This window comes from Carya illinoinensis, chromosome 11 (genome assembly GCF_018687715.1).
Source record: "Carya illinoinensis cultivar Pawnee chromosome 11, C.illinoinensisPawnee_v1, whole genome shotgun sequence".
NCBI lineage: Eukaryota > Viridiplantae > Streptophyta > Magnoliopsida > Fagales > Juglandaceae > Carya > Carya illinoinensis.
In genome coordinates, this window is record NC_056762.1 from 43502871 (window position 1) to 43644156 (window position 141286).

Genomic DNA, 141286 nt, shown 5'->3' on the forward strand with positions numbered 1-141286 from the left:
TAAAAAAGAAAGAAAGGTAAAGGCGGGGGTGATGGGAATATTTGCCTGCCACAAGGTTCTAAAGTAAAGGTACGAAGGATTTCTTAGTTTGCTGGGTAAGGCATAAATGTAAATGGTGATCAGAAACATGAAACACGACCTATAAAGTACAAACGTTCTTCACGATCAATCCTCTGGCCCTTAACACGTAAACATAAAACCCGAACTGACCTACATGCATGCGTAATGGTACATACAAACTTCAATTTAATTTTAAAAGAGACTTTCAGCTACTTTTAAGTGATTGTTCGGGAAGTACTATATATATATATATATGTTTTGTTCCTCGATTGCATTGCACCAGAGTGGGGGCGATGAATATATAGCTAGCTTGTTCATGTCTAAGTGTCGAACTAAAAGCCAGTACCTATGATCTTTCTGGTTGCCTTGGCATGCCTAGCTAGTATATATTCAAACATCTCATACATATCCAACATTTTGTTCTCAATTTGGTCTAATACAGTAAAAGCAAGCATGCACGTATACCGAGGCCGTGAGGCATGCATTAAAGAACTACGAAAGTACAGAACCAGAGGATTAATACAGACTGCGCATGTACGTATACCGAGGCCGTGAGGCATCAAAAGAAAACAACTGCAGCAAGCAGCTCATGTTTTTGTTAATACAGTAGGTTATCTTTGGATACAGATGACTTTTTGGTACACCAATCATTTTGAATGATCCGTTCTTATTTATTGGCAGATTTGTAAAGTAGAGTTGCTCTTTTCAGAGCAAACTGACGAGCTTCTTCTTTTGGAATTAGTAAAGTGGCCAGTTTCTCCTCCACCGGCCAGATGATCTTAATTTGGAATATGAGGATGACTATCCTCCAAGTAATTGATGTTCTCAGCTAAATGCCAAGCGTAAATCATGCGCGGGTCTTTGCCAGCTTCTCAATCAAGATACACCCAGTTATATCAAAGGGCACAGCTAGCCGAATCTCAAACATCAAGACCTGCAGCGAACATTTCTTGAAATCATCATATAGTACTGGTCCAACATCAAAGGAGAATTAAGCAGCAAGCTAATGCTTTTAGAAATGAACTTTATTCTTACATTGGGATAAAGAGTCATATATATGTATATTATATATATATAAAGGGTCCTCATAGGGACATATATGCCACAAATGAGCAGTTACTTGGGAAACAATTGAGGCAACATCATGTATTCTTCTACAAAACCTGTAACTCCGACAATATCATTGGCCTTTTTTTCCCTTCTCTTCAGCGTTGCCCAGTCCTCTTGTAGTCTCCATTTCTTTGAAATGGCCAAGACTATAAACATCACGCAATGCAAGAAATTGACGACATTAGGAGCAGAATTCGGGTGGAGCGTCTCCGGCGCCAACTCCAACGAGACGCGGATTGACATAATCTTAGGAGCCAGTTTACACAGTGAAACGGGGTGGCTGGCCTGGGGGGTCAATCCGGGAAAGATGCCACAGATGGTTGGAACTAGGGCCATCATAGGCATCAGACAGCAAAACGAATCCTTAGTAATCAATACCTATAACATCACCAGAGATACCAAGCTCGGTTGCCAGCTCCTGCCTACAGAGAATATAGACGTAAAATTCTCAAGGATGGGAGTAAATTACGTAGGAGAAAAACGCTACATGATCATAAATGCAACGCTATATCTTCCTCATCAGGACTACAACGTTTCAAAGTTGAGCCACGTGTGGCAAGTTGGGCATCATGCTGAAGGCTGGCAGCCTATGATGCATGCCGCGTCTCTCCAGAATGTGGACAGCACCGAGACTCTAAACATGACCAGCGGTAATGCTCGGAGCGTTGGAAAACACCGGCATCACCTTAGACATGTAAGAAACTAATTGATTTACTTGCAAATTAGCCTTTCAAATTAAAACTATTGCATGCATTTTGGCTTTCAATTATATATATATGTTATATGTGCGTGTATATATGAACTGGTAGATCATGATATTATATATATATATATATGTGTATATATATATCTGTGCGTGTGTTAAATTTGATGCTAAGGACTAGACATGATCATAATTAATTATGGGTTTGTACTGGGAATTACTTTAATTGTAGGTGCATGGGATTCTGAACATCGTAGGGTGGGGAGTAATGTTGCCCATTGGTGTGATTGTCGCAAGGTACTGCAGGATATACCCCTTCAATATTGGAGATGACACGTGGTTTTATCTTCACGTTTCCTGTCAGATAGCTGGCTACGTTATTGGCACCACAGCCTGGGGCATTGGTTTAGGCCTTGGGCATAGTTCAAGACACTATACCTTTCGCACCCACCGGCTTCTTGGTATATTCATATTCACGTTCGCAACTTTACAAGTAAACTCTCTTAACCTATCCCTGTCGACTCTCGGTCGACGCTCCGATGACATGCTGTATTTTTTATTTTTTTATTTTTTATGTATGTATGTATGCATGTGTGTATATATTTTGTTGGTAAAATGATCTTTTGGGTTTATTAGATTTTGGCGCTCCGTTTAAAACCGAAGCCCGACGATGATTACCGCAAGCACTGGAACATGTACCATCATCTTCTTGGCTATTTACTGCTCGCTGGGATTTCTGTGAACATATTCCAAGGGATCAACATTTTGGACCATGACGGAACTTGGAAATGGGGTTACATCGGAGTGCTTGTCGCTTTCGCAGCCATTATACTGGGGTTGGAGATTTACACTTGGAAAAAATTTATATCAGATCATCGTCAGCAGTCCAGAAAGGATAGTCAAGACAACGCCGGGCCTAATCCTGTTGGCACGTCTCCAAATACAAAAGGCGGTACTCGGTAGACGGTAGTACTCCTCCAGCTTGATCAACTTAGACCAAAATCAAATCATTATCTCAACTCGGAAACCAGAAGCACAAAATGTTGTGTTTAATTGCATTTTGTTCAGGGTGTGTCGACTGCCAATAAATGGTCTATTTTTTTATTTTTTATTTCTTGGGTTATATCTTGTCCAGTTAGATAACCAGTACTTGATCTCAAAAAAAAAAAAAAAACCCAGTACTTGATCGTTTATTCTTGTCCATTAAACAGTACTGCCCACGCAGTAATATTGTTGATTTTTGGTTTTATTTCTTTAAGATAATTAAGAAGAAAACTGCTATTTATACTTAGGTAATAATATCAATATGTGCTGACATGTTATGTAATTTATATATTAAAAATTATAAAATTTAAAATTTGAACTTAAAAAAAAAATTGATAAAATTGACCTTATATATATATATAATTGTAAATACACGTAATACTAATAAGATATACAAATATTCAGCAAATTCACTGTTCTAATGATCAAAAGGTTGTATTATAAGCATCCATAATGAGTTTGACATAAAAACTATTGAAATAGAAATTAATAAAAATAAAAATATATTAAAATTTTCAGAAAAGGACTGTGAAAGATAGATAATGAAAATTAGATTTTAAAAAACTAATTACTCGAGAAAATTAATTACTAGAAACCTAAAAATAATCAGAATGAACAGTTTTTCAAACAACAAACTAAGATAATCAAATGAAAAGTCGACTTTATTTTCTAGCAGTATTTTTTAGATTGAAAAGCATATTTTAATTCACAAATATCAAAATTTTAATTGAAAGAAATATGGAGGAATTTAATTTTAAGACAAAATAGACTGATTTTATATTGACCCCTTGATTTTAAAAGATAAAGAATAAGGCCCTGTTTAGTTTTATGTACCATTTCATCTTATCTCATCTCATCTTAATATTTAAATTCTATTCAAACACAAACACTTTTCAATTTTTTAACTTTTTCATTAGAACATTATTTAATCATTACAACTTTTCTAAACTTTTAAATAAAACATAAAAAAAAATTCAAATCTTTAAAATTCTAAAATAAAAATTATATTAAAAAATTATATTCTAACAATATTATTTTACTTTTATAAGATTTTTATTCTAATTTTTTTCTCTCATTTCTAAAATTTCATAAAATATCTTAACTCAAAATTATTTCAATACTATTTACTGTTGCCCATATGACTAATACAAGAGGGAGGTGAATTGAGTTGTATTAAAAAAATAATAATTATAAATCAAATATACAATATAAAATATAAATAAAATACGAAATAACAATAAATATAAAGAGTAAGGGTAAGAGAGAAGCAAACTCAGTATGTTAACGAGGTTCGGCTACACGCACAAAGATTATATACACCCTTTTACTGATACAAGAGTTGATAGTAGGTACGTTATCAGAAAACACTCCTTAATGAGTGGAATAAGAATAATGCAGCCCAAACTATATCTCTCAAAATGAACAAAAATTAAAGTTTAATACTTAGAGAATAGATAATGAAAGTTTTGAATGAATATTGTATACTCTTAGTGTTGTAAATGTGAATCTCTCAAATTATCTATTTATAGGCATAAAAGATTTCATATTCAAATTTAAAAAGATTCACATGTCAAAGATAACATCATTTACTTTTTCAAAAACTCCAAATCTAATCTTTTACTTTTGACATATGACAAAATGAGCACATTTTACTTTTCAAAAAATTCAAACCTAATCTTTTACTTTTTGCATATGACAAAAGGAGCACACTTTACTTTTCAAAAATTTCAAACAAAATCATCTACCTTTTACATAAGTCAAAAAAAGTATCAATCACTTTTAAAAATATTCAAATAAAACATGCATATGTGAAAGATGACAATCAATCATCTTTAATATTTTTAAAATTCAACCCTTTAATCAAGGTATGCACATGTGAAAGATGACAATCAATCATCTTTCAAAATTTTCAAATTTAATTTTCAAAATATTCATGCACATGTAGAAAATATATTTTAATATTTTATGATAAAATATTAATTTTGAACCTTAATTAGAATTTTGAATTTTTAAAAGATTTACAATATTACTCTATGACTTTAATGTGAACTTGTTTCCTTCTTGCTCATACTTGTTTCCTTGATGTGCTTGACTTCATTGTGTAAACAACTTGAGTTTGAGACTTTTTTATTCTTTGAATTCATTTGTTATCATCAAAATCCATGTGTAGATATATAATTACACAAAACTTAAAACCTTGGGTTTAACATTTACAAACTACATCACTATTATTCATATATTTATCTTTTTATCTCACATCATTTGTGTAATCAAACGAGATCTAACTCTTGGTTAGTCATAAATTAGATAAATATTTTAACTAAAAAAAAATTACATAAAAATAAACCTATAAATTGATGTAACTTGAACCAATATCTAAAAACTATTTGTTTTTGCTTGTGGATGACTTCATGCATACCTATAAAAATAATTAAAATGATTTTTCTTGGTACCCAAGTTTTTTGGGTCCTTTATTTATTAGTATTAGAATAAACAAGATTTTTAGGTACCCATATGGCCCTAATAGTCATTGTATGATTTTTTCTAATAGGACAAGTATGATAATTATGATCATTTCTATTACAGAAATTGCAAATAGCATGTGACATATATGAAAAACTTGAATGATTATAATAATATCTTTTTTTGACAAAATTATTTTTATGAAAAGAATTTTAAATATTGGTATTTGATGTAGAATGATTATCAAATAAATTTTTATAAGGTTTGTATTTTTGTTTTGGCATATATCCCAAGTCTGTCTTGTCAAAAACACATTTTTTACTATCATGAAGTTTTTCAAAATTTCTTTTTCCATTCATAAAGTTTTCAACAATATTTTCTAAATCGGTTTTCTTCTTATTCAAATCAAGATTTTCATATTTCAAAATGATACTTTCTTTTCTTAAAATATCAATTTCGTTTGTTAAATAAGAATTTTTCTTTTTCAAAGCAGTATACTTGATTCCTAATTTTTCAAATTGCTCGTATACCTCTTCTAAAATATTTTACAATTCTTCATATGAAAGATCTTCAATATTATCAAGATTTGTTATTTCAATTTCAACTTTAACCATAAGATAAAAATTTGCTGATTCTCTATTACTTGCTTTACTATTTAAGCTACTTGAATTATCATTCCATATAACTTTCATTACTTTCTTACTCTTGTTTCGATCTTTCTTTAGCAGATGACAATCTGGTTTGATATGATCAGCCTTATTGCATTTATAATAAATTAAAGTGTCATTTTTACTTGAATCTTTTTTGAAGAACTTTTTCAAAGATTTCATCTGAGGAGTTTTATTTTTCTTTAAGAACCTCTAAATTCTTCTTATTATCATTGCAACTTCTTCATCTTTGTCTTCATTTTCCTCATCTTCATCATTTTCATTTTCATGAGGAACAGTTTTAAGTACCAAACTCTTCTTTAGCTTTCATTTTTCTTCTCCTCTTTTCAATGTGTACTTATAGGTGATAAGTGACTAGATGAGTTCATTTACTTCGAACTTCTTGAGGTCTCTAATTTCAAGAATCACTATCATTTTTATTCCCAGCATTTTAGTAGAGAGTTGAGAATTTTTCTTACTATCTCTACATTAGAATAAACTTTGCCAAAAGTTATCAAACTGTTTATAATGTTAGTAAAACGAGTGTGCATACTAGAAATAGATTCATTATTATTTATCTTAAACATTTCATATTCATGAGTAAGAATATAAATTTTTGATTCCTTGATTTGCGAAATTCTTTCATAAGTAACTTCCAAATTATCATAAATTTCTTTTGTCGTAGCACAAGTCATTATTCATTAAACTCATTTCCATTGAGAGCATTAAATAATAAATTCATAACAGTTAAATTCAAAGTATAAAGTCTATCGTCTTCACGATCAAACTCTTATTCTTCCTTTTTGACCTTTACTCAATCAACCACTTTTGTTGGAATATAAGGTCCATTCACAATACATTTCCAGATTTCTCGACCTTGAGCCTGAAGGAATATTTTCATTCTAACTTTTTAGAATGAGTAATTATCTCCACAAAATAGTAGAGGCCGACTGCTAGATTGATCTTTACCAAATGAAACTGCAATGATAGCCATAAGATCTTAATTTAAAAGATAGTTAATCTTATAATATAACTCTTAGTTCTGATACCAATTGTTACTGATCATAGACAACACCTATATTACCTAACAATTGTACCTACCAGACTAGCAGGCCATATTCTCTACCGGTGCACCGTCACTCATGGTCGGAGAGTCTTGCTTCGGTCATACAGTCACAAGCGAGAATTCCCATGAGTGATTTGCCTGTATGAACAGTACATGTCAACTATCTCTGATACCAATTGTTGCCTAGATGACTAATACAAGAGTGGGGTGAATTGAGTTGTATTAAAAAAAATAACAATTGTAAATCAAATATACAATATAAAATATAAACAAAATACGAAATAGCAATAAATATAAAGAGTAAGGGTAAGAGAGAAGCAAACTCAGTATGTTAACAAGGTTCGGCCCCACTGCCTACGTCCTCGCTTCAAGCTACCCCCTGAGGATTTCTAAATTCACTATATAACCTCTTTCAGGTAGAGATAGAAACCTATTACACATTTGAACAACACCGTTACAAAGGATCCGTGTAAAACACCCTTTACACTTACAATCACCTCACACATGGTGATTAAACTATTCTCTGTGTATAACACTTTCTATACGCATAAGGATTATACACACTCTTTTACTGATACAAGAGCTGATAGTGGGTAGGTTATCAGAAAACATTCCTCAATGAGTGGAATAAGAATAATACAGCGCAAACTATATCTTTCAAAATGAACAAGAATTAAGGCTCAATGCTTAGAGAAGAGAGAATGAAAGTTTTGAATGAATGTTGTATGCTTTTAGTGTTGTAAATGTGAAACTCTCAAATGATCTATTTATAGGCATATGAGATTTCATATTCAAATTTAAAAAGATTCACATGTCAAAGACAACATCATTCACTTTTTCAAAAACTTCAAACCTAATATTTTACTTTTGATATATGACAAAATGAGCACACTTTACTTTTCAAAAAAATCAAATATAATCTTTTACTTTTTGCATATGACAAAAGGAGCATATTTTACTTTTTAAAAATTTCAAACAAAATTATCTACCTTTTGCATAAATCATAAAAAACATCAATCACTTTTGAAAATATTCAAATAAAATATGTACATGTAAAAGATGACAATTAATCATTTTTAATATTTTCAAAGTTCAACCCTTTAATTAAGATATGCACATGTAAAAGATGACAATTAATCATCTTTCAAAATTTTCAAATTTAATTTTCAAAATATTCATGCACATATGAAAAATATATTTTAATGCTTTATGATAAAATATTAATTTTAAGTCTTAATTCTAATTTCGAATTTTTAAGAGATTTACAATATTACTCTATGACTTTAATGTGAACTTGTTTCATTCTTACTCATGCTTGTTTCCTTGATGTGCTTAACTTCATTGTGTAGACAACTTGAGGTTGAAACTTCTTTATTCTTTAAATTCATTTGTTATCATCAAAATCCATATGTATATATATAATTACACAAAATTTAAAATATTGGGTTTAACATTTACAAACTACATCACTATTATTCATATATTTATCTTCTTATCTCACATCATTTGTGTAATCAAACGAGATCTAACTCTTGATCAGTCATAAATTAGATAAATATTTTAACTAAAAAAATTATATAAAAATAAACTTATAAATTGATGTAGCTTGAACTAGTATATCAAATTATAAAATTAATTTTTTTATAAAATAAATCTAATAAATTATATAAAAACATATCAATATAAAAAATGTTTTTATACTCTATTTATCTCAGGAGCATCTTTGCTGAGAAATTTACTAAAAAATAAAAATAAAAATTTCCACCGTACTCTTGGGCTCAATCTTGGGCCCAACTTGAATTAAAGGTACAATTACATCCATTAGATCTATGGCACGTATGTCTTTTACAACAGACAACGGAACCGGACCCAATCTAGTTCCCTTGGCCTCGGACCTTGCATTTTCTACTACATTTGTTCTCAGTTCTCACTCCAAAAAGCCGCATGGCTGCTCCGGCGGTTGAAGGCGCTGCTGTGGCGGCTCTTAGATCGGTAATGCACCGTGTCCGCCACGCGGCGGAGAGGTCGGGTCACTCACCAGACCGGGTCCGTGTCGTGGCCGTCTCAAAAACCAAGCCGGTCTCTCTCATCCGCCAAGTGTATGACGCTGGCCACCGATGCTTTGGCGAGAACTACGTTCAAGAGTTTATCGAAAAAGCTCCTCAGGTCTCTTTCTCTCTATATATTTTATGTTTAAATTGAGGTTTCTTCCTACTCTTTTATTTATTTATTTTTGTTTTTTTGTCTCTAGCTTCCTGAAGACATAGAATGGCATTTCATTGGGCATTTGCAGAGTAACAAAATAAAATCGCTACTCTGTATGATATCTTTTCTTTTCATTGCCTGGTCTTATTTCTCTGGTTGGAATATAAATTTGAGGTTTTGCAATTGATAAAGTTTTATTTTATTTTTTTGTAATAACTAAATGTGGCGAGACAAAATATTACTGTATTAGTGGTATATATTCTAGTATGTGTAACAGATTTCGGATTATAGGTTTCGGTTTCCGCCGATTTAATTACTGGTACAAGTGGTAAATATTAATATCCCTTGTTTTTGTTAACTTTTGGTGGATTTTAAGGGCTTAGAAAATGGGTTTTGAGTAATCTGATAAATGTTGTTTTCCATATGAGAGCTGGGTGTCTCTGTGTAGGCTTGTGTGTGTCTTGTGCATAAGGAAAAGTGGTAGAGAAATTCCCCACTTGATAATCATGTTACACCACCGGCTTTATCTCTCTATCCATCTATCTTATTCTACAATGAATAGTTATTTAAATATGCATGAGAGGAGTACGGTAAGTTTTAAAACCAAGGTTTTTACTTCCATACGCAGCTGGAGTACCAAATCTCGCAATGGTTGAGGGCGTAGATAATGAGAAGGTAAAGACTTAGCCCATTATCTGTATGATTGTTGCAGGTAAGAGCTAATTTTTCTAATTTGTATTTATTAAAGGAAACTCAAATTTTATTTTTCTTTTTTTGGATTGTGCATGCGTTATGCGTTCCAAAACTTATTGACATAACTGGTTCATTCATGTTATATGGCCCTGTCTGAGTTTCAGATTGTGATATTAGTAGTCTTAAGCAAAAACAAGCTAACATTGTAACAAATTTACTTGGGATGACTCACAATGATAATGCTACTCTACGTATAATTCACAGATTGCAAATCATCTTGAGCGTGTAGTGTCAAGCCTTGGGAGAAATCCTTTGAAGGTTCTTGTCCAGGTGAATACCAGTGGAGAAGCATGTGAGTGAAATAGAAAGTCATTACTGATTTTTTTTTTTAAATGTATCCATTTTCACAGAAGTTCTCCCTGTTATTTAGTTAGGCACAAGCATGTGTAGCAGCTCTGGAATTTCATGAACCTCTGTTTTGCACTCCTCCTTTTACCACCATATGCTTATCCTGAAATATTATGATGTCTGGGCTCTTATACAACCTTGTTTTCTTGTCATTTGTGGACTGATGTAACCTTGGGTACCATGCGTTGGCAACTTTGGAGCATCCATCCTGTTCAACTCCAAACATTCCCATAGCCTATAAACTTTGGCTAGGTTTGGATACAAAGATATTTTCATCTCATCTCAACTCATTGTTACAACTCTCTTAAATTTCCATACAAAATATAATATTATAATAATATTTTATTCAACCTTCAACTTTAATTTAAAACCATCTCATCCCATCTCACTATCCGAACCTCATCTTAAGTTAACCGGCAGCGTACGGTCAACTGTCTGCATAACTTGATACTTCCAGTGTTGCTTGGCTGCTCTCTAAGGCAGCATAAATATTCACATTCAGAGTTATCAACAGTTGGTTGCTTGCACAAAATAGTATCTTCTTACCTGTAGTCGTTGGCTTCTCTTTGCATTGATGTGGTATTTATTTGTATTTTACCATGCCTCACAAATTTACATGGCTGATTAGTTGGATTTCTGTGATATTTTTACAGCAAAATCTGGGGTCGATCCTTCTGGTTGTGTCGAACTTGTGAAACATGTTAAATTGCACTGCCCGAATCTAGAGTTCTCTGGCTTAATGACAATTGGGATGCCAGATTATTCATCAACTCCGGAGAACTTCAAGGTGGCAATTCTTTGTTTACACTGTGAAGTGACACTGCACAAGAATGCATTGATCATTTCTCGTTTTCACATAATTTGCTACAAGTTATGATTATGTGGTGCTTTCGTTATATTTTGGACTATGCTTTCAGATATATGAAAACTTTGGTACATATTTCCATGTATTTCTTTTCCCTGAGTTTTTATTTATGAGTTAATTTACTTGGACGTTATTTGTTGTGTTGTGATGCATTAGACGCTATCGAACTGTAGAATTGAGGTTTGCAAGGCACTTGGAATGGAGCAGCAGCAGTGTGAGCTGTCAATGGGCATGTCCGGTGACTTTGAGCTAGCGGTAAAAAAGCTATATCTTGGGGCAAAGTTAAATAGTTAATTCCTAATGAAGATAGCAATGAACTTCAAATTCCTTGATTTTTGGTGCAGTAGATGTTACTTTTTGACTGATTCCTGAACATTTTAATCCTCAAGCATTGTGCTGACTGGAACCGTCCTTGGACTATAAACCACAGAAATTTTGTAAGAATTGTTTTGAAACACTGGGAATGCACTTCAGAAATGCTTGGGACACATTTGCAAATGACCAGGGATGGTCTCTGAAAGAATGGGAACTTTACAATTGAATATTGAATTAGGGGATACTTGGGGAATTAGATGAGAAATCTATGAATAGTAGTGAAATGGTTTGAATTATGATGCTTTATGGGGTTTTGGGAAAGGAAAGAGAAAAGGTTAAATAAAAATATTATACAGTTAAGATATTGTTAGAATATAATTTTTTAATGTTATTTTTGTTTTGAGATTTGAAAAAGTTGAATTGTTTTTTGTGTTTTGTTTAGAAGTTTGGGAAAGTTGTAATGATTAGATGAAAAAGTTGAAAATTTAAAATTGAAAAATATATGTTTGAGTGGTGTTTGAATGTTAAGATGTGATGAGATGAGATGAAATCATCTCAACATCAAAACAACCCTTGAGATCAAACTGTGATTTAAGTAGGAGGCCATGACAGTGAGTTGCCGTGCTAGTCTCCATGGGAGTTTGGGTTCCATGGGTGAGTCTTAAGAGCTATGCCGTAGGGTGGTTTCCCTGTCATTGAAAAAAAAAAAAAAAAAAAAAAAGAGAGGCTATCTTGAAAACTTAACTATAAAAGAAAAGGCTGTCTTGAAAACTTGAAAGAAATGCATTTCATGTTGTTCTTGCATCTTGTGAACTGTCGTTTAAGTTTTACAGCTTATTAAAATGCATTGTACTCACCAAGGCTGGAACACTATAAATGAGGGCATCTTGCAACTGATAATGGCGTTTTCTGCTATCTGCAGATTGAAATGGGCAGTACCAATGTGAGAATTGGATCTACCACATTTGGCCCGAGGGATTACACCAAAAAACAACCAAATTAGCATCTTCAAGTCACATACTGTTTCTGCAGAAAAAGGAAAAAGGGTTTCAAGCTCGTGCATGACAAAATTTTATATTTTTATTAATATACACATACTTATCTGTTGGTGTTGTAAAGAATAATTCTATTTAAAGTTCTTTACACTACAAACCATCATGTGACATAATTTGATTTATAAATGGTGTGTGATGTAAAGACTTTCAAATTACACTACTCTGCTGTAAAATAGAAAAAGAATTTTACATTTCACAAGTGTCTCCAGATCAATACGGCTAAGGCCTACTGTATTTTTGGTTCATTAGCCCCGATTTCGTGATTAGCCCGTGCTTTTTTTTAAGAGATGAGTGGTCTATTTAGAAAGTTGAGATGATTTAATTTGATTCGTTAGATTGTAATTATTTTTAATTATAAAGTAGATATAATATTTTATCGTAAGTCATATTGTTTTTTTTTTTTTTTTAAAACTATAAATTGGTTTTATTTGCAATTTTATTATGATCAATAATAACGGGCAAATGTTGCCTGTTGATTTTGATTATTTTCCAACTAGATGACTTAGAAAAATTTTGTAGTAAAATAAAGGCTTTTATATAAAAAACAATTATGGTTTGAATTTTTTTAAATAAATATAAACTTTTACATAAAAAGAATTATGCTTTTAAGTGGATTTTCTTGAAAAATCTTGAATAAAATATAGGCTTTTTACTAAAAAAAATTATGATTTTAAATTTAATTAGAATGAACTTTTATTATTTAAAAAAAAAAATCGGGTTTTGGCCCGGATCACAATCTGGCCATACTTGAGCTCAAATCCGGATGTGGGATATTCTTATATAATGCTTTTCACAATATATTTCAAAATCATGTTTTAAAATGTGAGATATTATTATAAAATACATTAATATTTAACATCACTTTATAAAAATATCTTCATTTTACATCACTTTACAACTATGTGTTATGAATAGTACTGTATGCATCATCATTCTTAATGATACTTGCGGCTTAAATTTGTAAGTAGATTAGTCGAACTTGTATGCATATCATTTCACCCCAACTATGTTGAGTATGGGTTAAAAAAAACCATGCTGAATATGGTCTCATTTGTGGCAAAAAAGCGATACTTTTCTGCCCCAGCTAGAAAATAACAAGAAGAACAGTCTATTTAAAAAGCTTATGAATTTTTAAGAAATAAGAGCGTTCAGAATGGAGAAAACCAAAAGATAAATAAACAGGATTTTAAGAAAAAATTAAGGTTATATTTGGTTATGAAAAATGTTGAGAATTTTGAGTGTTTGTATTTTTATTTTTTATTTTTTATTTTTTTAAGATTAGGATTTGAAAACGTTTGAAAAATTAAGTGGTTTTCTAACATTCAATTCAACAGTGAAAAATAAAAATTGAAACAATTGCGGTGCTTGTTCTTTGTTCCCGAGTCGACTCGTAAACCTCAGTCCAAAGTCCAAAGCACTTGTTATCTTAAACCCCTTCGTTCCCGCACTCGCCACTACTCCCTCTCTCTCAGCACTCCAACAACTGCCCCTGCAGTTCTGCTCTTCCCAATGAGTACACTCTCTCTCCCAACCAGTATTTCCCTCTGCCCAAACAGCCTCTCCATCCAATTCCAATCCCAACATAGACGCCAGAGACTCACTTTTCACAGAAAAGTAAAGATTATATGCTCGGCTGCAGAGCAACCGCAACAACCACCACCACGACAACAATACCCCAAAAAGAAGAACGTGACAGAGGGTGAGAAAGGGGTCGACCCAGTTGGGTTCCTCACCAAACTCGGCATTTCCCATAAAACTTTCGCTCAGTTCCTCCGCGAAAGGTAATAAATAAAATGTTAAAAAGAAAGGGAGGATGAAAATGAATAGAAATTGAAGCAGTGTGTTTGTTTGATACAAGTAGGTGGTAGAAAGATAAAAGAAGTTGGAATTTTTATAGTACTTTCTTTTTCTTGTATTTAGTTAATTGTTGTCAAGCTATCTTAAAAAAAAAAAAAAAAGTTAATTGTTGTCAAGGTATCACAAGTTGGTTTACTTGCATAACGCAGGCATAAAGCGTTGAAGGACCTCAAAGATGAAATTCTCAAACGTCACGTCAACTTCAGGGACATGTCTACTGGGTTAGTCCCGACTTAATCCCATTTTTTGAAGTTATTTATTTTTTATTTTTTGTGTTTTTTTTTCTATATTGTCTGTTCTAGTTTGGATTTGATGGGCAGGACATGCCTAATATCTTTAAGAGATTCTAAGCTCGTTCTTCGAAAAAGATAAAGAATTTGGAACTGCCGAACTATTATTCCGAATATGTTTGTGAAAAGGTCGATGATGTATTCTTGATTTGCGTATAATTTTCTTTTTGGTATCTTTTGATCATAAGGGACTTATGTAACGGACAATGTGTTGGTGGAACTGACGTTCTGTCTAAGCGAGGTTGATTTTTCTTGGTTTTCTTTTATAGATACGAGATATTGGGCATGCATCGCCATGTGGAACATCGGGTGGATTATCTGGAATGGGCTCCAGGTTTGAAATGATGCTCAAGTTTTTCTTATTCGCGTGATTCTCTAATTTGATTAACTATGTGCTCAATATTTAGCTTTCTTGTTTCTCTAATTATGACCTAAATTGGAGCCACTTAAGCCAAAAATTTTGGCATTATTTTATTTTCTTTTGTATTCCCCAGACATTTGAATTACTGGGCTAAATAACTTGCCTGATTGGTTAAATAACCTGATGTTCAAGATTTTTAACTTAACTCTCCAGTCAACTTTTCTCTTCTTTTAGTTCAGTTCTTGAACTAACAATGCCCTTTCTTCTATCCGAATACAGGTGCTCGCTATTGTGCACTGGTTGGTGATTTCAATGGGTGGTCACCAACAGAGAATTGTGCAAGAGAGGGTCATTTCGGCCATGATGATTTTGGATACTGGTTCATTATACTAGAAGATAAGTTGAGGGAGGGAGAGAAGCCAGATGAACTCTATTTCCAACAGTATAATTATGTTGATGACTTCGATAAAGGTGACAGTGGTGTTACCATCGAAGAGATCTTCAAGAAAGCAAATGATGAGTACTGGGAACCTGGAGAGGATCGATTTGTTAAAAACCGTTTTGAGGTGCCAGCAAAGTTATATGAGCAAATATTTGGTCCTAATGGACCACAATCTTTAGAGGAAATGGAAAAAATAATGGAAGAAACACCAGATCCAGAAACAAGAAACAAGGCATGGAAAGAACAGCATAAAAATGACCCACCTAGTAACTTACCACCTTTTGATGTGATTGATAAAGGAAAAGAGTATGACATTTTTAATGTGGTTAGTAGTCCTGAATGGTTAGAGAAAATTCGTGCCAAGAAACCTCCCTTGGCATACTGGTTAGAGACACGTAAAGGAAGGAAGGCATGGTTGAAAAAGTACAGTCCAGGTATTCCTCATGGAAGCAAATACAGGGTCTATTTTAACACTCCGAGTGGACCATTGGAACGAGTTCCTGCTTGGGCTACTTATGTGCAGCCAGGTGATTTTCATCTGCTGGAAGTCATTTCTATGTTGTATCTTTGTTGGGAAACAGACCCTCTTGCGTAATTTCTCCACTCTGTTACTTTAAAGTTACATTGACACTCATGCTTAGGTATCACTCTTGTATATGTCCCTCATACTTGGGCCATGCCTGTCTTTATTCATCATCAATAAAAACTCTTGTTCACTATTACATATCTATTTATAGACGTGAAGAAAATACAATTCATGATGCAAATGACCAATAATCATATTTACACCTTGTAATATCTGTAGGATAAAAGTACCGACAAAAAAAATCTGTAGGATAAAAATATATTTTACACCCTCCAATTGACATTTGTTGTACGTTTTGCATCACAAACTCTATAACCAACTGTTGGGTCTGGTGTTATTGGTTGCCTCATAAATACATTGTGCAGCCAATCGGGTACATCAGAATCTGACTTTAAATATAGAATCTGCATGCAGTCAGGTAGGATTTCTATTTGCAACAAGAGCTAAGCTCAGGATATGCATGGAGTACTATGTCTGCTTGTAACTCTAGTGGCCTCCACTTATCTTTTTTTAGGAGTATCTTTCCATCCATCATATGCCTTTTCCCCTTTTGATTATTTTCTGATTCTTTTTTACAATTTTTGCCACGTTGCATTATGTATACTTCATTTAAACGTTGATTAAATTCAGACACAGATGGAAAGCAAGCTTATGCAATCCACTGGGAACCACCCCCTGAATGTGTATTTAAATGGAAAAATAAACACCCAAAAGTGCCAAAGTCCTTGCGCATATATGAGTGCCATGTTGGAATAAGTGGATCAGAACCAAAAATATCTTCTTTTAATGATTTTACAGAGAAGGTAATTCCCTGGTTGTTGCTTTATTTCGCTACTCATTCAATATAGTGAAATGGTATTCAGTTTTCTTCAGCTTGGCACTATTTCCTATGCAGGTCCTTCCTCATGTAAAAGAAGCTGGATACAATGCAATCCAGTTGATTGGAGTCATCGAGCACAAAGATTATTTTACTGTTGGTTATAGAGTGAGCTAAATTTTCTTCTCCCCTTTCCATAACCCCTCCAACAATAAACATATTTCTAACATATAAATTTAGAATTCCCAAATTTGCAAACATTATTAATATTTCAAAGTGCATAAGTAGTAGATTGTAGGAGCAAAATTGTTGAAAACAAAATTGTAAGTGGGTGATAAAAAATACTGACGTTTGGTTGCAACTTCTATTTGGTTTTAGTTTTATTATTCTACTATTTATGTATAGAACCGTCTCACTTCATGTTTATTGGCATTTAATTGATAATACAGGTTTAATTTCTAAGGTGTCAGCAGAGTCCTTATATTGATAATAAAATCTTTATAAACATTCTTAGTTTTAGAATTTGGATTTATTTTTATTTTTCTCATTCTTAGTTCTAATATATGCATTTTATTTCACCATTTTATGCATTTGACCTAACATCTCTGTACCAATGCAGGTGACTAACTTTTATGCTGTTAGTAGCCGATATGGCACTCCTGATGACTTTAAGCGCTTGGTTGATGAAGCACATGGTTGTCATTCTTTATCTGATGCCTTTCATTTTTTTGACTCACTTTAAAGATTTCATTGATGCTTTTTAAGTGGCAGAGCGAGTTCTTGTTCAGCTTAACAGCCAATGTGGGAACAATATCTTGATGTAGAAGAATCGTATTGTATTCAACATATATTTCAACTGGTCTCATGAAAAGATGATTAGAAGAAAATAATTCAGTACTTGTATAATACGAGAATTAATTAATCCTATACTTTCTTTCCCTGGAATTAGTTGGGATTTTATTTCTGGATAACTGATGCCAATAAAAAGATAAAAATAAATTTACTTTTTAACCATAAAAAATCTCACTGTGCAACATAAATGCTAATTCTGGTTGCCGTTCATTATTTTTTATTTGCTGTTGACAACAGAAGTTTGCATATCTTCCAATGACTCTTACATTTTTACAGGACTAGGACTGTTGGTGTTCTTAGAGATAGTCCATTCTTACTCAGCTGCAGATGAGATGGTTGGATTGTCACTATTTGATGGGTCAAATGACTGCTACTTTCATACCGGTATATGCTCAAACTCCTAGTGCCTCTTCTCCAATTGAAAGTAGGTTTCTCTCCAAGTTAGTTCTTTGTGCTGGCCTTGCTTCTGCTTTGATCAACTTGTCTGTGGTCTGGCTCATGTTCTTTTCTTCTCTCTCTCCCTTTTTTTTTTTTTTTGTATCTTTTCTTCTTCCAGAAAGTAGTTGAATATTGGGTTATGACCAGAAAAAGGTGAAACCTAGGGTGTCACTGTAACTACATCAAATTCTTGAATCTTAAAACGTGTCCATGAGGCATGCCTTGTCATGTACTGAAGATAAAGTTGCATCCGGTGTTTTTCAGAATGTGGTTGTCTCAAATCTCTGGACATGTCTGTGAGGCATGCCTGATCATGTACTGGATTTTTCAAAATGTGGTTGTCTCAAATCTCAGGACATGTCTGTGAGGCATGCCTGATCATGTACTGGCTTTTTCAAAATGTGGTTGTCCCGGGTCAATAGACTCTGGCTCAAATCCTACTTCTTCATCTGGAGCTTAAGGTCATACACACATGATCCATTGGATCCATGTAACTTACCAATCAAAGTGTGGGAGTCTCAGAGCACAACATGTAGGTGTTAGCCTCGTTTGCTGGAGAGAAAATACAGTCAAACCTAGAATCTTCCTTTTTCTGTCCTCTGGTGCTGAGGCACATGCATTGCGGAATATATAGCAGCTAAAAGAGGGTTGTGAAACTTAACATTGCGGAATATATGTGATGTGTGTGGGAGGGAGGGGAATTTGTCTTGGAGGAATCTGAGGCTAATTTGTAACTGACTAGTGGAGGAAAGAGGCTCGGTCCTGTTAATAAGAACCCCTCTTCTTTATTTGTAGGAGCATACATAGAGGAAATCAATAAGATTAAGTAACCACAGTAATGAATGGAAACAAAGTTTTGAAAGTCTTTCATGTGTTGAGATCTTTTTCACCTTGACAAGTAATTCTTTCCCTTAGAAGCTTCACTTTATTTGCTTTGAAGTTTGGAGTACTGTTTTTAGTCGTCCATATGGTATTTTGGGGTGCTCTATGTACTGGTGAACCACATATTTGGGGTTCTTTTGTCGTCATGAGCAAGGCTCATTTTTTCATGTCATATCTAAACAAGTGTCATTATAAATGTTTTTGTTGTATGATTGAAAGAGTTAAACTTGGTGCAATAAACTTACAAAGTTGTTAATTAAACCCTTTTTCTTTTATTCAAACACCATTTATTTCTCCTTCAACTTTTCCTACTTGAATAGGAAAGCGAGGGCACCACAAATACTGGGGTACAAGAATGTTCAAATATGGTGATCCTGATGTGCTTCATTTTCTTCTCTCAAACCTGAACTGGTAACTGCAGAGCAGAAACTGTCATTTTATTTTTTCACTTTCTAAATAGTGGACTTACTCAAATGTACCATTCTTCTTTATTAGTGTATGCTTATATATCTGCTGTTGTTTATTTAGTTATTTATTTAATTTTTTTTTTTGGGAGGGGGGGGGGGGGGAGGATTATAATAAATTCTTTCCTACTTATGCAATGATGCAATGATGTTTGAACAGGTGGGTGGTGGAGTATCAAATTGATGGTTTCCAGTTCCATTCACTGTCATCGATGATGTATACCCACAATGGTTTTGCTTCTTTTACTGGCGACTTGGAGGAGTAGGGCATCTATTGAAACTTTTGTGTTTTCCACTTGTTAATGCATTTACTTCATTCATTGTTAAGACACTGATGTTAGACTGTCTTGAACATAACAAGGGCATTTTGAACTTTTAAAGTATGGGTTGAACTTCTTTTTGGCTTGTTGATATATATTTGAAATTTATTCTCCCAATACATGTGACTTGTGAATTGCATAACTGGCACTCAAGAAACGTTGGATAGTAAAGTATCAAAATATGTTCAATAAATGTGACCTCCATACTGTTAAGGTTAGTTGACATTTTATTGAATGTAAACTCTGTTCTATTGCAGGTACTGTAATCAATACGTTGACAAGGATGCATTATTGTACCTCATTTTGGCAAATGAGATACTGCATTATCTCCATCCACATATAGTAACAATTGCTGAAGATGTAAGTATTTCATGTTGTTTGCTTTTATTTTCTATAAAATATCAACAGATATTACTGCATCTTTTTCTTTTTCTTTCGCTAAAAAAAGGATATGATCATCTTGTTGTTTTCTCTTCTAATGAAATGGTATGGATTTAGTTGAAATGAAACATGCATCATCTATTAACTGCTAGTGTGCACAAAATATTAGGAAGTTATCCCAACATGGTACCAAATTATATTTTAGTTTATAATCCTAATTGAGCTGCAGGTAATATATTGATGCTATAATGGCTAATTTTGAAATTTGATTTAGGTTTTTTGCTATGGTAACATAGTTTTTGTTACTTTTGGCACCTCTGGTTTTTGCTTCTCAATTGTTGAAATTTAACCTTTTTAGTCTTTTCCCTTTCCTTCAAACAGCATTTCCTCCCCGTTAAGAGTGGGTCAGAGGGTAAAGTCATTGGTTCAAGAGCCACTGGTACATAACTTGGCAATAAAAACTCAAGTAATAAAAGGAAATTCCATATTTCAAGAAAAGTGTCTCTTGTTTTTATAAGTAAGAAAAATTTATTAATCCACATATTTAGGCATAGCTCAAGTATACAGAAGTATACAAGAGAAAAACACCTAATTACAAGCTAAGTGCTGTGAAAATCAGCATAAAATTCATTAAAGCTAGTCTCATTCAATACAATAGCCGAAGATGAAATTCGTGATTGTGTAGGGATTTCTTGTGGAGGTTTCGAAGATCAATTTAAAGCTCTTTTCTTTGTTATTGAGGCGAGAAAACCTCTTTTGGTTAGATCTGCTTCAAAAAAAAGAAAGGGAGCTCAAGAGACTTTCATGTTCTATCAATTATGATGCAAGGGAAGGAAGTGCCAGTAGGGGAAGGCACAAAGATTGGGTGAATATTGGTGGTTTATGAAGCCTAAGGTCTCTTGTTTTTACTTAGAATGATCCTGGAGAAAAAGATAAGATAAGATAAGAAAGGAATGCTTGCTGGGTAACTCTTTCTAGGATCATAATTAGGAACTTTAATATAAGCTAACACAACCCTTACAACAAAAGTTGAGTTGTAAAGTTTTTGTATACCTGGCTTGAGTCAGTTTATTTATTTATTTATTTTTTTCAGAAGAACTATATTTTTCTGATTACGAATAAATGTCTCGCTTCATATAGATTTTTTCCATCATTTGTGTTACAGTTAGGTTCTAAAACAATGTTCTTTTTTAGGGTGTTGGGTACATTTGTTGAAACCTTAGTGTTTTGTACTATTCATTCATTTCTCGAGCCCTTTACCTTTGTATGGCAGTATATTTAGCTATCTGCATTGTGTTTTCAGGCCTTTTTTATGAATTTTTCTTTTCTCTATTGCCATCGTTCAGGTGACGGTTTATCCAGGGTTGTGCGAGCCACCTTCCCAAGGTGGATTGGGATTTGATTATTATGTTAATCTTTCTGTGCCAGAGATGTGGTCTTCTTTTCTTGAAAATGTCCCAGACCATGAATGGAGCATGATTAAGGTTGTATTGTATCTCATATAGATCATCTTAACACCAAACAGGGCTATAATCTATATTTTATTAGTTCTTTACTTGTATGATATATTTCCAATACTTATTGAATTATATTTATAATGCAGATTGTGAGCACATTAATAAGGAACACACAATATGCAGATAAGATGCTTATGTATGCCGAAAATCACAATCAAGTAATCAATCGCTCTAGTCTTCTTTCACATCTGTGACTCTTAACATAGGGCCATGATCCATATATACACTTTAGGTAAATTTATGTATATAGAAAGACTTCATCTTGCTGTTACAATCTTGCATGTCAGTCCATATCTGGAGGGCGATCATTTGCAGAAATATTGTTTGGTGAAATTGGGGAGCATGCTCAGTCTAAAGAATCGTTGCTTAGAGGGTGCTCCTTACACAAGGTATGATATGCAGCCAATGCATTAGTATTTTCCCTTGACTAACTTAACATTTAAATTGTGTAGGGAAAATTCCTTTCTTCTCAGAAAATTTATTTATGCTTGATCAGCATAAACAAATTTTCTGATATTGGGTGGATATAACTATGAAATCTTTATTAAAAAAGGCTTTCTTTTTTCTGAGAAGACAGAGACCCAAAATCAATATTCTGTTCTAAGTTATTTTTCCTTGGATCTCGAGGCAGATGATCAGATTGATTACATTTACAATTGGTGGCCGTGCTTACTTGAACTTCATGGGCAATGAATTTGGGCATCCAAAGGTGAGGATACTTTCCTTGTAGTATTCATATAGATTTTATTTCATGTGACTGATGATCTTCTCATGTTCAGCGGGTTGAGTTCCCAATGCCAAGCAACAATTTCTCATTCCAACTCGCTAACCGTCGTTGGGATCTTTTGGCGAATGGTTTGCATCGTGATTTATTTTGTTTCGACAAGGTGCCAACCTAATTATTTGTATTACTACTTTTTATCTTGTTATCATAGCATGTTGACATCATATGTCATTCAGGGTTCCCTTTATGTAAAAGTGGCTTGGATATTGTGTTGGTTGCTTTAACAAATGCTGAACTGTTCGTTATTTATTTCAGTTTTTGAGTAGTCACTTGTAAAAAAGTGTCATGGTTATGTTTTCTCCATCACATGGATGCAATTTATACTATTTAGGAATTGTTGAAGAGAAATGATATTTCCAGTCCTAGGGTGTGCAAGCCCTGCGCTCTTCCTTTGAAAAAGTGGATAAATCTGGAACCCACTTGAAAAAATTATTTTTTTCATGGTGGACCCCACTTTTTTCAAAATGAGTGCGCGGGAGTTGCACACCCTATGACCGTAACATTATTCATTATTGAATTTATTATTGGCTTTGTTTTTTTTTTAACCTATCAAAAAAACTCTTGGCTTTGTCTTAAAAGTATATATAACCATTGAAAACCACTTCCTTTTTATGGGAAAGAAAGACCTGCTTCGAGAAGAAGTCCATAATGTACTTTTAAATTCTCTTTTGGTGACTAAGCAGAAAATACTTTGATAGCAATGCAAAAATTGTTACTTTTTCCTCTTTTCTAGGATTTGATGAAGTTGGATGAAAATGAGAAAATACGTTCAAGAGGTTTACCGCTCATTCATCATGTGGATGACACTACTATGGTATGTTTTATTCTTTCCATTTTATTACGCGATAGATATTTAGGCTAATTGACTAATTAATGCCTTCACCAAAGTTTTGACCCATACTTTGTGCACACACTGCACAAACACGTATTTGGTTTTTGGTTCATGATGTACTATTTATATTGTCAATACCTGGTGTCTTTCTGAGATCAATTTGTACTTTGTATTTCCAGGTAATATCTTATATGCGAGGTCCTTTTCTCTTCACATTCAATTTTCATCCAACAAATGCTTATGAAAGATACAACGTAGGTGTTGAGGAAGCTGGAGAGTATCAAGTAAGTGTTAGTGTACTTTCAATTGTTTTATTGTTCAGAAGCCCTAATTCCTGATTATATATAGTTTATCATTGTGATCTGGATATATGGCTATGGATTCAAAGATTCAGGGTCTCGAAGACACCTGCCCATAATCTAAGGCAGTGGACAATTCTATAGCGTTTGTTTTTTGTATATCATTCAGGAGATCAGTTTTCTATGTTAAATAACCGTGCAATGAATAAAAGCTGAATGGTTTAAGCTTTTTGGCATCCTTGCATTGAGACGTACTACAACTTTAGTGAGCGAGTTCCTGTAATGACAGGTAATACTAAATACTGATGAAACTAAATATGGAGGTCAAGCACTCATGAAGGACGACCAGTATCTTCGGAGAACAATTAGCAAAAGGTAGTTATTTACTTTCCCAAATCTTTTCCTACCTTCACAGCATATATTTGGGTCCATCTCTTTTAGATTAGTGCTTTCTTCTATCTTTGTCTGGCATTTGCCTTCGCAGAATCGATGGCCTACGGAACTGCTTAGAAGTGTCTCTGCCTAGCCGGAGTGCCCAGGTTGGTACATTTTCTTGCAGTTGTGTTCCAGAATTGTTTTTTTTTTTTTTTGGGTGGGCATCCACATGGGACGAGTTATATTCTTTGCTACAAATGGGAAAGTGTTGGAGCATTATGCGTAGGACTATCTTGTCTGTAACTACAAATTTATGTCAGATGATTGCAAACATCAAATTTATGTCAGATATCTAGGCAAACGTAGCGTATATGATGTGAAATGACCAAATGATGAAGGAAGATTATGATATACTTTAAGCATTCTGGATTGCTTCCCTGCCATTTTCTTCTTCGATGCTTCTGCATTGAGTCATCCGCATTTCTGCTGTGTTCTACTTGTCTGATCCTACTGCTTTACTTGTCCCAGCTTCAGAATGCAGGACAGCAAGGCCTAGTTTTCAAATAATCCGATACAGCAAATGGTTTCTAAAATTAACATTTATCTTCTGAATTTGCTTTATGGTGAACAAAATTCTTGCATCTTTGCAGGTTTATAAATTAAGTCGGATCTTAAGAGTATAACCAATTTTCACTGTCAGAAAGCAATTTGCACGGCAGATTTCTAAGCATGTCTGTGGTTGTTTTTGGAGGAAAGCACAGAACCTGCCGAGTCTCCATCCATTTTTGGTTGCTTTTGGAAGTACGAAACCACTGGTGTTTAGTATTATTACTCCTGGAAGCTTTGCTTCATTGATATGATATCGATCTTATATCTATCCCAAGTTTACACAGAATGATGGTCATGCAGCATATGGATAAATGGGTGCTTTGGAACATAAGGATTGGGGTTTTCTTTGTGTATGAAATAGTAAATGAGGTAGGTCTGAATTCAAGATGTAATATTTGGTGGTAGACATTGGATAGAATCATAGGAAGTTTGTAATACAAGAAGACAACATTCAAGAGAGAGAAGCACGCAAGGACTTGTTTTGGGTAGAACATAACCTTTTGCTAATGCATGTATCGATTCACAACTTTTTGTTAATATATATATATCAATTCTACTTTTATAAATATGCTCATAGCGTTTTCAGTTTGTAATTATATTCTTTATTATCATTTTTTTTCCTCAAAAAACAAAATTATCCCAAGTACTAATAACATGTTAAAATAGTAGGATAGAAACAAAATGGAGATGCAGTAAATAACAAAATTCTACAAAAATTGTTTCACATAGGATAGCATGATGGGATTGATGAGATCTTATATGAAAAATTACTAAGGTCTAGATGGTGAATCATATATAGAAAATAAATATGATAATTTGTAACAAGATGAGAATATATTATGAGATTATCTAATCGTTATTGTGTAATAACGTAATACTTATTGAGAAATTATATATACAAGTATTAAATGTACAAATTTTTTATTAAAAAAATGAGTTTCATAGTTAAAAAAGTGTGAGAATTTTATTTTTTCTTGACTGAATTCACCTTTTTATAAAATATTTATATAAAATTTATACCTTTAACTTTTAAGACTTGTACTAGGATTATTTTTACAGTTCCATTCAATTGAAATCTAGTCGACAGCTGGCAGTTAGTTTGTTCGGTTCAATGGATTTTATGGGTGGCGGCGGGGGAGGATAGTGGAACAGGTCGGTCTCACATCCTAGTACCAGTTAAATCAGAAGGCTTTCAAAAACCTGCCCCACGCGACACGACAGGGCGTGAGCGACTTTCTCGTTAAACTAACGTCCGTCAAATTGCCAAATGCCAATAAGCCCCACATTTCTATTGCGCCGCATTTTTATAAAATAAACCCTTTACCCAACGTGTAAAAGGCCATCTCTCTCTCTATCTCTCCTTGGACTACATGCACGAAAGTTAAGGTTGTCGTAACCGATGGCGAATCTGCCCCAATCGCTCTCCATGAACGCGCCCTTTGGAGGCCCTAGCGCGTCGGCCCCAACCGTCGCCGGAGCTCCAGCGAACAAGGACCGGAAAATGGCCTCTGCTGAGCACTTGGTCCTCGACCTCAGCAACCCTGAACTCCGAGAGAACGCTCTTCTCGAACTCTCTAAGGTACCATATTGCCACGATTTGATTTTATCATTTCTTTTTCATCACTTCTGATATCTTGCTCGATAAATATTGATCTTTTTAATAGCTAGCTCGATCAATATTGACTTTCTTTTCATATTATGCGTTGGGAATTTTGGCAATTCGTGTTTCAATTTTTCTTGGGCACCTCAATTCCGATTGAACTCGTGGATTGACATTACTTACCTTTATTTGACTGCCTTGTGTTTGGTTGCTGGGTAACTGAGGAAAAGAAAAGAAAGGAAAATAAAGGGAATTTTTTTTTTTCCCGACGGAGAAGATGGCCCCCGTTAATTAACGAACGAGATCAGTTGAAGTGAATGAAGGAGTTAATCTTAACTGTTTACTTTTTACTTTTTAACTGGACACGTTAGTTACTCCGGGGAGTGAAGCCTATCTCTTTTTTTTTTTTTTTGGGCGGTTTAGACTTCAACCTTTCTGCTTCATTTTGCTTTAGAAAAATGTGAAAGTTCGTGTAATCAACTTGATTTCCATCGAGACCAAGATTGGATTTTGATGGATTTGTTATACGTTTCCGTTTTATATGGAAATATTAACTTTGGTATGTTAGCTAATCATGTCCAATAGCGGAAAGAAAAAGCAAAGCTGTAATATCCATTCCGTTATGGTTTGAATTTAATTAGTCTGCCACTGTGGTAGATAGAGATTGACATATTTGACATGAACACGTGGACATTCTTAAATATAAGCATATTGCGTATCTTTATTGCTAAACTTGGGCATTCATTTTCCGTTCCTCAGTTGGGAAAAAGAATAAAGGATGCGATACTCACTTTAGTAACTCCAAATCAATCTCCTTAATTTGAGTTTGCCCGAAAGCATGAATAATATGCTGTAGCCACCGGGAAAATGTAACCTAATTGTCTGAAATCGCACTGCATGGACTATCAACAATGAGATGCACATGCGTAGAGGACAAAATTGTTAACTTCTTACTCAAAAGAAATTATTTGGACCGTCTTTTCTTCTCTTTCTCGAGTAGAAACCATAGATAACAAACTACTTGGGGATGGTTTTTCTTTCTACAAGTACTTGGGGATGGGTTTATACTTGTGCAATTTCTGGTTTAGTTGAAATCTCCGTACGAAATATGCCCATGTTCTTTTATTTGAATGGATATGTGATTTAGCCGTTGAATATCGCAATCATAAACTTGTGTCTGCCTTGGTTTCATTTTTTAGAACAAGGAATTATTTCAAGATTTGGCTCCTTCCCTGTGGAATTCTTTTGGTACTATTGCTGCACTTATACAGGTATGCCTGATAAATTCATGTTTGTTTTTTTTTTTTTTTCTTCCTATTTTAGAAGAGAGAATTATTTCAAGATTTGGCTCCATTGTTGTGGAATTCTTTTGGTACTATTGCTGCACTGTTACAGGTATGTTCTTTATGAATTTTAATTTATTTGGTTTCATTGTTTTCTTTTTTCCCTTTTTGTAATCATAAATGTGTGCTTCTTATAAGCATATATATATCGGACTTATAAAAGAATTTACTTGCAGTTTATTTCTGGATGCTGGCACTTTTTGCTTGTCTTTTATCATTATACATATATTTATTATAACTAATTAAGTTTTATTGGGAAAAAAGAGACCATAAGTATACAGAAGGTTGAACTAAATAATACATGCAAAATTCAGCTAGTTTATGAGACCTCAAAAGGAAGAAAGCTGCATGCATCCAGAAACAAGCATCCACTCAGATGATGATCTTAAAAATATTTACTTGAGCCGAATCACGAGAAAGCTCAGCAGTCAGACACCTATATTAGTCTTGCTGTTCCTCTCACACCAAATTGTGAGAAGCTCAACACCATTGAAGTCCTTTTCTTCCACTCCCTCTAAATAGTATATTATACATAGAGGAGTAGCATTCCAAACTAGTCCATTGCTATCCTTCCCTACAAATCCTTCTTAAAAACGTATCAATAATCTTCAGAGGTAAACAGAAGGTGACGGACCTCAAATAGTCTGTAAGATAATCTACTGATCCTATGTCCAAATCCTGAAAAGTACAGGCAAAATAAATTTTTCATGAAAATTCTCCTACCTTCAGAAGATCCACATAAGAATAAATCTCAATCACTTATCAAAAAAAGAATAAATCTCAATCAGTGGGAGGGAAGGGATGTTGAGGAATAGAGCAAAAAGTATCTATGTTATCAGTTTGAAATTATCTTTTCGATGTGCAGTTGATATATGGTCCATCTATCATGTGACTTTGGTTGCCATCGTAAATTTTGATATATTTGATTAAAACATATGTTTATGCCATTGCATGTGGAGGTTTTGTCATCTGACTTTTACTTTTCATGCTTGATAGTCAGTTTTTACTAGCAGGATTTTTTAATCTCTTGCGGTTATGTATAATGCCTTTGTATTTTAAGAAGTTAATCTCCAAAATTGGAAGTACTTTGGTTTGTGATTCAGCAATGGTATTATAAAAAAAAATGTTTTCTTTCCATGATGTTGAATCTTTTTTACTTTCAGGAGATAGTTTCAATATACCCTGTTTTATCACCACCAAATCTAACTCCTGCTCAATCGAATCGAGTTTGTAATGCTCTTGCGCTTCTTCAGGTAGAATGCTATTTCCTTTCATTTTATATGCCACATCTTTGATTTTGGACTTAAAATTGCCTAATCATCTTTAAAAAGTGAGTTTCAAGTTAACTTGTTCAATTGAGATGATAAAGCACCATCGCTGCTTGTTTAAATATCTCAGAATACTTGATTATTTAAGTCCTAAACTGAAATATATGGAGACTACTTTGTCAATTAATTCTTAGCAGAAGACAAGTGTAAGTTTGTCGACTGCTTTTTACTCTTGAATCTCTGTTTGTATGTCATGCTGATGCCTCGCATGCTTTTTATATTTTCTTACAGTGTGTAGCCTCTCATCCAGACACAAGGATGTTGTTCCTCAATGGTAATGTTTTTGGTATCTTCAATAAATGAAGACTTTTAGCCACTTCAATCTGGTATATGTTTATGGTGGATTTGCTTATTATGTGAGAGAAGAAACTTTGTTACTTGATCCATGGATGTAGGCCACCAATCTGAACAGTGATCCCTGCAGTATCTGAGGTAGCCGAAAATTGAGCTTAATTACTTAAAAATTAAAGTTGTAACTGAACTGATGGTCAGCTGGGAAAAGAGGGAGGTTTGATGTGGCAGACACTTCAGGGGAAGAGGGAGAGTCTTCCTTCTACTCATCAAAATAAAAAATAATAATAATAATTCCTTCTTTTCACCAGTGTTACTTAGGTCCAGAAAGAGAGTAATGGTTTGGAATGCTGTGGTGTGTGTTTTAGAAGTTCAGTTGAGATAAATCCTTGTTCATGTAAGGTGACTTTAGTTTCAAAATTCCTTTTTAGTTTGAGGTTTAAGCGAAAAAACCTTGAATGTGTGAAAAACATTCATACCATTGTATTCTTGAGATAGCCTTTGCTATCTATGTCTTAACATTGTCGCACCTCATATTCTGGTGGAAAAAGATTTCCTCCAGTTATAGGAAAATCCTCGAACCCGGTCTATTGAATTGCCATGCGTTCTTTGTCCTATGTTGTATGTATGTATTGGATTTTGTGGAAAAGCTTCTTTTGCTTTATTTGTTCGTGTAGGAAGAGAGAATGGAGGATTTTTGTAGGAAATGGCTTTGCAGGCATGGGGGGAGAAGGGAGCGCGAAATTTCACTAGTAGCTTTTGATGCTTGGATCTTACATAAGTGAGAGCTATATAGATTTTTTATTTGTACTTATCAAAGATATATATATATTTTCTTATAATTAATAAGAATTTTATTACCAAGAATAGGCACAGCCCAAGTACACAGGAAGTATACAAAGGAAATACCTACTGCACACTAGAAAGCAGGAAACTATGACAGAAACAGATTCAAAGATATATATATTTTTTTTATGTCCGTAGTTATTGGTTGTATGCTTGGTTCAATGACCTCTATTGAAGTTTTGATTCCCATGTTTCTTGTCAGTAAGTACCTTGAACGTGTTGTGCACAGTACCTTTACTTATGGCACTGCAAATCATAATTGCTTAGAAATTAACCATAAAAGGAAATAGAGAAGATTATTTTTTTATTTTACTTATAAATAAAGAGATAGAGAAGCTTATGGCCTCTCCATAATGAAGATCATCTGCTGGAAAGTCCACAAGAGGCATGTGTTATAATTATTAATTAGTATGTTCAGGTTTCAGGAAGTGGCTTCCAACTGATCTTTTCATTTACAGCTCATATACCGTTATATCTGTACCCCTTCCTCAATACAACAAGCAAGTCAAGGCCATTCGAGTACTTGAGGCTGACTAGCTTAGGTGTCATTGGTGCCTTAGTAAAGGTATTTCATTGTTGCTGAGATTTATATCGCATGAACTCATGGACATTCTTTTTTACTTCCATTGATAATGCTAATTTACTTATGGAGTTGCATTATGTTCAAACACATTAAATTCTGCTGTAGAATATTGACATGCCTAGCACATTTGAGGTGTAATGCAAAATACGATCTGAGGAGAGGAACAATGCATAGATATCATCAATCCTAGAGAAAAACATGGTTTGGCCTCCATCCATAGCTTAGAAGTCCCTGAGGGAGTGGGCAGGGGCATTGAATAAAGAGTAAGACATATGAGGGCTACTCAACATTTTCTAAGATCAATGTGGTTTTATGTAAACCTAAAGCAATAGCATGATGAACCAGGAAATTTCTACTTAAGAAAATAAATGAGGGGGTCAGGGGCATGAAACGGGTATACTTTGAACTCCTTAATTTCTGTCTTAAGAGTTAAATTTAAAATAAGAACTTACAATGCCAAAAAATGATATAAAAGAAAAAGAAATAGAAAATTATTCTAACTATATTGAAGAGGATATTATATGAAAATGCTAACCAAATGCTATATAGTCAATCTGCAATGAGTCTCAGTTAATTCATGCTTATTTAGTTAGTTAACATTTACTTGCACTTTTGCACATACTCCCTCTTGTGTCTACCTCTTCCCCTCCCTCGCTCACAGTTACATGCAATCACATGCACCAAAGATTACTCATAAATCTGGTTACTCATGACTACAATGTTTTGAAAGAGTTTTTTATTTTTCTTTTGCCAGGTTGATGATACCGAAGTTATTAGTTTCCTTCTCTCAACAGAAATAATTCCGCTCTGCCTGCGTACTATGGAAATGGGTAGTGAATTGTCAAAAACGGTTGAGTATCTTGAATTTATTGCCTTTGAATTCACTACCTGGACACTATAATGACACTTGAGCATAAATAGGCTTTTTAGAATTTAAGAATACTGCATCTCATTTATTACCACTTGACAGTGTTGGCATATTGAAAAGTTACCGCCTTCAAAATGTGTTGCTATTTTACTATTTCTAGATTATCCTTGAATGTTGTTGCCAAGTTGCATGGAAGGCACAAGACTATGATTACCCATGAAGAATATGTTATGTAATAAACAGCTGGAAATGCAGAAATGGAGGCACTTTTCTTGCTCATTTGTCAGCTGTTCTTAATTTAAAGAAGTATTGTCCTGACCGATGACCAGTATCATATTTTAAGGTTCATAAATATATGACAGAAAGTTTTCTGGTGGCAGGTTGCAACATTTATAGTTCAGAAAATTCTGTTGGATGATGTGGGCTTGGATTATATTTGTACCACAGCTGAGCGGTTTTTTGCAGTAGGTCGAGTTTTGGGGAACATGGTTTCGGCCCTTGCTGAGCAACCCTCATCCCGCCTGCTGAAACATATTATTCGATGCTATCTTCGATTGTCAGATAATCCAAGGTTGATAAAGTAGATTGCAGTTCCGGTTCTCATTCACTTCTGCCACATCCTTTTCCCCTGATCTCACGCTCTTAGTTTTTTTTTTTTTTTTTTTCCCTCAATTCTGTATCCAATGGATGTGTTCTTTGATTTTTATGTTGCAGGGCTTGTGATGCATTAAGAAGTTGCCTCCCAGACATGCTAAGAGATTCTACCTTCAGTAGTTGCCTTCGTGTAAGCACTTTTTTTTCTCATTGGTTACATTCTCAAAGTTCATTTTTTGGCCTGAATTTGTGTATTATTTGTATCTATGATTTGTTGGTATGATTTGTTATCCCGAACACAAGTGTAATGTTTTGAATGGGGATGGTAATTCCCAGCCTTTTCAATGAGACAATGACACTGAATTTGTATATTATTTGTATGTGCTTTAAATAGTGAATATCGTTTGTTTAAAATAAAAAAGAATGTTTAGTACTGTTTCTGCATTCAGAAGAGCTGTCGATACTGAAAATATGGAGAGAATTGGCAGTATCCTTTTTTTTTAATTTTTGGACAAAATGAAATGATCTAATTCTGCACTTTGATGTATATTGGTGTAATTCTCTCTGCTGCTTGATCGTTTCCCAATTTCATGATCTATATATGCTTCCAGGAAGATCCCACCACAAGGAGGTGGCTACAACAGCTGCTTCACAATGTTGGAGGAAATAGGGTTCCTGCACTTCAGGGCGGAGGAGGTTTTGATCATATGATGGTGAACTAATCAAAATTATGCAATGCTCTTAGACTTTCCATTATTCTTCCAGGAAGATCCCACCACAAGGAGGTGGCTTCAACGGTTGCTTCACAATGTTGGAGGAAAAAGGGTTCCTGCACTTCAGGGTCGGGGAGGATTTCATCATATGATGGTGTGCTAATCACAAATATGCAATGCTCATAGACTTTTCATCTGTTTTCTTCTTCTTCTTGTTGTTTTTTTTTCTTCTCTAGATAGGGCAATATGGTGAGAGTAGCTTATCCATGTATTTTAATTCAATATAACAGCGCCAATTAGCAATGTTTTCTTGTGATTTCTGAAAGTTGGGCTGAAGTACAGAAGCCAGTTTGGATGAACTCGAGAGATTCTTCTTCAATACTTCATTTTTTTTGAGCTGCTGTTGTTGATTTCAACGGTTCTAAGTTTCATGATTTTCTTGTATCCATTTATAGTCCCTAACTTGTAAATAGATGTTTTCTCTGCATACATTCCCCGTGTTGGGCTATATGCCTACTTACTTCACTCAATAAATTTTATTTTACCTAAAAAGAAAAATAAAAAAACACACACTGACACACAGAGAGACTGTCGCTCTGTATTGGCAGAGTTGTATACCGTCATTTCATCTAATTTGTACTATGATTGACTTCTTCCGGTGGGCATGACATTATTTATTCTCCCTTTTCTGCTTACAGAATTAGTCTTTTTTATGAAGATTTTGCTGTGCTGATAATTGCATGATATTGTCCTGCCGGTGAGTTTTCAGCAGGCCTCAATTTCCTGGTGACCCATTGGACAAAGTTGAATTTGTTTGAGGAACTGTACTTCTTGGCATTCCATTATAGGAGGGTGAGTTCAGTTTGCCAACTTGTCTGGAACGAAGTATTAGTATGAGCAAATCACGTGCTTTGAGAAAGTATGGCACTTAAGACTTGGGAAACCAATATCTGTGATGCTTATAATTGTTGATTGCAAACCAATGTTTAACAATAAATTAAGAAATAAGAATTATGGATATTGATGGGCTGAACCTCAAGAAAGTGTTACTGCTGAAAAAATGGGTTGGCAAACCAATCTCATGATCTCATCTCATAACGCGGGTAAATTTTTTGTGTGTTCTGAATCATTTGATGGTGTCCTCCGTGGTGTCTATGTTTGAAACTTTATGAGGACGGTACAGAATCTTTTGAAGAGTTTAAAATGACTGGAAGTTGCATGTGTAGTGACTTGTCTTGCCGGTCAAATTCATATCAACTAGTAGTCTTTTTACCATTCATGGGTGAACGCTCAGCATGCATCTTCATTTGTACATTTTATCTCGCATTAATGAACGAGCTGTTTCTTTTTATCTCACCCCGGTATTTATTCCCGAAGTCACCTGCCTTGGATATTCTTTCTTAGAATCCCTGTTTTCAGATTCCCGCGTTCCTTCCTATCTTGTCAGATGCGGCATCTTCAAATGTTCTTTTGCTATTACATGCATGCAGCATCAAGAACGACATGGGTCCACCACATGCCAAGAAATTTGTACTCTGTTCAGATAGCTACTGATCAAGAAGGTACTTTGTTGATGGAGGGAGATCAAAAGTAGTCGAGAAAAAAGGGTGCAGAAAACTCCGCGGCTGATTCATGTCCCACGACCGACAATGATGATGCTTCTACTGAATTTTAGAAGGCTCTGAATGCATGCGTGTGTATTAATTGGAGAAAGTTTTTTGTTATGATATGTTTGGCTTTTGATATAAATATAAATATATATATATAGATTATGTATTTATATGTATATGGGATGAACTACATTTGACGGTTTACACCTGGCTGTAAAAAGTGTAAATTATACTCTATGGCAACCTTCGTTCTTTCAAACTATTTTTTGGGAAGGCTCTGCAGGAGCGTGCTTCATTTTTCCGTATCACGGTTGCCCTAGGAAGTTTGTACACATTCAGACTGAAAAACTTGGTGGTTGATAACTGTTTGCACAGCTCTGAGCTCAGAGACATTTTTGCTTCGCCACTCAGATCTGAATTCATTTCTAGAGTCTGAAATCATTGAATATGAGATTACTTACACATTGCACCTTGACCCTTTTAAGGTATGAACTTAATTCGAATTGTATTTAAGCTTTGTTAGACGACAAATCTAAACTTCGTAACTTCGCAAGTCTGTCTTCAAAGCATCTTCGGTAGTGCTCCGGAAGCACGTTCGTTAAGAAAATACACTTTGGTAACGCACTGGTAATAGCTGCGATATCAAAGAAAACATCTGGTGGCAACCTCTAATTTTATAGTCTTTTGGGGATTTCCTTGACACAAACTCTAATTCGGTTTGCAATAAAATACATGATTGAATATGGTTTTCTGTATTCTTAAGAGAACAAAAAAACAAAGCCCTGTAATCTTCAATCAAAGCATGCAGTTTAGTGTACAAGAAATTTCATTGCCTTGTTGAGTGTCTCCCTAAACCTGAATAAATTTATCGTCAGATTCTGGCCGTCAACATACACAGCTCTTGCAGCATAGTAGCCCTGCAAGAATATAGACATGGGATCAGCTATGACTGGGTGCTGTGGTCCATATTCTTTGAAGAGCGAACTCTCCTCTGGCTCTATCTTGTATTCCATGTAATGCACCCCCATCTCCCCTGCCGGGTCTCCATAGTAGGCTTTTGAAGCCCAGTCCAGCCCCAGTGGTACCACTTGCACCATCACTGCCCCAGCAGGTAAGAACACTGCATTTGCAAGGCCAGCACCATGGGCTCCGATTATGACACTGCACGAGTTTATGAAACTGGCAAACTTGTCCAAGTTTGACATACTGTTACGCTTCACCACAACTACTTGAAAACCCAGTTCCTCCATAATGCCCACCATTTCATCTTCATTCAGAAATGTTCTTGTTTTACGACGAGATATGAGAACTAGCACGGGCTTTTCTATATCAGAAACAGTCTGTGTCTTCAGGTTATATGATTCTCTGAGGAACTTCTTGAAGTCAAACATGGAGTACCCTCCAGGAATTTCTGTAGAATTTACGGCTAGGTTCTCGTGGTACATGAGCCCTATAACTGCTGCAGGAAAGCAGCGAACACTTCCATCTGTTGCTGGGTTTATGACCTCGAAACGAGACAGGTGGGTTAGAATCCGATTGTATTTTCTGACCCACAAAGGCTTGAAATCGGAGATGACAAATTGCAGGTGGGATTGAAACTGGCGGCATGTGATGAATAAGGGGATGATGACCTCGTTAAACTCATGAAATAGGTTCCCTGTAAAGCCACCAGAGGAGAAGACCACAGCCGGGACATCATGTTTGAAATGACAAGCCGGTGAGCTTACATTTCCAGCAAGTATTTGCACGGGCGTCACTTGTTTCATGGCCGTCTCATCCTCTTTCCTTGCATATGGCCGAACCATGTGTTTAACTTGAACGCCGGAGGATTGGAGGTAAGTAGTCAATGCACTATTGTCAACTATAGCTGGTTTGTTTGTGATACAAACTTCAGAATGGAGGTCAGAGTGGCAAGAAAATCCAGTGGTTTCAAGCTGAGTTCGATCTTCTCCTGTGCAGATTGAGACTTCTACATTGATTAGGAAGACTGAAGACCGACATTAATCTGTATTAATGAGTGAATCTGGGTCTGTATAGAAAGCTTATGTCGACAAGATCTTATGTTGTATTTGAAAGCAAGTTGAGAAACGAAATCATATTAATGCTAAAGATGAAGTCTTGAAGAGAAAACCTCTTACTAATCTTCTTAGAAGAAATTCTAGAGGCTTTGCAACTTCTTTGCCTTTTTCAACCTTTCTGCTGCGGAGACTACGATCCCAGTCTGGTAGACTGTTCTTCCCTACAGTACCAAACAACTCAATTTAGCATAGTCAAAGGAAAAGGGTACACCTGGCGGAGGGAAGTTGGGGAAAGAGGAGAAGAAGAAGAAGAAGAAAGAAAGAAAGAAAGAAAGAAAGAAAATATTAAAATGAAAATAGCACACTGGCAAAAAGGGTATGAATGCTGATCATTACATGAATCAAATGGGTTAACATCCGATGTGAAAATTGCAGCATAAAGAAAGAACAAAACAAACAATAATACTACTGAAGATGCTCCAAGAACCAGCCTGTTGGACTCCTTCCCCATCCTTCATCAACGAGAAATACTTCTCCACAGATCTGTATGTTACACATTGAAAAAGAACATGATATAGACGAAAGAGTCTTCAATTCAAGTGCCTAGTCTTTGTCAACCTTCTGTTATCATAGATTTTTTTTTTTTTTTTGTTGCTAATTTCTATGTAGTTTGAACATATGCAACTAGCCAACTATAACATATAATATGTGTGATATATTTACTATAATATATTTCGTCGGTGGACAGTTGTTACTGCTTCATTTTCTATTCCTTGAATCAATCTTCAAAAACGCATCTTTTGACTGCTTCTCACGTGCTTAATTTGTTGTAAATTTCTAATTAGAAAGAAACTCAAATTCAACTGATCTAGAATTTATACCTTGGTGCTCTCTTAATGGGCAGGTTGTTGGCCCAAACAAAACTCTAGGAGACCAAGCTCAACATTGTTCATAGTTTGAAGATTCATTTATGCCATAAAAAGAAGGAACACCCTTGAATGGGCTTGTGACTTGAGGATCGTTTACCAATAAAATATGGGCTTTTATGTCTATTCCTACTCGGTTGATGCATATTATATGGGGTTGGCTTTTAGCTGGGTCAATCTAGTCCTGAACCACTTCAGGTAGATCCTATACAAGAGAAATGGCTTACTCATCATTTTCACATTATACACAATTTTTTTTATTTTTTATCAAATATGTGTTGAATTTATAATAAGTATAAAAATTTAATTAATTTACTAAAGAATAAACCAAAAAAATTTAAAAAAAAAGTAAAAAAAATAAATAAAAATAAATATGATGTGTGAATATGATGAGTAGCAAAACTCTTAATTATATGAATAATTAGATTCAATAGGCCACTCAATAGGAGCTTTTATTTCTCTAACAGAGGTCTCCTTGCATAATTTCTTGGTCCACAATGTAGTACAATATAAATCCGGTTAATTTTTTTTTTTTTTATTGATAATGAGTGTCCGATAACAGCATTCCAACTAATCTCGAGGGTGCACAGACCTTCGGTAAGGAGTTTCTCACAATTGCACTTCAGATAATTTAAGAAAAAAATTCCTCAACCTGATAGCCCATAAAGATTGATTGCACCAATGGGATTCAAACCTTTGACTTTAGAGGGAGTATACCACCAAGATCAAAGCCTTTACCATTCAAGCTAACCCTAATATAGGGTTATAAATTCTATTTATTTTCGCAGATGAGATGAGATAAGTTGAGATTAAAGTTAAAAGTTGAATAAAATATTATAAAAATATATATTTTTAATATTATTTTTATTTTGAGACTTGAAAAAGTTAAATTGTTTAGTTTATGAGAAAAAATATTTACAATTGAAAATTGTGTAACCACCGCGTAATCGTTTTGAAAAAAGTGAATAAAACATAGGACCTACATAAAAAATAATAATAATAATTTTTTAATACTGAAGTACCCCGGCCACCATTTTTGAAAATGATTACATGAAATTTACACATTTTATAGTTGTATGTGGAATCATTTGTTGAGATGAGTTGTGAAAATAAACGAGGCCGAAAGTTATCTCGCATATCTAATATTTAAAAGAAAATAAAAATCTGGATATTATATGTTTACTTTGGCACGCCAAAGGAGGGGTCACTGTTCTCTCTAATAATTAAAAGTAGTAATATATACTGAAATATGTTTCCATGGATATACAATGTTGAACAAGTCCGAGCTCAGTTTGTCATGTATATCTGAAAATTAAACTAAGGATGTTAGGTAGCTGACTGATGTAATGCGTTTCGTAAGAAATAGAAACTGATTCATGAATTCAACTCAAAAAGATTATGATAAGGCCTAATTTGTTCATTCCGTTTAGATTGAGTGTGCGCTTGTATCTTAGATTGCCAATATCTTTGAAGAAATTAAGTTTAAAAAGCTTTTCTAGAGTTAATTAGTTCAGAAGTCATGGATGGCGTTATTCTTGATCATTAGTATTTAGATATTGATGATATTAATGATACCCTTCAAGTGTTAACAATCGTGTGTGTGTGTGTGTGTATGATTTCTGAGAATCTGAGAATTGAGGTGATCTGTACGTACTGTCTTCATGTGGTGTATCCATAAGAATATATTTCGAGAAGAAAAATAAAAAAGAAAGATCGAGGAGGATCTGTGCAAGAAGCCATTTCCATGGACCCCCACAGGGCAAAGACAAGCAGCAAGGGAATTTGAAGTTTGAAAGCAGAGAAAGAAAGTTCTAGAATTCCTTATTACGGATCAGACTACATGAATGAAAAGAGACTCGACTTTTAACCCGAAAGGAAAAACATGCATATAAAAAGATAAAATCTTGGACAAGAAATACAGCTAGCTAGAACATTCTTGGAAACGGAGATCCCCACATGATCAAGGGTTGGTGCAGCACCTTCTTGAGAGAGAGAGAGAGTTTCTTAATTTCCGGTTACACTACAATCAATTATTCAAGGGAAATTAAGATAAAAAGCACTTTCAACATGTTGGTTGTCACCAACTATATATATATATATGTATAATTCGTCTGATCAGTGAAACCTAATTAGTTGAAAGTGTCATGATTTTTAGGAGAAAAATAATTATATTGGTTTATAGAAATTAATTGGTCTGATCATAAGTTGAAAGTGATCATCTGATCATGATGATCTCATGTGGCTGTGTGTGAAGGTTCCTATTAATTAAAGGAGCTGGTGAGCCAAGGAGTTTCATATCTTTAGCTTCAGCTGTTTGTTTCTGTTGTCACGCATGGACTTTTGCTCGGAGTTGGGACCAATAGACATGCATGTAGGTGGCTTAACACATCATGAGCTAAAGTACTGCATGCTCATGTTAATTGCTAATCAGAAGACATTCGGACCGATCGAATTCATCATGTTGTGGTTTGTAATTAGCATTTGATTCCTTCCCCTACTCATAATTAATCACTAATTAGTGTGGATTTTTTATAATATGATTCCAATCCCATGATTTCAAAAGACTTTTTATATTCTTTGGAGTGTCACTACTGCATGATGACAACAAAAGCTCGGAAAAAGATCACGCAACTCACTTTTTCCTCAAAGGTTCATTATTCCTATACAAGTTAATTAGAGGCTTATAATTTATTAGTGAGATAAAGCTAGTTTTTTACCAGCTTTGAGATGTAGATAATGTTCTTGTTTTGCTTATAATTGTGTACGTGAGTACTGTGGTTTAGCTCACACGTACAGTACCCTAAGCGAGTACCTACAAAATGATAATGAAATCGTAATTCTGTGGCATAGCGTGTGCAGATCAAAGAAAAAACATAAGAAATAAATCCGAATTTATTCAGTAAGCCATGATCATCATCACCGTCATGTGCAGATCAGATTAATAAACTTGTGAATTTGTGATTCCCTGCAACTTCCATTTAAGTTTATACATATAATGTGAGTACTAGACCTATATATCTCCCGTTATATAGACAGGATTGATATGGGAAGATCGAAAAACAGAAGACCAGCATGACCAGCAGCAGTAGTAACTGAAACGTACTCTACTTACAAAACTCAATGAAAAGAAGAACCATGAAAAGAATAACATAACTGTTCTCCTCCACGCACAATATAAATCCCCAAAAACCAATGATATAACCTAGAGTATAAGATGAGAGCATTAATAATATTGGCTCAAAATCAAAAGGCCTTATGATAGAACCCATGAATCCTCTTCCATGACTCCTCTCTCTGCATCTTCAGCTGCTTGTAGAAGTTCCGGATAAACGTCTCGGCTTTAGTAAACAGCTCTTTCTCACTGTCCTCCTCCTCCTCCTCCTCCTCGGCCTCCTCTTCCTCTTCATAATAATATTCCTCCTCCACAGCTTCTGCTTCACTCTCCCCGCCTCCTATGAAGAAAAGGCTAGGCATGGAGGGACACTTTTTAACTTTATCCATTTTAACAGGACCGGCGATTTTCTCGGAGGCGGATTTCTCAATAACCTTAGCCTTCTTCACAGTAATTTCTGGAGCAACCAAACTACTATCGTTAGTGTTCTTAAGACCCCCTTTATCGGGAGAGACTTCTGAGGACACCAAAGGTTTTGGGGCAGCATGAGAAGCAGGATGTTTTTTGTCCTCGGAAGGCTTGAATAAGGAGGATGAAAGAACGCCTGCTTCAGCCCCGACGGCAATAATGAGGATGTTGATGATGACAAAGTAGCGGTAGGTAGGCCTCAACGAGGATGAAAAGAGGGGTGTAATAATGAGAAGAACAGCTAGGAGGGTGAGCATTAGAATCTGAGATTTCTTGAATTTGCTCATGGCTTTTGTTCTTGAGCGAGTGAAAAGCTGACCAGTAAGATGGTGTGGTGATCAGGAATACTTGATAAATGAAAAATATTTAAGAGAAGTTTGTAGTAGTAAAGACCAAATAGAGGTTTTGTACATATTTATAAGTAGTTGATCAGAAAAAGGTGGCGGTGGCGGAGAGAGATTGATAGATTGGAAATTGTCTTGTTTAATGGTGAGAAATGCATATGCATGTGATATCAGTCAACAAAAGCACAAAAGCTATAGAATATTATGAGCGTCATTGTAATTGCCACATGCACCAAATTAATGCGCAGAAATACGAACACATTTCTCTTTTGTCCTTATCCAATTGTATATAATGACCAAGAACTTAGAGCATATTTGATTCACATAATATCTATGAGGTGCACAGGTCCTAGAGGTTGGCTGAAGTGGTAAAAGCATTGAGTTTAGGGGTATGTTCCCTCCAGGTTTAAAGTTCAAATCTCTTTAGGTATAAATAATCTCTATGGGTTATGAGACTGAGAGATTTTTCTTTAAATTATCAAATGTGCACTTACGAAAAACTCCTTGTCAATGACCTATACACTCTCGGGATTAATCGGCACGTTGTTCGATGCTAATAAAAAACAAAAAATTATTTGATTCACATAATAAGAGTTTTTATTTTTTATCTTTTGTAAGAAATAGCTATTCTTAGCAGAAAATGGTCATGATTCCTCATAATAAATAATGATAGATATAATTATAAGGTCTGCAAGTCTCGCACTTTCTTTAAAAAAAAAAATTGAGCTCACAATTAAAAAATAATTTTTTTTTCATATGAATTATATATTTATCTTCTTCTTTTTTCAAAGAATGTGTACCAAACATGCACACCTTAAAACTCTAAAATTATATCATTTCTCTAAAAGAATAGTCAATCCATAAAATAAAAAATGAGACGAGTTAAATATAGTTATTTCTAAAACTAGCTAGGAAATTTAAATCTTTGCTGAAATAAATTTTAACTTTAAAAAAATTCATTGGTGTTTCGAGCTCGGAGGTCGACCACACCATGATAAGAAACTGATCCACCCTTGATGGCTGCAATGGATGGATAGATCAACCACCCAAGGTCACCGCGGCCGTTAGAGGTATCAACATGTGCCATCCAACTTGAAAGGATATATATTAATGGTAGTTGTAACGTCACCAATGTAATAATCATACTAATGTCATTTTTTTCGAAATGCATGTACGTACAGAAAAAAAGAGCTGATGCATTGTAAGCATTCCAGCAATAAGAGTACGTAAAGACAAGATAACATAGCCACAACGGAAAGAGATTAGAATATAATTGGTCACTGCTCGATATGGTCGGTGGTGAAAAGAAGCATATATACCCTAATTGCCTTTTTCTCATCAATTTTCCCTCTGGGCCTCTTCCTACACACAAGTATGGGTCCCACGAGATAGAACATAGGCCTGGCCTTCTATAAGATCTATAGTTTTGGACCCCTCCACCCTGGGAATCTGTCCCGCCCATTCCACAATCCCACTTGTGATGGTGCTATTGCGGTCCCCACGTCAACTTGAAGGCCCACTTTGTCTCATTGGCGGTAACATGGGCCGGGATTTCTGTAAATCAAAAGAGGACATCGAAAACCATATTTTTGTTATTAAAAGAAAAATCACAAAATCAGGTGGATTTTCCATCAAAAAAGAAAAAAAATTGCATGAAATACAGATTAATTGCTGCAAACTATGTAAACAGTATCCTGATCACTGTCCTACTTGGTTGGCCCATCCTATCTCTGCCTAGCTATTTTTCCACATGCAGGCCATAAGTCTTAGGAGTTCTAAAAAATAGGAAAAAGCTTCACCCAAAAAGGTGGGTCGGGGATAAGAAATATAAGTCAGGATTCCACAATTTGCAACTTTTTTCATGTTGCCTATCTGTGGCCTAGAATAAGATATAGCAATTCTTTGACATTTTCTGCTTGAGTTTATCCATAAGTGATCAAAAGTAGTTTTGTCACTCTTATACACTTTATTTAAGAAATGTATTAAGATAAATCATATAGACCTACAAAACTCTAGGGCGAAACATAATATTTCTATTTATTTTTTTTCCTAAATTTGTATGTATAAGAGATTAGTCTGCCAAAAACTCAAGCAACCAACCCGTAACATGGATCCATACTAAAGACATGTGGTCTGATTGGCATAACTCTCAACCTTTAAAATGGGAGCATAGTTCGAAACCCCCTTCCTCTAAATGGATAAAAGATAAACATGGATCCATTGCTTTGAAAGATTTAGGAAGCATAAATGGCTAAAATCATTCTTCCAAAATTATGCACTCTATACATCTCTTTTGATTGCTAAAGGCTTCAAATTCAAAATCTTCCTTTTAGCCAATAGCTCCATTTGAATTCAAAAAGCATCTTATATAATCTTATCATTATAATTTTATTAAATTTTTACAAAAAATATAATAAATAATTCAATTTTTTCAAATCTTAATTTAACTTTTTCAAATCTCAAAATAATAATAATATTAAAAATATATTATTTTAATATTATTTTATTTAACATTTATCTTTTATTTAAAATCATTTCATTTCATCTCATCTCATCTCATCTCATCCCTTATCTTAATCTAAATCAGCCCTTAAAGATCCACTTACCACGGAGAGAAATGAGAAGATTTGTTAGAGAAATTTCCAAAAAGGTAAGGTAACACTGCTATGCACCGTATCAAACTTCTTCTCCAAGTTAATGATTACATAGAGCAAAAGTGTGCCAGCAAATTACAGATTCCCTTATCCTTTTGTACAACTAGGCGCCAAATAATCAAAGATTTTATTTTTGGGAAACTTTAATGCAGATTCTTCAATGTCCAGGACTTCCGTTAGAACTAGGGGTGAGTATCGGCCGGTCCGGACCGGCAAAACCGACCGGACCGGCACTGTTTGGACCGAACCGAACCGGACCGAATTGGGACCGGTCCGGTCCGGTCCAATTTTTAAGGGACCGAGAGGATTCGGTCCGGTCCCGGTCCGGGAGTTTTTCACCCCGGACCGAACCGAACCGGACCGAATAGAAATTAAAAAAAAATATATTTATATATATTATTTATATAATAGTTGTATATAATTAATTATATAATTATATATGGTATAAAAAAATATTAATAGTCTAATATAGACTATAGTTATAATATGTATTAAATCACTATAACTACATAGAGTATTAGTAATAAGAGTATTACTATTATTTAATATAGTATTACATATAGTATTACTATCATTACATATAGTTATTAGTTATAGTATTAGTACTAGTATAGTTATTAATACTAGTATAGTTATTAGTACTAATAGACTAATAGTATTAGTTATTAGTATTACATATAGTTACATATATAGTTATCACTATAACTATTATTACATATAGTTATTAGTTATAGTATAGTTATTATTACATATAGTTATTAGTTATAGTATTATTACTAATAGACTAATAGTATTAGCATATTACTAATATATATATATAATAGTATACTATATATATATATATTAAATATATTACAATATAATTACATAAGTATTAAAAAAATGTCATTAGATAAAAAAAAAAAAAAAAAAAAAAAAAAAGTCAACCTTGGACCGAATGGACCGACCGGACCGGACCGGACCGAATAGGACCGGACCGAACCGGTCCTGAGGGAGTTCGGTCCGGTCCAGGGTGAGAAAACCCTGGACCGAATAGGTTCGGTCCGGTCCACAAAACCTCCCCGGACCGAACCGAACCGGACCGAACTCCCCCCTAGTTAGAACGGTGGCAAATGACATACGAGTGAAGAGAGCTTGACAGGGATTATGATTATCAATAGCAAGAATGCCAAAAAATGTGTTCACGGGCGCACCTTGCAAAGATGTTTTAGCACGTCCTGCGTCATGAAAAGTTGAAATATCCAGATAGAAATAATTAATTATCTTTTTGTTCATAAGACTCGAACTGATTCAACTGAACTCTGCCATCCACCACGCTAAATTGATTCCATGTCTAATCATGTCAACACCACGTGTCACGTTCTTATCAGTATTGCGTATCTCATTTTTCTCGAATTTATTTAGATTTATTCAAAACCCAGTTACCACATCTAATATTTCCAAGTGCATCAGTCAGATCAGCTATGCATCAGTCAGATTTCCTTCCAAGTGTACAGATTTCCTTTTCTTTTGCTAGGGGATCTGGTGGTTAAGACCCACTTCACACCCCTCAAAGGAAAAGATGCCGTCTTGAACAATCCTTCCTATAGCTAAGAATATTTACTTGATTCCAACACAAATCTGCCCCATATTATTCATCAGATAAGATGGATTTCTGACGGTCGAGCATCTAGATTAACAAAATTCGACCGGCAATAGTAGATATCCAATATCTACCACAATTCCATTCGTCATTCGTGAGCAGCATCATAAGAACATCCCCATCCGGTTCCCTATATCATCCCCATCCCTAAATTTTGGAGAAAATTTTAGAGATTTGCTCATTTTTGTGTCTCCATCCGGTTCCCCATTTTGGGGTTTCCGTTTAGGGTCTGTACAGGAGTTCCCCATAGATGAGGAACGACTGTACATCCCCATCGCATCCCCATCCCCAACGATTTTCCTTTCCCCCCCGCGTCTTCCTTCTCTCTTGCTAGGGTAAACCGTTGGCCCCTCCCTCTTGCGCTCCACCATTGATTGCAGGTCTCCATCGGCACGCACGGTAAGATCTCCACAACCCTTGAGCTTCACCTTGAGGTCTTCTTTTCCCCTTTCGCTCGGCTGTGATATTTGGAAAATTTGGAGGAACTCTGTGATTCATCTTGATAATTGCATTCGGCTCTCTCGTTGGGTACGAATTTCTTTGGAGATTGCATAATACTTTCACCGTTTGGCTGCCGAGAAAGTGTTGTTGATTTCTCACGGAATTTTTTCCGTGCAAAATGACGAAGCTCATGTTTGAAAATTTCTTATTATTCTGATCCATTGATTGAGTTGATGTTGAGAAAATACAACACACGATTGTGGGTTTAAGTACTTCCTGCTGTGTTGGGTTGTTGGTTTTGAGGATATTTTATTTGAGTATTGCATATTCATTGATTTGGTGTTTGGCTGCCGAGAAAATTTTGCTGGGTTTCGCACGGATTGTTTTTTTTTTTTTGGATTTTTGTCTCATCTTTTACCATTTATAATTTGTTGATGCTTCCGGTTGACAAGCCGAGATGCTCTGGTTGCCATTGTGGCTTTGGTGACTTCTTGGTGTGTTGGGTTGTTGGATTTGAGGAGAATTTGGGGGAGTTTGTTGGTATGGAATGGATTTTGAGGCTTAAGAAATCTGTTGCCCTTATTTATGTTGCCATTTTGTGATAGAATATTAGTTGTGATTCCTCAACTGCTGTTTAAGCTGTAGCTTGACCATGCATGTGCTTTTTTTTTTTTCTTTTTAGTAAGAAACTTCAATGAAAAGTGAATAGAATGCCTAGTGTGTACTTTGGAATATGTTTCTGAGCATTGCCACTTTTTGTGTTACCATTGATCTGGAATATGTCTTTTCCTTGCTAGTTGAAACCACATACCATAATCACTGTGTTGGTGGGTTAATTACCTTCGAAATACGTATCCCCATCCCTTTTCTTATTGCATATTCTTGTGTTTGTGTATATGCTATGTTACAGGAGTTCTTCGAGGAGTCTAGCTTGTGATCATTGCACATGTTCATTTTTTGACTCTATAATTCTTGATTCATCAGCTTCTGAACCTTGTGAAAGGACATTATTATTTCTACTTTATATATATTACATTGTGGCTTAAAATTGATGTACTTATAAAAAAAAAGTAAAAAAAATTTATTTAGGTTGTTGGATAATAGTATACACCTTTTGCACCGTGTAGATCCTATAGCTAGATCTCTTGCCTATTCTTATGATCAATACAATCTTGTTGGATAATAGTATTGTGGTTGTGACAGTTTCCTTGTAGTTTGCTTGAATTTGTGCAATCTTTTTGGATTCTTTGCAGTTATTCATATATCTCGGGGGAGGGGACCTATTAATAGGCTATGATGATGGTTATAGTGCTGGTAGGTCACTAGTGTATTAGGGGACCCATCGATATGGCGGGGTAATCCTCATTCGGATGACCATATTGCAGTTTGTGGTACTTTCCACAAAAGGCAATTGGGGTTCAAGTGGGGTTTTGCAGCCATTCGATGTTCGCCACCTTATTTACGCATGCTGAGCATATTTACACCATTCTGAGCCCTTTGTCATATTAAATTATGTTATATTAATAATGTGGAGCTGGATGGGGATGCTCTTATATAAATTTCCCAGATTTGATTAGAATCTCTGCTCTATAAATGAAATAAGACTTGAGTTTGTGAGAATGTGAATGTTAGCAATATGCTAATTTATAGAGGAAAAAGTTACCGTTACACTACAAACAAAAAATGTTACCGTTTGAGAGAAGACAAAAAAAGTTACCGTTAGAGAAAAGACAAAAAATATTACCGTTGGAAATATGACAAAAAATGTTACCGTTGTAAAAAGGACAAAAAATATGACCGTTAGAGAAAGGACAGGTAATATTACCGTTACAACCAATTTAAAAAAATTAAACATCAATACGTGACTACGGATCCTCATTAATCTTTAATTGATAAAGAGTACTCTTCTAAATAAAATTTCCATCACGTACGAACATGGATTAATTTATTAATAAAATTTACTATTTTTATAATACGATTAATGATTTGAAAAAATACTGTATTGGGTAGTCAAAATCATATAAATATTTAGTAGAAAGTGATATTTAAAAAAAAGATAATAAGACAAAAGAGTTAGTAGTTAGGATTGTAAATGGAAGAGAGAGAATAAAGTAATAAAAAAAGAATAGAGAAATATTATTTAATAGAATAGAGATAGGGATGGGGAATGGGATGTAGGAGGTTTTTAGAAGATGAATAAAATTTAGGGATAAATTTGAAGAAATGTGATTTTGAGTTAAATTATAGAGATGGGGATGGAAAACCGGATGGGGATGCTCTAAGAAACACTTGCATATTCAATAACACAAACGGGAAAAGAAATCCCTCTAAAGCAAAACTTGTCAAATGGAACAAACCATTTTTGACTGTCAATTCAACAAAATAATGACACATAGGAAGCGAAGTTACAGTGGACTTGACATTCTGACGTATACTCCCAATATGCACACAGCAGCACATACATTTCCCAGATTTGATTAGTACTGCACTTATCTATATACAAAACCAAGATAACGGCATGTGACATAGTTCGGCATATCAAGAAAACTACTAATGGCTAATAATTTCATTTCTAGTGATTGATAGGTCACAAATACTTGCATGGAGAAAATCACTATCTTCCCAGTTCTTGCCATCCAAAAATCAAGTTGCATCTTGGTTATGTTGAAGGCTGGACCCACCATCCGAGTTTCCGCAAGAAGAGGGAAGATGTATGCTGAGATCATCTAATGAGGGGCTGCCACGGATGTTTAAACCATGTTCATTAGCCAAATGCAAGAGGCAGATGAAACACAAATGTGGAGAAATGTCCTCCGGAGCAGCTGCTCGACAGTCAACAGGAAAGGAGGACAAGAGCTGTCTGAAGGAGATCGTTTCTTTGCAAACCTTTTGCTAAGGAACATATTATCAAAAATAAGAAACGCATTTTTCAACTGAGCTACTGAAGAAACGATTCATTAAGGAAACAAAAAAAAAAAAAAAAGGACAGGTAACAAGATACTAGATACATTAAGAAACAAAAAAAAAACATTAAGACTGATTCATTAAAAGCTATTGGAATTAATGTGAAAGAACAAGCAAGATACAAGAAACAGACAGTTGGCAGGAAAATCAATGAAAAAATAACATTGCCTTTCTGCCAATAGCAAAAGCAGGTTGCTTGCCAAACAATGTTCATATTCAAAATATTGTATTCATGTCGACAAGAAACTCTATGCACATTAAATTGCAAATGAACTGCAGAAACATCTATAAGTTTAATTTATTTTTGTTAAAATTGTGCAAATAAGCTGATAGAGTTGGAACAGGTAAGCTACTATAGTTATGAGCTCCATCAGATTGGCGGACAGCTTAAATTCATATCCAGTTTCTGAATAGATTAGTTCTACGAGCTTAAACTTTCTATATAATGAAACTGGAAGATGCAAGCCCGTCAGACAAATATAGACAATAATTACCGGATTGGTTACACAATACCAAAAATCTCATCTCAACTCATCATGACAATTTTTTTAAATCCTCATACAAAATATAATAAATAATTTAACTTTTTCAAATCCCAATACAAAATTAATATTAAAAACTTATATTACAACAATATTTTATTCATTACTATTTAAAACATATCATCTCATCTCATCTGTGTAACCAAACGGGGACAACGCAATATATCTGTGTCAGAAGTAAATCTTGGACAGATGAAAAGAATATGCTCACTGATTCAGGAACTTCACAAGATTCTTGTATGTGCTCCCACAGAGTTTCTTTGAGTGAATGCACATCAACTTGTTTTGAAGTTTTGTCATATTGGACTTCAATTCTGTTTACCTAAAGCATCACAAGTCAAGTCTCAGGACAAGAAAAAACTAACAGCACTTTTTTGGGTAATTATGATGCATACAATTCTAAGAAATGATTTGTTTGACAAGTAATCTTCAACCAACAATGCCCTAGATTTAGAAAGAAAAAAGCCATTAAAAATACCAATACAAAAGTTCTCTGCCCCAAATTAAAGACCAATCTCAACTGCTCTTCTGAGAAAAAATCTCTTACTCCCTGTAACTCTCTTTCCATTCAAAAAGTGTTGCTCTCATATAGAGAAAAGGACATGGAGAAACAGTAACCCTCTTATATTTCACACCACACTAAATCTATTGCAAACTTTTACAGACCTAACCAAAGAATACCAAGATTTACTTAAACCTTGCGGAAAAGAAAGAAGGAAAAATAGAATGAAAACAAACCTGGCGAGGCTGAGAGACAAGTCTATCTAAGTTGTCCGCACTATTACGAAAATGCCCATCGTCATGTTGGCCATCAAGCACACTCTCATTGTCCCATGATGGCAATGCTTCGTCAAAATCATTGTTACCTTGCCATGAGTTATCATCCAGATAAAATAATAAGGTAGTCATCATTTAATACACAACTAATATATTCTCTCCAAGTGCGCCCATAAAAAAGACATTCTCCCCAAGTCTACTTGGAGAAACGCCTTCCAATTCTTCTTCGAGATACTTCTTGAGATATCACAAGAGAAAAGAAAGAAACACTATGCCTACTCTTCTTAGAGAAACATTATGCTTATCATCTAATGCTAAGACATGGTACACTCTAACTTGTGACATGACACCTTACTCAATAAACAGCTAGGGAAGAAGAATCGTTAGAACTATATAATATACACTCAACATTTATGCCTACATCTATCAAAGAGGATAGATCCTACAGAAACACTGTCAGATGCCCTCCCTCACTCATCAGAAGATACCATAAAACCTAAAGGTAAACAAACTGTCATGCCAAACATCAACATAATCATGCAAATATATACTACACCTGCATGTGTAATGTCCACTCATGTTCTTGGAACATTAGATAATCATGAGAAAGGAAGATGGGTCCATACCAAAAAAATATCTTCTCTTCCCAAGGCACTGCAATCAAAATGGGAATATCACATTTCATTGTCGAACAGAAAAACATTACAAGGACCAAGAACAATTTTAAAAAGGGCATTAACACGATTACCTGAATATACATTTTTCTCAACACTATTTGAGCATTATATCGTAGATTTTAAGCTGTGCATGTGGAAAAAATCTCATTTCTACTCACTTATTAGTCACCACCAAAGAACTACATAATATATGCTGCTAGTGGCTATAAATATTCCGCCCATCACGAACTCAGCCAAATGCCTATAAACTGCTGTATGCTGGATTGAGGCCCCAGACTGACACTCCATACTCAAAAGCTTGAGATCAAGCTCAGCTAAAATAACTCCACTAGACCAAACTTTAAGCTACATTACTGGCAACCAATATCGTAAATTTATATATTGCAAGGGATTAACCTACATTACCAGAACATTGGGAAGAAGGAACAATTTGATGAGATCCTCGGGTTGATAATGGCAATCTTCTGGAAGTCTGTTATTAGCTGGTGCTCTATTTGCAGGTAAAAGTAAAGACTTCGGATTTTTAGGGGGAAGAAAGATATCATGCACTTCTTCGTCCAAGGGTTCTTTAAATTCGATGTCAACTTCAGTGAGGATTTTCTTCTTTGCTCTCTTAGTTGAGACAGTTGGTCCACCTTCTGTGGTTGTTGCATCCTCTGAACCTACAAATAAATACCGTATAAATTTAGTTGTTAAACACAACATACAATACAAACTTTTTTTTTAGTAACACAACATACAATACAAACTAATAGCATAATTTCCCCTTCATTCCTACCCTTAGATCTGCAATACTTCCAGTGATCAGGACCTGCCCATGCATTTTGTTTTGAAGCAACTCCAAGCCCTTGAAACAGAAACATCGAGAATTTCTCAAATGTGTCATCCACATCAGGTTCACGGAATGTATAAGGATCGTTCCCCTACAAAATATTAGAAAACTAAGTGGCCTTACATATTTGTTTCTTTTGTTTATTTGTACTTAACGAAAAAATCCAAAAGATTCTGCACAGTGGTAAATTTAGGGGGGGTTGAGGCAGTGGAAGCCCGGGCCGTATAGGTTGGAAGCTTTTCCTAGATTAAAAAAGATTACAGTTGTAGGGGGGCAGGTGTTCTTTGTATGCCAATACTCATTTGCTCAAAAGGATAACAAATTTCGCGTGTAATTATGATCTGAGCCTTCCAAGAAAAAATTCCTAGCTTCGCCACTAGGTTCACGCAAAAAAATAAATAAATAAATAATCAATGGTATAACTCAATCAAAAACCATTTCAGCATGCCATATGTAACAACTACCTCATGATGGCTTTGAAAAGCAGGATCTCCAGAACTACAGCTCTGATTAACAAAACTTGTCTCGTAATCATGATCAGAGATCGATGCATCATGACTCCCAAATAAATTAGAATCAAAATAAAATTTATTATCATCATATGCATCAACAATCACATCCGATTCCTGGCCTACATCAAATGTTTGTAATGGCCTTTGATTATCACTATCAAACAGACAGACAATATCCTTGAGAGTCGGAGAAATCTCATTCATTGCACGCATGTTCATCACCATCTGTTCAATAGATTCTACAAAGAAGACAAGCAAATGACCAAAACTTGAAGAATAAATGAAAAAAGGGAATACATATACACACATGTGTGTGTGGGAACATGAACTAGAGAGATCAGAACTCTCTATTTCATACCTTTGGCAAAAGAGAGATCAACCATATCAGAAGTAGTATTTTGGGACGAACATGATTTGCACTTCCCTGGTACTTCAAAAGAATCAAAAAGTACTCGACATCCTCCATATACTCCAAGGTTATTCAGTAGGAGACCCTTGGCTCCACCTTCATCAAATTTTGCAGATGTCTGATGATATAGAGGATCCACCGAAAATGTAACTAAAACATCAGGAATACAAATCAGAAATTCAAAGAGGAAAACAGATGAGAAAAATGCAGGGTTAGAAGAAGGATATGAATTTACCGTCAAACTTCTTGACATTAAGAACTTCAAACGAGGATTCCAATGTTGATAGTGGTGATATCTGCAGAAGCACTTGCATGAGTTTGCAACTGCAGTTTAATCCACTAATGCCATGTAATAAAAAAACCCAACCTTCCTCTCAGGATTTTTCTTAGAATGAGTGCCGTCCAACTCATTGTCAGCATTGCCTCCATCTGCAACAGTTTCTGTTAGAAAAAGCGTTATGATAGGAAACTGAACAAAGTACCGAAGCATAGATATCTCTTCACCAAAAAATGCTGAATTTAGTACATAACATTAAGTTATCAAAACTAGTAGATAACATTAACGTGTTAAAGACAGCGTATAGTTACTTCTGAAATCGTACTGAGAGACTTAATAGAAATTGCAGTTCTGCAATACTTAAGTCGCCAATCTTAATGGCCAAGTTACCATTTTACTTGACTACCTTAATTAGTCAATACATGAATTAACTATGTGAAAGCAAACGGAACCAAATTATGACTGAACGTTACTATAGCCCTCAGCCAACCTTGTTCATCTTCTATGCCGGCTCGATTGATCCCACCCAAGACCTTATATGCCTCTGAGTGCACCGCATCCACCCTAGCAGAGTAAATTTTCACCCCCGCCTCCAACGTGCAACTTGCCTATGATTTGAAAAATAGATAACACCAATCAAAAATTCTGAAACGCAACACAAAAGCCAGCAATTGATTTTTCACGAAAGTTCTCAAACCTTTTGAAAATTAGTCTCTGCGTTGTTTTCTGTTTCAACTTTGATAACCTCACTAAGATGATCTATAAGCATCAGCTCCCAAGTATTCTTCTGATTTATTTTCTACATTACGCGGAAAATCAAAAGAATGAACAAAAAGACAATACAAAATGAATCCGGACAGCGTTCGACCAGAAGAACCAATGGTAGAACCAAATCGTGGCACGATATTAGTGAAAGGATGTACGTTTATTTTTGTTTGTCTGTGTATTGAGCGAGCGACTGCTTATAAATTTGTTCGGTTTAAAAATTAATTAGGAACGAATTACTCAAAAACCAACTACAGATAAAATAACGAAGCAAATTGTACTAAATAAGTAACAGAAAGATGAGAGGAGTACGGACATTTTCGCTTGCAAGTTTAATGCAGTTATTGTACAAGTCGATAATGCGTTCTTTGCTAAGATAAGAATCGGGAGGAGGCGAAGGGGCAGTTGTGGAAGCAGCAATGCGGCGATTGGCAGCGGCACGTGCGGCGCGTGCCTGGGCTCGTTCGAGTTGGTCGTCGTTAGAAGCCAGGAAGAAGGGGCTGGTCGGTGATTGGAGCCGGTTGGAAGCCATTGGAGCTCTTTGAGTTGCTGCCAGTGATGGCTTAGGGCTTAGTGGTTCTTCGGCCATCGATGAGGGAGAGAGGGAGAGGGAAGGGGGAGAGACTCGAGAGACCGTGCGAGTATTTCCTGAAGAGGGGAAATTTTGAAAGAGAGAGGAGGCGGTTTTTTTTTTTTTTTTTTTTTTGTCCATTTTGGCCTCTGAAAAGTGTATCCATCCGGACCATTCGGTTATTTGCCTTTTGCCCCGCCTCGTACGCCCTCTGAAATGATAATTATTATTTTTTTGAACGAAAAAATATATTTATTATTTATTTTTTCATCGATCTGGTATTAGATAATAGTTTTACAAATAAAATATAATACATAATATCTAATTCTCTAATATCACATTATAAAATGATGCAAAGATAATAAAAATTAAGATGATAAGTAACATTACTTGCTAAAAAATTCCAAAAACCCAAGCCATCTTAGCGAAGTAAATGCATCCCATATTCCAGCACCAGCTGCATTTAGAATTTAATTTAAGCCCCTTAGAGATTTGAATCACAGCTAATCCTAAAATTTCTTCGAAAACAGAAATTATATAATACCACAAGAATAACAATCATCTGAAGCTGGGGGACAGTCTCAATCATGATTTTAAGAAGACAATGGCAATATATAAACAATTTGTTTTCACCAACAATGAGGAACCAATTATATTTAACATTCATCCGAGTGTATGAAGTCTAGTATGCAAGCATCAAATTAAGACCCTGAACAATTACAAGCAGATTCACTAAGGTCTGCAACTTCTTTTGAATTCCATTTCTATGTACACGAAAACTTGCATCGACGTCAAAAGCTCTTCACTGTCCACTGTTAAGGCCCGGGCACAGCCATTCACTATATCATATCTGCTAACTAGAACTTTTCATGAACAATGCTACCATAAACCCTAACATGGCACCTGCAACAACCTGCGGCAATACCAACAGAGCAATATTCATCTGAAGTTATCTTACAAGAACCACAAGAGTTCCAAGCATCTAGTTCAAGAAAATAAAACCTTCCAAAGCATCACAGGGTAGGGATCATTTACTCCAAATTTGCATGTTTCAGAGCATGAGTTCGAGCAGCATGTGGTACACGGACTTCAATTTTTTAAACAGAACATTTTACGCCCTAACTATAAAAAAAATTGCAGATCAACAACCGCAGAAATGATTTCAAAGGCTTGCCTCCTCAAAAGGAAGGCAGGGGGAATGGAAACCTCATTTCTTTGTTCCACACAGGGAATCAAGATATTACCATCAACGGTAAGTTTTCTCATTTACACTAAAGAAATCAAACTGGCAAGATCTACATCATGCCTTGAGACTTTTTTCCTGTAAGTGATATAATCTAACAAAGAGGGGCGCAACCCTAGTAGAAAAGAACTACATGCCTTGACAATCATAGTACGCCCAAACAAGATCATCATTTGCTCTCTTCTTTTCACCGCGAAATTCCCAGCAAGGAACATATATGATAAGAACATAGATTTAACCTCTTTCTGTTATTGCCTATTAAGTGCGGGCACCTTGACCACCTTTCAGACTAATAATATACAAAGCACTTGATCAAGCATATGTTGCAGGCATAAGCAAAATAGCAATAACTTCACTTGTACAGATCTAAAGCAAAAAAGAGCAACAGACCTGAAGTGGAGTGTGACCAAGTGAATCTCGTAGAGGTCTAACATTAGAGACAGGGTGTTCTGGAGGTAGCTCACACACAATTTGATTTAGTAACTGCAATGAGCGATATATTAAATAAAATTACCAAAGTTTTGTCATAGAAATCATGACAGTGTCAAACTATGACACATGTTTGTATAATGCAATGGTCTCTTACAAATACACCCAATAACCCACTACTTTTGGCAAAACAATCATGACTGCCATTAATTGTTAGATTTTATTAAAATGATAAAATTATTTTGGGTATTTTAAATAATAATGTCACATTTCATTTTTCTTATATGTTTGTGCATTGATGGAAAATGTCAACCCATTGAAATATATGAAGAAGGAAACAGCTAAGACAACATTTGTTACGTAATAGAAAACTAGCCATTAGACAATATTTGTTAAGTAACAAGAAAACTAGCCATTGGAATGCATCTTCTAAAAGATATATCTCTCTATCTTTTAATTCTCAAAAAAAGGGCCTTTGAGTTGTTCTATAAAGTGCTACTATAGAACAACGAGAAAATATAGGGTTTCATTGTATTCTGGGAACAATTTTGTCAATATTCTATAGCACGTTGAAAGGGGAAAAATATGTTCTAAAGATCATCATTACGATCGAGTCTTGGAGTCCAGATCTTTATTTTCTTCCTTCGTGATTCCATTATTTTCATTATAATTTTCAAACAATATAACAAAGTAAACTGCCAGAACTAAATTATCTTACTTCGGCTTGGCGACCAGCATGAAGTCTTACTCCAGAAGCATCATACATTACCTGAAAGGAACCATTAATGTCAATCCAGGCAGCCCAAGCCCCATAACAAAAAAAACACATTTTTTCATCAGTAAATCACAAAAACAAACATAAAAACTATAACAATAAATGAAGTCATACAAAGGCTAAAATGGACAAAATATAACCAGAACTTCCAGCCAAGGAGTCCACACGATAGCAAATAAATATTCTCGAAGAACAAACATAACCATTACAATATATATTTGAGGATTGAAACCGCAAAAGGTACATGGGTGATGCCCTAAGTGACGTAGTTCTTTAATGTAAGCAATGCGACTAACTCCTCGAGTGAAAATGAACGTGTCCTATAAATAGATCACTGCGTGAAATTGCAAGCTTTCGTATACAAGGGCAAAGAATAAAGTAGTAAGCATAAGGAAGCATGCCTAACGCACACACAAGAATGAATAAGACCTGGTTAAGAAGTACATACAACACATGCCAAGACCACTGCAATAGCAAATGCGGGTCCTCCGGTTCCTTCTTGCAAGCCAATGGCAACCGCAAGAGCCGTCACAGTTGCTGAATGTGATGAGGGCATCCCACCTGACCCAAGCATCCTTCTAGAATCCCATCTCTTCTCCTTGAACCTGCACGTCTAGGAAGTATAGTATATATTTGAGACATTCATTAAGCGAAGACTTATGCATAATGCATGAAATTTAGAAGAAAACCAAATCTCAGTTAAGCCCGGTAGTCAATTCTTGGATAATCTCGCAAAATCGAGAGTGCCCATCTACGCCCAACAACGATGCAATATACAACAATTAAAAGAAATCCTAGAGAGAGAAAGAGAGAGAGGGTACTACCAGGTGGTGAAGAGCTTGAGAAACTGAGCAAGGGCGAGGGCAAGGAAAGCGGAGAGGAGAGGAACGTTGAAGGGGATGATGGACGGCTGGGATGATGCCGATCGGAACCTCGACGACGCATCAGCCGCCGTCATCAGTTCGTCCATTTCAGAGAGAGAGAGAGATTGCTGCCTGGTGTCGCAATTGGATTAGATTTGGGGAAAACAAGGGAATAACGCAAAACATCACAGTATGTTGGGTGGGTTATTGGTGGAGCCGCGCAACAGAGTGCCATGTTTCGTCTTAAGTGGGAAATGAAATAGGAATTCCATTTTCTTTCTTTATTTTATTGGAGTTTCCAATAAAGTAGGAAATTATTAGTTCTTATTCCTTTTATTCACTTTTTATTTTTTTATTTTTTTTTGGCGGATTTTATTTGTGGGCTCACTCTGAATTCTTTTCATTTTTTTCAAGGTGTTTTGTATTTACGCCATCATTCTTAATTTTTATTGAAGGGGATTCTAACTTTATATCATACTTATTTCTATTTTTATATATAAAAAAATAATATTTACAGTCATAAAATATGTAAGTGTCATATAATTTTTTTTTTAAATAAATATATATAAAATTTATATAAAAAAATTATAGTAGAGCTACTTTTTGTAAAAAAAAATATATAATATTTATACACTTTACAATTATATCTCTCATATAAATTATTTTAATTTTTAAAAAAAATAATATTTTAAAAATTTGGAAAGATAATTACTTGAGACCAAACAATTTTTATTACTTTTTTATTTATTACTCCTTGATCCGTCATGATTTTTATTTCGTTTGCATGGTTTAATTTTCTCACACGCACTTTCATGTGACCAAAAAGGGTAGTCATGCGAAAGGAAATTATTTATGGCCCAACAACATGGTACGGCCCAAATATTTATTACAATTTATATTGTAGGGGTGGGCAGCGGGGCCCGGAACCCGCTGCCCCGCCCCCGCATAGGGCGGGGCGGGTCGTCCGCACCGTTAGGCTCGGGGCGAGGCCCCCCGGCCCGTATGGCCACCCCCAGCGGAGGCAGGGGACGGAAACAAATTCCCCCCGATCCGTTTTTCCCTCACCCCGCACCGGTTATATATATAATATATAATATTATATATATAATAAATGGATACTTAAATGAAACGGCAACGTTTTGTAGTTAACAAAACGGCGTCATTTCATCTTAGGGGTTTTATTATTAATCCACTAAATGAAACGGTACTGTTTTGTCCACCACAAAACGGCGTCGTTTTATTAATGGGTTAACCCTCACCCATACCCCCCCCGGGTCCCCTCCCCTCCCCTCTCGAGTCCCGAGTCCCCCTTCGGCCTTCCTCATTTGCACGAAACCCACTCCCGTCGACGCCCCCGTGTTCCCTCCTTCCTCTCGCAACCAATCCTTCCGTCGCACGCCATATTCCATCCTCCCTCTCTCTCGCACGACGCTGGACGCACGCTGCACGTCGCACGGTAAATTTTCTCCTCCTCTTTTGATTTTCTCCGTTGATTTTTTGTTTTTTATTTTATTTTGAGTTTTGATCGGAGATTGGAGGTAGGATGGGGTTGAATCGGAGATGGAAGATAGGATTTGTGAATTGTGTGCTGTGGATTGTGTGATTATTTCAGATTGGTATTTTTTTGGATTCATTGGATTGTTTTTTTTTTTTTTTTTTTGTAAATTTCATTGAAACCCTAACCCCTAAATTGATTTAGGGGTTAGGGTTTCGGATTGAGACCCTAAATTAAATTAGGGCCCCAATCTGAAACCCTAATTTGATTTAGGGGTTTCAATTATTGAAACCCCTAAATTTGATTTAGGGTTTCGAATTGGAACTCCAAATGGGGTTCCAATCCGAAACCCTAATTTTTTTTTTATGGGGTTTCATTAATTGAAACCCCCAAATTGAATTAGGGGTTTCAATCACCATGAAACCCCTAAATTGATAATTGAATTCGAATTGGAACCCATCTCATAACAAAATCCTCAAATTGTCCATTCTCTTGAAACTCATCTCATCATCTAATGATTTATTATGAGGTGATAAGTATTAAGATTTAAGATGATAAATATCATTATTCCTAATGATCTTATTCTTTTTCTCTCTTGAAAGTTGAATGGTTAGAGTTTGGTTGTTTTGCATTACTGAAACTTTTGTAGTTGTTCACCTCCATTTCAAGCAAAACATAATTGAGAAATAGGTTTCGTGGAGTACACACATGCCATTATAGGCATACGTCAACTTTCTTTTTCAACATCTTTTCAACCCCTGACCTTCTCCCTTACGCTGAGAACTACCCTTAACGTCTACTCCTCTATCTAAGAATTGGAGAATGTCAACCATATCATATTTTACCACAAAATTTTATAAAAATAAATATTAATTTTAACGTATATAATATATGCTAGTAGAATAATAGCAACTGATCATGAATCCATAACTTGGCCCATCAGTTTTTCCTTGAGGCTTGAGGGCCGAATATCTCCTTTAGAAGCCCAAACCCTCAAACACAACGCGGCCCATATGCATGAATTTTTCTTCTTCGTTTTCCCCTCAATGCAAGGAGAGCACACAAGAATGATGGAGAGAGAGGGTCAAAATGAGGGCCAAAATTAAGAATTAAAACTTTGGGTCAGAACTATAAAAAAAATTATTTGAGGTGGAAATCTTGATAATATAGGTGATTATACAATTTTTATTACTTACGTTTATAAGATTTTTGTGATATATTTTTTTATAATCATTGGCATATCCTCAATCAAATAAGAAATTATAAAAATATTAATTTTATCACAAAATCTTATAAACTTTAGTTTAATTTGAACTTTATATAGTGTATATATATATAACTTGTATTATCACGAATATTATTATTAAAAATATACGTTTTTTTAATCTAAAATCTCATATTTCAGTTTTCATCACTAGTAATTTAAAAATAAATAATGCTACTTGCTATCTAAAAGGTACTACTAAAATGGCCTTTTTGCACCACTAGATTTATTGAATTAGTGAAACCCCTAATTCATTTTTGGGGTTTCATTGATTGAAACCCCCAAATCCCCAATTCAAAAAGTTGGTAATATATTATAGACAAATATGAAAGTAACGTTTTATATTTATGTATGTGAGTGTCGGAAATGTTGATTTCACAAAATATTAGAATAAGTATTTGAGTTTGAATCATGACATTACGTTAAAATAAAATAACAAAAATTGACATAATATTTATTTATGACAAAAGAGTGGTAAGAATTAAATATCATAATCAAGAGAAAATCACTAATTTGTATAGGTTATTAATTAAAAATAATACATGCATGAATTGAGACGTTTGGTGTCTGCCTCCATATAAAGTAAGTGAGTGAATATTCATTTGTGTAATCATGAAAAATAATATTAGGGGTTTCAATCAATGAGGGGCGTAATTTGATTGTCGGGTTTCGGATTGGAACCCCAATTATCCGAAACCCAATTATTTTTTTGATGTATTTGGTTTTGTATGCAGTTTGCCCCGATTGTGTTGGATTGCACTTTGAATTTTATTTTATTTTATTTTTTTGTTGGAGAATCAGGAATGTCTTTGGATTTCAGTGATAGCTCGCCTTCCCCAGCCAACACCCCTACCCCAGAAACTAACCGTACTCCTACCCATATAACGAGTATAACTTGCCCTGCTCCGAAACCCACACAGGGCAAGAAACCTGTATCCATAGTTTGGCAACACTTTACCAAACTAGAAGGTGGTGACCCCAACAACCCACAAGTTAAATGTAATCACTGTGAAAAAATTTATGGATGTCACTATAGGAAACATGGTACATCTCAACTGAAAGTCCATCTAGAGGAACAATGCAAGAAAAGTCTAATTTTAAAATCCTTAGTAGAGAAGGGTCCATTTAGACTAGATTTTAAAATTGCGGATGGGAGTAGTGGGGCCGGGGGGCCAACATTGAAGGAGTATACGAAGTATAACTCCGATGAGTGTAAAAGGAAGTTAACTCGTATGATTGTCATGGACGAACTGCCTTTTCAGTTTGTTGAGGGTAAAGGGTTCCAAGAATTTGTTCAAGAGTTGGAACCGAGATTTGTACTTCCTTCTCGTCACACTGTGGCAAAGGATATTAAGAAGATGTACCTCCGTGATAAAGATGTTTTGAGGGGCTAATTGGCTGGTTTGGTAGTTTGCCTCACTACCAATATTTGGACTTCAATCCAAAATATGAATTACATGTCGTTGACTGTGCATTTTGTTGATGCTGATTGGGTTCTGCACAAGAAGATTATTAAATTTTGTCAAATAACTGATCATAAGGGTGAAACGATTGGGAAGGCCTTGGAGGCCGCAATAAAGGAGTGGGGGTTGGAAAAGATTTTGTCTGTGTCAGTTAATAATACGTCGTCTAATGATGTTGCATTGGGATATCTAAAGAATTATCTTAAAGATGCAAATAAGACATTCTTGAGTGGTGAATACTTGCATGTTAGATGTGCTGCACATATTTTTAATTTAATTATGACTGAGGGGTTGAAAGATGTTGATGACTCGGTTGCACGAGTTAGAATGACTGTAAAATGGGTGAGGTCTTCTCCTTCTAGATTGGAGAAATTCAAAATTGCTGCAAAGGCTGCGGACATAACATCGAAGAAGGGTCTTTGTAGTGATGTTCCTACCAGATGAAATTCAACCTTCTTGATATTGGAGGCGGCCCAAGAATATAAGGCAGCCTTTCAATTATTGGGTGATGAAGATATCCAATATGTCAAATACTTTGATGAGCACGGGGATCACGAAAGCCTAATGATGATGATTGGGTGATAGTTTCTACTTTCGTTGATTTTCTTGGATTATTTTATGATATCACATTGAATATATCTGGTTCTTTATACTCTACATCCCATGGGTTTTGTCAACAAATATGTAGGGTAAAAGAAGAATTAGAAGATATGCGTAGGGGTTCCAATGAAAAGATGAGGGGGATGACAGTGACCATGATGCTAAAACATGACAAGTATTGGGGAGATTTGACTATAATGAATATTTTCTTATATGTGACTGTTATTCTTGATCCCCGTCTGAAAGTTTCAGGCTTGTTATATGGGTTGAGACTTGTTCACGATTAGGTATGAAATGAAATTATTGGTGAATTGGCCCGAGATATCCTGAAAAAATTATATGACGCGTTTATGGCAATTAAGGGTGGTACTACATCGAAGACACATACACCAACCCCAACGCCTTCTACGGACACCGTGACCGGGCCTCCTACAAAGAAGCGCAGAATGTCATGGACTAAGACCCTCGCACAGAATCTCACATTAGTCCATCAATCTACAAAGGTCGTTTCTGAGTTAGACAACTATTTGTCAGCGGATATGGTCCAAGATGATGATGATCATTTCGATATATTAGGATTGTGAAAGAATGTCTCAAAGAAATATCCCATCATTTCCGAGATTGCTCACTGTATTTTGGCCATCCCTATTAGCACCGTTGCCTCAGAGTCAGCCTTTAGTACCGAAGGTCGTATATTGGATCCTTTCCGTAGTTCATGGTCTCCTACAACTGTAGATGCATTGATATGCACACAGAGTTGGACGATAGGAAGAGATATTCATGTTCTGGATATTTTAGATTTTAAGGAGACTGATGAGGGTGGTGATCAGTCTGGATTTAGACCACTTGGTAATTATTTTTTATTTTATTATTTTAGTTTATTTATATTCATTTCCATTTCATCGTTATTAATTTTAATATTAATTTTTTTAGTAACACATGAGACGTCTAGCACCTCTGCAATATAAAAATGTGCGCAAGCCTGGGCCGCTCCAACTGTCACACCCCTTGACTCAAAGACAAGCCACAGCTGACAAGACTCTTTAGAATATTCAATTTTTAATTATTTGTTCAAATTTTGTATTCAATAATTTGTAATGTTGATACAATGTCCCTTGGACACTTTTATATTTGTAATTTTGTAATTGTTTAGCCTTTCAATTTTTTGTAATAGCTTAGTTATTATTATTAGTTTATTACGTATTAGACTCTTAGACTAATAATTTTTATTAGCCATAAAATTAATTACCATTCATAATATTTTTTTTAATCTGGTTTTTAAATTTTTTTTCCTTTTTACTTATAATTTTATGGGTTGAAAAATGAAAATGGCCTATAAATTTTTTTAGGCCAAAAATACATATTTGTAGGCCATTTTGACCCATTGCTGAGGTTTTTGGACCTTGGACCCAAAAGGAAGGTGCGGGGGGCGGACGGATTGTCCCCCACCCCGTACCCCGTCATGCGGGATGGAATACTCCCTACACCAGAGGCGGGGGACGGGAGAGATTTTTTCCATCCACCCTATGCGGGGGCGGGGCCGGGGGCCTACCCCGCACTATATAGTGCGGGATACGGTGCGGGGCCTAATTTACCGGGCTCATTTAATACCAGGTCCTAAACAGTAAACATGTCGGTCTCCCTTTCTTCTCTATTACGTACGAGTTTTTGGCAGTGAGGACCAGAAGGTACAGAGACCTTCGCTAATTGCTTCGCCATTGTTGCTATTATCTTTTTGTTTCTGGAGACATTTAGGGGAATATATATATTGAATATTTTTTTTTTCAACTCGCATTTGCTGGGAAATGTTAAGAAAAGAAATAAATGTATAGGTTGGGCCTGAGTGTTATTTTTTAGAATTTTTTTAATTTGCTTTTGATAGTGTTTTTGCACTTGGTTTTTATGTTATGTTATGTTCTGTTCTTCTTCTTTTTTTTTTTTTTTTTCCTCCAAATTAAGTTATTTTCTGTTCGGTTGCAAGAGGAAGTATTTGCGAAAAGAAAGAAATCAAAACATTGCGTATTGACTAATAATAACGTACCAAAGCTTATTTGACAGGTTTTTCCATTTCTGAGGAAATTTAGTCATATTTCTGGGCAGCTAAGTGATTGGGTTTTTCACTATCATAAGATTGGTTACTCTGCTTGTATGAATTCCCGTGATCTACTGGATGTGGTTTTGTATTCGGAATGTCCTAAGTTGATAGCAAAGTTGAAAAACAAAGAATTGTGGGTTTGCTTCATGCGCTAGCGCGCAATCCAGGCTAATCAAATGGGGGGAATCTCGTATATGTGAGTAAGAATTATGTATTCTGTCATTGCATGTGGTGAGAAGAAGCACGGTAAAAATATTTATGTGTTTTCAATTATTTTCACCCTTTGTTACCGTCCCCTTTTTGTGTTCGTGGTCCCCATTCTTCCCTTTTGACAGGGTTTACAATTTGAACTTCTGCTTCCTGTTTATAACTTATGATGGAAGGTTGGTAGAATGCGTTCGTTTGATTTTCTGACTTTGATTACACATGTTTTAGAAACATGAATTTCAACAACATTAAAGTTGCCGAGGTGCCAGGCAGTGGCCAAGCTTCTACTTTGCTTAAGGCGGGAATCATTGTGTTCAATCGTTTAGTTGGTATCAAAGATAAGGCCTTTCTTTTCTAAATTCTTCTACTCATGAAACACATAAGAATGTTACCGAAATCTGACTTGATTTTATTTAATTGATTGGATGTCAGCCAGTCGTTTGGTGTTGTTGCATGTGTTTTTATTTTGAGCATCAAGACAATTTCACATCCAGTGGAGCATGAAATTTTGATGCAATTATGCATCGTAATTTTTTATCTCTCCCTTTTAACAAATAAAAGGTTTTTTTAAGTCACACATCCCCAAAGTCAAATATGATCTGTAGCCTATTGGTGGCTTTGTCATCTAGCCGTTGAACTTAGATTAACAATTTGTATGCCTCTCATTCTTGTACCTGTAATTTTTTTTCTTACCTTTTTTTTTTCTTGCTTTTATTTTCTAATTTCTGGATTGCAAGTTACGGTCATGCAGGTTTACTCTGAAGGGACACACCTTATCGTTCCATGGTTTGAAAGGCCAATCATCTATGATGTCCGTGCACGACCCCACCTAGTGGAGAGCACTTCTGGGAGCCGTGAACTACAGATGGTAAATGCCTCCCTTGTTTTTTGTTATAGTGGTTTTGCTTTATATTAGGTTGCGAGCAGCATAATCCTAGTTGAAGAACAACAATGGTAATTAATAAATTTGCTGAAATTTAAAAGATGCTTTTCACGGTCTGTCTTTTGAGTAGCAGGACAACAGGTTATAAGCAAAACACTTTTGGCTCATGATAGAGCTTGAAGCATCGTTGCATCAAGGATTGGAATACAACGACTTCTATCAGTCATTAGGTCTCAGTATCAATGCTAGGTGATCTGTAAACTGAAACATAATGACCACTGGATCATCATGTTTTAATTGGTTTTAACTTATGGAGAAGTTATTTTTTGGCAATGTGGTTTGCCTAATGAATTTTGCATGGGGTCTACTTTCTAGAGCTGCTTCTGCATCCGTGTGGTAGTTAAATGGAGTTTTATTTGGTTGTAATGCCGTATTTCTTCTGGTTTCTCTAAAGGCCTTCTTTGTCATGGTGCCCTCTTCTCCTTATTTTACCATGGTGTTCTTTGCTGTACTTACACATATTCGTGAACCAGTTCTATGCAAAAGCATAGATTTGTGGTAAAATGTTTATAATGGCTCTCATATACTGGATGTTGGATGTATGAATTAGTTTCCGAAATCTTAACTTTTTTGCTCCTTGAGGTAGTTTTTTGAGTCAAATTTTATTACTTGCGTCATCTTAAATCTTTTGGATTATTTTTAATATGGAACTTGTTTTTGCTTTATAGGTGAAAATTGGGCTTCGAGTTCTTACCCGTCCTGTGCCAGGTCAGTTACCTACAATTTACCTAACCCTGGGTGAAAATTATAATGAAAGGATTCTGCCTTCAATTATTCACGAAACTCTGAAAGCTGTGGTTGCACGATATAACACCAGCCAGCTCATACTCAGAGAGAGGTAAGTTGCAAGGCGTAATTTATTTTTCCGGTTTGATATGCAAATCTATGTGTTGCTTTGATACTTAAGATAGTGATAATTACTAATTGTTTGGATTTTGTTCTTCATTCTGCTGGTTAAATGGTGAAAGGAAAGTTTTTGAGCAAATTTTCTGTGTGGATTTTATTTTTCTCTTGCTTGAATAAGACTTCTCTTGTGCAAACCAATCATCTGCATCATTAGCTCTCTCTATATTAGTATTTTATTTTCTTTCCTTCACGGTCCCTACAAGTTTTTATAATCTGGCTCTGTATAAGGTACTCTCGAATGGGTTCTAAAGATGAAGTTTATGGTTTACAGTTGTTGATAGACCTCATTATGTTCTATAGGCTGTTAGTAGGGAAATACGGGAAGTTTTAGTGTCTCGGGCAGCCAAATTCAATATTGCACTGGATGATGTATTGATTACAAGCTTAACTTCGGGAGGGAATTTACGGCTGCCATTGAAGCCAAACAAGTAGCTGTGCAAGATGCTGAGAGGACTAAATTCATTGTGGAAAAAGCTGAACAAGACAAGAAAAGTGCTATTATCAGAGCACAGGTAAGGTAGAAAAGATGCTCAATCCTCTAATTCCGATTAAATCTGGTGGGAAAAAAATGGAATCATGCAATTTATTAGTCCCTTTTTTGTGGATTTAGGGGTGATATTGTGGTCCAAGTAAATGTCTCACTTCTTTCTTTTTCCTTCCCTGTACACCAGGGTGAAGCCAAAAGTGCCCAACTGATCGGTCAAGCTATTGCCAACAATCCAGCATTTATCACTCTAAGGAAGGTTGAAGCTGCAAGAGAAATTGCGAATACCATCTCAAATTCGGCCAGCAAAGTTTTCTTGGATTCAGATGACCGTTGTTGCACCTTCCCGAGCTGAATTCAGAATCCAATGGGAAGCAATGGGTATAGCAGGTTGCAATTAGAATAACACCCTTTTCATTTCGTTTAACTGTCCGGTTTTGTAGATATAAGTGAGATATGGAAAGGTTAAAAGATTAGTTTGCTCTTAATGGACCATGTGAAACAAAAAATTCATGTTGGCTATACCGTCATTGCATAGCCACATGATCTCCTCTGAGATCTGTGTCTGGGGGAATATTACCAGAATCTCTTTTTGGGATGATTTTCAATAGAATAACCCAAATATGATTCCAGGCATTGGGGTAGTCAAGTGGATGCCCGATTGATCCAATACTTCCCACAAGCAGCAGCCCGAATTGGCTCTTTTACCTTTTGTTCTGTCCCAGTCTAGCCCAGATCTCTTTACCCTCTTTTCTGGGCAACTATGTTCATCAACTTGTCTGGTCTAATACCCAGTATCAGAATAATTATTTAGATATTTTTAAGCCTAGTTTATTTTCGTAAATTAGATAAAATGAGTTGAGATAAAAGTTAAAAATTAAATAAAATATTGTTAAAATATATATTTTTAATATTATTTTTATTTTGAGATTTAAAAATATTGAATTACTTATTTTATTTTGTATGATAATTTGAAAAAGTTGTCATGATTAGATGAGAGGAGTTGATAATGATTATGAAAACAAACACTCTCGATGCATGTTATTCTCATTTGATGTCATGTCCAAAATAAAAATGTGAGAGTATCACTTCATTCATATTTCATAATCAATCAGTGTAAATACAGTTTTATAATAAGTTTTTGGCCCATAGCATTTAAGTTGCATGCTTATACGTGGCTATGAAGTTCCTTATTTAAGGTGGTGGTTACAAAAACGTGACATCTTTTAGCATAATATCATGAATGTGCGGATGTAGTTCAGCTACGAATTTTATTTTATTTTTGTTAAATAATATTATAAGTTATTGATTTTGTTGAAAAAAAAAAATTTGATTGATAAATACAACTACTACATTATATGCCATGTTATTCTCGCTTCATCTACGTTGGAAGAACCCTTATCGAAGTACAAACATTTTGCCATTTCTCGTGCTTCGCACAGTAGATTTTACATTCAAATTTCTAATTTGAATATTGTTCTTAAAAAATGGATATTTTCGACTCAAATCAATTTTTCTTTTTTCTTTTTTTTTTTTTTTTTTGGTATTTTTTTAATTGTAATCAAACTTTAATGAAGTCGTTTAACACATATTTTGGATAAGTCGGATAAACAATCGAATATTAGATCAGGTCAGTCCAATAATTTTCTATACATAACCGAGCTGGTTTTTTTTAAGGGATGCCTCTTTTATATATAGAGGTGCCAGAGTGAGGTACCGTAAAGGATAAGCAAGGCATTGATATTCACGTGAACGGCCCACAGCCGGCCCGACTCGCCCATGTGAGTTTCTGTCACAGCGAAAAGGCATTTGTACCCCACGAGGGAGACTGTGTACGCTCTTTGAGCTAACACAACCAAAATGACAAGAAAAGGACTATTGCCAGGAAAGAGCACGTCCTGTCTATGATGATCTGTATCTGTTTGAATATTTAAAGGTTATCCAGTTCAGAACCCCTCCACCTCATGTTTCTCAAATATGAAATCTAATAAATAAATAAAATGTAAACTATTGAATACAAAATCAGTTTTTCTTGTTTGTGATTTTTAATTAGTTTTTTACTTGACTTTAAAATCAGTATTAAGATTTCCACATTTTAACTAATCGAAATCGAGATTTTAACTTTTACAATATTGATAATTGGATTAAAAAAATAATTTAATTAGATAATTCTGTCAATTTTATCTTAATAAATTAATAGGATAATTGACATACCGATAATGTCGTGGCATATGTATTTCTAAAATTGTTGAACTGAGTTGCGCGAATGACATACTGATATCACGTGTCAATATTGTAAAAATCAAAAATTACGAGCTCAATTTAAAAAAACAATCAAAATAAATTAGATTCTTTATTTTAGATTTATTTTTGTAAGAAACATTTTATCTTAAAAAATTGAATATCTTTCATTTCAAGCAATCATGCATTGGATTTGGGGTCGGAAGTTTCCTCTGCGATGCTAGTGTTTTGGCGTGGGTTACTTGTACCTCTAGTCTGATTGGGAGACATGTTTTACCCGATGGGATCCACGTACGCGTGGATATATATATAGATATATCTATATATATCATATCGAAGGACCATAAATGAATAAATGCGAACAATATGACTTGTGTCCTAATTAAGAATGCATAACGACATTACTATGTCCATCTTCATCGCAATAAATAAATTATAAAGTTTTGTCTCGCTTCATTTTTTTTAAATAATAATAATTAAGATGTAGAGTGTTATCGACTTGTATTATTATTTTTAATATATATTTTTAGAATAGTATCAACTTGTACTAGGCATATGTTAGCCACATGTAAAGTGGTCCCGAGTGGACAACCATTGTATGATCCCCAGTCCTCCGCATGATTAGATTCGGGAATCTTTGACCTTTTCAATCCAATTTTCGTTGCTTCTCCCGTCCATATATTTTTTTCTTTTTCTTTTTTTTTTAAAAAAAATAATATTTCTATTTATAAAACTTATCAAAAAACCCATTAATTAGATTATTGTTAAGAAAGTGTTTTTAATGCATTTGTGAATTTTTATGTTTTTTAAAATATTTAGAAAGATGTTTGAAAAAAAAAATTGTGTCCTTCGGTGAGGATTCTCACATCCTCTATACATGTAGCATCACCCATTTTTTAGAAGAAAAATGCAACGCGTAAACTCTATACCATACATCAATATATAATATGTATATTTAAATAAAATAATAAATCATATATTTAAATAAAATATATAAATCATATATTTAAAATAAATCCTAACCTACATGTTTTTAAGCGTGCAATATGACTTCTTACCGACTGGGGAAAAAAACAATTAAAAGTTTACAGTCTTTAAATAAAAGTTCATATTTTATTATTTCAGGTTATTTACAATTTCATCCTAAAAAACTACTTTCGCATCTTCAATTATCATATTAAAAAAAAAATAAATAAATAAAAATCCCGGAAAAATGTGTGGAGGATGGGAGTCCCCACGTGAAAAACATGTTTGTTGGCATCTAGATGGGAATTTCCTAATCCTTGCCCATGACAAATGGGTACGACTAGGAAGGTTGGGAGTCGTTGTCATCCTCGCACTATCAGATAATGTTTTCGGTCTTCGCCCCACCATAGGAAATTTCCTACCGTGGACTTCTTCAACACCCACAACAGGTCCACACGCTAGGAAAAACTTAAAAAAATAAAATAAATCATAGAGATGTTTATACAAAAATAATTTTATTATAATAAATTCATAAAAAAAATTATTCTCAAATTGCTATACAAAACATATATAATGAAATATTTATATTACAATATTTAATTTTAAAAATAAATTTAATATTTTAAATTTTATAAATCAAATATACACTTTCTGTGAATAATATATTTTACAAATGACTTGATAATATAATAATTCAAATTATAAATTAATTTGACTTATATGACATGTAAAATTAGTTTTTTAGTAAAAAAATTGGTAAGATTTAATATATCACGTCAAACCACATTAATTTATAAAAATATAACCATTTAACTTATTATTGGCGAATCAACTAGAATAACTACCACTTTTATATTTAACTTTAATTGATCTAGTAATTCTATATACAATTTTAAGATGTATAAGTTTCATCTGTTTTTAAAAATAAAAATAAAGTTTATTATTAAAAAAATAATTTTCATGTATATTTTAGATTTATACATTTTTTTCAAAAGAGATGTACAAAACTTCTACATTTTATAATTATAAATATTATTTTTTTAATTAATCAATTATCACAATTCATTTGCATCTGCGTAACTCTTTTACGAGTAAATTTATTTTGTTAATACGAGATTGTTTAAAATAAATAAATTGGTGCTCGTTGTGCTTTAAGAGAACTAGTAGTGGCCTCAATAAATTTTGGTTAAAATTTGACTAAGAAATTCACTTTTATAAATTTAGCTAGCCACTTTTCAACAATATCAAATAATAGACTCAACAAATCTATCACTATTCTATTAAAATATTAATTTTAAAATTTTTATTTATTTTAATTATAAGTGTAATTTAAATATTTATTCGTTATTAAAAAATTACATATTAATTTTTTAATACTTATAATCAAGAACTACTTTTTCCTTAAAATAAAAATGAAAAAGAAAATTCAATACAGGAAATTCAACCAATTGCATAATCAATAACTCATTAATACATATGTCTTTATATGTGTCACTTGTGTGTGTGAGCAAGAACCAGTAGGTAGCAGCTTGGGAGTAGAGGCAGCAAGAAAAAATTTTTTAGTCACAAAATAATATTTAGCCAATAAATTAATTTTTGGCTATAAATACTATTCATTTGTTGAGTCTGTTTTAGTGAATTGTGCATCTTAATTATTACTTAGCTAAAATTTGACTTTGTTAAATTTATTACTAGTGTTTCTAACTAATTTAATTTTGTTAAATCCATTATTAATATTCCTAGCTAATTTAATTTTATTAAATCCATTACTAATGCTCTTTAAGTCGGAAAATATGATATACCGGAGTTTCTAACGAAGGCCACTTTGCGGGGGAAAAAAAAATATATATATATATATATATACCAAAAAGCATGAAGGAAGAAAGGAGCTGACCACGACCTAACTGGTAATTGATGGGCGGCGTACACTTTTCCAGAGTATGGGAACTTTGATTATTCTCATTGATCCCAATCCGCATCATTTAAAGTTGATTTAAAATGCTACCTTTCTCCCTTACAAACTTCTAGAAGCGTACTTTGTAACTAAATTTTTTTGAAAGTAATTTCAACTAATATTTGGGGTTATTAGCAACAACACCTAACTATAATGGTCAAATTTAAACCATGGATCCGGTATAACATTTGATTATAAGGTTCAATCGAGATTAATTAAATTTAATTTAATTTTAAATTAAGTTTAACATTTAAATATTTAATTTTTAAATTATTTAATTAATTTTAATTTAAAATCTCTTTATACGTTAGATTTATAATTTTTTTTAACTCAACGTATTTTTATAAGAGAAATTCATAATTTTTTTCAACTTCTTATAAATATCTCTAAACTTAGATTAATATCTAAATATATCTTAAATAAGCTTTACAAAACTTACTTCACATTTTTAACTTATTACTATTTATGAATAATTTAACTCATCTCAATTTAATATCCAAACACAATCATAAGATATCTATACAATTATAAAAATCTCTATTTGTAAGTTGATATGTAAATACACTCTTTGAAGTAACAAAATTTGATTTATAAGAAAATTATAAAATTTAAATTTCGTACAAATTAAATTCTATCACGTCTATAAAATTAAATTACACTGTTATCATCTTAAAAACAAACATGAAAACTCTCTCGTGCATGAGGCAGTAATTATTCCACGGACGACACACCAAATAATCGCGTATAAATGACTATTAACCATGATCCATATTAAAAAGATTTATTGAATAATTTAAATAAGAATAATATTATGTACAATACTCTTATTATATTTTTATTCTACTATATAATATATGACATATTTATCAACATTTGATAATAAATAATTATTGAATAAATAATCATCTAATTATGATAAATATATCATATCTTACCTATTGGGATGATTGTTTGGTGAATAAAATATTCCAAAATTAAAAATATAACATACAAATCTCATCACATTTAATGTTAAGTTTATAGATAATTACGTTAGATACAAATATATTATATAAAAGTAAATTTATAAAATAATGTGTCTTGATTTGATATGTAATATTATAAAATTATTTTTATCGTAAAATAAATATAATAAAATTATGTTAGTTTGTGAATTTATTTTTATATAATTTATTTATATTTATAATACTTTTTAATCATTAGTTGACTGAATATAGCTCCATATATTTCATAAGAGTTTTGTTACGTACAAGTAAAGTCACGTACTAATCTGTATAATAATACTGATTTTTTCATATTTAAAATTTAATTTAGTATTATTTTCAATAAAAAATATTTTTTGACCAATCACAATATATTAATACATATATTAATACATAATTATGCTTTCAACCAAATTTTTTCCTTCTATAATAGCCAAAATATTCTTTTAAATAAATATTTTCCCACTCTTCAGCACATAATGATGTAGTACCTACATAATTTACTGAAAAAAAAAAAAAAAAAAAAACAGAAAATATCGGACATCGTAATCCATGAAAACCGGGTTTAGATCTACTTCCCTCAAAGTTAGAGGAAAAAATCGAAATTAAAATTTAGAAAAAAAACAGAGAAGATGATAAAAAAGAGTAATGCTCATTGAATCAAGGATTTTGACCCTTTTTTTTAATAATTAGAAAGTGAATATAATTAAATTTATGTATTTTTTATAAAAAAAATTAAAAATAAAAAAAAAATATATAAAAAAAAACTGAAAATACGTAATGGTTCACATTGGTTGTGAGTAGAACAATCAGAGAAAAAAAGAAAAATTTTAAATATGAGCTCACATATCATATATATATTTTTTTTATCAAATAAAAGAATTTAATTAATTGAAAAAAAATAAAGTCAAAAAAATATTTTAAAATATAAAAAATATTTTAAGTATAGTATGTAGCGTAACAAATTTCGAGAAAAAAAATCGTATTCCTATGTCCATCCGTACGACAGGTCGTTCCTTTCCGGTAAACAACAATTGAGACGTACGAGCTCGTTTTTTCCTCTGGTGGGCATCATATTTATTTTTGAGAGAAAACTCTCTCGTCTGAGTCGTCTCTCTCTCTCGATCTAGATCTCAATAATTGTGTTGGGTAGTAGCACGAAGGCCACATATCAACATAGTACACACAACTACAGCCACAACCACAACCACGACCACCCTCTTATCTATAAAACATCTTCCCCTTCCCTCCTTCCCAAATCACACTCAAGCTCAATTGCCTCCGAGAGCCTCCTATCCCTTCTTCATCTTACATTCCGCATCCGATTCAATACGAGAAAGCGAGTAAATCCTTTCTTGTGGTGCCGTTTCTTCAAGAATATACGGTTGTTTCGGTCTGGGTTAGAGACAAGGAAAAAAGAAAAAGGAAAGGGTGGTTTAGATTGTAGGGGGTAAAACCCAGGAGCGACGCGTTGTAGACATCACGGCTATATTCGGAGTTTCTCGGCCTCTACTTCATGTCCGGGCTGTCGGACCCAAGGGTTGTGTAATTGAGAGCAACCCTTCACCGCACGGCGGGCGTGGCGCTTTGCCTTCCGAAGGCGGCAGTCCTTCCGACCTCCTCTTCCTCGCTGGTGGTGGTTTTGCTTCCGTTTCGTCCTACTAATTAGTGCTATATTAGTTTTAGGTCTTCAGTCGTCTTTACATTTAAAAGCTATTTAGTTATTCAGAGCGATTGGCAAAAGTTTATCGTCGTCGTCGTTGCTGCTGCTGCTGCTGTTGTTGTTTGGTGTCTTTCGTGTTTTCGTGATTGATTAAATTTCCGAGAGAGAGAGAGAGAGCAAGATGTTGAGGATCAAGAGGGTACCAACTGTCGTTTCGAATTACCAGAAAGAGGAGGCGGAAGATGTTGCTCGCCGCGGAGGGGGTTGCGGCCGCAATTGCCTCAACAAGTGTTGCATTCAAGGTATTTGTTGAAGTGCTTCGCATGTGATTTTTTTTTTTGTATTTTTACATTGGTTTTTAGCTGATCTGCTTGTATTTTGTGAAACAAATGCCTTCGCAAGTGAATTTTGGGTTTGCCGTATTCTTTTTTCGGTATGGGGCATTTATTTAACCGGGTATTTGGATGTTGGATAACAGGGGCAAAGCTGCCTTTATATGCTTTTAAGAAGTTGAACAAGATTGCCAGTGACAAAGGCTTAGCCGGACATGAGAGTGGAAAGCCTCCCGTGGCCTTTTTGGACTCGCTGCTTCTTGGCGAGGTAAATTTCTTAAGAGCAGCCGAGGAGCAATGAACTAAGTTTTTCCCCATTTATTCTAGTTGTATTGACCAAGCCTAAACAAAATCCAAGTGTGAGTTTAAGTTGTTTCCAATTTTCATGTAGTGGGAGGATCGCATGCAGAGAGGGCTCTTTCGCTATGATGTCACTGCCTGTGAAACCAAGGTGAACATCTCGGTTTTCCTTTGTTTTTTGTTCCAACCTTGTTGGTATGCAAGTAGGAGCGAGTTGATCCGAGTATTTACTCAGTAGGGACATGGGCTTTATCTGTTACGTGTTTGGTGTAGGTGATTCCTGGCAACTATGGTTTTATCGCCCAGCTGAATGAGGGCCGCCACCTTAAGAAGAGGCCAACTGAATTCCGCGTTGATAAGGTCCTCCAGCCTTTTGATGGGAACAAATTCAACTTCACTAAAGTTGGGCAAGAAGAAGTACTCTTCCAGTTAGAAGCAAGTGATGATGGTGAAGTCCAGTTCTTCCCAAATGCGCCCGTTGATGTTGAGAATTCTCCAAGTGTTGTTGCCATCAATGTATGTCATTACTCTGATACTTTCTTTTTCTTCGTTCCGTGAGAGTTGCTCGAGCAAGCATGAAGTTAGATAACTTATGTCGTGTATACAATTTAACAGGTGAGTCCAATAGAATACGGGCATGTGCTTCTGATCCCTCGTGTTCTGGAGTGCCTGCCACAAAGGATTGACCATGACAGCTTCTTGCTTGCCCTTCACATGGCGGCAGAAGCTGGGAATCCTTACTTCAGGCTGGGTTTCAACAGTTTGGGTGCATTTGCCACCATCAACCACCTTCACTTCCAGGTTTCTACTAATAAAATTTGCTGACTCCATGAGCTTCAATAAATATTTAGACAATTATTTCTCAAACAATTAGCTATCGCTTGATGTTGGAAATGCAAATTAATCATTTTGGTGGGACAGGCTTACTACTTGGCTGTGTCCTTTCCTATCGAGAAGGCTCCCACCGAGAAGATCACCACTTTGGATGGTGGGGTGAAGATCTCCAAGCTGTTAAATTATCCAGTTAGAGGTCTCGTCTTTGAAGGTGGATATACTGTGGAAGACTTGTCAAACACCGTATCTGATGCCTGCATTTGCCTTCAAGCTAACAACATACCTTATAATGTTCTCATTGCTGATTGTGGAAGGCGAGTCTTCCTCCTCCCACAGGTAAATTGTTTCAAAATGTTAGTTCTTCATGTGATGTTCTATAAAATAAATGCTTGTTTGGTTACTTTTTAGATATCAACAGTTAGCTTAATTGATCTGCCCAATCTGATGAACAGTGTTATGCTGAGAAACAAGCTCTTGGGGAAGTGAGTGCAGAGCTTCTTGACACGCAAGTGAACCCAGCTGTGTGGGAGATTAGCGGGCACATGGTTTTAAAGAGGAAGAAGGACTATGAAGAGGCATCTGAGGAAAATGCATGGAGGCTGCTTGCAGAGGTCTCCCTATCTGAAGCGAGGTTTGAAGAAGTGTATGCTCTTATTTTTGAAGCCATTGTGTGTGTCGACAATGGGAAAGGAGATGCTTCTGAAAGCTCACTGGAGGAGCCGGATGTCAATCCTCAACCACTTGAGGAAGTGGATGCCATCAACAACAACTCCCGCCACAATATGGTGACTGGGACACAAGAATGCATCGTTATGCATTGAGAATCAGGATCTGATCACCAGATCACCTGTGTTTGGTATTGCAGTTTGCTGTATGAGTTTGTATAAGTATTTAATGAATGGATGCTAGCAGATGTCAAAATAAGTAAACAGGGTTTACATTATTGCAGCACCCTTTGTGTGTATGCTTTCTGCCTTTTGGCTCTGTAATATTGTCTGATGTGCTTCGTGTGTCGTGTAAAATACTACTAGGTATTGTTTGCATATTTGTGCTAATGAATGTGGAATTAGTATGTATTTGGTCCGTGCTTGTAGTTTATAACTACTTTTTTTTCCCTGATTGCTAGTCCACTGGAGCAAAACCGAAAACCCACAGCTTAATGTAACAGACTAAAAAAAATATGGGGAGTGTTGGTAATAGAAGTGGATGGAAATTTGAGAAATGAATGAACAGACGAACAGGGTTGACTGATACCCTAGAGGAGCCTTAAAATGCGGTAACACTTGCCAAACTTCATAGTCGCCCTTTCTCCAGAGAAAAATGGTCCCATTTATAATTTTTTTTTAAGAATAAAATTATACTAATTATTACTACTTCTAATAAAAGTCTTCCAGTACCATTCGGCTGCTCACAGATTTTTCAACTGAGTAAAGATCGGCTTCACAGCCCAACAACTGAAATGAGAGTAATTACTCAGCTCAAGCAATGTCCAACATCTTTAATGCATGAGACAACTCACGGAACCGCACACAGAGCACATATAGCCACACATGGCATGGACACATCGGGAAAATAAGGGGGGCATCGTCCCTGCATTTGGGTGAGTATCTCAATTATTTTTAACACTTTTTACTATTATTCATTATTTTATTATTACTTTTTACCTACTTTTATTAATATTTATTACTTTTCATATATTTTTTATTACTATTCATTAATTTATTATTACTTTTCATACTTATTACTACTATTCACAACTCTTTTCAACACTTTTCAACATCCAAACCCACATATCCGATAGTCAACACATGAAATTATGATTTCATCGCATGTTTGTTCTGTTATTCTAGGCTCACATACCAAAACCATCTCAAACAATCTCATTATTATAATTTTTATAAATTATCACATAAATTATAATAAATAATTTAAATTTTATAAATTTTAAATAAATAATAATATTAAAAAATAATATTTTAATAATATTTTATTTAAATTTTAACTTTAACCTAACCTTAAATTCTTCCAAACTTTTCATTTCAAAGATGTGAAGCCCAAACGCATTTGGATTGCTGAAGCCCAAAAGCAGCCAACATGGTCCAATAATGCTCAGCATTACTCCATGCCGTTCTCTGTCCAACAACAAGGTGTTGCCGCCGCTTCCTTCGCTTGCGTTTCGCTTTGATCATCGACTCCCGGCAACTGTCTGTCTATCTCTTCCACTCTCTCGCGCACTTAGCTTTTGATTTTTATATTTCCATTCCTTCCTATCTTTTAAGTTTTATCTCATAGCACACACAATTATGAATCTCTGTTTCGATATCTCTGTGTTTTTATCATTATGGTCACAAATAGAAAATTTTAAATTTTATATAGGGTTGTTGCATTTCCATTTTCTTTGACGCTTGTGTGTTCTCTTTGGTTCTGAAATTTATGTAGGATAAAGCTTTCACTTTCCTTTCCTTAATGTTTTCCGAGATCAATCAAGAAATGAAGTGCTAGTGTTTGGCTTTCCGAATGCGAGACTCATGGGGAAAATCACTCGATTTTAGGTTTAAAATCTTGAAGTGGGTGCTTAGTGTTTGCGTTATTCATGTCTTTATTGTGGGATGAACTATTCATTCAAAATTAGCCAAAACCTATTCCAAAATCAGTTGCATATACGCGGAGACTAGCTCCTTTATTGCCATGACTAATATAGCTGCCAATTGTTCGTTAAAATGCCGAGCCACGCAGCTTACCTTCACATGACTTTTCTTTCCAATTCCCTCAAGCACATATTCTTATTTATAAAATGTTTTTTTTTTTTTTTGTTAATATCCGTTTGATTTATTATGTTAAAGTTTTCAATTTAAATTAGATTCAAGCAGCATCTTTAACTCTAGCAGACCTTTTCACAGTCGTAGAGAAGTCTATGAACTAAATTTTTTAGGAGAAATATTGCAGTTAAGAAGATTTTTTATTATAATTATAATGATTTATTTTACTGCATTGTGTGCGTCATTCACTTCACAACTACAAAAGCAATTTTCCTATTTTGTTGTTGATGAGGAGAGGAGGGAGAATTATTTGTTTTCTATTGAATATTGCCTTAGAATAGTGTTTTAACTATGACAGTGCACTATAAGCTTCCTCCTCTTCCAATTACAGATTAGCAAAAAATGAAGAAAGGATTGCACCCTCAGTTGCAATGGATATCCTATGTAACACAGAGTGGTAGATTGATGCACGTTATGATGAGCAAAATACACCATGTTGGTAAAGTGTACCACTTCAGGGCAAAACGCCAAATGGCCGAAAGTATTGGGCAGGTTGCCAAGTTTAAGCGCCGTTATGAAGAGAAGGGGAATGCTGAAGATAATGAAAATTGACTTTTTCTAATTAGATTTATCGTGTAGTAGTCTTTGGAATAAACATGAATCTGATCACTCTCATTTAAGTAACACTTTGTTTGTCATGGTTATATTCTGCCTTTCTCATAATCAATGGGGACTTTTACACCTTGCATGTCAAGTTTTCAAACCTTTGTCTTCCCAATTCTCGATATGAATCCATATTTTTCAGAGCAAGCTTTTCAGAGCAAGCATTTGAATGGATACCTGCATAGACGTTATCTTCGCTTTCTTGTTAGGGTTTTCAAAACTAGCATTAATGGTTTTTGTCATCATAAAATGACTTGGTCTTCTTGTATAGTGCCTGTTCTTTTCTGGTATGATTTGCACCTTTGCTAATGGATATTTACTTGAATGGCATTTAAAAGCTCATATCCTTGATGCATATTTAAGGCTTTGCTTTACAATTATCTGGTCATTTCCTCATAAATGGTAAATTGGACTGTTCCAGTTACACTCAAAGTTGAATGGATATTTTGTGTTGTGTCGATCCGCCTGCTGCCTGCTTTTATCTAGTTGATTTGTGGTATCATTTCAATTTCAAGTATTGACATGTAAACAATGGTCTCTAGATCGATCCATGAAGAATGATGGGGACGGGAGGTCTTTCACATACGGACCTACATCACCGTAAAAGGGCCAGTCTGTTTGGGAGAAATAGAATAATCTTGGAAATGGTATGCTCACACCGTTACACTTAGCTTTTAACATGGACTTGGAAAAGCAACAAAGTTATCCATGCACAAAGCAGAGAAAAACCTTCTTATCACGTAATTAATTGCTAATCCACACCAGGTCCACCTTCCACAACATGAGTTCCTCAATGCTAAGCCATGTATGAAAAACATGAACCCTCAAGCCCCACCGGACAACAAGGAAAAGAAAGAATTCCTCCTCACCTAAACACCTATGCACATATAATCTTTTTTAAATATATCACCATAAGCCTAACTGCCTGTTAATTGCGCATCCCAGAATGACGCAGCTAGTTAATTTTCATATTGCTATTTGTCTCCTACTTTTAGTGCTATGGCATGTGATTGTGGAAGGAAATGCAGTATCTAAGAAAATGGTGCAACAGAATGTGGAGGATGGCTTGTCATCATCTTCGCCATGGCTTGAGAAAATCACAAATCACCACCACCAACGCCTGCGTGACCCTGGGTGTTGGAAAAGGCCTTGGATATGCAAACAGGGAGAGGTTCCAGGCATAAGGCTGTGTTGTAGAAACCTTTGTGTAGACGTGAGTTCAGATGTTAACAACTGTGGCTCGTGTGGGACTAGATGTCCATTTAGTTGGCAATGTTGTCGTGCTCAATGCGTCAATACAAATATCAACCCATTTCACTGTGGCAAATGTGGAAATAGATGCCCCGTTCATGTCTTGTGCTTCTACGGGATGTGTGGGTATGGAGGGCCATTGCCATCCCCATTTCCGCCACCACGACCTCCGCATCCTCCATTCCCATCTCCTCCTAAACCACCTCGGTCTCATCCTCCACAACCGCCCCAACCCCCAAGAGGTTCTCCACCTACAATGCAATGAAGCCATTTACTTTGATGGTGCATTATATTCTCTATGCTAGTCGTATCAGCCAGTCTTGGAGTGTTTATTTATTATGATAATAAAGGTGCCATGGTTTTATGTCAAATGAATGGGTCGGTCTGGTTCATACCGATGTTTTTTAGTTTTGTCTTTGTACACAAATCTCAATGAAGAATATTCTAGTGTTTGTTGTTTGTTTATCTGTATATATATTTTTTAATTCTCGAGTAAAATAAATTTGTTAATGAAAAAAATACGTCGGGGGTGGATCCTCACAAGGCTTCAGAGCGGCATGATCATGGTTTGTTGGGCAGGTTCATGGTTTATTTGTAAATTTACCCACTAAGCCTGTAATAATCACTCACAAGACATTATGACACACGAATCATAACGCCACCATACATATACTTACAGTCTGATAGGTTTAAACATATGTAAAAAAATCTGTAATATTTATTAAATATTTAATGGTATATAAAAATAATAGTAGATTGAAACCTAAGACGAGTAGAAAACAACGTTTTTTTTATAATTTTAATAGAAATCATATCAAATTATTAGGTAATATGAGTGAGAAAATTCCATTTTGCTTGCCAAACATCATCCATCCCCTTGAGCCATTCATATATCTCTTACTGTAGATCCTAAGATCGGAATGAAATTCCGGGAATCCAAATCAATCATAAGTTATAACTCATGACCGTGTATAAAGATCACACCCCGTCTAAATTCATGATAACACGTTGCAACAACGAAAATTCCTCGTGCTACTGCTCAGCACCGCATCACATCACTTTACCATAAATTAAATGAAATCGTGCATATCTTTTTACCGCGAATCCTTCCACGGCCCCCCCCCCCCCCCCCCGCGGGGCCAAAAAAAGCCTTTTTCATAAATTCATCGAATATCACTGTATATTATTGTTTCAATTTTATTAAAGATTTCGTAATTTTATTTTATTTTCATTTCATTTTGTTGATTTTATTAATTTTCTAAAAATTTCACTCCAAAACCATATCTGTTTCTCGGAGCTACATATTTTCGTGGCGAACAGACAGCTCTCTCGGGGAAGGTTTTTGCTGCTGTGACCGCTCTCATCTTTCTTCCTTATTCTGTACGTAAATCCAAACGCAATCCCTCTATTTTTTAGTTGATTATCATTTTGTTATATCTCAGTATCTCTATTACTATTTCGTCTTCGGTTTCCTAACACTCCGTTCGGTTGCCGGGGAAACGAAAGTATATTTGTGTACTTTTCCTCGTTTTTGGTGGCCGGAGATTACTGCAGCACTCTGAAGTCCTCATTTTGTTTGAATCTAAACTGTCTAATGCATCGGATCTTTCCTCGTAGTTTTATTCATTTTCTTATCAATCAAACAGGTTTAATTTTTACAAGTTTTGGAACTGAAAAGATTTGTCAGTATCGTTATTCCTTCCTAGTTTCCTTTTTAATCAAGGATCCGGGCCAATATTTGATCGTGAATAGTATGCTCAGACCTGATGAAAAGATGTTTGTTTATCTTCGCCTTTTTGCCCTTTTGCTTTTCGGCATTTGGGTTTGGCTTCACTTGATTTTTTCGTTTAACAGGAATCTGATGTTCAACTTTGAACTTTATATTAGGGGTGGTCATATACCGTCGAACAGATATGCTTTATCTCTTTACGATACCACGAAGACTTTAATCTAATAGGACAAATAATCTTTGCTATTATTTCAATTTTTTGTTCAATCTACAATGAAATCAAATAGAGACGGTATTATGAGTTTGTATTCAGAGTGGATTTTGTCATACCCAGCCCAAAGCCTAGGCTCAATATCCGTTTAAGCCCAGCCGGCCCAGGAAAAATAAAAGGTGAACGAAACCACTCAGTCTCTGTTTTGTCCGAGTGACAAAATCCCTGTTTCTTTCTTCCCCGTCTCCCACGCTACGTCCAGCGCCCCCCTGCCCCTACTCTGTGCACAACACCACCCGCGTCTCTCTCCGCTCGTCCCTCTCTCTTCCAGTCTTCCTCTCTCTCCGTCCGTCCCGCTCGCTTATTATGTGAGTTTCTGCTGCCCAAGCTCAACGCTATTCTCCCTTCGTTTCCTCGACGTCCGACCACAACTCCACGCCGATAAAACTCTACGAGCTTCTCTCCCTCACTCGGCCTCTTTCTCTCTCTCGTTACCGCCCTCCTCTCTCTCTAAAACTCTCAGCGGTCGCTCACCACTGGGCTACAGCCAACAACGCCTCCCACACTGCCGCTCGCTTCTCAACCCTATTCAGCCTTGCCCACGCCAAAGACGGACGCCGCACACCTTACGCCACTCCCGCCCGTCGTCCACTGTCCCCTCCGTCGTCTGTTGCAGAACTCCGCCACAGGTAAATCTCCGTCCGTGTCTGCTCTATGTCTCTGTCTCTCTCTGTCTCTCTCTCTCTCTCTCCCCCCACCCAAAAAAAAAATCACTCTCTCGGTCTCTCATACCGTTTCCTCCCTGTCTCTCGCTATCCCATCTCTTTCTAACGGGTTTCACTTCGATTCCACCGTTCACAGAATGTAATGTATCATTAAATCAGAGAAGTTTGATTTCCATGTTGAATTTTGCCTTTTCTTTTTCGATATTGCAATTACTTGTGAAAGATTCTAATCTGCTTATTAATCAACGTGTTGTAATTCGAATGCCTCATTGAATTTAATTCAGATTGTGTTATATCTTTTTTTTTTTTCCCCCTTTATTCTAAGTTAATATTATTGTTGCTTGTAATTACAGGGCTCTAAAGTTCTTGAAAACCCGGACCTAATACTGTAGACTGACTCTGTCAAGTGGAATGGCTATTTCATCTTCGTTTTTCGCATGTTCATTGCAGGGGAGCATGGCTGCTCCCAAAACATTGAATTGCTACAAAGAACTTTTGTGCAATCGTTCAAATCTTTTCTTCAAGCAATCAGGATGCATCGAGTCAATGTATCAGTCACATTCGAGGTTGTTACCCCATAGTGTACTATCAAAATGGGAACAAACTGACCAATTCGACAGAATCCAGTGCCATTCGTTGGAAGTTGAGACTGCACCTTCTTTTTCCATAGGGAAGAAGTTTCAACTTGATGATGTAATTGAAGCCCAACAATTTAATAGGGATATTCTCGGTGCTATATTTGAAGTTGCGAATGACATGGAGAAGATAGAAAATAATTATCCCGGAAGCCAAATCCTTAAGGGTTATCTTATGGCTACTCTCTTTTACGAGCCATCCACTAGGACTAGGCTTTCATTTGAGTCTGCCATGAAACGGTTAGGTGGGGAAGTTTTGACAACAGAAAATGCACGGGAGTTTTCATCAGCAGCTAAAGGTGAAACACTTGAAGGTAAGTCTTTTCATGTGCTTGATCAATTTCCTGGTGGTTCGTCGCTGCATTTTGATTGTGATATAGGAGTTTGATTTGCAGATACTATAAGGACAGTTGAGGGTTACTCTGATATAATTGTGATGCGGCACTTTGAAAGTGGTGCTGCCAGAAGAGCAGCAGCTATAGCTGGCATTCCTATTATTAATGCTGGTGATGGTCCTGGGCAACATCCTACACAGGTATGCCAAATGCTGTTCTTAGTTATGATACTGAATTTTTTTATTTTTTTGATAGTCTGTAAATTCCTTAGAACTGTCTATAAGCAGATTGTGTTGGGAGAAAAGAAAAATCAAATGCGTAAGTAGGAAACTGGAGACGAAATGTTGCCTTCACTTTCAGTGAGAGCTTTTTCCATGAGCATTGTCCAATTTGCTTCTTATATTCTGTAATAGAGGGGCACATTTTGTTCTTTTCATACCAAAAATAGTTATACACCACAGGTGTTTATTAATGCAGAATTGCTATCCTTAAAGTGTAAATTTTAGGCTTTCATATTTGCAATATAAGTTTGAGTCATGTATAAGGAGCCATTCCAATACATATACAAACGTGAAAATCAACATAGAACCTGTACACCAGATCAGTGCACATCTATCTGTTTCAGTTTAGTTGCTCAACATGTATGGACAGTTGAAACTTATGTCTATTAATGAAGGATGAACATCTTTTTTCTTTGATATAATAAGCACCATATACTGGGAACGGTTTGGTAATATGTTTTTATTTAATCTTCTCTTGATATATGATGTGGGTGGTAAGCAGCATCTTGCATCCAAGGCATGCTGCAAAACACTATATGTCGTGTTCATCTGCAAGTATTTTCATGCACTGTTATAGTAATGATTGGTTTTTTGTCATGGTGAATTTAATTGTTTGTCTTTTCCATTCTAATCTGGAGGGACAGTGATGCTCTGTATCTGCATTTGATGATTATTTATTACTTCACACTTTTTGATTGCTGGTAGCAAGTTTCACACAGTTTTGTTCAAAGATCTTTTCCTGCTTTTGTGTGCTATGCAGGCTCTTTTGGATGTCTATACCATTGAAAGAGAGGTAGGAAAACTCGATGGCATCAAAGTTGCGCTAGTGGGTGACCTTGCCAATGGAAGGACTGTCCGCTCACTTGCTTACTTGCTTGCCAAGTACCAAGATGTGAGGATTTACTTTGTCGCTCCCGATGTGGTAAAAATGAAGGTCAGTGTTGATGCAATTGTCTCTCGAATTCACCTATTGGTATTCTATGTTTCATGGAATGATCTCAAACAAGTGCTAATCGGTGAAGAAATTCTTGCTGGGAATTTCAAGCTTTGTTGATTTAGGCAAACGAGAAGCCAGAAAATTTAAAGAAAAAATTGGTGCTTAGGTCTCTGAATATGTACATTTCGTTTTACAGGATGATATAAAAAACTACTTGACTTCTCAGGGAGTGGAGTGGGAAGAAAGCTCTGATTTAATGGAAGTGGCTTCTGAGTGTGATGTAGTGTATCAAACTCGTATTCAGAAAGAAAGGTTTGGAGAGAGACTTGACCTTTATGAAGAAGCTCGAGGCAAGTACATCGTAGATCAGGCTGTCTTGGATGTTATGCAGAAGCATGCTGTGGTCATGCACCCTCTTCCCAGGCTTGATGAGGTAATCACGCGATGTTTTAAGTGACATTGACATATTTTTTGGTAATCGTCAACATTAAGTTGTTCGCATGTATTTTAGTTGTTTATCCATACGCGCCATTAATTTGTGCAGATTACTGTGGAAGTTGATAGGGATCCAAGGGCTGCGTATTTTAGACAAGCAAAGAATGGTCTCTATATTCGGATGGCGCTCTTGAAACTCCTACTACTTGGGTGGTAAAGATGCCTTCACATACTAATTCTTACTCGAAAAGCTCGAAAAGCTTGGGTTTTATGGTTTAATTTTGTTTGAAGATTAAAAAAAATTAAAAAATTAAAAAATCATGTTCGAACGAGTTATGATTGCCGAAGCTGCGAGGATTAATTTTGCCGAAGCTGTTTTTAAAGTTTTGTGAGAATTTTTTTGCATTTTATTCTAGTCCCATGAAGTTTAAAAAAATGAAACAAATTTGAATTCGATGCGATAAAGATAAAAGACTACAGCCACACGGAGTTGAACCCATGTTACCCATGCAACGTGTGCGTGTGTATATGTATGTGTATATAAATTAAAGGATGATGCTGACCAAATGTGCATCTCAAATATGAACATCAGTTTAAATGAGTTTTTTTAAAAGTATTTTTTTAACATGTTTTACATTTTAAAAAATATAAATTTATTAGTAGTCATTTTTTAACTATTAAAAAAATAAAATCAAAATAAAAAATATATGAAAGGACATATTTAATATGCCATTCGAAAGGGATATTAACATTTTCCTAAACTAAAACCTGAAGGGAAGTTCACACTGACGAGAGTTCGAAGTTCCCTATTTTTCACTGTGAACATGCGGGCAGGGAGGTTAGGACCCGCATCTTTGCCCCAGGACTCGAGACCAACAATATCCCTGGCTGAAGTGGACTGTGGACATTCCTTGTCCTGTCTTCGTATGCCTTCTCTTATGATTTTTGCTGTTGTTTTAATTTAATTTCAGTCTTGAAAGAGTCTTCCTGCTTTTGCCGAACGCCACGTTCTATAAATTAGGTTTAGTTACATAAAATTAAATTAATTTCATCTCATCTTATATAATTATTATAATTTTTTTTAAATTTTTACACAAAATATAATAAATAATTCAACATTTTCAAATTTTAAAATAAAATTAATATTAAAAAATTATATTATAATAATATTTTATTTAATTTTTAACAAAATATCTCATCTGAACTGTATAATCAAATGATGTCTTAATTTAACACCACCCAAAGTGTAAATTTATTGGATAGATTAATGGTCTTTGTAGCCCTAGGAAGTTTGCAAGAGATGCCTTATCAGAAAAAGGCCAGAGATCAGGGGACTTGCGGAAGGAGACATGACCCGTTTGGAAAGTTAAAATGTTTCATTTCATCTCATTTTATTATTATAATTTTTCTAAATTCTCACACAAAATATAAAAACAATTCAATATTTTCAAATTTCAAAATAATAATAATTTTAAAAAATAAGATTTATTCAACTTTTAACTTTTATCTAAACCATCTCATCTCATCTCATTTTATAAACTGCAATAATGTAGAACTTTTAATTTATTAATAATGCTACTCATTATTTTAGTTCTCATCGTCCTCTCATCATCTTAGAAGATGGTATTATATGATTGAAAATTATTTATTAAATTTCATTTGTGAATCTATTATCTAGATCTAATGCCACTGAGATGATAAGAAAATGAATTTTCTTAATTTATGCCTCTTTGACAACACAAAAATAATTGCTAGGGGGGAGTTCAGTCCAATCCCAAGAGCTTTTGTGGACCGGACCAGACCTCTTTGGTCTAGGGTTTTCCAACCCTGGACTGTATAGAACAACCTAATGACTTGGCCAGTTCGGTCCCATTCGGGACGGTCAGATTGGGTCGGTCCACCCTGTTCCAAATGGGCTAATGGTCCAATTTTTATATCCCATATTTTTTGGCTCAACAGTAAAAGTCCACTAACAGTTTATCCAATTTTAAGTTAAAAATATCAAAAAAGAACTTGAAAAAAAAAATAAAAATAATCATAAAATAAAAATTGTCTATATACAATAAATTTGAATAAAATATTTTACTACAAAAAAATAAAATTTTTTTATATCCATCCAAATAATTTAAATAAGGTTATCAATCATAATATTTAATATTTATCATGTAGCAAATTAGCAACTTATTTACTATAACTAAGAAGTTAATAATACATTATTAAACTAGTACTAATACTATAACCATATTAACTAATAACTATACTAGTAGCATTACTAAAATACTATATGTTAGTATATAATAAATTGGTAATACTATATTAAATAATAGTAATACTCTTATTACTAATAATCTATGTAGTTAAGTGATTTAATACTAACATATTAAATTAACTATATTAATACTATTATAAATTTATACATATATTATGATTTATACTACAACTCTTATAATATGTTAATATATTAATATATACTAGTACTATATTATAGTTATATATATTAAAGAATATAATAATACATTGATACTAAATATATATAGTTATAGACTTATAGTGATTCAGTTATTATGATTAGTATAAGTACTGTATAATAGTATTTGTATTAGACTCTATATATTAGTAATATTAGTTATGGTGAATCAGTGATTTAGTATAACTATATTCTACATTACTATATTAGATACTAGAGTATTAGTATTAATATAAATATTAGTATTAGTTATAACTATATAGCCTATATTAGAATTTAGACTATATAATAAACTAATAGCATTAGTACAACTGTATAAATATATTGTATAACTATATATTAGTATTAATTATGGTGATTAGTAAAACAATATAATAGTATTAATAATAGACTATTAGTATAGCTATAAGCTTATATATTAGTAATACGTATAGTGATTTACTATAACTATATTAGTATAAGTATAACTATACTCTATATTAGACTATTAGTATTATTATTTTTTATACCATATTAAACAATTAGAATTAGTATAAATATTAATATTAGTATATAATTATAAATATTAGTATTAGTTAATAATATATAATTAATTTATAAAATTATTTATATAAATAATAAAAATTATCTATATTTTTTATTTTTCATTCGATTTTTCTATCCGGACAAGCCGAATCTCACCCATAAATTAATTGCATGCCTTTGTCGAAATGGCAAATCTATTCACCACCACGTTGCTAGTGAAGCACCGGCGAATGAAGCCACGTCACACGTATGACACATGCCCACATGATCTCTGCACTTATATTATACATACATCTTATCCAATATTTCACTTTACTCATCCACTTCTGCGATTTCAGGAAAACTCTGAAATTATCTGTGTTTGTGTTCCTATAGGGTATAAGATATGGGTGGCCATCTCTTTCCCATGATCAATACCTCCCTACGATCATCGGTATTCCTAGCCAAGCCCTTGACAGCATATGTCTACAAGTCCGTTAAGGTACGTATGTGCTCTATCTTTTCCTTTAATTTCCTGGCTAATTAATTACTCTTTGCTCGGAGTTTTTGAATATTGATAGTGTAAAGGTGCCTAATGTACATATGGTGCATGGTTAATTATTTGTTAATATCATGTGCTATAAGCCTATACAATCTCGATCGGATCTCATCCTAGACTGAAGTACTGTGTTATGTATGATCGAACGTACGTTTTCAGAGTTATAGCCAAGCAAGCTGCAAGGAAAGCCATATCCGTGAATCAGCAGATCAAGAGAGAGCGCCTTCGACTGCTCTAGAGTTTAAAAAGATTGCTGAGGAGAAGCTGCGGGAGACCGAGCAAGGTGTGGCTAGTCAGACGGCATTTGATGCTATGGAAGAGGCTACTTTGGGAGACACGAAACTTGAATCTGTGAAGCGTAGGTCGGAGGAACACGATGATGGGGCTGATTACCGAAGGAGAGGGAATGAAGAGCCGCCTGAGGGAGTTAAAGCATTTTAGAAATAAAGCCTAGCTACTTCATGGGCTACAACGTCTAAATAAAAACAAGATCCCGATACAGAGTTTTGAGAATTTTTTTATGTTTTTCTTTTAATTTATTCATGTCTGAAGACTTGGGGTGCCAAAGTAATTATGCATGGATTTGAAAAGGAAAATAATATATATAGTTAACGTAGATATTGTTATAAAATAATATTGTAAAATTGTATGACCACCTTGAGCTAGAAGTCAAATGCACAGTGCATAGTGCCAGCATAGTACTACATAGTAACTGGCATAGTAAATGGCCGACATCGCACAGTGTGCATAGTGCCAGCATAGTACTGCATAGTAACTAGCATAGTAAATGTCCGACATCGCACAGTGCGCATAGTACCAGCATAGTACTGCATAGTAACTGGCATAGTAAATGGCCGACATCGCACAGTGCATAGTGCTAGCATAGTACTGCATAGTAACTGGCATAGTTCCCTTTGTACGCCTATATATATCGTTGAATTCTTTAAGAAATTCATAAGTTTCATAACTTCTCTGAGTTCTATCTCTCTATCTCTCTCTCCTTTTCGATAGTTTTATAACACGTTATCAGCACGAAAGTTCTGACAATCTTGAAGCTAATAGTCCTCTACTTCAAGTAAGTTTTTCAATATATTTTTATATTCTTGATTTATATATGTAAAAAATGTCAAATCTTACAAAATTAGAATTCGTTGCTCTTGACATTTCTGGAAAAAATTATTTATCTTGGATCCTTGATACTGAGATCCATCTGGATGCGATGAACCTGGGAGAAACAATTAAAGAAGGAAATCAAGGGTCCCTGCAGGACCGTGCTAAGGCAATGATTTTCTTTCGGCACCATCTTCATGAAGAATTAAAAACTGAGTATTTAACGGTGAAAGATCCACTTATTTTGTGGAATGATTTAAGGGAGAGATATGAACACCAGAAAACTGTAATCCTCCCAAAAGCTCATCATGATTGGATGCACCTGAGGTTGCAAGACTTCAAAAGTGTTAGTGAGTATAACTCTGCACTCTTTAAAATTAGCTCGCTATTGAAATTATGTGGTGAAAAAGTCACTGATGATGACTTGTTAGAGAAGACATATACTACTTTTCATGCCTCGAATGTGCTCCTGCAGCAGCAGTATCGAGAGCGAAAGTTCAAGAAATATTCTGAACTTATATCTTGTCTTCTATTAGCTGAGCAAAATAATGAGCTTTTATTAAGAAATCACCAGTCACGTCCTACTGGTTCTATATCATTTCCTGAAGTGAATGGTATTAGATTTACATCATTCCCAGAAGCGAATGGTGCATCTTTTCAAAGAAAAAGAGGACGTGGACGTGGTAAGAAAAACTATAGAAGTGGAGGTCCTAGAAGTGACCACACTAAAAGGGATAATAATAGATATACACCGTACCACCAGAAGTAGTTCAACTCAGAGAATGGCAAAGGTCCTCAAAACAAATTTTTAAAGAAAGATGAAGATGGATGCCATAGATGTGGTATGAATGGACATTGGGCTCGTACCTGTCGTACAGCCAAACACTTGGTTGACTTATACCAATCTTCTATAAAAGAAAAAACAAAGAAATTTGAAACAAATTTTGCTGAACCATCATATGCTTTAAATTCTATAAATGAAGAAGATATTACAAGTCTTGATATTTCTGATTTCTTTGAGAATTCTAGTGGTAGAGTTGATCATGAAAGTGTTCCTTTTTAATTAATGTATTTCCTTTATCTTATTATAAAATATTTTTATATTCTGCAATGTTTTGTAGTAATGAAAGTTTTATTTATTCTTTTATACTTGTTATAAATTATTGATGATATGATTTATCTGAGAATGGAAATGGAGCATCCCTGAAGGATCGCCCTAAATCAATAATTTTATTGAGTATCTCATATGAGTGATACTTGTACCAAAAACTCATTATGATTTATGCACCTGAAGTTGCATAATTGAAATTGTGGAAAGAATATATATTTGAATGAACGTCTCGAATGTGCTCCTGAAGTAGCAATATCGAGTATGCTCCTGAAGTAGTAATATGAAATACAAACGTTCACAATATATTCTAAATTTGTGTCAGGTATTTTAGTGACTGAGCAAAATAATGAGTGAAGTGAATGATAATGAATTTATATCATTCTATTCCCTGAAGTAAAAAGAATGATGCGTTTCATTCAAAGAAACTAAGAGATTGGACGTGATAATGAATATCTTTTTGGGCCAGAAGCTCGTATTGGAAAAGCTGTAAGCTTTCTCTTTGAGATGATATTATACAAATTATTGAATCAAATATTATGATGCATCAAAAGATGATATGATTCAAAATATTTGTATCTTTTCATGGTTATCTTGATCATCCAAAATCAATTATGATAAGTCGAATGATTTTCATATGGACGTCCATAAAAGAACCAGAAGATTCTTTTACTATAAAGTCTTACCACCAGAAGTGAAAAGAAAAATTTGCTTGAAGCAAATAAGATGAAATTATTCAACGTTATCTTGATTATCATATGTGAACCAGAAGTTCAGATGATAATTAAATTTTGGATGCAATAAGATAAAAATGTCTCATATTCTAACTGCTAAAATCCCAGCGAGGATTGAAGTCCCTGTAGGACAATTAAGAAATTCAGCAGTCTAAAAACATGTATAAAGGCATGTGAGACTTATCGATACAAAAGATAGAGTATCTCAAAAGAGAAAGGCACAAATAATTTGGTGCTCCTGAAGAGACCATACCCACAAAACAAGCAATAAAGTCCATCCAAATTCTTTGTATAAAATTCTCCTATATAAACTCTTGAAAAGTGCCTCCTGAAGAGGTTTTTCATGAAAATGTCTTCCCTTGAAGAGGGACAGGTACCTGAAAATAACGAGATCTCGAATAATGGAGAAATTATGGATAGAAATAAAATCGTTGTCGACAACGTATTTCCATATGAGATGGCAATTGACATTACCAGAAATAATGGAGAAAGTGAATCAAGAACCGTCGAAGAAGACCGACGTAAAATATTGGCCAATATTTGAAAGAAACAATTCCTGCAGAATTGATTCACTAGTAAAATATGATGCATCGGGACTTATAGTCCAAACACCTAAAGAGGTGATGCTTGTTGAATGTCAGTGGGTATTTATGGAAAGGAAATAAAAATGTGATATATAAATCACGAGTCAGTTTTTCAATTCCTGCAGAATTGATATCACTAAGTAAAATGTGATAAATATGGACTTGAAGTCCAAACACAAATGAAACAATATTGATATGATTTTAAAGTGGTTAAATCATATTAAGATTTTTATTAGCTTGAAAGTTATCGAGAGTTTGGATATGCATGATTAACTGCATATTTATATGGATCATTGGATCATGATATATATATATGAAAATCCCTGAAGGATAGGAAATGTCTGAAGCTTCTAATATGAATACATCTGGAAATATGTATTCTATCAAGTTTCAAAGATCCTTATATAATCTAAAGCAATCCAAACGCAAATGAAAACAAGCTATTATTGCAGTTTATATATATGATTTAAATGTCATTGAGGCTCCAGAAGAGCTCATAAAAACTGCACATATTTGAAATATAAATCTGAAACCCTTGCGGCTTCAAGGGGAAGATGGATGATGTTATTAGTCATGAAATACCATCTTTTAATACAATTAGTATTTCAGATTCATATTATGGGTTTGATATGAAATGTGCATTATTAAAGAAGAAATAAAGCACACAGAACATTTACCAAAAGATAGAAACACAAATATGAATATTTGTGAAATATTATTTTATTATCTTGAAACAAGAATTACAGAAATTTAAGGCACTTTGCCTCATTCTTCAAATGCTCTTGTTCTTCAAGAATCTGCATGGCATCCCTATCTAAAGCGGTGGGCAATCGAAAAGAAGACTTAAGCAAGGATTTTAAATTCCTATTCTCTTGCTTTATTGATTCTATCTTCATGTTGGACTCCAGAAGAAGTCGCTGAAGTATAGCAATATTCTCATGGAGATCGTCAACTCCACAAGTTTTGGATTGCAGTCGCTGAGAAAATGCGACAATGGATGATGAGTATCGGGTACCGAGACTCACAAGCTCATAGATAGCTTCATTATCTGCTCTACGAGTCAGATCATTATATTGCATGATAGCACCTGTGGTAGAGGCAGGAACAGCTGATGAACGAGGTGTAGAGTACCTCATATATTGGCTATGAGAAGATCGCTGAGCCATTGCAGAGTAAAAATGCAGAAAGAGATTGCAGAGTAAAAATGCAGTATGATTACAGAAAAGTGAAGAAGATGAGATGTGAATGAAAATGAGCTGAATATCTCTTTTATAGAGAAAATTATGATACAACATATCTCGTGAAGCAAGAGAAAAGAGACGAAATATAGCTTCATAGCTCTGCGGCGCTTGACAGCACGTCTGATAGCTGCGATGCCTGACAGCACGCTTGACACCTACAGAGGAGTTGAAAATCCGCGGTGCTTGTCTGATCTTAAAAGGCTGGCCACCGTTTTTATTAAAAAATGAGGTTAGCGGTTTAATGTTGATAAATTCTCCACTAACTGTGTTATTTACAAGAACTCCAGAAGAGTACAACTCCAGAAGAGTAGTGATGAGCAGTAAGATCCAGTTGTGATTATTTTATCAACATGGATCAAGTCCACAGTTAGTTGGATGTACAGATGCGAGTTATCTTTCAGATACACACAAGAAGATCATTGCAATTCATGAGAAGAAAGTTGAAATTGATATCAAGAAGGTACGGTCAAGTGATAATCTGGCAGATTTATTCACAAAAGCATTACCAACTGCAACATTTAAGAAGATTGTACAGAACATTGGAATGCAGAGACTTGAAGACCTTTTATCATGCACTTTTCAAGGGGAGTAACGTCTTGAAGACTTATGCTGATTGTACTCTTTTTCCTTCGCTAAGGTTTTATCCCACTGGGTTTTCCTTCGCAAGGTTTTAATGAGGCAATCTTAAAGCATTTTACGGTACACATGAATATTGTACTCTTTTTCCTTCGCCATTGATTTTTTTCCCACAGGGTTTTTCCTTGGCAAGGTTTTAACGAGGCATATTCATTATATGTGGTCATCCAAAGGGGGAGTGTTGTAAAATAACATTGTAAAATTGTATGACCACCTTGAGTTAGAAGTCAAATGCACAGTGCATAGTGCCAGCATAGTACTGCATAGTAACTGGCATAGTAAATGGCCGACATCGCACAGTGTGCATAGTGCCAGCATAGTACTGCATAGTAACTAGCATAATAAATGGCCGACATCGCACAGTGCGCATAGTACCAGCATAGTACTGCATAGTAACTGGCATAGTAAATGGCCGATATCGCACAGTGCATAGTGCTAGCATAGTACTGCATAGTAACTGGCATAGTTCCCTTTGTACGCCTATATATATCGTTGAATTCTTTAAGAAATTCATAAGTTTCATAACTTCTCTGAGTTCTATCTCTCTATCTCTCTCTCCTTTTCGATAGTTTTATAACAGATATGAAATAATTGATGTTGATTTTTGAACATGATAATAATCGTGTTGATTTTAGCCCCAGGGAACTAAAGCAAATTCTAACAAAGCTTAATCGTTGGGCCTGCCGTTTCAATTAGTACATGATTTTCTGTGTAAAAATAAGTAGAGGCCATGGGCCAATAAAGCTAATCACCTTCGAGCTACAATAATATCAGGCTTCAAGACGGAAACCTCGACCTCACCAAGGCCCAATGCCACTGAACAAAAGCAACATGTCGTTTAGTATAGCTCAGCCTCTGTCCGACTCGCAGCTCTAATATTACTCACCCGATTGAAGCTGTAGGCTTTATAGAGCTGCGCAATTAAAGTCTTTATTTTATATATATCTTTCCATTTTATTTAAGAATTTTAAATTTAGATAAGAATTTCAAAAAATATTTTAAAAAAAATTTTATTTGTAGTCTTCAAGTGAGGACTGCATATATAGACTTTTTATTAAATGAGAAAAAATATATTTTAATAATTTTAAAAAATTTTAAATATAAAATTACTTATACTTATATTATAATCTTTAAATAGAGACTGCTCGTAGCATTGCTCTTTCATGAATATATTTGGAGGCACCCGTCATCATTTCATATTATCCTCGCAGCACTTCATTTAACCGTGATTGCTGCGCATCACGTTTTCTTCACCTTTGTAGCAATATACTATGTTCTGTACTCTTCAAAGGATTAAATTCTTGAGAGTTCAAAGTTTGGCCTGAATATTTTAGCGTCGATGTATGTCGTCCACCAAAGGTCTGAGCTATCCAACCACCCTTTTGGGCTATTCATTGTATTCAAGAACTATGCACATATGACATACCAACCAAAGACAAAACACATTAATTAAGTATATGCTATAACAAACAGTAAATGTACTCCTATATATGTGTGTGTGTGTGTGTTAGCACAGTACAACTAAAGATCTGCTTGCCACCGTGGGAAAAATATGTAAAATGGAAACGTTTAACATAAATTTAAAATTTCTGGAAAACTTGATGTATCTATATGAATAAAGAGCATGTAATCCTGCTTGATTGTCGTCTTGAATGGCGATGGCTAATTTGCAGCCATTCATTGACTGGATACGAGTTAGTGGATTTTGTGTTCCCCAGATTTGGCTTTTAGTACAATCACAGAGCAGTGATTACAGCGACTCATGGAGTAAAGTATGACCCAAAATATCCGTGAATAATGAATATCACTGCTGTTGCCCATCATTTGAGATTGATTCTTCGTATTACAATTGTCGCAAAATGCACACACTTTTTGTGTTGGTAGGTATTGATCAATTTGACTCGTGATATGACTCAACCTGTCTTTTTTCCATCTCTACCTCTTCTCCAAATATCGTCGCGCTGTCCATTTTAGATCAAGACATGTTTTTGTTTTTGTTTTTCAATATTTAAGACTTTTAATTTTAAAATTTAATAGGTAAAGGATGTGTCCTATTATCAATTATGATCGTTAACCTACAAATTGTTACGTAGGTGACATTATGTACTTGCGACAACTCTGATACTTAAATCAATAACGAGAAATAGATAGTAATTCAATAATGTTTGATTAGACGATTTGAAAGTTACTTGTCGTCTTTATATGTAGGCATAGAAACTCATTGGATAAGTATCATAAACAAATTAACTTTATTCAATACTTAGCTATTAGGAAGTTAATTCTTGATATATCGGAATTATCAAATCGTCACATTGTTCTTATTCATAGGCTAATGGTTCATCCCTCCTAATAAACAGAGTAGTTAGGCTTGTATTAGACTACATTTCTTTCTTGAATAGTTCTCCTTCAGAGATGATGGTCATTAAACTCTGATCTGATTTGGACCAGATCAATATTAACCCCCCACGATAAAAGATTATAAAAAGGTCAAAACTTTTATAGATCCATGTAAAATGAAAGCGAGTCCACTTGATTTTATTCATATTTGTTTGTATTTCTTTCTGTATACATAAAATGGTTATACAATTACAGGGGGCTGCTACATCTCAATTAATTAACCCACCAAAACCAACTAATTAATTGATACCAAAATTTCCTGACCCCTAGAAATTTATAAATCCATTTTAGCTAGCTAGAACTAGAAGCAAGTAGATTTGGATCACCATAGAGATCAGTACCCTTTAGTCCATGTAGTTTGGCAAAAACTCCAATTATAGGAGCAACATTATAGGTACATGCCTCGGTTTGAATGTAGTTTGACCTCTCATCCTTAAACTGGTCCTTGTTATCTGGCCCACCAACTAGGGCCCCCAGGAGGATGTTAGGGTTCGGATCATGTCGTCCGTACCAATTATCGTATCCCTGAGTGCATCCGATGAAACCTTTATCCCTTTTGTACGATTCAATGGATGCTCCCCTGTGGTGCACTCTTTGTGGGTAATTGGAGCCGTACCCAACTAAGTAGCTCAAGGTCTTTGGATTAGAACCCAGGATGTAATCAACCTGTGATTTGGCGAAGGAGAATAATTCCTGTGAGCCCAACACTCCATTATGGCAGTTGAGCTCCTGATTTGAGGCTCGGAGATAATCGGAGTAGAGTGTGAGAAGAAATGCAGCAGTTGACACGTATTGCATGTTGTTCCATTGGCGGGTGTACAGTAGGCCTCCCGGGGTGCGTTGCACGTTAGTCACGTTGTTCTTGTTTAGGCAGGCGCATAGAAAGTGCTCGGCCATTGAGCGGTACTGTTCCAGTACGTGCTTGTGTTTCTCGTGCTTTTTTTCTATCAGCAACTGAAAAATAAAGGGAAGTTTTGCATTTTCAAGTTTGCATCGAAACTTGACTATGAGAGAGAGAGAGAGAGATTTACCATTGAAGCAATGATTTGAACACCAACATACTTGACATCCCAGCTAAACTCAGTCATGGCCCAAGTGATCCCACCAAAGGAATGTGCCTTCTCCAACACATAATTCAAATAATATTCGTCTTTGTCCGTGGCCTTGTATAGCCACAAAGCTGCCCACAACAACTCATCCATGTACCCACTCACAGACGAATAATACCCTTTTGCCACCTTAATACTTTCATCATACTTCCCTCTATACTTGTCACCAAACTCAAACAACTGCATGTAAATCACAGCCATTTTATTATAACTCTGACTAATTTTTAAAATTTAAACAAGAAGAATTAGTTAAACGCCTCCTCTACTAGCTTTGCTCATACCAACTAATTAGTATACCCACCGGCTACCGCACAGTATTCTTATATAGAAATACTCATTATCAAGCTTATTTACCTGTTGGGCGTGCTGTATCAGTAGGTGGGAATAATGTGGATTAGTTTTCCTAAACACAATTGAAGCTGCTGCCATTGCTGCTGCCGTCTCGCCCACAATATCCGATCCGGGATTGTTCGCATCGACCTTGTAAGCTTGTCGTGAAGTTGTCATGTCCTCCGGCCGCTGCCAACAGTAGTGGTCGGTATCGCCATTACCCACCTGAGAAACAGTCATATGCTAATGACCCATTAGCGAATACGTGGCCAAAAGACATTAATAGGCTTGTAAAATAATGGGAAACAAAAAAAGAAAAAAAACAATAGCAACCCCACATGCTACCGCGAGTGGGACGCGCGCTAATCGCGGTACTAAAAGTATGTCCGCGCGGAAATTTATAGGGACACCATTGACTAACTGTTCTACAATTGAATCAAGCTTTCGGTAATTCTGGAATAATATCCCATTCTCTACACAAGCGCGTGATTTACATGCTCCAAGTTTGAAAACAAGTGTTTGAATTACCTGAGCCCATAAAACGTTCGGGCGAGTGTGAGCTTTGATGAAATAGTCCGTCCCCCACTTGATCGCCTCCAGCGCGTGGAGATACTCGCCGGCGCCGGCAATCTGTTCCCCATATTCAAGGACACTCCAGGACAGCATCGTTACAGTAAAAGCCATTGGCAGACCAAATTTAACATTGTCACCGGCATCGTAGTACCCTCCCACCAAGTCCACCTGAAGAAGAACAAAAACAGAACAAACCAAGAGGACGGTCATGAGAACAGATACTATTACTGTATAAAGAAGGTCATGAAAACAATATAAGTTTAGCAATCGGGGTGGGGGGAGGAAGGGACTTAACCCCTTGTTCAAGACCATCAGTAAGGCCGGAATGGTGGCGCCAAGAGACTCGTTGGTTGTGCGGTAACCGGCCGGAGCGTTGGGATTCGAAGTAGAGGAGACTCTTGGAAAGAGCTTCGCCATAGTCGAAAGACTGAGAGTAGGAGGGAAAGAGGGAAAAGATTGAGAGCAGAACAAAACAACGATGAAGAAACTTGGAATGTTTTTTAAAAATGCCTTCTTGCTTATTGTCCTCCATCGGTGCATTACTCTCTCTCTCTCTCTCTCTCTCTCTCTCTCTCTCCCCATCTGTGTTTATATATAGGTTCATTGGCACTTAACTCGTGAGTGGGTACTACTATGACACTTGGTAGTCAGCAGAGATGAGCTAAATCTCATGTGAAGTTTTGTCATAATTGTGGGTAATGAAGAGAATCTAAAAAGGTTTAAAACAAACAAACTAACTTGATATATGTATGGAAGGTTGTTCCAGTACATACTGTCTAATTACTACACCTTTTTAATGACTTGAAACGGCCAAATTGATCAAGCACTTTGTTCAAAACAAAAATTAGCAGGTCAAATGCTGCTGAATTTGAATCTACATATGATATGACATGAATCCCTAAGGGTCATTAGTTTTGGAAATGTAAACAAATCCAGTACCCTTCAATGTCTGAATTAATTATTATATGCGAAAACCCTTTTGCATGGGACTGAAAATTATATATTATCTTTTCAATTTATTTTTATCTTCATATTTTTTGTTCAAGTTTATTCTCGCACTTTCGAAATTAGTTGGAATTTTGTTTTCCAACCTTCAATGCCAATAAGAAAAAGTAATGCAAACCCTACTATTCTAATATAGTGGCACTATTTTACCCAGCATAATGTCCAACTAATGTATACTAAACAGTATTGCCTATTATAATAAGGGCTTTTTTCTATTATTGTACAAGAAACACTAGCAATTAATGTAAAATAAACAGTCATGCAGATAGCCTACTATAAAAAAGTGCTTTTTCCTTTTAGTTATGCAGTTGCAAATCTAACTTTTCAAATGAAAATTAGTGTATTAATATATGAGATGCTCTTTTACGTAGGGATGGGCGATGAGTCCGGTATCCGGGCCGTAATGACCGCCCCCCTACATATATTAAAAAAAATTAAATTTTTTTTTTTTAATAAAACAACGTTATTTTGATATTTTAAATTAAAACCTTCCTCCTTCCAATTCACCGTCTTAGACTCTCTTCCATCCCGCCGGTCGTTGCCCCCAGTATATATCTCTCTCGTCGTGGGTAGTGTACAATCAACTCTAGAGGCCGGGACCTAGGGACTCAAATCTCCCCACCAACCATGAGAGAGAAAGAGAGAGAGAGAGAAAAGGGGGGGGGCGGGGGCGGTTGCCACCAGGGAGGTGCGGGTAGCACCCCTCCTTTTATGTTGTTGTGTGGCTATTGACCATGCGTACCATCACACTTATAAACCACATTCGTTGGACTACAACCTGTATATGGGAATCCTGGAAGCAACCGTCTTTGATAGGTAATCAAACGGCTACGTTCAATAAAGAAAAAAATGAAGTAAAATGCCTTTCCCAAACGCTCGATCCCGATCCCAACTTGTTCAGGATATTCAGCTCAGCTTGTAAATAATCTCTTGGCCCCCATTATCAAGGACGTACTCAATTACTGGAACAAGGCGATAGAGAGTTGACAGACATGTACATGGAAATATGCAAAAAGAAATTTCGGACACGTACAGGCAAAATATGAAAAATGAAATTTCATACCATAACGTATCTCCAAGACTCCAACCTCCGATTTCCTCATCTATTGAAAGGAAAGAAATGGCGTCCTTGATTGAATAAATATGTTCGGAATGGTTCTCCCTCTATTGGATTACAATGTCTATAACGCTGCGCGTGGAACCACATCGATAGTTTACAATTCAATGTTCGTCAGACAAGCACATGATACACGAGGAAATAACCAAAATAACACCATGAAATTAACAAGGCATATCCCACATCATAATTCAGAAAAGGCCTGTTGTTCAGTAGATAATTGATGATTACAGTTCCAAACACTGTACTCTAGATATGCTAGTCTATTTATATCTCTCTCCTGCTAGAGAAACGACCTGACAAACTAGGCAACAGCACCTCCTGTTTGGTGCAGCATGGCGTCTATCTCGTCTCCATCCTCCATTTCCAGCTGCACAAACAAACATGAAAAGTTTAAAACTCGGGGCTCAAACAATGGCAGGCAGACAGTTGTGCACATAAAAATGCAACTCACACACACACACACGCAATCAGAGAGAGAGAGACCTCATCTGGAGTCTGCTCTGCTCGGAGACGGCGGCCATCAAATAAAAATGCAATTGAGTTCAGCTCCACCGACTGGCGATCACAATAAGCATTCATAAGCTTCTTCAGTTGAGTGCTCCTCTTGATCCTGAAAAATACCTCATTTCCATCCTAATAAAAACATGATCAAAATTAGCATGTAGAACTCGACCTATATGCAGATCGCTATGCTTTACCACTATACCATGGGTGCATCATTATATGGACAGATGGAGAATTAAACAGTGATTTGCATTCTGGAGATAATAGAGTACCACTCTTTCTAAAGCACACTGATGATTTTTAAACCATCTATAGTTTTCCAAAAACAATTGCCTTGTGCATTCATTAAAAATTAACACTTAAAGATAATTATGACTTCCAGGAAAAAATAGAAAAAGTTAAATAGACATTGCCTCGCACATCGAATAAAAATGTGTTCTGGTGCTTAAACCAAGTACATTCAAGAGTCGTCAAAATGCAGGTGCAAGCTTATGTGACACGAATCCCAGTATTACTATTGCAGAATTTAACACCGACTTTTTACTTCAGTTCAAAGTACGATAAAGATCTTATGATATTCAAATAAAAAAGGAGGAAAATGGATCCCTTGAATCTACAATAACAAGCATAAAGTATCTGAATTCTTTTAAATAACTGATTAACACCGATAATATATATATATATATATATATATCTTGCAAGAGTATAGGAGCAGGAGGCAAGATCGTCCTTTGATCAACTCATTTTCTTCATTAATATTCAAGGGGGAGTATTGTGTGTCTCAAGCAGTTGTTTAAGATGCAAATATATACATATACATATATATGTGTGTGTGTGTGTGTGGCAGACAAACTGAAATAAAAGTGAGCCTTCATGAAGACGAAAACACATCAAATGAAGATAGTATTTTAAGTAACCTATATGACATACCAAAAGCCAAAACAGGGCTCTGATAAGCTATGTTTAGTTAAGAACAAATTCGCCCCTTTTTTTAATATCTACCAAAATAGATTTTTAGAAACAAATTATAACCCGAAAAGATTTAACCTTTTCTCTTTGCAAATTATAAATTCGATTGAGAACAAATGCAAACAAAACGATACATCATACATGCAGATCTCACCCCCCCTCCCCCCAAATAAAAAAATAAAAAATAAAAATAAAAGAGAGAGATGTAATCGAAGAATAGAATGAAGGAGACAGAGACCTGGCCCTTGACTTTGAGGTTGATGTGGGCCGACTGATCGGTGGGTTTCTTGTCCTCCTCCTGGTTTGTTACGCCCGACATTTTTCGGTTTCAGTTTCCGATTTCTCGCTCTGATAACTGAGTTGACTTGAGAGAGTCGACCACCAGCAACTCCAATGGCTTCTCGCTTTCTCTCTCTCGCTCGCCGCCGACCCTTCTTTTCTGTTTTCTAAAGCGAAGGGAGAATGTAACTCTGTGTGTGTGTTGTGTATGGGGAGGGAATCGACGGCTCAATATAGTTTGGTGGAGATCAATCGGACGACTCACGCCACTTCTTGTGACGACGTCGCTTATGCTGCTTTCTTTGGAAAGGTCGTCGATTTATTGGACGAATTTGTTTCGTACCAGAAAACAGAATGGGCTGGCCCAAATCAATTCTTCAAATTCATATTGGATCTAAATTCTGGTAAGCAGAAGAAAATCCAACACGTTGCACATGAGGATGGCCTTAGGAGAAAATATAGTTTGCAACTTAAAGATCCTAGGATTTCAAATTTGACATTGACATGTTTAAGCAACACTTACCGAGAAGAATGCAAATTGATAACATCGTAGAATGATCTTGGCGGTCAAATTTTAATAAAAAGTCATGTAAAACATCAATTTTAATAATTTAAGAGTACATTGTAGAATATTTGCTAGTTTGCAATATGAATAGTGAAACTTTTGATGAGTGAAGGGTGAAAAATATAACTTTTCCATAAGAATTTATCTTTTTTGAGCTAGAGTTGCATCTTTAGTTTCAACTTGAAAAAACAAAATAAAACAGCAAATTGCATGACATACAAATTGTCAATATAAAAAAATAGCATAAGCTGAAACGGAAAGAATGGTTATTTCCAACCCATAGTGGTGGAGTCTCGATAGGTGCCATCTAAACTCATGGTGGCGATTTGGAGTGTCTTACGGTACCGGTTTGAAGCTTTCCTATGTGAGGGCAGTTAAAGGGCTTTCTTGACTCCTGGAACTAGCTCAAGTTTACCGTACATACATTCATAATAATAACTAGCTCAAGTGTAAATAGAAATTGAGATGCACAGATTTATGAGATTCGGCATATGGCTTATTATGTCTACGGGTAATTTGGATGGCAAATTTACTATAATATAAATATTTTACAGTCTTTTGTGATCTCTCATTTCTCTCTATATAATAGAGGTCGAAAACCCTTTTATCTAGAAAAAATAATCTCTGAAGCTCTCGTTCTAAGATTGAAGATGATCCTCTTTTTTTAATCCGATCAAATCCCCTTTTATTTGAAACCTTTGGGAGTAACAAGAAACGACAGATTTATGACTCCTCACCCCTTACATATCTGACTTCCATTTCTCAGCTTTCTCTATTTTCTCCTTAATTAATTCTCTATTTTTCACACCCTGTGCGCTTTTTCTTTTTGTCTGTTCCCATTCCTTCATTTTCCCACTTACCTCCTACTGATAGCTCTTTTATGAGCTGGCCGTGGTATATCTAATCCTGCTATTTTTATACCTCCGAATCAAATGAAAACATAATAGCCCATTAACTATTTTTATGCCAGTCAATCCAGGAACTCTATCAACGCATCACAAACATATCGATCTACTTTCTTAGCGGGGAAGGTAAGCGGCAAGCCCATTAAGTTCTTGCACCAACAAAACCAACTCCCCTAGCTAGCTACCACTTTTCAACTGCATGCGTTTTTTGAGGACGTAAATCGGCCGACCAACGTACCTACTCAATGTCGCTGAGATCTTCATTTTTCATAATTAAGCGTCCCAAAGCCGACCTGCATGTCTCTTTAGTACTGCTACTCGCACTACGCGGTATCGTCGACTACCGGCCAATATATAATAAATTAGGATAAGACCATTCATTTTAAAGTCGTGGAAGGCGGATAATTAAGAACACATGAATGCTTCTCCGAACCGTGGGATCACACCCTTCACAAAACAAGTTATTTTCCGATCCCGTTGGGATTCCAATTGCAATCCACGCAACATTTGTTTGTGGAACATCCCCTTGGTTTGTTGCTTTTGTTTTAACTCAAGTTTGACTCGCGAGTTCGGAACTTCGACCTATATACAGATTGCGTGCGAGTATCTGAAACCCGCTTGCACCTTCAAAATTAATTAATGGATTTCATCAATCCTGGTTATATATATTACAACAAAGTAATCATGAATGGACTTCATGACGTACTACGCATGCATAAAGGGCCATAGATCAGTTTCTTTTTCCCTATATATTTATATATATTTTCCTAGCTAGCTATTGTCTTCGATCGGCAGTAATACTTACTCATGTATTATTTATACAATACTAAGATGGTGATTTTGGTAAAGCACAGTGCTCAATATTGATTAATGAATACTATAAAATATCTATAGTGTGAATAACTGATTAATTTATGTCATCTTTTGGGAGTACTATTGGTGCTCAATTATTTTTGAAGCAGCCGACATACATGCATCTACTGTTCTATCGATAGCCAAGATATTCAATTCCCTGAAGATAAAAAATGTGAAAGACGAGGCAATATCTGTCGTATAATGCCATGAGATCTAATATATACAAGCAAAAGCTCCAACTTATCTTATTATTAATTTATTTGCTCCACATTATCTTATAATCAATTTGTTTTCTACCCATTTTTTTACTATATCTTCTCAAACCGGCAGTTGAAAATGGTGACGCCATTGGTCCCCTGTCTCAATCCCTAGCCGCTCTCGCTTTCAATTGGCAAGCTGGCGAAGTCATGCAGCTTTTTTTGTGTTCATATGCATAAAAATCAATTGGGATGCAAGTTCTTAATCAGATCTAAGAAACATGGGCTGTTTGGGAAATGACATGTTTTAATTAATTGGCTCATTGTAAGAAATCGCATTCATATATATATATATATATATATATGCTTACTGAGTATGAAAGACATTGAAATCGATTAAAGATGATTTAGTCCAATTAACTGAGCTTTTGGGTCTCAAAACTATGACAGTAAAAAAATACCAATTGACTGTACATAATAGATTGTGGCTGATAACACTACAAATAAAAAATCTAGAAAGTCGAAAAGGTGAACTACCCTCCAATAAAAAAAGTTCCTGGACATGTCTTTTTAAAACGAACGAACGAGATCTATTACTAATTTACCACATTGTATTTCAAAAATTTATATACTAAAACCTGTTTTCTTAAATTTTGTTGCATGAAATTATACACTGCAATGATCCAGAATATATAGCTGGCAATCTAACGTTCGAATTTTAGGTAAAAGCATTGCACCATTCTTACTTCCTCCTGATTCCTGAACCATGATTGCAAAGTGAAAGACAAAACTCTCGACAATGTACCTAGGGAATGTCAAAGTCAATAATTATTTATACTTTCACCGACCGCAAAGTCCTTCCTGTCCCTAATAAGACGATCCCCGCGGCTTGTGATATCTTAATATTAGGCCACCAACTGATCAAACCCACAGCTCAAGGTGCCAGATCTTTATCAGAGTGGACACGTATACGGCTCAGAATGACGGACCATAGTAACTAACCTATCCTTCAATACCTAATACCAAAGAAAAACAGTGATAAAACGGTCAAATAGGTGGGTGGGGTAATGGCTTAATGGGGTTCCGCCCGTTGGGCGAACATGGAGTGCTATAGTGGGAAAAGTAGGAGAAGTAGTGGGGTCCAGAATCCGCACGGACCCCACTACTTCTCCCACTAAGCCCCACTCTCAGATCCGAAATAAACTTGCTCTATAAAGCCATAACTTCTTCGCCCTCAACCAAATCTCTCTCACTTCATGCTCTGCTTCTGCTTCCCACAGAAAGAATCAGAGCATGGCAATTCTCAGAGTCTCGTACTTCCTCTTGCTTCTCTCAGCCTCAGTCTTCGCAGGTCTTTAATTTTTCCTCTTTTCAACTGAATTGTGCATGTTTGTTCGATTAACTCACTTTAGTTCTTTTTTGGATATGTCTGTTTCTTTTTTTAATTACAGAGGGAGGCTCAATAGGTATAAACTATGGGCGAATTGCTAACGACCTGCCCACACCATCAAAAGTGGTGCAACTTATGAAATCACGGGGACTCACCCGGGTCAAGCTCTACGACACCGACTCGGAAGTGCTCACCGCGCTTGCTAACTCCGGTATAAGCGTCACCGTTGCACTCCCCAACGAGCTCCTCTCCTCTACCGCAGCAGACCAGTCTTTCGCCGATAAATGGGTCCAAGCAAACATCTCTCAGTACTATCCCGCTACAAAAATCGAAGCCATTGCCGTGGGAAACGAGGTATTTGTTGACCCAAATAACACGACCAAGTTCCTTGTACCCGCCATGAAAAACATCCATTCCTCTCTTGCCAAGTACAACCTTGATTCTGCTATCAAAGTCTCATCCCCTGTAGCTCTCACCGCCCTCCAAACTTCATATCCAGCTTCGGCTGGGTCTTTCAAGCCCGAGCTAGTTGAATCCGTCATCAAGCCCATGCTTGATCTTCTGCGTCAAACCGGCTCGTACTTCATGGTTAACGTGTACCCCTTTTTCGCTTACACTGCGAACTCGGACGAGATATCGTTAGACTACACTTTGTTCAAGAAAAATCCGGGTGTGGTGGATTCTGGTAACGGGTTACATTACGTCAGCTTGTTCGAGGCCCAACTCGACGCCGTTTTCGCTGCCCTGTCCGCCGTCAAACACGATGACATGAAGATAGTGGTTACAGAGACCGGCTGGCCATCACTGGGAGCTACGAACGAGATTGGTGCGAGCCAAGCCAATGCGGCGGATTACAATGGCAATTTGGTACGCAGAGTACTCACCGGTGCTGGTACCCCGCTAAGACCACAGGACCCACTCAATGTTTTCCTGTTTGCTTTGTTCAATGAGAATGAAAAATCGGGTCCCACTTCGGAGAGGAACTATGGACTATTCTACCCCAGCGAGCAGAAGGTATACGATATACCGCTCACATTAGCGGACCTTGGAATTATCCAGTCAACACCGGTCAACGGTACCAGTAGCCCTCAGGTTCCGGTCACCGGCGATATGAAGAAGGCGTCTGTGGGTTCGGGTCAGACGTGGTGTGTTGCAAACAAAAATGTCGGAAAGGAGAAGCTGCAGGCTGCGCTGGATTACGCTTGCGGTGAGGGAGGGGCCGATTGCCGTCCGATTCAGTCGGATGCCACGTGTTATAATCCAAACACGCTAGTGGCCCACGCTTCTTATGCCTTCAATAGTTTCTATCAGAAGAACGCTCGTAGGGCAGGTTCTTGTCACTTCGGTGGCGCGGCTTATGTGGTCACTCAACCTCCTAGTAAGTACTCAATTAATTCTTACTTTAGTGTTTCAAATTAGTAACTATGCATTTGTCGCCATCCAAATATATTTAAATCATCTTAACATATCTACGTTGTTTTAACATAAAACATTGTACAGCAGATCCTAACATTTCAAAAAGTATATAATAAAATATGTTGTCTTTTGAGGGAACTTGCGTTGGTCATTTATCCAATTATGTTGGTGTTTTTTTTTTTTCCCCACATTCACATTGTATAATTCATTCGTTGATGAGACCCAAGGTTGCCCCAATTCACACAATTTCCACTGTTTGCTGTTCGGTTTCAACCCTCTTTGTTCATTGCGGAATTGAAGTCGGCTAAAATGTGGCTCTTCTTGTTTTGCAGGGTTTGGGACCTGCAACTTCCCTACAGGGTATTGACACGAAACGAATCAGGACTCTAAGGTGAATAATAGCTTTGCAGTTGTGGAGCTCAGAGAATTCGAGACCTTTTTTTTTCCCCTTAAAATGTATGCTTATGTTATGTATAGTCGGTGTAGTAGCTATCATTTACTTGACTATTTTGTCCATAATTTATATATAATTATTTGTTTTTTGGAGGGTTACGTAGCTCTAAATTATAAGGTTTTGTTTTTCTTTATGCTAATAGCCTAATAGGTAAGATTATGAGGTGGATGAAAATGATTTTTTTTTCTTTTTTGTCTTCAAGTTGATTACCAAATCCTTTCTTGTTTTTCCTTCTTGCCTTGTCGGGCACGTCCGGCTTTATCTTTCCTGTTCTTTTTCAGACGCAATATACTACTAATTGCTTGAATAATGAACACATCAGCTCTCAAAATTTAAAGAGAAATAATATTTAGAGTCGTGGTTGTGCAAGTAGAGTGTAGTCGTTTTAAAAAAAGTGAATTAATATGAGACTTACATGAAAAAAAAAAAAAAAAAAAATTATTTTTATAACTATTTTTTTTTCATTCCGTACAATCATTTTACATCCCACTTACATGTACCGCAGTTCTGAAAATTAAAATAACGTGGCGTTTCCAAAATTTTTAAAGAAACCCAGGCTTTCCTTTTAATTCTTGATGAAGCTTTTCGGGTTCTAGGAAACCACAAGAGAGTCTATGAGATCGTAGGCCCCGGAAAAAGGGGAAAAAACAAGATAGATGTGGCCCAAAAATTATCCTGGGCTTACTTTCTATTATCTGGGTACTATTTTTGAATACCCATAACCCATTACAGAAAGCCGAGCCCACATTATAGAACGATAAAATACTCGGCGGTTTGCATGTCCTCGGGCCTTGGCCCCCAAATTTCACAACCAATAAGACGAAGCGTAAAAACCGAAGCATGAAAAGAAAAAAATAAAATAAAAACAAACAAACAATCAGCCGGGTTCGGAAGCGCGCACTCTCACGTGTTTGAGACTTGGGTTGAGAGGGTTTTAAACTTTTATGTCATAAACGTCCTTGTTTGCAACAGTAAGACTTGATTGGTTACTCAATTTAAATAAAAATAAATATTTTATTAAAAATTAAATAAAATTTTATTATAATATAATTTTTTAATATTAATTTTATTTTAAAATTTTAAATTATTTATTATATTTTATATATAAATTTTAAAAAATTGTAATGAAATAAGACGAGATAAGATAGTTTAATTTTATATAATCAAACCGCCTTAATGTCAAATAAGTTAATATTATGTATGACGTTCTTAATTTTTAATACTTTGTTAATTAAACTAATCTTTGAAGTAGTTGGGCATAGGCTGTATCAACGCTTCAATTTTCCAAACTTCTCATAAAAGGATTTCAAATTATCATTTTGTTATTATTAGTGAAATTTTATTTTCCCGAACCGAACCATAACTTATTCAGATTGAGTTGGTTCTTCGGGGCCCAAAAAGATCGCTGATCCATTGTGCCCTGAAAAAGTATAATCACACTCACGCAAATAACACCATGCGGCCCACTACCCACTACCATATATGCAGCAACTATGATGCCCCCACCAGCACCAATTAAATAAATTACAAAGACTTGGAATTTTATGAGCGCAATACTCCATTCGGGAATCTCTTTGATGCATGTGACCGTGGCATGCAATTTTATGGCGTGGTTACGAGAGAAAGAGATGCCGCAGACGCAGTGGCGGGGGGACCACATTGTCCTTAGAGGGGCCATCCATCCCGCCAATTCCCCCCCGGTCTCTCCCCAAACAAAAATAAAAAAATAAAAAAAAATTATGAAAACATAAATTATTCCCTTATATTTTATACATAATTCTATAAATATAGAAAACTGACTCTTATAAAAAATTTTATAATTTTCAAATGATTTTTAAAATTTTAATATACCTAAAAATGTAGCTTTCTAATTTTTTATATAGTCCCAAATTTTTATTTTATTTCTATATATTATCTATTTTCAAAGATATGGCTTATCTAAAATTAAAATTAAAATTAAGTTTAAGATAAATAATAAACTTCTTAATATGGATTCTAAAATTTTTTGTTATACAATATTAAGTTTCTTAACATAGAATCTAAAGTAAAAATACAAGAAATATTATTTAAGATTGATGATTTATATGAAAAATAGTATGTAGTTATATAATTATAATTTTTCAATCTCTTTTTAATTTACATAAGAGAAATGATGTTTACAATCTTAAGATAGACAAGTATCATTCACTTTATTTGAAAAAATTAAGTAAATCTAAGACTTATATAAAAAAAAATTATTTTTTAATAATAAATTTCACTTTTAAAAAAAAAATACATAAAACTTGTATATCTTATAAATTATATTTAATATTTTCCTTAATATAAATATAAATATAAATATGCCACATAATAAAAAAAAAGTTAACCCTCGATATCATTGCTGGTTATGCCACTGCACAGACGCGTATCATGTTGCGTAAACACGTTATCGAATATTCGATCAAAGCCAAGCCAAGCCATCTTGCTTAAGCTTTCCTTCTCTTTACCGGTCCCCGGAGATAGCGTGCTTGTTTCGCAACCAACGAAGGGTGGTACGTCCGGTGGTGGTGTGCTACTGCTACAGAGAAAGGCACAGAACTGGCTATTTCGACTGTGACATTGCGTGGCTTTACTAGTTAGGAGGAGAGAAGCCTTATTCTGACCACACCTTCAGGCAAGACCATCCCAGTCAGACCTTCATGAATGTGGGCCCGCAACAAGGGCACCCTCCCCGCTCATTCATTCCAAACCTCTCCTACAGCATTTGTTAACGCGACCGTCGTTGCTTTCCAAGCTACCCAGGCACGGCGCACACCCAAACTTTATTAAAATTAAATAAACATAAACGACAAACACACCCCTCCCTAAATTAGTCAAGGAGCAGAAGTTTTATCCCAAAAAAAAAAAAAAAGGGGAATACGTGTCGGTCATCTATTATTTGATGCCGTCTAAAAGGCACCGCAGCCTCGAGTCACGAGCTTGGGACAAAGAGACCGGCCCATCTATCCCCATCCCCTCATCCTGCGATTTGTCCAATCCACCATCCGGTAAAAAGATATACCGTGTGACCGGGATACGCCGGTTCATGATGAAGGTCTTGGCAGCCAATGTTGTGACTGTGGGGTTAACAAGTTGCTGACGTGCCCTAATGGCAGTGGAAAATGAGGAGGGTCCCACGCACCCACGTCTTTGAAATCTTCGGTTGGGTTGGGGAGGAAGCGGGTGTGTGCTGGGTGGCTGTCTCTATGAAGGGGTCTCTCTAATGTCTTTGAATGGACTCTGGCCTGTGGGTCAGATCACGGGGGCCCACTCACAACGTTTTGGTTTCTTGGTTTCTCGACATTTCCATACTTTTATTTTTAATTTTTTTGATTTATTTAGAGTTGGTTTGAATTTAAAAAATATTTTATTTTTTCTCATTATTATAATTTTTTTAAAATTTATATATATATTATAATAAATAATTTAATTTTTAAAAATTTAAAAATAATAATATTTTATATAAATTTTAACTTTTAAATAAAATCATATCACCTCTCTCACTGTCTAAACAAATTGTTATTAGTTATGGTATTTTGAACATCACCTGCAAACGGTGTATGAGAGGGCGAAATGAAGGTAAGTAAAAATGGAAAAATATAAATATTTAGATGGTTTATTATTGTCTTTAATTAATATAGTCAGCTTATCGTTGGCAACGAATCAGGGATCCAACGAAGTTTTCCTTTTCTTCTTAAATGAAATATTAATATTGGTAATTATGTTCATATGCTAAATTATTTGGCAGAAAAAAAAAAAACTCAAAAAAATTATTGTGATAGTATATATTTTAAACTGGAGTTTTTTTTTTTTTTGCTATAATCTTGGAGAAAAAATATTTATAATTATAAATTATATAACAGTCGTTTAATCACTTTGAAAAAAATAAATAAAATATGAGACTTATATAAAAAAATTAATTTATTAATAATAAATTTTACACTTTCACAAAATGATTATGCATCATTTAATTCTTTTAAACTATTTGAATGAGTTAAGATGCTTTTTTGGTAATCCTTTTCTCATTACTAAAAACATCGATGTGGGGTGAGAATTTGACAAACTTGGTTTTTTTTTTCTTAAATTTTTTTCTTGATAGGGTATAGACTCGAATCATTAGATGCCACGGTTTGGAATTTGCATTAGTCGATAAACGTTGATGACCCCAAAATTGGTGGTGGTTGGGAGACTGACCAAAAATCCGGTTCATGCATACCTTATTCACTCATCCAATGTAGCTGGTGCATTTATAATTGCAATAATTATGATTCTAGTCTCTATCCACTTTCTTCATTTTTATTTATTTATTTATTTTTTAAAACAAATAATTTGATATAAAAATTTGAGATATTTTATTACTTTACTTTATGTCTTCATCCATGATTTATCTAATTCTTTTGAAAACACAGCAATCAAATTACCCATGTGCACTCTGATGTAGTTCCTATTCTCTTTCTTACTGTATTTATTGAAGGTAAAACCTCATCTTGGGTCTCAATCTCTTAATCGACATTTTTATATCTCATGATTAGGAGGGTCTCCAAATTTCTTTTCTTCTGGAATGGTTCAGTCCTAAAGAAAGAATCATACTCACCAGATCATTGGTTTTGCCAGAAATTTTATTCGAAGTCTGCCAAGAAAATGAAGAGTTGGGACCTGGAAAAAGGGGGGGAAACGAGAGAGGGAGGGAGAGAAGAGAGAGAGAGAGAGAGAGAAACTTGTGTCATGAACTTGCTATTGATAATTTTTGTCCTTATTAGCAGGCTCAAATGACTTGACATTACCCATTGATTACAAGAAATTTGTGGAAGGAGAATATATGGAGAACATATTAAATACTTTGCCTACAATCTCAACTTATATGGTGTCGAGTCCCCAAAAAATTTCCAAGCAATCACATGCATGTAAACCAAGTACTTTGGATCGGAACTTATCTATATTCGCCTCATCACAGAAACTTACACGGCTCCCACCGATTACTCACACCTAGCAATCACGTGCAATTGCTTTCTTTGACATTAGCTATCGTTGGCGAAAGTCCATGAACAATCCATCCAGCTACTCATCCATCGGTCAAGAGCACGAGAGAACTTTCTTCTACACTGTACACTGCTCCAAGACTTAATTATTGTTCATCTTGACAATATCATGTGTTCTAGTCTTACTGCTTTATCTTCTTCTTTTTTTCCTTAAATAAAATTTAAATAATTTACTAGTAGGTTAGGTGGAAGTGGAACTTTCGGATTTATGGCTTTGCAACTCTTATTACATATCTCGGATTACTCTATTCCTTTCAGTAAAAGATTGGGACCTGTGAACTGCAATTCTTTTAATTGAGGAAACAACTTATAGCACATAATTGGGTCTCTCCCTCTCTGTTTTTTTTCCCAACAAAGGCAACTCTATGGTACATAATTCATTATGATGTTTATTTCTTTTATTTTTGAAGAGATCTTTCAAGGGTAAAAGTAATATCATCTAGAGGACCCCCCCTCCTTTCCTATGGCCTAAACCACCACCCCCCACTCCCCAAAAAAAAAAATTCATTTCTTTCTTTTCTTTTCTTTTTATTTATAAATTCATCTATGTGTTGGTCATAGAGTCCATGACCAAAAAAAGTTGTAATTTACTTTCTCTCTAAATATAAAAAATTGACAATTTAAATTAAAAAATGAAAAATAGTCATTAAAAACTTAAATGATGATAAAAACTACAAAAAAGAAAAAGAAAAATAGAATTGCAAGAGCTCATCTGTCCACCAATGTAAATAAAAAGGAAAAAGAAGATGAAGAAGAACAAAGTGTGCCAAATGCTTTTTGTGGAATTTAATAATTGGCTCATGTGGGACTCGAGAGCACAGATAAAATGCACCGCTTATAGTCTGCTTTAGGCCTTTTCTTTTTCTTGAATCCTTTGACTTTGTTCTTGTTAAATTTACTCATAACTTTATCAATTTCAGCATATCGAAGGCATCAGGACTTGAATTCCAGCAACTTGTATGGATTTTCTAAGCATTCTGTTAATTTCCTAAGCATTACAAAAACGAGTCGTCAAGAGAAAATGCGAAATATTATTCAGACAGATAGAGATCAGGTTGGGGCTGGCCTGTCAGAAATCTTTAAAAAAAAAAAACTGAAAAAAAAAAACCTTAATGGTGTGGGTTGAAAATTACAGACAAGATCATAAGAGAGAACAGTAAACCGTAACATTATTACCATCTCCAAACACAACCCATACCTTATAAAATACACACAATACAAGGCAAGAGGGAAGCCATAGAAAGAGACATTTCACATTCGTAAAACCAAAAAACAAGGCATTCTACTGCTACACGCGAAGATTTTACTTGTGGAAGTAGTGGGTGGCATTAATGAATGATGCAGAGGACCCATTTTAGTAATTTTATTCATTTGATTATATTTTTTTTCGAAATTAATAAAAAAAGAGAAATAAAGAAATCAGATAAAGCAGGAGGAGAGAAATCAGAGGCCGGGTCGGTTTGTGTGGGGGCGACAGAAGGTAGAGAAATCGAGAAAGAAAAAAAGCAAAAAAATAAAAATATAAAGACAAGAAAAGCCATTACACTGCAGCCAGAGAAACAACCAACCATCATATTAAAATAACTATTTCCTTATTATTATTATTTATTTATTTTGTAGAAGAAAGGGTGCTCTCGCTACCCCCTGGTGCTATCCAGTTCTCCTCCCACCCCCGTCCTTCCCACCCCATCTCTCTCTCACTTTCTCTGTCTCTGTCCGGCTCCCATCTGCGCCATTTCTTCCTGCCTCGTTCATTTTCTTCTTAAACCCTTCAAACCCAGTTTGTAAATTACAAGCTTTAAGCTTGATTGATTCTTTTATTATTATTATTATTATTATTATTATTATTATTGTTTTTCCTTTTTCTGGGGGTGGTTTGAATCATGAGGAGAGGGAGAGGAGCCCCGTCTAGAAAAACTGTTGCCGTTGAGGCGCCCGGAGTTCCGGATACAGCAGGATCTGCTTTGAGAAATACAGGCAAGGAGCCACGGTACCGGGGCGTGAGAAAGAGACCGTGGGGTAGATTCGCAGCCGAGATCAGAGACCCATGGAAAAAGACTCGCGTCTGGCTCGGCACCTTCGACTCTGCCGAGGACGCCGCCCGAGCCTACGATGCCGCGGCTCGCAACCTCCGCGGCCCCAAAGCCAAGACCAACTTCCCTCTCTCCCCCTCGTATTTCTCTCCTCTAAATCCAAACCAGAGCCACCTCAACCACCAAAATTGTGCGCTTTTGGATCACCACCGCTTGTACGACATGAACGATGGGTTTCAGGAGCACCAGATTGTTGATCCCCAGAGGCCCGCCTCAAGCAGCATGAGCAGCACGGTCGAGTCCTTTAGTGGGCCCAGGCCGCCGCCGCTACAGTCCGCACGGGCTTTTGCCGCGGCCCCGAGGCGACATCCCAAGCCACCCATGTTGATCCCGGAGGATTGCCACAGCGACTGTGATTCGTCGTCTTCAGTGGTCGACGACGACGTCGATATCGCGTCGTCTTCGTGCCGGAAGCGTCCCCTGCCTTTCGATCTCAATTTCCCACCACCACAGTTGGATGAGGTTGACTTTGTGGTAGATGATCTCCGGTGCACAGCTCTGTGCCTCTAATTATCACGGTGGTAATGAAGGTGGCCATGATTTTTCCTTTAATTTTTGTTGGTTCTCTATCTTTTTTTCTTTTTAAATGCGAAAAAAAGAAGAAATTATGAGATAAGATTATTACAGAGCGATCCGGATTACTACGAGATTATCACCTTGTCCGTTTTAACATAAATGATGCTCTTATTTTTATGAGATGGGGGGTTCCTCCCCCACCTCTAACAGATCCATCCCTGTATAAAGAGTTATTAATCTACTATCTAATTTAGTTCTGCTAGAGAGAAAAACTGAAACCTGCAATTTGGTTGCTTTTTTTTTTTTTTTTTCTGTTCTGGTTTTCATTTGTGTTTCGTCCTTCTTGTATTGATTTGCTTCTTTAATGTGGATTATTTGGATCGAGGATGATTGAGAACTGCATGATGTGAGATCTTTATCAGCAAAATCTTTAAGGTTCTTCTCGTTCAGTTTTCACGAGGAGGGAGGAAAATGTATGGGAAAAAAAGAAAAGAAAAGAAAAATGTGCCGTGGATTGGTTGAGAAAAAGGAAACTAGATTTTGAAGAGATTTTTCTTTGAAGGAACTTCGTTACCATGTCTGAGTTTCATGATTTCTTGTTTTGTCTGCACGAACTTAGAATGGATGGTGGGTGTTCTGTCTTTGTGAAGTTAACCCATGTTTGCTTGGGTTCAAAGATTGGAGGCTGGGTGGTTTGTGGTTTCATTTTTCATCATGGCATAAGGAATATGGAAAATTCTAAACACCTCTAATCCTACTTTCATTCTAATCCTACTTTCATTCTAATAAGTAAAATATGACACATTTATAACGTATAATCTTAGCCAAGGTTGATGTTTAATACGAAACTCATCTGAGATCGGATGTTAGTCGGATCAAACCAAGGATTGCACGATTTTTTACAAATGATTAAAATAGCGTAAAAAGGTGTCGATATGATTTTTTTTTTTTAAATGAAAGAATTAAAAATTACGATTTTAAAGATATGAGATTCAAAGTCCATACAGTGATTCAAACTTGATGAGCTTTGGATGTGACATTATTATTTAGTTGTTAAGTTTTTGAAGAGGTAGCTTAATGACTTGTCTTCCAAAAAAGAGTTGGTCGGTCTTGGTGGATTAAAACCAAGGATTGGATCCAGGGTAAACGGTTTTATCCCAAACAAACGCAAATGGGTCTTCCGTGGTGTAATCAAGGATCACTGGAGGATTATGGGCCCAACACCAATGATACCAACTTTTGTTACAAACTGGACCCATGTCCAAAACTTGGTGTCATCATACACTAGCCATGCCCCAAAGTGAGTGGACATAAAAAAGGGACTTCAATCGTTCGACAACTTCGACCCAATGACATTAGGAGTGTCAAATCGTATTAACGGATCGTGTTCGTGTCGTATCAAATCGTGTTAACGGGTCATATAGGTCAACCCTAATCCAACCCGTTAAGCTTATCGTGTCAAAATCTCAAACCCTAACACGACCCATTAACATAACGGATCGTGTCGTGTCAACCCGTTTTGACCCATTAATAAATATTACGAAATATGTTTTTTTTATAAGTAAACAAATAAATTAAGAAAATATTACGAAATAAGTTAATACGACACAATACAACTTATTTTAAACTATTTATATAAATGGGTTGAATAGGCCTGAAATTAACCTTTTTAACCTGATTAAATTTAGTATAATTTTATATAAATGTTAAAATTATAATATCTATAAAAATTATAAAACTAATTATAAGTCCAAAACTACAATCCAAATAATAAAAATATCGAAATTGAAATTCTAACAATTTTATTTTGAGATATAAGGATATAATTCTAACTTTAACTCTTTTAACGTGTCATAACGGGTCAAAACGGGTTAACCCGTTATCAACCCGTTAAGCAATCGTGTCTTAACGGGTCAACCCGTTTTGACCCGAACCTATTTAGGCTAAACCCTAACCTGCTATTATCGTGTTGTGTTCGTGTTGAGTTAACGGGTCGTGTGACATATTGCCACCCTAAATGACATCTTCCTTCGTTTTTATTTGGATGGGGATAAATAATTATTCTAACGTCTCTAAACTATATATTATCTCCATAGCATAATTTAATTTATAATATTCAAAATTTAAAATTTATCTTCTAAATCGATTAATTATATTATGTGAATGATGTGTGGTGTAAACACCTTAGAATAGAGTTATACTCGGATGGGATATTGTGTGCATAATATCTTAACCCCAACCCAAATTTCAAGCTCAATTAATTACTGAATTATGTGCATGATATTTAGAAACAACCAAATCCTTATCACGTATCCTTTCGACGAATAATGGTGATCGACATATTCATAATCTCCCATATATATATATACAGAAAAATGGCAAGCAGTTTAATTATTCTGTGAAAATATGTACTTTCTCGTGGGCGGCAAATTTACTAACATCAATTAGAATGCATGCAATATTGCAGAGCATGCGTTCCACTCCAAATTGCGATATTGATAATGATCAGAATTAACTATTTCTATCTGTTCAAATTGCATCTCTTTTTGTTAATTTGGGGGAAAAGAAATGGCCGTGGGGTTTTGGGAGGGGATCTCATGCATGCATGCCGATGCAATCTTCTTTTATTAATGAGTGCTATCATTGTATGCATATTATATATTTGAATGCTCCAAGCATGCTCACATCATATTGCACTTATTTACGACTCAGGAGCTTAATTCTATATATTTTGCTTTCTTCTATTCGCTATCAGTCCCATAGGTTTTCACATTTTCACTGCGTTTTTCCTTCAAGACTTGTACGTAAGTTGTAGGGCCTCCTGTTTCAATTGTCGGACTTCTTCTTTTTGTTGCTGTTTTTGGGTTCTACTTCCTGTTTCTCTGATCCCTTTTTAGTTTGTAGACACTTTTCTGTTTCCTTGGGTATTATAACATGTTAATTAAATATTATATTTTATGAATTTTAGCAAGTACTACGTACGTACCTATCCCACGTCTTAATTTGTTGGCGACCGTTTGTGGTTTTACTGCACAATACATGCTTGCTCTATATTATGATATATATATATGTGTGTGTGTGTGTGTGTGTGTGTGTAATAGGTGATCAGAGGCTCGAAAACATAAAGATTGAAAGGTATAGAAAGGGGAATAGCGTCAAATATTAAAGATATTAATGTTTTTTATGTGAGAAAAAATAATTAAATTGATGATTATATATACATATATATATTGTCTGTTCAATCTTTAAAAACATATTTTTACACTACATGAGTCAGCTGGCTTGATGTATAAACTACATTTTTTTTTCCTTTACCCGTTATTAATCAAGCCTAATTGATCTAGCCTTGCACCTTGATGCGTTAATTACTTTGGCATGCAGTTCGATCAACATGTTTCGGCCGGAACGTCGCTTCCCATTTGATCTGAACGTCCCGAAGCACAATTGTCCCTTGCCTGCTTGTAATGTTTGTGATCACCAAGTACTGGTGCGTACGTACATGGATGATCATCTTAATTTCTACCCAATATATATATATAGTGATCAGCATTAAGGAAATTTTAGTTAAAAATATGCCTTCTTGTTTTTCATCGATGGAATATTTCGTTGCAGAGTTTTTTAAGGAAAGATGAATTTTGGGGCTACTTTTATTGTTACAGACATCTCACCGACGGGACTCCTCGTTGTTGGAGTTGTCATAGATTGAAGGTTCGTTGAATGTCCCAAAGTTCAATGCAGAAATATAATGATCTATATATAAATGATCATTTTCAACTGATGATTTTGGAATGTCATGATATCAATTAATCTTCGTTTGCAGCAAAAACACCAGCAGCTCATTGACGTCGGAGATGGCCGGAAACTTTGCCCAGATTGTTATGCTACAGCTGTCGTGGACGTTATGAAATTGAAGCCCCTAGTTGAAGAACTCCACAAATTTTATAAGAAATTAGGTCTTAGTGTGGAGAGAGACATTCCCATTTTGCTAGTAGATAAAGACGAGATCAACAGGGTTAACGCTATAGGTTATAGGAATTCCAACGTTCCAAACATAGTACAGTACCAGGTAATTAAGTACATTAATATATATGTATGTGTGCATATAATATGTATATACTCATGTATGTATGTATGTGTATAATAATTTAATTTATAATTTCCTGAACATTAATTGACAGAATCCTCGTCCCGCCAATCATACTTATCTTGGCCTCACAACGTTTCATGTACAAGTTATAAATACAGTAAGTTGGATATTGTTTGATAATTTTTTCTTTTTGATCTTTTTATTTTGCTATATATATATAGGAGATATTAATTAATTGGTTATTAATGCTTAAATATTTAATGATCATCTTCAATGATTACTTGATGATAACAGATCATAAGCTGTTCACCAGTAGGCCGAGATCAGATGGTGCAAATGAAAATGAAGAGACAACATCTATCCTTTCGCAAACATCCAGTGACGTCTATAGTGCTTTTGTTTGGGATGCCAAGGTACGTATATAATATACGTACTTATCCTAATTAATTATTTTGCATTTTTTATTCATTCATTAGTACTAACTAAAAGCAATATATGTAATACATCATTGTACCTTGAATGCAGTGTTTGTATGGGGAGGACATTAGCGCACGAGATGATGCATGTATGGCTCGAGTCACAATGTGAGTTTTTAAGTTTGATATTAAAATAAATAATAAAAAAAATCCATTAATACTTCTGATAATGGTCAATCAACAGGAATATTTCTAATAAATATTTTATTTTAATTTTATTATTATGAATTAACAATATTATTATTGATCTGAAATATTACGATGGATGCAATTAAAAGTGAAAGATCATGGCCAGCATTTAAGTTTGGAGAAGAGAGTAAGAGAAGGCATTTGTGAAGTAATGTCCTACACGTGGTTGGAATCTGCTATAACTGACGATCAGCATTCCTCGTACAAGAGTAAAGAGCAGACTCGGTTCGTGAGAAAATTAATAGCGTACTCGAAAATGAAGATGGAAACGAGTGTCAAGAAAGATTCTGGTGATGGATTCAGGGCGGCTAAACAGGCAGTTGACAAATTTGGTTTGAAACATACACTGAATCATATTGCAAGAAAAAAAAGTCTGCCTAGCTAGCTCAGCTCGATCGATCGATGATTTAATTTATCAATGCATGCATGTATTCATGAGAAGCTAGGAAGGACATTGCTGCTTAATGCTCGAAAATAATTGCTGCTATGGCGCCTGATCTTCAATTTATTTACGACTTGTAATTGATTCCAAATAAATTTCATAGACGGCTTGATCTTCTCATGATCATTAATCGTCAATTTCACAATATAGCGCACACAGAAATTTCATCACTTCCTTAATTTAATATGAAAATAAAAATGCAGGAATTTCAACCCTTGATCGTGCGTGACGCGTATTTGCATGTGAACTCATGTACTTCTGCAACGCGTAGAGTTCTGAGTACTTGTTCAACCAAAATGCAGTTTTAGAACTCCATAAACATGAAAATATGTATATATACACATATATATATAAGTATCTTGGAGTAATTTTATCACAAAGTGCTATGATATTAGAATTATTTCATAAACACTTATCTTTAATGACATAGCATCATGACTTAGAATGTATTCATAATCTTCAAAATAACGAGACCGGTAGCCATGCAGTACTACTGACTGCATCATATCAGTAGCCGATCATGTTCTGTTGCACTCCGCACGAAGGGCAGTTGTGGATTATGTAAGGTCGACTATGTGCGCCATACCCACATATACGGCAATAACGTCCTGTCAACGGCGGAGCACGTGGCAGTTGCAGTGGCATGAGATGCAGTGTTGTAGGAGTACTCTGCGTCGAAAATTGATTTAGCTGCATTGGCGTAGGCCATGACGTTGTAGGAGTTTGCAATGAAGATTGATCGGTGGACGTCGGCGTCGAAGGGTACTGATCTTGTTGCAGTGGCGGTGGCTGCAACGTTGTAGGATTCTGGGTCGAATTAGACTCATAGGTGGAAGTCTTCGTCGATGACCGATATGTGGATTCTGATCCTCCACTACTTGTAGGCCTCTTACGACCTCGGCAAACTGAGCGCAAGAAAAATGTAAGGAGCACACTACCTATCATACCCAGTGCAATCCACAGCGTATCGGGGAAGGAGTGTTGCGTAAGGTCATGAGCATATGGCATATGTGTCATCGTGACCGGTGCTAAAAAAAATGGAGACGACATATATAATCAACTTCTGTATTGATAGCATTGCCGTTCATCCTGCTTAATCTACGTCATTTGACACTCTAAAATGAATCAAGAGTTAATGACTACTTGCTACAGAAAAACAACAGAATAGAACGAAGTTAAAAAACAATGTTAATAATGCATGCAACAAGTTCCTATCACCGGAAGTAGAGAATTAAAATGCAACAAGTTGGCTTTATGCAACAATCGATTCTTCAGCCCTAACCCCCCATCTTTTTTCTCACCATTAATGTTAATTACCAAGCGTAGAGAATTAAAATGGTTCACTCACATAAAGAAAGACATTAAATATGAAAAGAAAAAAAGAAAAAATACACACTCTGGGAGCTAGGCGCCATTGGATATGAAAAGAGAATCAGAAGCATGCGTACCTTGTTTTTCTTTTGATGTTGAGCAATTCAACCCCAGACGTCTCATATATATATAGCGAAAGAGGTTCTTACTCTTACAAGTCCATGCTATTTTGATTACGTGCATGCAGTGGATAGGACGATCAATGGAATATGATGTTAACGCCTAACGGTTTCCCAATTAGGAGATCAGACAACAAAATGAGCCTCGGCGATAACCCGGGGACACAGAAGCAATGGGACAGAGAAGAGTCACCGACGTTTGGTCCGATTGGGTCAGGATAATTTTTTTCTTAATTTAGTGATTATATTTTTTTAATAGCATTGTGAATAAATAAATAAATAAATCCGAATTAAAAATAAAAAATAATATAAAATTTTTTGATTCGAGACCGGTCTCGTGAGAATGTATTTTCGCGTGAGCTGAAAGGAACAGTAAGAGAGAGAACGTTAATATTAGAAAGAGATGGGGTTATAGGATAGGAGCTTGATCGAGGAAAAGGGAATTTATGATCATGTTATGAATTAAATAAAAAATTATTATAATATTAATTTTATTTAAAAATTTAAAAAAATTGTATTATTTATTACATTTTATTTAAAAATATATATTATAATAAAAGTTTTGCTATATACAAATATAGTCGCGTATTAATATGTACATCAATATTAATTTATTCATATTTAAAATTTAAATTAATACTATTTTCAATAAAATCTACTTTTTGATCAATCATATTATATTAATATATAGATTAATATATAATTATACTTATAACTATATTTTTCCTTATAATAATTATACGGAGAGAACTATAAACAGCGGTGAAGAGACGTTAAAGAGCGACTGAGAAAGAGAGTGGGGGAGGGAGACACTCGCAACGGCCGTCATTCGTACTCTCCGTTTCCCGAAATTCTTCGAGAGCTATTTGTTCAACGTGCAGTGTAATTATGATATTATTCACGATGGCTAATATATATATATATATTTTTAAAAAGCTTATTTTGTTTATATTATTTATAGTTTTTTTCTGCTATTTGGTCACAATAAAATATCTTTAAGATTACTAATTGCCGGTTTAAATATATACGTATATACAAAATCATCACTCGGGTAAATGATTTTGACGAAGATACATACATTTAATATTTGAATACACAAACAGAGGTCTACGACATAAGGACACCAATATACTTCCTCAAGCTGCGAAGGATCATACATATACCAAAGAGCACGGCATAGGGTTGGGTTGGGCTCAAAATCTGGCGATCTATTTCAAATATTCTTCGTAATAAAAACAACACCAACTACAATTAGAAGGTCGTAACTTCTTAATATATATATATATATATACAATCCTATCAAATCACAATCAACTCAACATTGCATTGGGCACAAGGAAGTAGCTGATGATCGAATATGCTATTAAAGAACCTGACTCATTACTATTTAAAAACATCAAAGTTTTATATACTCAAAAACCAATGTGTGAACACGTAATATGTGAGAAGACAATAAAAAAAATCAACATCAATCAATACCTTAAATAAAATTCAATGAAGAGGGTAACTATTGGCAGCAACTGAAGAGTGTAAACTTGGAAGTTTTTCGTTTGCATATAATCAACAATGAAATGTGGAGAAAGAGAGTGTGAAAAGGTCAGAGTCGTCAGACACAATATGTGAGCTCTGGTTGCTCTTTGCTTTTGCAAGTCATCCCGATAAGTTTTTGTTCTTTTATTTAAATCAATTATTTTAAATTTTAAATTTATAATAATATTAAAAAATAATATTTTATTTTATTTTGATTTTTTATTTAAAATTATTTCATCTTATTTTTAAATTCAAATCAGCTTTTAAATAAAAATATTTTTATTGATATTGTAATTTTTTCTAAATAAATATTTAAGAATATAGAAAAGATATTAAAAAAATAAAAAATAATAAAAAACTTTTTTATTCGGACCGGTCTCGGCCTACATCCTCGGTGGACGTAGGTGTCACTAGGTGAGCAGGCTTTTCGCGTAAACCGAAAGGAACAGCAAGAGAGAGAATGTTAATGATGTTAATGTTATACTTTAGATAGAGATGGGGGAATAGGAGTAACAGAATCTAGAGAGAGAAAAGCAAACTTACGTTTTTAGAGAGATAAAGAGAGCTATAAACGGCGGTGAAGAGACGCTAGTGACTGACTGAGAATAAAATATCTTTTAAGATTATTATTTACAGTTTTTTCTGCTATTTGGTCACAAGAAAATATATTTTAAGATTATTCATTACCGGTTTAAATATATTCATCACTCTTGTAATTGATTTTGCCGAAGATACATATATTTCATATTTGAATACACAAATAGAGGTCTATAACATAAAGACAGACATATACTTCCTCTTGCCACCAACAGTCTTCGAAGAGTTTTGCTACATATAAGTATAGTTATACATTAATTTGTATATTAATATTAATTTATTTATACTTAAAATTTAAATTAACACTGTTTTTAATAAAATATACTTTTTGATCAATTACATCATATTGATGCACATTAATATACAATTATACTTACAATTATATTTTTTCATCTTCAAAATCTGGCGAATGTTCTTCAATAGTATTGATCATCTCGTCCCTGACAAAATAATAATAAAAATAACACCAATTACATGAATTAGAAGGTGATCAAGGTCGTAACTTCTTAATATATACAATTCTATCAAATCACGATCAACTCAACATTGCATTGGCCATTTTTATCGTCATTTTTTTTTTTGACAGTGAAATAGTGTTTCATTCATTCATATAACGGACAATTACAACTTCTGATTTGAAAAATACAAGCCAAATTATAACATTTACTCGCTCCCCAACCCACAAATTTCTTTGTAGTTGACATGGTCTTACCCAATTCCTCCAGACTACGTCGTCTAAGAGACAGCCCTCCAGACTAAACAGTCTGAGAGACAAACCTCTGTCTTAGACGACTGCCCACACAACTCTCTCTCCCAAGGAGTGGAGTACAAAACTCTACGGACCATAGGCCCTAGAGACTATGATTTTTAAAACTACCTAAAACAGACTAGATAAACGAAAATACATGAAAAAAATCAAAAACCTAAAAAACATGGACTGACAAAAGGACAACTTGGGCCCGGCCCAAACAAGGTTAGCTATTTGCAAGTGGGAAGACCCGGCCCCTTAGGGTTTCATCTCTATCAATCTCGCCGCCCCCTTCCTCTTTTTCCTTTTTTCTTCTGTTTGCTGCTGCCTACGCCCGAGCTCCATCCCATTTCTCTGCATACCGTCGCCCACCACAAGCGAACTGTATCCACCACCTAAGGTTGAGTCGCAAGCCCACCCCTGCACGCCGAGAAAACTCTAGCTCTGAAACGCTGCCACCACCGACAGCAGTAAGCGTTTTCAACCGTAAAACATCACCCTCGACTGTAGCCGAGAACCTCTAGCTCTAAAACGCTGCCACCACCGGCAGTGAGAAGCGTTTTCAACCGTAAAAAACACTCTCGACGGCAGCCCAGCAACCTCTATTTTCCTAAGCGGAAACAGAGCATCATAGGTGGACCACGCCACTCACTTCGAGGGTCTCCAGCTCCATCAACGCTGCCACCCAGCCACCATTTCGGCGGCACAGCAACAAAGTTTTCTTTAAAAAGAAGCCTTTGGAGAAGTGGACGTGAGCCACAGTGCACCAGCCATGCAAACAGGTCCCTTGAGCCTCCATAACTGCAACCATCGAAGCCCTTATTCTCAAGCGCCTAAACCAAAACAAAAACAAAATAAAAACCGGAGAAAAGCCAGTAAAGAACAAGGAAAAAACAGGGAAGGTGGGAGGGAGGGAGGAGTCGAGGCTCCCACCTCCCTCGAGTTGGCTTTTCTGTTTTGAGTTCTAAAGAGAAGTTAGAGCCTCTCTCTCTAGAAATCATTACCTATCATTTTTATCGTCATTGGGCATAAGCAAGTAGCTGATGATCGAATATGCCATTAAAGAACCTGACTCATTACTATTTAAAAACATCAAATTAGTTTTATATATTCAAAACGAATGCGTGAACCAGTGATACACAAGAAGACAATAAAAAATCAACATCAATCAATACCGTAAATAAAATTCAACGAAAGGGGTAAGTACTATTGGCAGCAACCGAAGAGTGTAAATTTGGAAGTTGTTTTATATTTTGTTTGCATAAAAAGAATTAAGGATGATAAGGCACAAAAATATAAGAGCGATGCTACGCAACCTTTTAACTTTTACACGTAATTTTTTTATTTCAAATTTTTTTAAAAAAATTGAATTTATTCTTTTTAAATGAATTCAATTCTTTTATTCATTATTTATATTTTAAATATTTGATAAAAGAAAAAAATAATCAAAAATTTAAAAAAATGTGGTGTTTAGAAGTTGTGTGAATGGTAAGAAGTTTTGCAGATTTTTTCAAAATATAAAGAGTTAGTCTATATACACTCTCATATAAATCTATACAATTATGTTTAAAAAATATTAAAATTATAATAATATCATTTTTAAAATAATATTTTTTTTCTTTTATCCTCATTCATCAATTAAACTGCACACTAATATACTTCTCAAAACTGTAAATAGAATTTCTCAAATATAAAAAAGATAACACATTTCTTGTACAAAAGATCAGTCATACAACGGTTTATCAACAATGGTTATGTCCTCCCTACCATTGCATGACAAGTGATCCGTTAGGCTCAAATAATATAAGTCACGACGAATCCCATGCGTATGAATCATTCCTTGCCGCACATGTAACCACACAACGTGACCAGCTTCTTTTGATCAATCATGCCTCATTCTCATTTGTTTTCCCTTCTAATATAATCATTTAGCTACGCTTTCTTTCTTTAATATATATCAGAGTTTGGATGATACATGAAGAAGTACCAACGTGGCAATGTTTTGCTTTCGCAGTTACGCTGTAAATCTCAAAAGGACAAAGAGTAAAGTATTGGCAGGTTAAGTAGGAACCAATTATCCGCACCCATGTTGCACATCTTCGCGTGATAGACGGTCCACTTGTACACATGTCCAGTGCTGGTCCCTCCACCAGCTGTAAGCTAAATTTGTGTACCTTAACGATTATTAAAGGTAATCAATCAAAATAGTGACTAGGAGAGAGCACGTGTAATGCCAATTCGCGCCTCGTATTCGTCATATGTAAATCGATTTGGGGCTTGGGTTACAATTTGGAAACAGAAATTGACAATCAACTACTACAAAACAGAATACTGACCACACGATAATTAATTAAAGAGAATCAATCCGAGATGGTTTTATTTTACCACCAAAACCAATCGTATTCCACCGCTTGGCACGGTTCGATTGGTTAGAGGGCACTCTTTCCAGCATTTGATTCACCATCGATACTGCTCAAAATTGTTCCCCTCCAATTTCTCTGCGCCCCTCCTATTTCGCAGTACGTACATTCCTTATTAACTCCCGAAACCGAAACAGCTTCAAAGAAATTGGGCCCATATCCAACACTTGGTGTAATGATACACTAGCCAGGGCCCATAGTGAGTGAACAGAAAAAAGGGACTTCAATCTTTCGACTCATCCAACGTTCGGCATGCATTTCTCCCTTCGTTTTTATTTGGATGGAGAGAAATAATTATTCTAAGGTCTCTATACCATATATTATCCCCATATCTAGGTGAATATTGTGCTGTGTAGACATCTTAGAATAGAGTTATGTGCATTATATTTAGAAACAACAAATCCTTATCTCGTATCCTTTCGACGAATAATGTTGATCAACATATTCATAATCTCCCATATATGTGACGCCCCCAAATCCCCACGCCCTAATACGGGAAAATCAAGACGTCCGGATGGTGACAACCCGGGTCACCATCCCATCGACGGGTGCCAGTGTGTGGAAAAGCAATAAATGTGTACGAAAGAACACGCAGCGGATAACGACAGTCATAACTAAGTACCAGAATTTTTCTTAACGTAATACAAGCTGTTTAAAACTTACATAAATAAAATATTTCAAAAACACAAGTACAGCTTTAAACCAAATATAAAACATAGCATCAGCAACCCGGCGGAGCCGCATCCTCGGGCTCAGCCTCCTCCTCTTCGTCCTCCAACTCTGCACCAAAAGCTACGGAATCAAAAAATGGTACCGCAGGTAAGTAAAACCCAAACACTACCAGATAAAAACACATAAAACTCAAACAATATGCATGAAACATGCCCAATGCACAAAGCCCACAAAACACGATTTTTCCACACACGCCAAAAAACTCATTTGGCCCAAAAACACATCCTTTCCGAAAAACACGCCAAAAGTCACATTTGGCCTTTATCCGACTCAATCCAGAATCCATATTATCTGTATGCACCATGACCTCCCTTAGGGGTCATCCGCACACCCTGGCTCCAGTGCCACACCGCAGAGTACCACACCGCAGAGTACCACCACGCATGTGACGCCTAACGAGCGATGCCCAGTTCCGCGCCCTGCGCGTTCGTAGCCAAGCATCCTCTAGCCCTCACCAGCGAAGGGCCACGGAGTCGGTGCGTAGAGCGATGCCCGGTTCCGCGCCCGGCGCGTTCGTAGCCAAGCAACCCCTAGCCCCCGCTCCCGTCGTCTAGCGACGACCCAGGGGACATCACTCAGTTTATTTTGCTCCCGAGTGACCAGAGGAGCTCCACTGGGATAATACCCCATCCCGGCTTGGGGTCGTGATACACACGCACCCGTAAGACCACTTACGCCAAACACAGGCTTTTCACACTATTACACAAACACACGTGCATGCACCATGCAATGCCATAACAATGCATAATAAAATAATCCAACAACATAAAACAAATAAACAGGCAACTCCGTCCTCCATCCATCCGACCCCCGAACTCCTCGGACTCAGTCCGGAATCAACCAACCAGCAGATTAATTAATTGAAAGAGCAATATACATTTAAATCTGAAAATAGGGTTTGGAAAATACTTACAGCGCTATATGGCAATATTAGAAAACACGCGGCGTTGCAAACGGCGGCGAAAAAGTAACGTCACAGTGAAAATTCACTGTGGCCGTGGGTTGTGAAAAACCTACTTTTGAACGGGGACAAACTAGAGCTTGGGATTGATAGGGAATGGTCTAGGGATGGTTGTGAAGCTATTGGAAGTGGTGGTTGGCCGTGGGTGGCGGCGGAATCGCTGGAAAGAGACCGGATTTCCCAAAAAGGAAAGCTAGCTCGTGGGAGCTGTTTCGGTGGTCGTTGGTGGCCGGAAATAGGTGGGTTAGGACGGCAAGGGACCGGTGATGAAGTGATGAAGAAATGGTGGCCGGAGGTGGAGCGACGGCGGCGGATCGGAGCCAAACCCGTGCGGGCTTCAAAGGGCTTTTCCGGCCAAACGGCCGGCCGGTTGGGGGTGGAAATTGGTGGGAAGGTGCGCCGGAGGGAGGGGAACCGAACGGTGCCGGCGGTGAGCCACACGGTGGCCGGACGGCGGCGGTTCGAACGGCTGAAGGTTCCGGCGTGAGAGAGAGAGAGAAGAGAGAGAGAGACCGGGGGGGTCGAACGGGGAGAGAGAGAGGGAAAAAGAAAAGAAAGAAAAAAAAAAAGAGAAAAAGGAAAAAGAATAGGAAAAAGGAAAAAGAGATGTAGGGAAAAAGAGATGAGGTCTAATCCTCATTCCGGGAAACAAAACTAAACCGCCGAAAAGAGATTAAAAACTGTAAACAACTAAAAGAAATAAACCACAACATCAATTAAATTAAAAAAAATAATTTTAAAACGTAAATAAATTAAAATAAATAACTAATATATTAATTAAAATAAAAACAACCATTTCAGCGAAAATACACTCAAAAACGGGTCATCACAATATATACAGAAAAATGGCATGAAGTTTAATTATTTCGTGAAAATATGTACTTTCTCGTGGTCGGCAAATTTATTATCTATTAGAATGCATGCAATATTGCAGAGCATGCGTTCCACTCCAAATTGCCACTACAAGAAATTAGGCCTTTTGCAGCGTTTTTAATTATGTTGCAATTAAAATCGTTGCAATAGATATACTTTTGCAGCGAAATATTACTCCTTGCAATTTTTTTACCTCGATACACGGTTTAATGAAGCGGGGCGCTTCAGTTAGTTTTTTGCAGCGAAATTTTAGTCTATAACGACGACAATATGCGTTGGAAAATAAAAAAACTTCTTGCAGCGGCCTAATATCGTTGCCACTGGCTACGCGCGCGAAAACGGAAGAGAATTTGTTTTTCCCCCTTGAAACCTCTGTTACCGAGTTCAGAGTTCTCCACTTCGCGCCTCGCCCATTTCTCCTACCTTCAGTACCCAGGAGACCAACTTCATATCTTCGGCTGGAAATCTACCCCCATTCTCGCCTACGTTCCGAACCCTAGAATCTCCACCCACCTCATTTCCCTTCCGCGGAAGCCACGGGCCTCGTTTCCTCCCCATCCCGCTATGTGGGTTTGTGATTACTGTCGGGGTGGTCTTTTGCATCCGGGTTTCTCTTTGCATCGGACGTTGCCATTGTCGAACCTAACAAGGCTTGCAGTCCTTCCGTCACCACAGGTATTGATTCTACTCATTTTCCTCTCTCTCCCCCTTCATCCACGCTCGCTGCTTTGCATCTAGTAGATGTTGGAATCTACCAGCTGCCATTATTTTCAGACAGATTCCAATTTTTTATTTTATTTCATTTATATCTGCATTGTTACATTGCTGTAGATGTTGGTTTTATGAAATTAGGCCTAAATTTACTAGGTTATAGTTTTAAATTGCACCGTAACCGCTGATTGACATTCCCTTTTGCTTGAAATCCCTAATTTTCCAGATTTTCAGTTAGGATTTGAATAGCATTGAAAAATTGGAAGTTTATGTATATCTTATATTGGAGGAATTCTGCTTTTTTTGCTTATTCCAACGTGAATGCAATAGGTACATCTTTAGGATAACTATTTTGATCGCTAAATTTGTTATCTTCTTGAACAAATTGTATAAGATGCACCCAATTAATTAATTGATGATGAACATTATGGTCTATGATGCATTGAAATGATGTCCTCATTGTAAGAAAATTTTCTTCTGCAAACAATGCTTGTCATAGCGTAGAATAAACACGCAGTCATCAAGTAAAGAGGCCAGAATAATGTTACTTTCTCGAGTTAGGTTTTTGCACTAAGAATGCAGTCTCAACTATTTCTATTTTGTGTGGAAACCCTCAGTGTATACCACTCAGAAATTGATCGTGGTGTATCGGTCAGGTACTTTTCCCTATCATACCACCCAGCTAGCGTTTTTCATTACCAACCCATTTCCAATTTCATGCATTGACTTGGTGTGACAAGTGACAACCACTGCACAAGCAACAACGATCTTATTACAGGAAACATTTCCTCCGAACCATATGAGATAAATAAATTCTGATTGAAAAAATGTATCTGAGTAGCCTTATTTGTCTGGGAGTTGCCTAACTATTACATTAAAGCTCCACAAATAAAAATAAGAATATCCAAAGCTGAAGACAAATAATCCTTTCTTTATCGAAAAAAATTGCAATCATACTAAGAAATGGCATGATTTATTTAGCTCAAAGACCTCTTCTGAGATGTAATGCTGACCTCTCGAGCCCAAAAATTGAGAACGACGCATAGATCACCCTGGCCATTTCTAAAACCTCTCGCATGATAAATGTTGTTTTCTTTTGCTTATTACACTCAACAATTAATCATGTGAGCAACGGCTACCATGTTTGCCTTCATTGAAAAACTGAACGATATTAAATCTCCATTATCGCATCAGACTGTATAAGCTGATTGGATCAAATCCAAGTCCAACTTTTTAAGCCTTACTACAGACTCTACATGACCTCTCAGAGTATGTATCTCCCCTAGCCTGCGAAATTCAAGGTTTATTATGATTAGTGCATTTCAGTTAATATTCAATGCCAAACTATTCAGCTGATTCAAAATTTAGGTATATCAAGGCATTAGAATAAGCTAATGAATCAGGATGGTAAAGAATCTCTGAAAGCTAAGTAATTTCAAAGGGATCAAACCAAACTCAAAGAGACTCCAGTAAAACTTTGTGGTACCCGGCTATTTCAGCACGCCGCCTGGCCTATTCAGCAATCAAAGATGATCGCTTCCCATTAGTCTCCAATTCTGGAGACATCAATCCTTGTAGACTTCTTTGAGAAAGTATCCACTTCGCCTCCCGATCTTCCTTCCCATAATCTTTCTTAGAAGTAAAAGCTGTCTGCTCAAAACAAAAATAAAGATGAAGTAAGAAGAAGCATTTCAAGCAATGGTTGAGAGATTATAGTGGTTGAGAGATTGTAGTAAAAACTATGGAGCAATGAACACGCCACTAACCTTTCTATCGAACACAAGATTCCATGCTTCTCCACTCAATGCGTAGCGCACTATGAACTTAATTATATCCAGTGGTATGTAGAAGATCAAACTATATAACCATATAACACCTGCCCATCCCCATCCAATGCCACTAATGGAAGCAAAGCTTATATTTGCATAGACAGCAATTACAGTGGCCACCTGAATGCATAGAAACCAAAGTCTCAGCAAATGCTATGAGACTCTGCTTGTCCTGATTTAGTAAATTTATAAGCAACTTTTATGCATGACATCATAATAGTTAGTTTTGTTGGACTTATTCAAAGAGGAGTCGTTTTTGCATAAACTTTACCAGTTGTGCCACCACAAAAGCAATCATCAAGAAAGTTCCTGGCCTCTCTAGAAATGACCACCCCTGACTGCGTGTAACAAATATGAGAGCCTGGCTGATGATGCTAACTTGCAAATATACAGCTGATGAAACTTCCTCAGTGTTGCTGGATAAGGACCTTATGTGGAAGTGAGTCTGCAGTGGCATGGATAATCGATACTTACAAGGAATATATAGCAAATCTTGCAATTGTCTTTTCTTTATTTCCTTTCTACAGCATCTCAAGAAATGAAGTTGTAAAACAAGTTTTACGAGTTCTATACCTCAAAAAAAGTGGTGTCCACTTTTTATGCATGCTAATTAGTTTTACAATTAAACAATTTAGAAGCAAGAAATACATAAAGAAGAAAAAGGAAATAATATATTTAAGCATCATGGTTACTACTACAAAATTTTCAGTTGAATCTTAGGAAATAATATATTTAAGTATCATGGTTACTACTACAAAATTTTCAGTTGAATCTTGCATGCTTATTGGTTTTAGAATATCTCCAACCTCAAGAACAACCAGTTAAAGTACCCAGATTTAATATCATCTGTTACATAGGAATCCCATGTCCACTAGAACATAAGAGGTAACACTTGTATGGGAGTCGAACATTCTTATAGTCCAAAGTTGGTTGGAAGGCAACATAGGGGCACCAGTCATAACTTTTTTGTAAAGGGTCAGAGGCATTGGGCAGTTGAGGGGCTTTTTGGGCGTGACTGTATGAATATTCATACAGTCACGCATTGATGTTGGATAAGGATGAATGTGACTGGCATTGGGAAATTCCAGAATTGGTTTGACCATAGAACGCAATTATGTGACGTATTATGGGCATATGCAAAATCCTTCGTGATTCTATGGAAGTTAAGTAAGTCTATAAGTGATTCCAGGAGATTAATTGTATTTTTTACAAGTGAATTGTGGTGATAGAAAAGGTTGCTTATAATGTTTACACCAAGAGATGGTTTATACACAACCTGTCATTGTTCTTGTTTATCCACAGTAATTGCATATTTTGTAGTTTCTAATTGCTTAACTTCATTCTGAACATGTTCATTAAGGCTACATCTAGATGTATAAGTACTGAAAGTGATCAATGCTTTTATGGGCACATGGGTACACTGTCTTCTTATACATACTACCCTAGATGGATAAGTTCTGAAAGTGTAAATTGTTCAGTATATTTCTGGTATTGCCGTGGTGACTGATCTTATCATGTATTTCTTTTTATAATAGGACAGATGATGAAATTGGTATGCAGCACTTCAGTATTATTGTGGCATCCATAAGTGTATTGGAGTGACTGGGGACACATGAAATCTCTTCAGGTATGGATTCATCTCCACTTATTTGAATGCTAGTGTATCCTACTTTTTTTGGTTACTTGCCATGTAGAGGTTATGTCTTCCTCTTCCTTTAATACATGACCAAGTGGTATGTGAAAGTTGACCAGCAGACATTTTATTATAGATTTGGTGGAGTTTTATTTGGGTGGAAGCAAAACATGGGATATAGATTTGTGTAAACATGTATATATTCGCACAGAATACTTCGTCCCAACCTGAAGTAGAATCTGTTATGTTGTTATAGAACTTTTAGGGGACAGGCAATTAATGGCTGAACACTGTATGCTGCTTTATGGAGTTCTATGGAAATTACTGCATTAATTTTTTCAGAATCAATGCAGTCTTGCCTTAGAGTTTAGGTGATGCCCTGTGTATGTCTAGTGTATCCTAAGAGATGATATTAGGTTTACTTATAGAGTTGCAAATAAATTCATTCGAGCAAAAATGTTTTTTGTTGATGAAATTCTGGAGAGTGTTCATTAATTATCTTTGGGTACTGTCATTTGTGAAGTGACAGCTATAAGAATCAGTACATGTAGACAAAAACATGTGTTAAGGTTATGGTTACATTGTGTGTAAGCCAATATGGAAAGAATCTGTTAATGTAACAGAAAAGAGAGACACGTAAAGAAAAGAGAGATAGCTTTTTATTGGGGTAGTAGTTTTCTACTCACTTACCACTTATGCACCAACATTTGACAAATTAATCACTGATTTTTTACAAACTTTGTTCCCAGTGAAATTTTTTCCATCCTTTGCTGGGGCAACTTATTAAACCAAAGTAGTGAAATACGGTCTCAACCATTTTCTAATTCAGGTTAAATATGTCTTCGTCTTGGTTTACCATTCATATGTTCACTAATAGTCACAACCTCCCTATTTTTTTTTTTTCTTCAGATATGAGGATCCAATGGATGCCTTCACTTTGTGGTGTTTTCCTAGCTTTTATAATTCAAGGTATGGTTTTGCACAACATGTGGAATACGTATTGAATCTTCCAACCAGTAGTGTGTCATTTTTCTCTGTGATGGCATAAACTTGGATCTTCATGTTGAGGTGTTTTATGCTACTATTAGAAATTCAGGTTATACACCACATTTGTTATGTCTATAATTTGGCTTGCTTGTCCACAAGCAAAGCCTACTACAACACTTTCAGATTCTGAAATGGGGTAAATATGAAGTGGGTTTCATATATTTTGCGGAACTGCATGTTATGAAAGGATTGAGATGAGTTGTCATGAGTAACTTTGAACATGACACACCAAACTGTTCTCCATTGTGCACTCGAAATGCCTTGGTCATTTTCTGTTTCTGTTTTTATTTCCAAAACCAGGAGCTGGTATTAGTACTCCCGAGAACAAATGGCCAAATGGTCCCTCAAGAAATACCATATCAGAAGCAAATATGGCTTCTGATGTACCAGGAACTAAACTTTAGAGCCATGAACATTACACATTAAAAAAGGGTTGGATCTGTTTTATTTTATTTTAATGGGAACTCATTGAATATAGAAAATCCTAGCATTAGGTGAATAGGAAAGGAGAAGCTGGAATATATGTTATTCCTTGGAATCCACGGTGGCCACAAAAAAAAAACTCTGTTACATATGGTAAAACTAATGCTATTCCATGATTAGTTATAGCCAATGTGAAACAAAATGAAAAGCTTTTATTAACTCAACCATAAATAAATGGAGGCTGATTCAACTTGTATAGGCCACAACTTTATTTAAATATTGGACATGGTAGGTAACAAACCATGAATTTCTATATCCATCACCTCCGGAAACCTTGGGTTTAACAGCTGGATTCTGGAGTTACTGGTTTGATTGCCATTGGAGGTTAAAAAAATCTCAATGTACCTTAATCAACTATGGACTGAAAACAAGCAGAAACAAGTGCAGAAAAATTTGTTCATATCTCAATGTTGTCTTAGCATCCTTTTGTTACTTTTTGCAAAATTGTCCTGATGTATTACTGTCTTGAACATTGTTTCTGATTATGTTTGCACAGTGAGAGTGAGACTTCTTCTGATTATCTGTGAAATATATATTTAGAGTGGGCATTAACTTATCAACCAAAGCAGTTGGTCTTGAAATATACGGGAAATGAGGAAGTTGAGCATTGACAAGTAAAAATGGATGACTATAGAAATAATTGATGTACTTGGAAAAAATTGTTTAGGAGATTTTTCAAGTATTTCATTATCATAAAGTTTAATGAAAGTAGACCAGCCAACAATGTAACATATTCTTCTCAAGTACACTTGCATGCATGATAAGAATGTGTTATCTTGGATGATTTGGTGTGTTTTTGCCTTCATATTTATTAATATCCAATATGAAGGCAATTAGAATCATAAGATTCCAAACTAGAAATTATCAAGGCTGTATATGAACTATAACTGTGGGAAGCAATGTAACTTTGGGTGCATAATGAGATAGCTCAACATCTAGTATAATGTAGTGTTGTGTTGTGTAAACTGGGGGTTGTTTTTATGATGCTTGGGTGAAGCAATTGGATTTGATTCAACTTTAGGATGTGATATAAGTGTAATCTTGGTTGATTGGTTTTGATGATTGTCCTGCTCTAGATGTATCCTAAGGATGCAGAAATAGTGGATAGTGAAGTAGAGAGTGTGCAATGATTCTCCAGTGCACACTTACCACGTGTATGTTTTTCAGCAACTGCTACAGCAGGCATTTGTTGAGTTCTTGATGCATGCAAATACTTGGGTAGTTTTTAGAAAAAAGACTGAATTTTTGGGAGTTCTTTCTGCGATTGATAATAATAAATCGCTAATACTAAGTATTTGCAATCACCTGACTAGTCATTTTTTTTATCACTGCTAGGTTGGAGTTGGAGAGAAAGACGTTATAAATAATGCAACAGATCAATTTCCCCCGCATGATGCAGAAGAGAAGTTGATATATCCTGCCTACAATGCCCAGGTGCACTTGGTGTAAATAACATTTTTAAATATAAAAGAGCAAGACTGGTTGCACTATATATTTAGTAGTTAGAAAAGTTGCAGGATCTTGGTTCCATTCGGTCCACCCCATTGTATAGCCCATAACTATATTTTGTGAATTCCCAAAGAGGAATAGATTCCCTCTGTGTTTGATGTTATAACACAAGATTTTTTATCCAAGATATTCATTGCTGACCATATAATGCGTGTTTATGAATTTTTTATTATGTTTGCTAATTTATAAGTACTTAATATTGGGTTTCAGCTAGGTGTCGTTTCATATAGGTGAAAAAATAATGAAAATTCATAAATTGGATTTAAGGTATTAAAACACAAATAATTTATTATTTAGACATATAAATAACTAACAAATAATAATATTATTTGGATTTTAAATAATTTATTATTTTAAGTTAGTCACTAAATTGGACATTTAACTAAGTTAATTGACTTAGTTATAAGCCGAAGCGGAGGGGGAAAAAAAAAACTGTAAAGCCAGCTTTTGCAGCGTTTTTTGATCATTGCAAATAAAAAACCATTAAATCCTGGCATACTAAATAATTTCCTTAATTGCTGCAATTACTCATTTGCAGCGTTTCTTAACCTTGCAAACACTCAAAAGCAACGATAATAGAGCGTTGCAATTACATGTCAAAGCAACGCATATAAATATGTTGCAGTTGGTCTACTCTATTGCAGCGCTTCTTCTCTACTTCCAGCGATTTCATTACGTTGTAATTAAACAAAAGCAACGAAACTAATTGTTGCTTTGCAATATCAATTCCAGCGTTTCTATTGTTTATTGCAGCGATTAAGTAATGCTGCAATTAGTAACAAAAGCAGCGCTAAAATTATATGTTGCTTTTAACGTAGATCAATTGCAGCGCCTATATATTAATTGCAGCGATTTTAAGTGTTGCTAAAAGCTACAAAAGCAACGCACCAGCTGTAGCGTTGCTGTTGTTGGATATCTATTGCAACGAAATTTAATGATATAGCAAGGATAAATTTCGCTGCAATTGATCTATTGCAGCGCCAAGCCATTCAGATGGGGTGGTCTTTTGCAGCGTTAAATTATTGAATTTGCAGCGATGTAAGAACGCTGCGAATGAATGCTTTTGCAGCGTATTTTCAACTACGTTGCTATTGATCAAAAATATCACATTTATACTGTCGAAGATGCAAGGAGGGTAGTAACGCTGCAATTGAGTAATAGCAGCGTTTTTTGGGCGAATTTGCAACGAATTTAGGCGCTGCAAAAGGTCGAATTTCTTGTATTGTGCGATGTTGATAATGATCAGAATTAACTATTTCTATTTGTTCAAATTGCATCTCTCTTTGATAATTTGGGAGAAAAGAAATGGCCGTGGGGTTTTGGGAGGGGATCTCATGCATGCATGCGGATGCAATCTTCTTTAATTTATTAATGAGTGCTATTATTGTATGCATATTATATATTTGAATGCTCCAAGCATGCTCACATCATATTGCACTTATTTACGACTCAGGCCGGAGCTTAATTCTATATATTTTGCTTTCTTCTATTCGCTATCAGTCCCATAGGTTTTCACATTTTCACTGCGTTTTTTCCTTCAAGACTTGTACGTAAGTTGTTGGGCTTCCTGTTTCTATTGTCGGACTTCTTCTTCTTCCTTTTGTTGTTGTTTTTGGGTTCTACTTACTGTTTCTCCGATCCCTTTGTATTTTGTAGACACTTTTCTGTTTCCTTGGGTATTATAACATGTTAATTAAATATTATAGTTTATGAATATTAGCAAGTACTACGTACGTAGCTATCCCACGTCTTAATTTGTTGGCGACCGTTTGTGGTTTTACTGCACAATACATGTTTGATCTATAATATATATATATATATAAAGGTGATCAGAGGCTCGAAAACATAAAGATTAATAGGTATAGAAGGGGGAATAGTGTCAAATATTAAAGATATTGTTTTTTATGTGAGAAAAAAAATTAAATTGATGATCATATATACATATATATTGTCTGTTCAATCTTTAAAAACATATTTTTACCCTACATGAGTCAGCTGGCTTGATGTATAAACTACATTTCTTTTCCTTTACCTTTTATTAATCAAGCCTAATCGATCTAGCCTTGCACCTTGATGCGTTAATTACTTTGGCATGCAGTTCGATCAACATGTTTTGGCCGGAACGTCGCTTCCCATTTGATCTGAACGTCCCGAAGCACAATTGTCCCTTGCCTGCTTGTAATGTTTGTGATCACCAAGTACTGGTGCGTACGTACATGGATGATCATCTTAATTACTACCCAATATATATATAGTGATCAGCATTAAGGAAATTTTAGTTAAAATATGCCTTCTTGTTTTTCATCGATGGAATATTTCGTTGCAGAGTTTTTTAAGGAAAGATGAATTTTGGGGCTACTTTTATTGTTACAGACATCTCACCGACGGGACTCCTCGTTGTTGG

The 141286-nt window shown here is 35.5% G+C and overlaps 14 protein-coding genes and 2 pseudogenes across 30 annotated transcripts; 10 read left to right on the top strand and 6 right to left on the bottom strand.

Annotated features, from left to right (window-relative positions):
- Positions 1-1140: 1140 nt before the first annotated feature.
- LOC122280758 (cytochrome b561 and DOMON domain-containing protein At5g35735-like) lies at positions 1141-3066 on the top strand. Its single transcript, XM_043091772.1, has 3 exons — positions 1141-1864; positions 2106-2366; positions 2510-3066. Exons 1-3 carry the CDS (start codon positions 1205-1207, stop codon positions 2834-2836), a joined length of 1248 nt encoding a protein of 415 aa, XP_042947706.1. The 5' UTR covers positions 1141-1204; the 3' UTR covers positions 2837-3066.
- Positions 3067-8943: 5877 nt separating this feature from the next.
- On the top strand, positions 8944-12835 carry LOC122280388 (pyridoxal phosphate homeostasis protein). The gene is made up of 7 exons (XM_043091268.1): positions 8944-9259; positions 9345-9411; positions 9927-9973; positions 10256-10343; positions 11053-11186; positions 11421-11519; positions 12502-12835. Exons 1-7 carry the CDS (start codon positions 9038-9040, stop codon positions 12580-12582), a joined length of 738 nt encoding a protein of 245 aa, XP_042947202.1. The 5' UTR covers positions 8944-9037; the 3' UTR covers positions 12583-12835.
- A 1153-nt stretch (positions 12836-13988) lies between these two features.
- On the top strand, positions 13989-25312 carry LOC122282617 (1,4-alpha-glucan-branching enzyme 3, chloroplastic/amyloplastic). Of its 3 annotated transcripts, none has more exons than XM_043094558.1 (21): positions 13989-14415; positions 14641-14712; positions 15051-15115; positions 15422-16111; positions 16807-16973; positions 17066-17155; positions 17607-17682; positions 18116-18223; positions 19480-19570; positions 19784-19885; positions 20201-20303; positions 21671-21808; positions 21928-21999; positions 22129-22230; positions 22473-22550; positions 22621-22728; positions 23359-23439; positions 23637-23741; positions 24046-24131; positions 24241-24295; positions 24782-25312. In XM_043094558.1, the coding sequence occupies exons 1-21, from the start codon at positions 14144-14146 to the stop codon at positions 24812-24814; spliced, it is 2694 nt and encodes an 897-aa protein (XP_042950492.1). In that variant the 5' UTR covers positions 13989-14143; the 3' UTR covers positions 24815-25312. The 3 variants fall into 3 exon arrangements, with proteins under 3 accessions (XP_042950492.1, XP_042950491.1, XP_042950493.1); XM_043094557.1 differs by having other exon boundaries at positions 13990-14415; positions 16801-16973; XM_043094559.1 differs by lacking the exons at positions 13989-14415; positions 14641-14712 and adding an exon at positions 14795-14910 and having other exon boundaries at positions 16801-16973.
- A 735-nt stretch (positions 25313-26047) lies between these two features.
- On the top strand, positions 26048-33302 carry LOC122281123 (CCR4-NOT transcription complex subunit 9-like). 2 transcript variants are annotated; one of them, XM_043092394.1, is made up of 9 exons: positions 26048-26319; positions 27664-27735; positions 28847-28936; positions 29243-29285; positions 30607-30713; positions 31486-31581; positions 31980-32170; positions 32314-32383; positions 32805-33302. In XM_043092394.1, exons 1-9 carry the CDS (start codon positions 26140-26142, stop codon positions 32913-32915), a joined length of 960 nt encoding a protein of 319 aa, XP_042948328.1. In that variant the 5' UTR covers positions 26048-26139; the 3' UTR covers positions 32916-33302. The 2 variants fall into 2 exon arrangements, with proteins under 2 accessions (XP_042948328.1, XP_042948327.1); XM_043092393.1 differs by lacking the exon at positions 27664-27735 and adding an exon at positions 27540-27611 and having other exon boundaries at positions 26050-26319.
- Positions 33303-35172: 1870 nt separating this feature from the next.
- Positions 35173-37128, bottom strand: LOC122281122 (alpha-1,3-arabinosyltransferase XAT3-like). The gene is made up of 3 exons (XM_043092392.1): positions 36931-37128; positions 36648-36755; positions 35173-36467 (listed from the first exon to the last, which is right to left on the bottom strand). The coding sequence occupies exons 1-3, from the start codon at positions 37043-37045 to the stop codon at positions 35326-35328; spliced, it is 1365 nt and encodes a 454-aa protein (XP_042948326.1). The 5' UTR covers positions 37046-37128; the 3' UTR covers positions 35173-35325.
- Positions 37129-48391: 11263 nt separating this feature from the next.
- Positions 48392-54933, bottom strand: LOC122281527 (condensin complex subunit 2-like). 9 transcript variants are annotated; one of them, XM_043093078.1, is made up of 13 exons: positions 54838-54933; positions 53809-53910; positions 53602-53719; positions 53202-53275; positions 53070-53130; positions 52784-52984; positions 52378-52664; positions 51860-52004; positions 51487-51743; positions 51031-51058; positions 50366-50511; positions 49839-49949; positions 48392-49013 (listed from the first exon to the last, which is right to left on the bottom strand). In XM_043093078.1, the coding sequence occupies exons 2-13, from the start codon at positions 53878-53880 to the stop codon at positions 48765-48767; spliced, it is 1749 nt and encodes a 582-aa protein (XP_042949012.1). In that variant the 5' UTR covers positions 53881-53910; positions 54838-54933; the 3' UTR covers positions 48392-48764. The 9 variants fall into 9 exon arrangements, with proteins under 9 accessions (XP_042949012.1, XP_042949005.1, XP_042949013.1 ...); XM_043093071.1 differs by lacking the exon at positions 54838-54933 and adding an exon at positions 54193-54598 and having other exon boundaries at positions 48392-49007; XM_043093079.1 differs by lacking the exon at positions 54838-54933 and adding an exon at positions 54193-54597 and having other exon boundaries at positions 48392-49007; positions 53202-53263.
- Positions 54934-55035: 102 nt separating this feature from the next.
- LOC122281528 (uncharacterized membrane protein YuiD-like) lies at positions 55036-57994 on the bottom strand. The gene is made up of 5 exons (XM_043093080.1): positions 57719-57994; positions 57343-57499; positions 56838-56888; positions 56081-56173; positions 55036-55360 (listed from the first exon to the last, which is right to left on the bottom strand). Exons 1-5 carry the CDS (start codon positions 57862-57864, stop codon positions 55301-55303), a joined length of 507 nt encoding a protein of 168 aa, XP_042949014.1. The 5' UTR covers positions 57865-57994; the 3' UTR covers positions 55036-55300.
- A 6279-nt stretch (positions 57995-64273) lies between these two features.
- Positions 64274-67884, top strand: LOC122280704 (annotated as a pseudogene).
- A 6612-nt stretch (positions 67885-74496) lies between these two features.
- LOC122280369 (GDP-L-galactose phosphorylase 2-like) lies at positions 74497-77563 on the top strand. Its single transcript, XM_043091242.1, has 7 exons — positions 74497-75323; positions 75500-75621; positions 75745-75804; positions 75927-76169; positions 76269-76454; positions 76575-76823; positions 76940-77563. Exons 1-7 carry the CDS (start codon positions 75203-75205, stop codon positions 77306-77308), a joined length of 1350 nt encoding a protein of 449 aa, XP_042947176.1. The 5' UTR covers positions 74497-75202; the 3' UTR covers positions 77309-77563.
- Positions 77564-82324: 4761 nt separating this feature from the next.
- LOC122280370 (aspartate carbamoyltransferase 2, chloroplastic) lies at positions 82325-86831 on the top strand. Of its 4 annotated transcripts, none has more exons than XM_043091245.1 (6): positions 82325-82540; positions 84179-84774; positions 84856-84995; positions 85837-86010; positions 86210-86446; positions 86558-86831. In XM_043091245.1, the coding sequence occupies exons 2-6, from the start codon at positions 84237-84239 to the stop codon at positions 86663-86665; spliced, it is 1197 nt and encodes a 398-aa protein (XP_042947179.1). In that variant the 5' UTR covers positions 82325-82540; positions 84179-84236; the 3' UTR covers positions 86666-86831. The 4 variants fall into 4 exon arrangements, with proteins under 4 accessions (XP_042947179.1, XP_042947181.1, XP_042947177.1 ...); XM_043091247.1 differs by lacking the exon at positions 82325-82540 and adding an exon at positions 82646-83789 and having other exon boundaries at positions 86240-86446; XM_043091243.1 differs by lacking the exon at positions 82325-82540 and adding an exon at positions 82658-83789.
- A 2906-nt stretch (positions 86832-89737) lies between these two features.
- Positions 89738-90594, top strand: LOC122280909. Its single transcript, XM_043092029.1, has 2 exons — positions 89738-89921; positions 90138-90594. The coding sequence occupies exons 1-2, from the start codon at positions 89826-89828 to the stop codon at positions 90417-90419; spliced, it is 378 nt and encodes a 125-aa protein (XP_042947963.1). The 5' UTR covers positions 89738-89825; the 3' UTR covers positions 90420-90594.
- A 7306-nt stretch (positions 90595-97900) lies between these two features.
- On the bottom strand, positions 97901-102002 carry LOC122282703 (endoglucanase 11-like). 3 transcript variants are annotated; one of them, XM_043094688.1, is made up of 5 exons: positions 101869-102002; positions 99756-99968; positions 99252-99470; positions 98820-99077; positions 97901-98742 (listed from the first exon to the last, which is right to left on the bottom strand). In XM_043094688.1, exons 1-5 carry the CDS (start codon positions 101869-101871, stop codon positions 98080-98082), a joined length of 1356 nt encoding a protein of 451 aa, XP_042950622.1. In that variant the 5' UTR covers positions 101872-102002; the 3' UTR covers positions 97901-98079. The 3 variants fall into 3 exon arrangements, with proteins under 3 accessions (XP_042950622.1, XP_042950620.1, XP_042950621.1); XM_043094686.1 differs by lacking the exon at positions 101869-102002 and adding an exon at positions 100096-100755; XM_043094687.1 differs by lacking the exon at positions 101869-102002 and adding an exon at positions 100096-100591 and having other exon boundaries at positions 99252-99452.
- A 62-nt stretch (positions 102003-102064) lies between these two features.
- On the bottom strand, positions 102065-103888 carry LOC122282704 (small ubiquitin-related modifier 1). The gene is made up of 3 exons (XM_043094689.1): positions 103637-103888; positions 102409-102558; positions 102065-102292 (listed from the first exon to the last, which is right to left on the bottom strand). The coding sequence occupies exons 1-3, from the start codon at positions 103715-103717 to the stop codon at positions 102227-102229; spliced, it is 297 nt and encodes a 98-aa protein (XP_042950623.1). The 5' UTR covers positions 103718-103888; the 3' UTR covers positions 102065-102226.
- A 3505-nt stretch (positions 103889-107393) lies between these two features.
- LOC122282960 (glucan endo-1,3-beta-glucosidase 13-like) lies at positions 107394-109557 on the top strand. The gene is made up of 3 exons (XM_043095051.1): positions 107394-107550; positions 107651-108967; positions 109338-109557. The coding sequence occupies exons 1-3, from the start codon at positions 107493-107495 to the stop codon at positions 109370-109372; spliced, it is 1410 nt and encodes a 469-aa protein (XP_042950985.1). The 5' UTR covers positions 107394-107492; the 3' UTR covers positions 109373-109557.
- A 6564-nt stretch (positions 109558-116121) lies between these two features.
- LOC122283002 (ethylene-responsive transcription factor 3-like) lies at positions 116122-117397 on the top strand. Its single transcript, XM_043095121.1, has one exon. It carries the CDS (start codon positions 116400-116402, stop codon positions 117117-117119), a length of 720 nt encoding a protein of 239 aa, XP_042951055.1. The 5' UTR covers positions 116122-116399; the 3' UTR covers positions 117120-117397.
- A 15767-nt stretch (positions 117398-133164) lies between these two features.
- On the bottom strand, positions 133165-135313 carry LOC122282536 (annotated as a pseudogene).
- Positions 135314-141286: the final 5973 nt, after the last annotated feature.

What these genes read in the sequence shown, in the direction of transcription:
- LOC122280758 (XM_043091772.1), top strand. Translation starts at nt 1,205, where the DNA reads ATGTATTCTTCTACAAAACCTGTAACTCCGACAATATCATTGGCCTTT. An exon ending in ACCGGCATCACCTTAGACAT is followed by an intron (nt 1,865 to 2,105) that starts GTAAGAAACTAA and finishes CTTTAATTGTAG; the next exon opens with GTGCATGGGATTCTGAACAT. An exon ending in TCACGTTCGCAACTTTACAA is followed by an intron (nt 2,367 to 2,509) that starts GTAAACTCTCTT and finishes TGGGTTTATTAG; the next exon opens with ATTTTGGCGCTCCGTTTAAA.
- LOC122280388 (XM_043091268.1), top strand. Translation starts at nt 9,038, where the DNA reads ATGGCTGCTCCGGCGGTTGAAGGCGCTGCTGTGGCGGCTCTTAGATCG. An exon ending in TTATCGAAAAAGCTCCTCAG is followed by an intron (nt 9,260 to 9,344) that starts GTCTCTTTCTCT and finishes TTTTGTCTCTAG; the next exon opens with CTTCCTGAAGACATAGAATG. An exon ending in GAATACCAGTGGAGAAGCAT is followed by an intron (nt 10,344 to 11,052) that starts GTGAGTGAAATA and finishes ATATTTTTACAG; the next exon opens with CAAAATCTGGGGTCGATCCT.
- LOC122282617 (XM_043094557.1), top strand. Translation starts at nt 14,144, where the DNA reads ATGAGTACACTCTCTCTCCCAACCAGTATTTCCCTCTGCCCAAACAGC. An exon ending in TAGTAACAATTGCTGAAGAT is followed by an intron (nt 20,304 to 21,670) that starts GTAAGTATTTCA and finishes GCCATCGTTCAG; the next exon opens with GTGACGGTTTATCCAGGGTT. An exon ending in ATGTGGATGACACTACTATG is followed by an intron (nt 23,440 to 23,636) that starts GTATGTTTTATT and finishes TTGTATTTCCAG; the next exon opens with GTAATATCTTATATGCGAGG.
- LOC122281123 (XM_043092394.1), top strand. Translation starts at nt 26,140, where the DNA reads ATGGCGAATCTGCCCCAATCGCTCTCCATGAACGCGCCCTTTGGAGGC. An exon ending in AAGGATGTTGTTCCTCAATG is followed by an intron (nt 29,286 to 30,606) that starts GTAATGTTTTTG and finishes TTTCATTTACAG; the next exon opens with CTCATATACCGTTATATCTG. An exon ending in CCTTCAGTAGTTGCCTTCGT is followed by an intron (nt 32,384 to 32,804) that starts GTAAGCACTTTT and finishes ATATGCTTCCAG; the next exon opens with GAAGATCCCACCACAAGGAG.
- LOC122281122 (XM_043092392.1), bottom strand. Translation starts at nt 37,045, where the DNA reads ATGGGGAAGGAGTCCAACAGGCTGGTTCTTGGAGCATCTTCAGTAGTA. An exon ending in TGTTAACCCATTTGATTCAT is followed by an intron (nt 36,756 to 36,930) that starts GTAATGATCAGC and finishes TTGGTACTGTAG; the next exon opens with GGAAGAACAGTCTACCAGAC. An exon ending in TCTAAGAAGATTAGTAAGAG is followed by an intron (nt 36,468 to 36,647) that starts GTTTTCTCTTCA and finishes CAATCTGCACAG; the next exon opens with GAGAAGATCGAACTCAGCTT.
- LOC122281527 (XM_043093070.1), bottom strand. Translation starts at nt 54,588, where the DNA reads ATGGACAAAAAAAAAAAAAAAAAAAAAACCGCCTCCTCTCTCTTTCAA. An exon ending in CTTTTCAAAGCCATCATGAG is followed by an intron (nt 52,005 to 52,377) that starts GTAGTTGTTACA and finishes AATATTTTGTAG; the next exon opens with GGGAACGATCCTTATACATT. An exon ending in GAAGTATTGCAGATCTAAGG is followed by an intron (nt 51,744 to 51,859) that starts GTAGGAATGAAG and finishes ATTTATTTGTAG; the next exon opens with GTTCAGAGGATGCAACAACC.
- LOC122281528 (XM_043093080.1), bottom strand. Translation starts at nt 57,864, where the DNA reads ATGGACGAACTGATGACGGCGGCTGATGCGTCGTCGAGGTTCCGATCG. An exon ending in CTCAAGCTCTTCACCACCTG is followed by an intron (nt 57,500 to 57,718) that starts GTAGTACCCTCT and finishes CTAGACGTGCAG; the next exon opens with GTTCAAGGAGAAGAGATGGG. An exon ending in CAGTGGTCTTGGCATGTGTT is followed by an intron (nt 56,889 to 57,342) that starts GTATGTACTTCT and finishes GGTTCCTTTCAG; the next exon opens with GTAATGTATGATGCTTCTGG.
- LOC122280369 (XM_043091242.1), top strand. Translation starts at nt 75,203, where the DNA reads ATGTTGAGGATCAAGAGGGTACCAACTGTCGTTTCGAATTACCAGAAA. An exon ending in TCACTGCCTGTGAAACCAAG is followed by an intron (nt 75,805 to 75,926) that starts GTGAACATCTCG and finishes TGTTTGGTGTAG; the next exon opens with GTGATTCCTGGCAACTATGG. An exon ending in CAAGTGTTGTTGCCATCAAT is followed by an intron (nt 76,170 to 76,268) that starts GTATGTCATTAC and finishes ACAATTTAACAG; the next exon opens with GTGAGTCCAATAGAATACGG.
- LOC122280370 (XM_043091245.1), top strand. Translation starts at nt 84,237, where the DNA reads ATGGCTATTTCATCTTCGTTTTTCGCATGTTCATTGCAGGGGAGCATG. An exon ending in CTGGGCAACATCCTACACAG is followed by an intron (nt 84,996 to 85,836) that starts GTATGCCAAATG and finishes TGTGCTATGCAG; the next exon opens with GCTCTTTTGGATGTCTATAC. An exon ending in CTCTTCCCAGGCTTGATGAG is followed by an intron (nt 86,447 to 86,557) that starts GTAATCACGCGA and finishes TAATTTGTGCAG; the next exon opens with ATTACTGTGGAAGTTGATAG.
- LOC122280909 (XM_043092029.1), top strand. Translation starts at nt 89,826, where the DNA reads ATGGGTGGCCATCTCTTTCCCATGATCAATACCTCCCTACGATCATCG. An exon ending in ATGTCTACAAGTCCGTTAAG is followed by an intron (nt 89,922 to 90,137) that starts GTACGTATGTGC and finishes GTACGTTTTCAG; the next exon opens with AGTTATAGCCAAGCAAGCTG.
- LOC122282703 (XM_043094686.1), bottom strand. Translation starts at nt 100,404, where the DNA reads ATGAACCTATATATAAACACAGATGGGGAGAGAGAGAGAGAGAGAGAG. An exon ending in CTGATGGTCTTGAACAAGGG is followed by an intron (nt 99,969 to 100,095) that starts GTTAAGTCCCTT and finishes GTTCTTCTTCAG; the next exon opens with GTGGACTTGGTGGGAGGGTA. An exon ending in TTCAAATCATTGCTTCAATG is followed by an intron (nt 98,743 to 98,819) that starts GTAAATCTCTCT and finishes TTTATTTTTCAG; the next exon opens with TTGCTGATAGAAAAAAAGCA.
- LOC122282704 (XM_043094689.1), bottom strand. Translation starts at nt 103,717, where the DNA reads ATGTCGGGCGTAACAAACCAGGAGGAGGACAAGAAACCCACCGATCAG. An exon ending in ACCTCAAAGTCAAGGGCCAG is followed by an intron (nt 102,559 to 103,636) that starts GTCTCTGTCTCC and finishes TGTTTTTATTAG; the next exon opens with GATGGAAATGAGGTATTTTT. An exon ending in CAGAGCAGACTCCAGATGAG is followed by an intron (nt 102,293 to 102,408) that starts GTCTCTCTCTCT and finishes TTGTTTGTGCAG; the next exon opens with CTGGAAATGGAGGATGGAGA.
- LOC122282960 (XM_043095051.1), top strand. Translation starts at nt 107,493, where the DNA reads ATGGCAATTCTCAGAGTCTCGTACTTCCTCTTGCTTCTCTCAGCCTCA. An exon ending in CTCAGCCTCAGTCTTCGCAG is followed by an intron (nt 107,551 to 107,650) that starts GTCTTTAATTTT and finishes TTTTAATTACAG; the next exon opens with AGGGAGGCTCAATAGGTATA. An exon ending in TGTGGTCACTCAACCTCCTA is followed by an intron (nt 108,968 to 109,337) that starts GTAAGTACTCAA and finishes CTTGTTTTGCAG; the next exon opens with GGTTTGGGACCTGCAACTTC.
- LOC122283002 (XM_043095121.1), top strand. Translation starts at nt 116,400, where the DNA reads ATGAGGAGAGGGAGAGGAGCCCCGTCTAGAAAAACTGTTGCCGTTGAG.